The following is a 144,179-nucleotide window of genomic DNA, read 5'->3' as shown; positions in this document are numbered from 1 at the left end:
ATATGCATAGGATATGTCGACGGAAGCACCATATCTCGTCAATTCTTACCGCCATTCCCCTGGCATCTCCTCGACCGAAAAAACCAATCTACAAACAGATGGCTGACTAATCATAACCACTTCCAGAAGATTTAGGGCTCGCGGGCCCCAAATTTCGCGATCAGGGCACATGCTAGCTGAGTGAGCCCCGAGTCGCTCGCTCCCGAAGGGACAAAGCCCCCTGTTTCACCACAGAGCGACCCAGAAATGTTAGCACGAGGCAGCACCAGATCTATGGTCAGCTCATGCCACACATCAGTATGTACGATGCCAGAAAACCAACAGAAATTTAAAGTCGGCTACACCGAAAAATTCTGGAATGCGACAATATTATAGATTTCCTGTATCCCTAGGCCAGAGTCTTGTTGCTGTTCCACTTTGAGGCTAGCATAGTCCTATTTATGCTCGCTGTTAACATCAGTCGTAACTCGGATGTCTTCGACTTATTCATCATCCTCCTCTCCCCTTTTGCAATGTTTGCAAGGAATTATCTCCTACAAAAATATTTCTGAAAATGCTGCAGTGACTTAACTACAGCTAGAAGTTCTTTTATTTTAATTATTTACTTTCTATCTTGGATAAAGCTTTGTTGTGAACTTGATACCTCATTCGCTTTCATTATGACCCTGGGAAAGTACAGAACCCAGCCCATGTCTGCTCGTATTTATTATGATAAATGTGGGCAAGAATGGAGGCAGAACATAGTGACTCCTTAAGGTTCTGAGAGGTAGCCTCACAACATGAAATTTAAAAAAAAATTAAAAAAAAACCGGTATCTTTTCCTGAGTCAGATGATGTGGTGATCGGTGAGCAGTTGCGAATCTAGTCAATAAACCTTTATAGTAATCACATAGTCCTAGGAAACGCCTTACATCGTGTTTATTTTTGAGTTGACGCCAGTCATCAACTGAATTCTCTTGGGGTCTGTTCACATTCTATTCGCAGTTCAGACATATTGTGAAAAAAATTATAAGTACAATATTTTGAGTTTTTGTTCTTGTTGGCCTCATTTAAGTAAAATAAGAGTGTAGGCTATATTGCTGCCTTGTCAAGTAAACATAGTTATATTCAGAATTTTATCCACCACAGCACAAATTATTAAAATGGGATAGCATATAGGTACTTATCTGCATAAAACATAAAATCGTTTTAAATAATGATTCCTTTCAAAATAATTTATATTATTACCTATGTTATTTATAACTTACCAAGATTTTCTTGTTACAACTGGTAACTTCAGTGAATTAACTAATTTTAAGCCTGATTTGTTATTTTCTTACAAACAGAAGACTATTTGTGCACCCAATGTTTATTTGTATAGGAATGTTCCAGTCCAGAAAAAATCTTCTACCTAACTAATATCAAATCAGTGAATAGGTAAGACCAGGGGCTGGAAGAATTTCGAGAGAGATCAGCCAAATATTAAACAGATTCTAAAATTTTTTAGAGAGCCGCAACATGTATTTCCTGTAGGCTATACCTAAAGGAAGTTTTGAAATATTAAGACGATAAAAAACAAGACAAAGTTTAAATATTTTATTCTCAAGTTCAAAATAAAGTCTTAAAAATAAAGGCTAGCTGACTGATTTTTAAGACCCATTCTCCATCATTCCTCGAGTTTTAATAATAAGTATACATTAGACACATAAAACATTTGGTTTAAGTATATTATTGTGTCTTTTTGATTACAATTCAAAACTGAAATATTTTATCGAAAAGAATTGGGACAATAATTAGGTATCCTATAATGCCTTAAAATCCACAAGATAAAATATCCAGTGAAGACTCCGAAATACATCTAAAGCTTCGGCCACACAGAAAGCTACGCATGTTCGCTATGTTCTCTGCAGCAGTTGGTCACACAATCTAGTTCACGATGTTGGATAGATGCATGCCGTGGGATTCAAGTGATGATTCAATGATGATAATATTCTGCTGGCATCACAGTATGTAAACGTAAAAACGAAATGAGTCCATGCAGTTTGTCCAAAAATATATGAATTTGGATAATTTCATCATTTTATGTACCTAGTAGTTGCATGAGAAATAAATGCATTACAGTTTCCTATCATACCTTTGAAATCGAAACACAGACAATATCTTGCATACACTGCTTACTATGGATTTTATCGTTTTTATCATTAAACATGGCTATTATCGTACTTCAATCAAAATTTCTGTCGATGTGATTGGCTGCTAATTTAAAGAATACACAGAAAGTAGGCTACAGTGAAATTCGGGACGGAAAAAGATATTTTTATTTGCATATGCCCGAAGGCAGCGACGTTTTTAGAAAAATAGTCGAGAACCAAACACCTGGCGTTGTCCAAACATAGCCAACATAGTGAACATAGCGAGCATGGCGCCCTGTGTGGCCGTAGCTTACGTCACTCACACACCTGTAAACATACATTTCAAGTCACGATTTTTTCAATAAAACTAATTGATTTGTTTGTTTTTCACCTGGATCTTATTTTAAGCTCATGCAATAAAATTTTTTGCCATACAGACTTCTAGTTAATTCTGTCGCTGTTGAACACATTTATAATATTTAAAGATTAATTATTTTCTTTTTAGTTCATACAACATTAGAAAGTGTTTTGTTTAGTTCTTTAAAAAATAATTTAATAATATTATCTACGGCTTGGATTAAGATTATTTTTCAGTCTCCTTCAGTATTCGTGTCACTAAGTGATTTCCATCGTAAATTTTTACTTATGTACTGCAATATTTTTTATCCTCGCTAAATGCTGCAGTTTATCACTTTGGACATCTTGTTAAAAGCACTGCTTTTTAACCATTGTTTATTATAATGGTACCTACAACATTGGTAATATTAATACGAAAAAAAAAAGTTTTGGCCAGTGCGCCTGCAAAATTATATAAATATGAGTTTTTCCCAGGTTATATTTGCATGTTAACGAAAAGGATTTCATCTTGATTTTTAAAATTTATCAGATTTTTTGATGTAGGCCTACTCAAGTTAAAAAATATATATATTCCTTATTTTATATTATGAGTACTTTAAAATTGAAGGAAGGTTTACCGGTTTTAAAACTCTTACAGTTTTCACTCATTTGATATAATGTTCATCACACTGATGACTTGGATAGTTTTGGCAGTGAAATTTATTTTATTCTCTAAATTACATTCATCAAAATACATGGCCAATCTTAAAAACTGAATAGTTCTTTCCTTGCTTTAGGTTTAGGATTTTTTATTTGTGAGTCAGATAGGTCTCTAGTGAGAGCAATGCCCTGCAGGTGAAGGAAACACGCGGCTATAACCCAGGAAACAAAGGTTTTAACCTGTGGAAAATTTGTCCAATGCTAAATTTTTTCACAGTAAAAGAGTCAACTATGCTGAGCAACATACCGAAAGTATGCCGCTGTAAACTTTGTACGTATATCTGAAAAAGTGCATTTAAGTCCGTAATGGCAGCGACTTGCAGCAGTTTATTAAAATGCTTCCCATTTACCCACTTTTTTACGTAGACTTTTCATAAAATTATTAAAACACTCTATAAAAAAGCTTTTATTTACACTAATGATTTCAAGAGTTCTAAGAGATTAGGTTAAGGAAAGAAATAAATTGATGAAGTAATGAAAAACTCTTTTTTATATAATTCAAGGACATTAAAACCCGATTGACTTAAAAAAAATCTAATGTAAATATTACTTTAACAATTATGTTGTATATATCTTAAGCTTTACATTGACATAGTTTTGAAGAGTCTAGTTTAATTTATTGGATTCTAGAGCGTTCTGAGAGTAGTAGTATTATGTACGTATGTGATATGTAACAACCGCAAGCGCGGGGGTCACTTTCGCTCCCACTAAGTCGAGGTTTTTAAATCTTTCGGAAATTCCTTCCATATTGAAAATTGATACAAAGGTAACATCGAGGTATTTTAGTAACATATGAAAAGATTATCTCCGCAAACCTTGTGCGTCACAATACTGCATTCCTTAAACGTCATTATTATAGTAGACCTTCTGCAAACATAACCAAAACTTACTTAAAAAAATATTATAAATATAAAAAACGAAAAACATTCAATATGTTTTACTAAATATGAAATTTATTGTTTTATTGGGAAAAAGGAGTTGATACCAACAAAATTACAAAAAAAAAATGAAACATATTAAAATAAAAACACGAAAACCTGATAAGATAAACGCATTAATGAATGTTGTTGCATTATTATTTAGCTACGAATTTGTATATTTGTAGATAACTTGGTTCAATCTGGCTGACCGCTGAAGCGTTTCGAACTGCGTAGCGTGTAGTATATATACAGCGTGTTTGCTGAATTCGCTCGGGACGGGACGAATTTCGCTCTTAAGTTGCGAAGATTTTTAGTACATGGAAAATTATATAAATGATGAAACTTTGTACAGAGCAATTATAAACGTTTCTTAGTAACATATCAAATGTTTAACGTTGTATACATTGTGAGTTACACCAAAAACGCGCAGTTAAGTCCTTGTGATATTTTTTTGTAAAGATCCACAAATATACAATTTGTAAATTTAATGTATGAAGTAGACTCTTAGTTTGGATACCAAAATAATATAAAAACTATAATATACATATTTAAAGGAAAAGTAATTAAATTTAAAAATCATATTTTTGATAACCATTTATAATCATAAAAGTTGGGAAACATTTTACTCAAATGTATGGAAGTAATCATACATAATACACAGACATTAAGAGCACAACGAAAAAAAAATTTTTTAGTGAACGTTTTTGCATATTTCTTAAGCTTTAAATTGGCATATTTGTGAAAAATCTGGTACTATTGGTCTTACCTCTGAAACATTTCGAGCTGCGTAGTGTGGTACCATACTGTGAGGTTGCTGAAGTCGCTTGAGCTGGAACGATTTTTGTTACCAGGTAACCAAGGTTTTTAATTTATGGATAATTTGTCAAAACGGAATTTCACTGTTACGGTAGAAGGCAATTTTACTAGCAACATCACAAGTGTATTTATTACATACACGTAAATAAAAAATATAGAAAATATATAAAAGCGTTTTTAAAATAATTTTTTAAAGAATTATGTCTCGATAGATGTATTTAAATATATTATATAGGTATATATTACTGGTAATCCCTAATTAAGACAGAGTGTAATGAGTGTGGCACCTCGCAGAGTATTGTGTGTTGCGCCGGCCGAGAGAGCTTAGAGCTGTCGCTGTACGACCCACTACGACGCTCGGGCTGCTCTAGTGAGCCAAATTATTTGCAATATTTTTATATTTATACTGTTTTAAAGCTAAAATATTACTCAAAAGCATTTATGAAAACATTTTTTGCAATCGGCTCTTCAGTTTTGTGTAAATCATATTTTCATTTGGACGGGAGGGATAGATAAACGTAGTTTAAAGATTAATTGATTATCTTTTTAGTAACATTCCAAATATTTTTTCAACATCAATGTTCCTGGATTGTTTTAGTAGTTTTATGGAGAGTCTACATTGAAAACAGTATAAATGGTAAGTATTTTAATGAACTGTTGTTAAGTCGCTGTCATCCAGGAATTAACTGCAATTTTTCGGAAATACGCGCAAGGTCTACAGCGGTAAACGTTTGGCATGTTGTTAAGCATAGTCGACTGTACCACTGTGCAAAAATTAAGCTTTGGACAAATTTTTCACAGGTCTGTGCCTTTTTAAGTCTTGGTTTCCTGTATTATTAGAGCAGCAGTGGTGGAAAGTTTAGGAACACCCTATTACGGGTTGTGACTTCTTTGAAGGGGGAAAGTGGCTGGGACCCCCGCGGTGCGAACACAGCTGCAGCCTCGGCCACTGCCCGCCAAAACAACCCTGGTTAGGGGGGCGCTTTAACGACCTCTCTGTGACTTCTGGTCCCCGGATACTTTTTCACATAGAACTGCTCGAAAATACGCTTTTTATTATATTTTTTGTTGATATTTTATTTTTATTTTTTCTTTAACATTTTCTTATTGGCTTGAGCATTTAGTGCGCGTCATTTTGTTTTAACTTCCCCTCACAGCCCCCACAGCCCACTACAAGAGTGGGGAGAGAGAAAAAAACGGTTGTGAGCTGCCTAGGTCGTAGAAATGAAATAGCACCCTAGCGAGTACCTGGCCTCCTCTGTGCCTCGAAACAGCGATGCGACGTATGGCGTGCATAAACGAGGTAGTAAATGGGTCCTTGGTTCGAAGGAGGTTCATTTCGTGTCCGGCGATAATATTGAATGTGGAAAAGAGGTGATAAAACTTACTCGTGGATTATGCGAACTTTTGTTTCGTAAAAAACCGCGGCGGTATTCAGAGGTGGATTTGCGAAAATATAGAAGATTGCTGGATGCTTCCAACGCCGTTTACGCGAAAAATGACCCGAAAACGGGTCGATTCAAAGATTATGAACATGAGAAATATCCTTTGATAGCTAGTCTTTTCTTAGACATCGAAGGGGCCGGACTTTATAAACTCGACACGAATAGCAAAATTGATTTCCAGTTTTGGGACGACCCCAATGAATTGGTTGATCGTCTTAGACTGCTTCAGGCATCTCAGAGTGTGGGAAATAATTCACACACCAACGAAATCGCTTCCATACTTGAGGAATTACGGGAAGCGGGATATATCATGTCAAAGTTTGCCATTGCGGGCGAGTTGCATAAACCCGCAAGACGTAATTATCCACGTCGAAAAATAAAAATCAAAGGATTGGACAATAATTGGCAGTCTGATCTGCTCGAAATGTGCGAATATTCGCGTGTGAACAAGGGCTACAGGTACATTCTCATAGTCATAGACACTTATTCAAAGTACCTGTGGGCTAGACCCTTAAAACGGAAAACCGCTGTGGAAGTTACGAGTGCTATGGCGGATATTTTGAAACATAAACGAAGACCTTCGTTACTTCAGACGGACGACGGGAAAGAATTCTTCAATGCATCATTCAAGTCATTGATGAAAAAGTACAACATCAATCACTACTCTACGTTTAGCGGTGTCAAAGCGCCAATGGCAGAACGTGTGATTCGTACGATGAAGAATAAACTGTATAGGAATTTTACAGCGAGCGGTAATTACAAGTGGCTGAATTTACTTCCTAAACTCGTACGAGAATACAATTCTACTGTGCATTCTACAACGAAACTCAGGCCGAAGGACGTAAAGGACAATCGACTGCTTCGAACTGTGTACTCCAAGACGAATATACTAGATTCGCGAAAGAAAAAAGCGAATATCGGCGACATTGTGCGGATTTCGAAAAATCGCGGAATTTTTCACAGGCCTTACAAGGGGAATTGGACTGGTGAACTTTTTCGTGTATGTAGAATAAAAAATACGTATCCGCGTACTTATTTTCTCGAGGATCTGAGAGGAAAACGTATAACAGGGGCGTTTTATGGAGAAGAGATTATGAAAACTAAATTTCCAGATACTTTTCTCGTTGAAAAAGTGTTACGGCGTAAGAAGGGTAAGGCCTTAATACGATGGTTGCATCATGGACCAGAGTTTGACTCGTGGATTGATGAAAAGGATATTTTAAAACAATGAGTTTTTTTTTTTAAATTAAATACTTGTGTGTAAAACATATTTTGTGTGTAAATAAATCTTTGTATGTAATAAATTGTATTTTTTTTTAATTTCTGTACGTGTATATATGCATCATGCGGGGAGCGTGCAAGAAGCGCGACCGCGCCGTTACGCGGTCGACGGGACAGTGAGGCGGCTTTTACCCCCTCCACAGCGCCCGTGGCGGTGGTGGGGGCCTGGCGTCCCCTGGCCGCAGCGGTGGAGGCGGGGTGGAGGTGGTGGAAATCTTACTTTGCAAAAATATACCCTCCTCTCCCCTGGTCCATGCAGGTGCATCTTCCCCCTCCATGTGGCTCGCCGAACCGTGGGACCCGGCGCTGGGGGCAAAGACCTAATGTCCTCTTCAAGGACTCGTGTGCTGGTCGCCACGTGCTAACAATATATTACAAAATTATTTTATAAAGAATAACTTTTAATATTTATTCCAAGTATAAAGTTATAAAGAATTTATTTTCTTTACAAATATACAGTCATAAAGAAATATTTTTTTTCCAAGTATAAAGATGAATAATTTTTTTCCCAAGTATAAAGATGAAAAGAATTAATTTTTTTCCAAGTATAACGATGTATAATTTTTTTTTCAAGTATATTTTTTTTCAAGTATAAACATGAAGAGATATTTTTTTGTTTTTAAAAACAATGTGTGTATAGTGACTTGGGGGATTTATTATTATGATAAAACACAAACATTAAAATTTTTTTTTCCATTTTATTTTCTCTGCGTTTCATACATACATATATATACATCACTCATACATTATTTTTTTTTGCCCCAATTCCCCCTCCCCCCTACCGTGTACCTTCTTCGTGCCGTTTAGACGTAAATTTGTTTTTTTTATATTCATTTGTTTAACAAGTTTTTTATACATACTTTAACATCAAAACCATTATAAGAATTTTAATTTAGTTTTGTAGATATACATTTTTTTAAAAAAATTTCTTGATTACAAAGTTTTTTTACAAAGATGCAAAAAACAAAATAATTGTAAGAACATGGCTATTTTTTTTCGTTTAGGTTTTGATTAATAGGTACACTGCATAAACTATACAACATCAAAATAATAATATTTATAAAGTATATGACGGTTAATTTTTGCATTGCCTATGAATATGCATTGCCGCGTTAAAGTTAGCGTCACACAATAATTTGATCTGGCCACGGGGCACAGTTCACGACAGCAAGGTGTCTCAAACTTTGAACAATAACCTAAATCATCGTGGTACATGTACCTACAATGTTTTAGTCCACCGCACTGTTCACTGTAGCGATATTTACGATTACCGATTTTCGATGTCTTTAGTTCATCAATCGAACACGGAAAATACGCTTGCGGATGGCATAGTTTGATTACACAATTTGGGTTCGTACAGTCATATGCAATTATAGGTTTCACGGTACCGAAGGGATCCTTGGAATCTCATTTAAGCCTAAAGTGCGTGTCTTCACGACACGATTCAAAACACGTAATGTTCGTGGCGAACACGTCGGTAGTGGAACCGTGATAAAACATTTGATATTGAACGCACTGCTGTCCTGATCGTACGAAAGAATAGTTTTCTTGGCTGATGTCGAACAAGGCACACTTTTCAGTCTCGTGAGGGCGTGGGACCGGACAGAGGTCCCAGCACCACGTGATGACATCTTCGTCATCGTCGTCGACGTCGTTGACGTGGTCGACAAAGTCTGGGTACCTGATAGAAGATGTCCTCTGGGCGAACCACGTTGACGATCTCCGGGGCAGCTGTCGCGTCACGACGGCTGAGACGTCCTCGTTTGGGACGTGCGGCTGCCACGGCCCCTCTGCGAAAGATGTCCAAAACGTGTCGGACGATGGCGACATCGATGGGCTTTGACGATGACCCTCGTCGACGCTGTCACCCGTCGTCGACATGTTGATATTGCTGGAATTGTTACGAGGATGCCCCGACGATGGTGCCTCACTCTTCGATGCCGGAGTCTTGTGCGTCTTGCTGCTGCTGCTGCTGCTGCTGGAGCTCTATGGCGCCTCCACCGTACACAGGATGCGGTGGTGTAGATACAGGATGAATTCCTCGCATCCGGGAAATGCTTCGAGGGTACTTATGATGGTTGCAGTTAGCGATTGACATATTTGATCGAACGACATCCCTTCATATCCTGTGATTATTTCAGCGATGAATTCATGCATTTCGGCAAGCGAAAGTAGTATAGGTTAGCCGGAACTGGCGCAGGCTTCAGGCTGAGGTGCGAGGTGCCGAGCCACATCTCTGACGTCACGCCCATCTCGCAGGCTTCAGGCTGAGGTGCGAGGTGCCGAGCCACATCTCTGACGTCACGTCCATCTCGGACGTCACGGCGGCCATCTTGGATGGTTGTGACCTTGACCTTTGACCTTGACCTTGACCTCGGCGGCCATTTTGGATCCGCCATCTTGGATCCGCCATTTTGGATGACGTCATTGTGTTCTAGAAAATTCCGGTGATGTGTTTTCCGCCATATTGGATGATGACGTCACCGTTGCATTTTCCGTTACGGCCGCCATCTTTAACTTTTTTATTTATTATCCGATTTTAATGAATTTTTTTTAAAAATTATAAAAAAATTCAAATAATAAAATTTTAACAAAATAATTATAAAAAATATACTTTTACGACACGGAGCTCGGAGTCCTCGGTTCGAACCCGACGAGTGCAAAAAAATTAAAAATGGCGACCGATCCTTCCCTCACAGTGACTGCTGGCATACTGACTCCCACCCCTTTTTTCATAGCATATATATCATCCGGCAGTATGACGTCATATACGCCATCTTGAAATTTGGAAGCCATCTTGAAAATCTTTATTTATTATCCGATTTTAATGAAAAAAATTCCAAAATTCATCAAAAAATTAACATATTTGAATTCTGTTTGATTATATCGATGTACGTCCTTGGTTCGATTCCCGGCGAGAGTAAACGGTTGATCCTTCCTCCATGAAAGCTACCTAGACTGATCTACCACCACCAGTACCAAGGTATATATCATCAACTGGTATGACATCATGTCCGCCATCTTGTCTTCATCCGCTGGAGACCACCATCTTGTTTTTGTCAGCTAGAGTGTGCCGATACCATGTAGTATAATTATCTGGTCACTAAACTTGTGTCCTCAACTGTTGACATTGAACATTGACCTTGAAATTTGACCTTGACCTTGAAATTTGACCTTGACCTTGAAATTTGACCTTGACCTTGAAATTTGACCTTGACCTTGAAATTTGACCTTGACCTTGAAACTTACCTTGACCTTGAAATTCGACCTTGACCTTGAAATTTGACCTTGACCTTGAAATTTGACTTTGTCCTTGTCGACCATCATGGATCCGACATTTTATGTTCAGTACATGCTACCAGGAGCTACCACATGCTGGAGTATGCCATATTGTGTGTGTACTTGTATTATAGAGTAAATTTCCATCTGGATAATTTTATTCTAACCCGCTACAGTGCAGTAATAATTTATTATGGAGGTGCCCCCCGCCATCTTGAAAATCGGCCGCCATCTTGAAATCATGTAATAATGCAGCTAGAAAAGCGGGAAAAAATCCAAAATTCATTAAATAAATCACTCATTAACTTACATATCGATTCGATCCGCTCCAGTCCTTGGTTCGATCCTCGATCGATGCAAAACATTTAATTTTATGAAAAAAAAAAAAAAATTCCAACAAACCATGTTCAACATTCTTAAAGAGACTTTAAATCATCTACTACCATCATCCTATCAGACATCAAGACCACCATATTGGAAATTCGTAATTGTAATGCTAGAGATTCGGGAAAAAGGTCAAAACTCATTAAATAAATTTGTAATCTATATACTGATTGATTAGATCGACTAAGGTCCTTGACACGATCCTGGACGAAGCTAAAATAAATTTAATTAAAATACCAGAAAAGTGTAAGGTTCGAGGAATAAAACACCTAAAAGTCTTTTACAAACATAATATTTATTACACAATTTCTATCCTACTACAGAATCACTTGCGAAAGACAGCAATCTTATAAAAATTTAGCCCTGCATAGACGTACAACGACTACTTCTTAGCTCTAAATGGCTCCAAATGCTCCAAACGGCCTCCAAATGCTTGACAGCTCCAAATGTTTCCAGCAGCTCCAAATGCTCCAACAGCTCCAAAAAAAGGCTCCAAATGCTCCAACAGCCTCCAAATGCTTAACACAGCTCCAAATGGCTCCAAATGCTTGACAGCTCCATATGCATAACACAGCTCCAAATGGCTCCAAATGCTCCAAACGGCCTCCAAATGCTTGACAGCTCCAAATGTCTCCAGCAGCTCCAAATGCTCCAACAGCTCCAAAAAAAGGCTCCAAAAGCTCCAACAGCCTCCAAATGCTTAACACAGTTCCAAATGCTCCAGCAGCTCCAAATGCTCCAACAGCTCCAAAAAAAGGCTCCAAATGCTCCAACAGCCTCCAAATGCTTAACACAGCTCCAAATGGCTCCAAATGCTTGACAGCTCCAAATGCATAACACAGCTCCAAATGGCTCCAAATGCTCCAAACGGCCTCCAAATGCTTGACAGCTCCAAATGTCTCCAACAGCTCCAAATGCTCCAACAGCTCCAAAAAAAGGCTCCAAAAGCTCCAACAGCCTCCAAATGCTTAACACAGTTCCAAATGGCTCCAAATGCTCCAAACGGCCTCCAAATGCTTGACAGCTCCAAATGTTTCCAGCAGCTCCAAATGCTCCAAATGCTTCAAAAGGCTCCAAATGCTCCAAATCCTCCAAACGGCCTCCAAATGGCTTCAACAGCTCCAAATGCTCCAAATGCTTGACAGCTCCAAATGCTTCAAAAGGCTCCAAATGCTCCAAATCCTCCAAACGGCCTCCAAATGGCTCCAACAGCTCCAACAGCCTCCAAATGCTTGACAGCTCCAAATGTTTCCAGCAGCTCCAAATGCTCCAAATGGCTCCAACAGCCTCCAAATGCTTAACACAGCTCTAAATGGCTCCAACAGCTCCAAAAGACTCCAAATGCTTCAAAAGGCTCCAATTGCTCCAAGAGCTCCATCTTCAATTGGTTCCAACTGATTCCTATTACTTTTATCGAACTTGGCACGATTACTAACATGTCTTTATCAGTATACATTTTGACTGGCAGTGGTAACGTTTTTTACACTTTTAAGTTATAAGTTTTATTTAGAAATCAGATTTCGATAAATGATAGCTTCCATCTGGAAAGAAAATATATTAATTTATCTTCAAGTTTATACACATACATTTAATTTAATCCATTATTGTATGTAGCCAGCTTCCCTCAGTTCTTTGAGTATGAAGGATATTTCTTTAATGTTCGAATAGTTTCCTGCACAAAGCGATCCATGTAGTAGTCGTAGCCTGTTAACCAATATGTTAGGATCTTCCCATGAGGTATAATCAATCTCTTCTGCTGCCTTCATCATCCTTGCATGTTTATAATAAATATTATCTCTGGTGTCTATCGTTTTAACACCAACCACAAGGTCACTTTCGTCATCTTGCCAGTGATTATCACAAGCTTGATCAGGATAATTTATTTTATTACGTCTTTCCATCGTTTTGGTCTCAAACCACCATCACAGTCTTCGCTCTTGCATGCTTTTGGTGCTTCAGTACAGTACTCAATCATGTCAGCCTCAGATGTGTCACCACAATCTTCAATCATGCCAGCTTCTGATGTGTCACCACAGTCTTCAATCATGTCAGCACCACAAACTTGATCAGGATAATTTATTTTATTACGTCGTTTCCATCGTTTTGGTCTCAGACTGCCATCACAGTCTGCGATCTTGCCTGCTTTAGGTGTTTCAGTACAGTACTCAATCATGTCAGCCTCAGATATGTCACCACAATCTTCAATCATGCCAGCCTCAGATGATTCATCAAAGTCTTCGACCTTGTAAGCTTCAGGTGGTTCTCCATCTTTCACATTTTCATGGAGGCGACTAGATATTGGAGTAAATATATTTTCATTTCTAATGTGGTTACAACTTCCTTCGTTTGTTTTAAATTTTAAATTATTATCTTGATCTAGATCAGTAATTTTAGCATTAGCTTTTTCGCCTTCGTTCCTCTTCCGCGATGTTGTAGCCCAGTCTTCGTTATCTTTATTCATCTTAATTGTACAGGTCTTGTAATGTCTATCCAAGTAATATCTTCTACCAAAGGATTTCTGACACTGACTGCAATGAAATGGTTTTTGACAAGGACCCAAATTACACTCGCTTCTCTCATGTCGTTTAGCATTCTTTCTCAAGGTAAACACCTTGCTACAGTATCTACAGTGATGACGTTTTGATACAGCAACAAATCCCGTTTCAGGATTCATATTAGTTATTGAGACTAATGCCAGATGCAAACTAAGAGTTTTAAATTAGATATATTACTTAAATAGAATTTTTTAATTATTTCATCAGCGAGAATTAATTTATCTCATTCAAAGGTACTTGTTGCAAGTAGTTCTGCTTTTCAACAACAGATGTCGCCACATGTTACTTGCAGGTAAATAATATTTAGTTCTTTTATGCGGGATGCGGGATGCTCACTAACGATCGCAAAAGAAGGATGGCTTCGCTAGACTCCAAGGAGAAGGAAGTTCGTCCATCCTGTTAGTGCTTCTTAGATTTCTCAGAGATTATTTGATTGAGTAATGATATATATATTTTTTTAAATTTCCACCTGATAAAAATATTACAAGTGCTGATTTATTGGCAGAATTTCAATAATTAAATGCAACCTTGAATAAAAAATGACATGACTCATTAAGTAAAAAATTCTCCATGCAGAGATCAATTCCTCATCAGTAACCAGAAGCACTCGGAGAAAACCATCAGATGTCTAGTCAGGAATAATCAGAAGCACCCAGAGAAAACCATCAAAATATTGTCAAGAATAATCAGGAGCACACGGAGAAAACTACCATAATATTGTCAAGAATAAACGGGAGCACACGGAGAAATCCACCATAATATTGACAAGAATAATCAGGAGCACACGGAGAAAACCACCGCAAGTTTTCTTTGATATCATAAAATTTCAGGAAAAAAATAATACTAAAAATAAAAATAAATTAATAAAAAATTAAAAAAAATAAAATAAAAAAAATACATAAATATATTCTGCTAGCTTGTGAACTTCTCATTGTTGAACAAAGATAGAGTTCTAGTACATAAAATCATAAAATTAAATGTTTTGCATCGATCGAGGATCGAACCAAGGACTGGAGCGGATCGAATCGATATGTAAGTTAATGAGTGATTTATTTAATGAATTTTGGATTTTTTTCCCGCTTTTCTAGCTGCATTATTACATGATTTCAAGATGGCGGCCGAATTTCAAGATGGCGGGGGCACCTCCATAATAAATTATTACTGCACTGTAGCGGGTTAGAATAAAATTATCCAGATGGAAATTTACTCTATAATACAAGTACACACACAATATGGCATACTCCAGCATGTGGTAGCTCCTGGTAGCATGTACTGAACATAAAATGTCGGATCCATGATGGTCGACAAGGACAAAGTCAAATTTCAAGGTCAAGGTCAAATTTCAAGGTCAAGGTCGAATTTCAAGGTCAAGGTCAAATTTCAAGGTCAAGGTCAAATTTCAAGGTCAATGTTCAATGTCAACAGTTGAGGACACAAGTTTAGTGACCAGATAATTATACTACATGGTATCGGCACACTCTAGCTGACGAAAACAAGATGTTGGTCTCCAGCGGATGAAGACAAGATGGCGGACATGATGTCATACCAGTTGATAATATATACCTTGGTACTGGTGGTGGTAGATCAGTCTAGGTAGCTTTCATGGAGGAAGGATCGACCGTTTACTCTCGCCGGGAATCGAACCAAGGACGTACATCGATATAATCAAACAGAATTCAAATACGTTAATTTTTTGATGAATTTTGGAATTTTTTTCATTAAAATCGGATAATAAATAAAGATTTTCAAGATGGCTTCCAAATTTCAAGATGGTATATATGACGTCATACTGCCGGATGATATATATGCTATGAAAAAAGTGGTGGGAGTCAGTATGCCAGCAGTCACTGTGAGGGAAGGATCGGTCGCCATTTTTAATTTTTTTGCACTCGTCGGGTTCGAACCGAGGACTCCGAGCTCCGTGTCGTAAAAGTATATTTTTTATAATTATTTTGTTAAAATTTTATTATTTGAAATTTTTTATAATTTTTAAAAAAAAATTCATTAAAATCGGATAATAAATAAAAAGTTAAAGATGGCGGCCGTAACGGAAAATGCAACGGTGACGTCATCATCCAATATGGCGGAAAACACATCACCGGAATTTTCTAGAACACAATGACGTCATCCAAAATGGCGGATCCAAGATGGCGGATCCAAAATGGCCGCCGAGGCCAAGGTCAAGGTCAAAGGTCAAGGTCACAACCATCCAAGATGGCCGCCGTGACGTCCGAGATGGACGTGACGTCAGAGATGTGGCTCGGCACCTCGCACCTCAGCCTGAAGTCTGCGAGATGGGCGTGACGTCAGAGATGTGGCTCGGCACCTCGCACCTCAGCCTGAAGCCTGCGCCAGTTCCGGCTAACCTATACTACTAGCGAAACCATGATTATATTTATTACGTGAAAAAACAAAAATCCGTCTCCGCGGCACGAAGTAAGTACTCGGCGTCAGCGGAGGAGGAGGAACTGAGGCAAAAACTGAAGGCTCCCGGGTCCTGCAGCCGGTATTTATACTTTAAAAGGTAGAATAGGGGTGAGGAGGAGGGTAGGGGTGGGAATGATGGTAAAGTGAGGGAGGTAGGGAGGGAAAATCTAGAGTTGTGGTGGAGGGTGGTTATTACGATGAAAAATAATAATAAAATAAAAAAGAGGTGGTGCGAAAAAAATAATTTTTTTAGGAAGGGGGGGGGGTAGGATGGGTGTGGGGGGGGGGGGGGTTGGCGGGGGGGGGGGGTTTGTAAGTTCGTATATGCATTGGTACAAGTGGTGGGGGTCAGTCTGTCAGCACCCACCACGGGGGAAGGATCGGTCGCCATTTTTTATTTTTCTTGCCCTCACCGGGTTCGAACCGAGGACTCCGAACTCCGTGTCGTAAAAGTATATTTTTTATAAGTATTTTATTAAAATTTTATTATATAATTTTTTTTATAATTATTAAAATTTTTTTATTAAAATCGGATAGTAAATAAAAAAGTTATAGATGGCGGCCGTAACGAAAATTGCAACGGTAACGTCATCATTCAAAGTGGCGGAAAAAAAAACATCGCCGGAATGTTCGAGAACACAATGACGTCATCCAAAATGGCGTATCCAAGATGGCGGATCCAAAATGGCCGCCGTGATCTACTTGTCCCGTTACGTTATGTCCCGTTACGCCGTGTACCGTTACACGGTGTCCCGTTACGCGGTGTCCCGTTACACTCATTCAAGATGGCCGCCGTGACGTCACAATCCAAGATGACGGTCGGCTCCTCAGGCTCCTCAGCCAGAAGCCAGTTTCAGGACCGGCTATTATTATATACTACTTTCGCTCATTTGAACATAACACCACCATCATTGAAAAATCTTACAAAAACCTTGAAAAACCTGGAAAAAACCTGGAATTTGAGAATCCCTTGTGAGTGGCCACACTGTAATACCTTTGTCATATATCTATCTAGGAAACATAAGATGTTTGTGAAAAAATGTTTTATTTTTCGTCTATTATTTTCCTTTCTTTCTATCGGAAAAATATGTGCAATTTGTGTTTAAATGAACATCACAATGAGATTTTAATTACTATTTCATTTTCATGTTTTGATAAGGTCAATGTACCTATATTGTATGATAGCTGTGTATTACTTATTAGTATTTTAATTTTATTTATTGGTTTACTTCCAATACAAGATGTAGTTTAAAATGTGTTTCGTGTTCCTAAAACATTAATTCGTAATTTTACATGAATAACATGTACTAGAAACTTCAAAAAATGCCTTATTCTACTTAAATGTTTGAAGGTATTCATGTATATCTTAAATCCTTACAATCCTTTTAGGGATCCTTAAAAACTCTTTAGTTATTGATTGCCCAAGAAGGTACAAACCCTGTTTTAGCTTCTTTGGTTGAAAAAACTTCTCAAAGACAAGGTTGTGATAGGAAATAATTTAACCTCCCATATCAATGTATATAAAATTAAAAAAAAAGTGCGAGGAAAACAATAACAGATTTGTGTGCATACCCCAAAATTCTACTCACCTAAACCAGCTATTGGATGTTTCTTACTATTGACCTATGAAAAGAAAGTGACATATGAAATTGACTTTGTGGAAAGAAAAAACAAGTCATTGATAAACTTGCCCAAGGTTCAGTTTCCCAAACTCCTAAAAAAAGCTTACCTCACTGTGGCTGCTGGCAGACTGACCCCCGCCACTTGTTTCATAGCATATATATCATCAGGTAGTATGACGTCATGTCCACCATCTTGAAATTTAGACGCCATCTTGGAAATCCGTAATTATTATGTTAGAAAATCGGGAAAAATTCCAAAATTCATCATAAAATTTACTTATTAGAATACTGATTGATTATATCTATTCCCGTCCTTGGTTCGCAACAGTTAAGAGCAAAAACACATCAGATCCTTCCTCCACAGAAGCCACCTACAGACTGACCTACCACTACCAATACCAAGGTATATATCGTCAGCTGGTATGACGTCATGTCCGCCATATTCTCTTCGTCCGCTGGAGACCATCATCTTGTTTTCGTCTGCTAGAGTGTGCTGGCGTCATGTTAGTATAATTTTCTGTTCACCATACCTTTAACCTCGACTGTTCTCATTGAACTTTGACCTTGACCTTGAAATTTGACCTTGATCTTGATCTTTGACTTTGACCTTGACGACCATCATGGATCCGACATTTTATGTTCAGTACATGCTAACAGGAGCTACCGCCTGCTAGTGGTCATTGCAACCATCTTGTTTTCGTCTGCTGGAAGCCACCATCTTGTGTGTGCACTCGTCTTACCATCATGCTAGTTTTATTCTAACCCGCTACAGTGCAGTAATCATTTATTATTATTGTGACATCCGCCATCTTGTCATTCGGATGCCATCTTGGAATTGTGTAATTATTTAGCTCGAATTTCGGGAAAAATTCCATAATTCATCAAACAAATTAGCAATCAAATTACTTTTGATTCGATCAGTTCCTATCCTTGGTTCGATACTCGATCGATGCAATAATGATTTATTTTATGTAAAAAAATAATAATTTCAATAAACCATGTTCAAAATTCTTAAAGAGACTTTAAATCCTCTACTACCATCATTCTATAAACCATCAATACCACCATATTGGAAACTCATAATAATTAACCTAGAAATTCAGGAAAAAGTTTAAAAGTCATTAAATAAATTTGCAATCAATATACTGATTAATAAGATCGACTAAGGGCCTTGGTACGAGCCTGAATAAAGCAAAAAATTTAAATATAACATCAATTTAACATAATAATGACAGGTTCGAAAATAAATCACCACAAGTACTTTCACAAACATAATATTTATTAGATAATCTATATTTTACTACATGATCACTTGCGAAAGCCAGCAATCTTATAAACACTTAGCCCTGCATAGGCGTGTAATGACTAATTCTTAGCTGCAATCGCTTTATACTAGACAGAGACCAACCAGAACCTTTACAGACATAGTCCTCCTCTTCTTGAGAGAGTTTCTGGATACTGTTTTTAACAGTTTGCTTCACATCATCAGAACTGTAAATTACTGCAGCCGATGTCTTGAATGCACACTTCTTCACTTTGTCATCGAACGGATATGGATTTACATATAAACAGTCCAACCACAAGTTATACTTCAAAGGTCCGATTGTTGCTACATCATCAGTAAGCTGATTGATTATTTTCTGTCTGATATCGATAAGAAAATTACAAATGTCTTTCAACTTACTTAATGTATTTAGATAATATAAGTATTTCAATGTTCCACGAAATGCAGACTACGCCAAGTAGAAGCTATTATCGTTTACTTATAATGCTCCGAACACAGTCTTAGGTTTATTTTCATGTTCAGACTTCATAGCAATCGGTTGCTGCACACCGGGTTTTTTGGTTGTACGCTTCCATGTCTCTAATCTAAAGCGAGGAGTCGAAATGTCTGCGTTAGTTCAGCAGTAGGCGCACGGACTTCACCTTTACAGTTTTTCACATGTCGGTGCAAATTATCAAAATCTAGTAAACCATTTAAGGCACTCATCACAGCGAAACTTCATGCGAGAAGGATTCTTCTTGCATTTGCTCCGCTCATGTCTTCGTGCTTCATGGGTAAATGCGAACGACGTATCACAGTAGCTGCAAGAATACCGTGGTGATGAAGACGAGCATTTCAGACCTGATCTAGATACTGGCGTTGCAACAGTAGTACAATTTCCAGGCATACTCTTATGCAATCATTCGCTGTTTACACCGAAACCTTTACTTTCTGCCGCACTGCAGGGCCTTTGCATGTCTCCAAGTGATGCTTCGAATTAGGATTTCTTGTTAATTGCTTGCGATATTTCTCACAGGCAAACATTTTTCGATAATGGTTCTTGGCACACTCTCTCTTCTCGTGACGTCGTGCATTGCTGATGTTTGAGAAAATCTTGTCGCAGTAACAGCACCGATGTTCGTTAGTTGTTGACGATTCTACATCCATTGAAGTCTCCATCGAGGTCGAATCTTCGTTTATCGTGGTTTCCTGCACAGCCAGCACTACCGGCATTAAAGTCTCTTCTGCTGGTGGTACCACGACTGATGAAGTCTCCTCCAATGTTGACGTAGTCGTTGCCAACGGGATCTGCACCTTCTTCGTCGTCGCTGACATCGAGGTTCCCGTAGACGATGGTACAAAGTCCATCAAGTTCGTCGTTAAAGTCGGTAAAGATGCCATCGAGTCCGCAAGAACAAGTAATATTCAAATCAAGAACAATTTACTATAATACTAGAGTCAAAACAACATTAAAAATAGAAGCACCATCATCAAAAAGGCAGCACATTTTGGACGCACCGTCAATAAAAAGGAAGCACATTCTACAAAACGAAAGCTCATTTAACGAAAAGGAGGTACATTCTCACTTACATTCAACTCGGTAGGATGCGATCGTCAGTATTAAGTTAGGATATAATGTCTCCATCAGTCTATGAATCCATCAGTTTGTAGTTCCATAAGTCATTGGCTCCAATATACATTGGCTCCAATATACATTGGCTCCAATATTCATTGGCTCCAATAGTCATTGGCTCCATCAGCCATTTACTACAACAGTCTTTTGGTTCCAAAAGTCATTGGCTCCAACTGCCTTTTGTTTCAACAGCTCCAATGATATTTGGCTAGAATGCTACGAGTCTAAGAGACTATGAGGCCACAAGGCTACGAGTCTAAAAGGATCTAGCTGGTTACGAGTTATACATGGCTGCGAGACTGCATGGCTTAAAGACCGCGTGCCTACGAAACTACATGTCTATGAAGCTACAAGGATACAAGTATACTCGGCTCCAAATGACTGCAAGGCGACATGGCTACAAGACCACTTGGATACAAAGCTTCAATTCTACGAGTCTACAAGACTCCACCAACTACCTTTGAGTGAATAAAGCTCCAACTACTCCAGCAGCATTATGTTATAAGATTACATGACTACTTGTTTACGTAGCTACAAGTCTACGAGGCTACTTGGCTACGTAGCTACAATTCTACGAGGTCCCAAGACATCATGACTACGCGACTACGAGCCACGAGGTTACGAGACTACATGACTACGAATCTTCAAGTTTACGAGACTGCGAGGCTACAGAACTACGAAGCTTCTAAAACACATGTTTACGTGACTGCGAGGATAAGGATACAGGACTACAAGTCTGCATGAGTACTAGACTACGAAGCTACACGTATGCAAGGTTCCAATTGCCGCATCTGTCTTAAACGAAATTTTCTCTTTTGCTCCAACTGCTCCAACAGCATTATGTTATAAGATTACAAGGCTACTTGCTTACGTAGCTTCAAGTCTATGAGGCTCCAATGCATCATGACTACGAAACTACGAGCCATGAGGTTACAAGACTATGCGATTGCTAGTCTTCAAGGTTACGTGATCGCGAGGCTATAGGACTACGAAGCTTCCAGAACACATGGTTACGAGACTGCATGGCTAAAAGGCCGCGTGGCTACGAAACTTCATGACTCTAACTGACTACAATAGCACCATTCAGTGGTGAGAGTTAATTTATCTCATGCAAAATAACCTTTTTAAAGTAGTGTCGATTATTGTCAACAGATGACACCACATGTTGCTTACAGGTAAATATGATTTATTTCTTTTATGTGGGATGTGGGATGCTCACTAACGATCGCAATAGAAGGGTGGCTTCGCTAGACTCCAAGGAGAAGGAAGTTTGTTCTTCCAGTCAGTGTTTCACAGATTTCTCAGAGCATATTATTTGACTGAGTAATGATATTTTTTAAATTCCACATGATAAAAATATTGCAAGTGTTGATTTAGTAGCAGAAATAATCGAATTAAATGAAACTCCAAATAAAATGACTCATTAGGCTACAAAAATTCTTTATGCAGAGAGCAGTTTCTCAGAATAGACAGAAGCATTTGAAGAAACCACAGGAATGATCGCAAGCACACGGAATAAACTATCAAAATATTGATAAGAATATCACGAGAACCCGGAGAAAACCATAATAATATTGACAAGAATAATCAGGAGCACACGGAGAAAACCATCATAATATTGACATGGATAATCAGGAGCACACGGAGAAAACCGCCACACATTTTCTTTGATAACATAAAATTTAAAAAATTAAAAAAAAAATTACAAAAAATACAAAAACAGATTCTGCTAGCTTGTGAACTTCTCATTGATGAGCAAAGATAGAGTTCTAGTTCAAGCCAGGTCAGTCTGTAGGTGGCTTCTGTGGAGGAAGGATCTGATGTTTTTTTGCTCTTAACAGTTTCAAACCAAGGACGGGAATCGATATAATCAATCAGTATTCTAATAAGTAAATTTTATGATGAATTTTGGAATTTTTCCATTTTTCTAACATAAAAGTTACGGATTTCCAAGATGGCGTCTAAATTTCAAGATGGTGGACATGACGTCATACTACCTGATGATATATATGTTATGAAACAAGTGGCGGGGGTTAGTCTGCCAGCAGCCACAGTGAGGGAAGGATTGGCCGCCATTTTTATTTTTTTGCCCTCACCGGGTTCGAACCGAGGACTCCGAGCTCCATGGCGTAAATGTATGTTTTTAAAATATTTTTATTAACATTTTATTAATTGAATTGTTTTATAAATTTTAAAATTTTTCCTTTAAAATCGAATAATAAAGATTATCAATATTCCGGACATAACGGAAATTGTAACGGTGACATCATAATCCAAGATGACATATTCCATGATGATGTCAGAGGCTTATCGGAGGCTGTAGACATGGATGCTTAAGCCTCTATATGGACATTTTTAGCCTCTGGCATTTTTATGGACTAAAACGGGAAATTTTCTCTTGCAACGGGAATTTTTCCCTCGAAAACAAGAAATTTTTCCTCAAAATGGGAATTTTTGAGTCATTTTTGAGGAATTTTGAGGAATTTTTGAATCCAAGATGGCCGCCGTGATGTCACAATCCAAGATAGCGGACCGACAATCACAATCCACCGCCAGACGCCAGTTTCAGGAGGAACATTTACACACTACTTCCCAGGGCGCCATCCTCTCCCCTCTTATCTTCTCCCTCCATGTCTTAAACCTCCGGCCTCCTGGCACCCACATGGTTCAGTAAGCCAACGACATTTGTCTTCTCGCTACCTCCGTCTCCAAGCGGATGCTCGGCAACCGTCTCAGCCACTGCCTCATCTCCCTCCAAAACCAATTCCTTGCACTCGGCATCGGGCTCAACCACTCCAAATCTCAATCCATCCTTTTCTCCCGCCACCATCCTCACGAGGACCACACACCCCTCATTTCCAACACAGCTATCCCCAGGTCACTTACCACCATGCTATCTAGGGGTCACCCTATATAGAAACCTCACCTTCCTCCCCCACTTCCATGCAATCCGAACCTCATCCCGTGCTGTAATGCACCAGCTGGCCACCATACTAAGACCCACGTCTGGTACCCCCCAGGACATTTAAATCACTTCAATTCGCTCCTATGTCCTGCCTCACCTCACTTATGCATGTCCAGTTTGGGCTCACTCATCTCTTTTCGCCCTTTGCCCCATCACACGCAAATACTTTCATGGGTCCTGTCTCCTCTTTGGACTCCCCCGCGGAACTCCCAGACAGACTCTGCTGGACAGGACGAGACTGCCTCACCCATATTTCATCTTCAAACACACCACCACGAAGTTCTTATGCCACTGCTGACGAAGCCTGAATCCATTGATTCGACTGCTGACAGAACCACCCACTACCTCCCGACACCCTCGTAACCCACTGTTCAGCCATGACCTCTTACTGCCCGACGAATATGTAGACGACCACCCCGACAGGTAGCACTGCGAGTACCCAAAAGCGTTATGGCACACATCCATCATCTGGCCTCCACCACGGTCCTCAACATCTATTCGAGCCGCACGCATTAGTGGCCCACGCCTACCCAGACCGAACCACCACCAGCAGCCTGACCAAGACTCTAGACCAACAAGGAGCTAGGCTACAGAGGACGGATCGTCGGAGGAGCTTTGAGACCACCGCTCAACTATTGTCGCCATCTACCCCATTGTGGGCCATGTTTTCTGTACAGTGTTATTGTTTTTGTCTCTTGTATTGTGTACCTTGATTTTCAGCATTAAATGATGATTTTTTTTTGTAAGCCCCCAAAATCAGGGAGCCCCTTAAAAAAATTGATAAAGAAGTTTCACTTCTCTCTCATCTACTGAGTTACATGTACCGGTACTCTTTTTTAATTTGTTCAATTTAATTTTTGTGGAATTTTTTGAGGTTCTTAATATTTTTTGGTTTCTATTTACAATACAAACAAGTCTCCGAAGCCCTGCCCTGACAGGAATTCCTGCCTCTTGGCATGGATACCCAGTGGAGGCTGGGGCAGTGCCCCTACTAGCTGCCAGGCATGGCCTTATATTGGTAAGGTGCAACAACGTGTGTGTTTCCAAAGGGGTCTGAAGACCCGCCCGGAGTTGTCGTACATGTTCGCACACTATGCCAGCAGCGCGCACAAGGCATGTAGCCCTGCTTGCGCGACCACAGCTGTAAACCCTCAAGCCGAGTGCACAATTGAAAAAAATAACAGTAACAGTGGTGCGCGCAAGATTTAACCGCCATATTTTCCAGCCTACTGATTCACAATAGCGCATAGGACGGTCGTGTGCATGGGAGAGAGGTTGTGCACATAGAAGGGAAATGAATATATTTTATTTCTGTTACGGACGCATGGCGCAACAACCAATGAGAGTAGAGGAGGTCGTTATTTTGGTGGGACTAGATAACTGTTTATGTTTATCAGTCATATTGTGGCTACCAATTATCAAGATATTACAATATTAAGGCGTAATTCCTGTTTAAAAATAATTAATGCTATTGCTTATAAGTCAGTAGCAAAAATACTAGTGTCTGTAAAGTCGGTTTACGGACGATAGTTTAACGTGACAACGTCATAACAAAACATTGATGAAATGATTGCATACCATTTGTGAATAAAATTAAATCATTTTTATTGAATTATCACTATTTTGTATGGGTACAAAGAAGGAGTGAAATGAAATCTACAATATAATTGATAAATTTACTTTTTTTTGCACTCATTAATTCAAATATGTTTATTACTTTAACGAACAGATTATTTTAACTATAACTTTTATACATGTTTGCTATTTAACTTCAAGATCGTCGAGAATGTTTTACGCTTTTTCGCAATTACACATTTAACGACAAAGTTTGTTCGTCGAGAAATTAAACGTAGAATTTAATAAAAATGCCTTTGGAGTTAATACAATGGTATTAGTAATTTTAAGAAAGAATTTCGGCTTTAATCTCCAACCCAGACGCTCGTGGTGCGCTGGGGCATAGATTAAAATTGGTCGAGAATATTTTACGTTTTTATGTCTTCCAGTGCTCAAAATGATATGCGATTGTGGCCCCAGGCACGAAATTTTATTTTAAATTCATTAATAATAACGCCCCTCGCGATAAACAAAGGAAAGTATGTATTAATGAGTGCATGGTTGCCGGGGAAGCGGGTAGATTGCGCGATTCGTTCGGTTCGCGTCCGTCACCGTAGATGACAGCACCGTGGGGGAATAATATTATTTCGTTTTTATAATACGATTTTATAACAAATACGCATCCAAAATATACCAAACGTATTTATAATGTGTTACAACATTTTTTAAAACATTGTGCAAAAGATCCCGGGTGTAATTTGAATTATTATGTGTAACTGTAAAATACCATTGTTCGTACAAAAACGTATTTGAAAATTCAACTTTTATTTTAAATAACCATACCGATTGTGCTGAAAATCGGTGGATGATCGTTAAATTACATAATATTAATAATTCAAACGACGAAAACATGATTGAAAAGTCAAATCGATGGTTGTTCCAATCGAGTGGAAGAGAGATGCGGCGCAAACATACAATGAGCGTAACGGGACACATCGTAGTGGGACGATGTGCGTTACGGGACACATTTTCGTGCGTGCAGCCGGCGTTCATCGATTTATTAGACGTTGTCACGTCAAAAAAGTAATTAAAAAATGTCGTGGTATAAAATGGCTAACTATAATTTCTATATAACCCTTATTTATTTATATGTTGAAAAAATGCACACAGATTGCTGGTCAGATGTCACGGGTTAATAATTTGTTAGTTAATATAGTTACTTACTGCTACCACATTTCGAATACATCGCGAAATTTCATTAGCTGAAATAACAGTAAGATTTCAATTGTCAACCGACTTCTCACAGGTCGTGTGCACAGTCGGGCGCATGGCCTGCTATGCACTCGCTTATGTTTTTTAAGTGTGAACCCAGCTTTAGTAAGGACTCGCTTTACATTGCACCCAACTTGTTTCTTACTGATTAGTTACACACCACAAGAAGAGAAAAGACAAGGCACTTTGGACTTGAGGAAATCGTCGCACTCTGACACTGTCTTGCTAATGACAGTATCCACAGTTTCCATCAAAGTGTGTCCGAATGTAATAATTGCAGTGCAGAATAAGGATGTAGTCACCAAAACGTTCTAGATTGCTCAGGGTGTTCAGCAACGAAGACTCGTCATAAAAATCGCGCGCTCTTTGAAAAAGATCAATCCTGAGCGGCAAAATGGCGGGTTTCCCCGGGTGCAGTATTAAAAAATATTAATTTTCAAATTAATATTCAAACAATAAAATTGTTAGTATCATCGTATGTAGTGATGAGCAACTCTTCTTCTTGGATGCCTTTCACTAACTTACAACGCGAATCAAATTCATCCATTCAAAAGAGTTCGTGTTACCGTAACACGAACTGTAGCCCATCATAAAGCGATCCTATACTACAGCAACAAGTCAAATGCCGCAGAACAGCATCTTTGCAACTTATGTGTACCCTACTATATGACAAAGATATTTTTACACCTATTCCTTTTTATGAACCATTACATTTTTTATAACATTAATTTTTTCGTCCTCTGCTGCACTTCGTAAAACACCTACCTACATTCAATCATAGGCACATAGATACATACTGACCATTGGCGACTGTTATGCATGACCGGATGATTGAGCAGGGCACAGACATCTTGCAGGAATAATTGTACACAATGAGTGGTACTTCATTATGACGGAAGCTTGGTGATTTCACATTGTAAATGCAGTAATATAGTTAATAGTATTATTTAAATTACGAGATTGCAAGATAATTGCAATAATATAGAGCTCTGAGAAACACAATGTAACATAAATACGTACGTATCAAGTAGTGCACGGCACAACAATAGGTAGGGACCACTATGTGCCACCATACTTCAGTTTTGTCCCGACAAAGCAGCAGCCAAGCACACGAAGGTAAAAAGTTGTCAAGGGAGGAGGATGGGAATAGCCCTTTCCCCCTTCCCCTCATATAAAATGACTGATCGTAATAATCATGCACCATATATCCCACATACAAAATTCCATCCGTAGTTCCACCGACACCAACGTAAATTTTCAATAGGCACCAATGAACCTTGCATCGTTTATAGGGTTTATTAATGATGGATAAATTATATTTTGGATATGTAATTAGGGATATTGGTAATGACTTAAAATAAGTTCATTTAGCATTCAAAGTGTAGTTTAAATGTAATTCAATTTACTACACTAGTTAAAAAAAATGTAAATAATTTTATTACATCATTACTACAAATACATATTTTAATCACATAATTCTTTCATATACATGATATTTTTTTTTTAAATTTTAAGTTTTACCTAAAACTTAAACTAACAAATTTTTGATAAGAAATTTTTTTATAACAAGTTTTCAGCAATATGAATAGTGTTTCATTTCGGACAGTTTTTAAAACATTACAATATCATATTTGAGCTACAATTATGTCTTTACAACCAATAATTATCTACACATTAACTGTAGGCCTATTAAGAACAGGAATTATGTTTTTTTGCAAACTCCAGTAAAGTTTTAGAACACTTACTAACAGTTTAAATGCTACTAAAATTAATAAAACTTATGTACATACAAAGATTGATAACTAATTGTCTTGCATTGGGTATTATGTATACCTAATTTTAGTACCTATTTATATGAATGTGTTTGATTTTTAATATACATTGCACAAATTATTTTCTATAAATATTTACACTTGTAAATATATTTATGTTTCGGAGTTTTTGAGAAAAAATAAAAATTGTAAACATTGGGTGTAGTTAATTATTAATCACATACACTTAATATAATTACAAACAGTTATAACCTTTGGTGGTTTTGAAAACATTTAATCATAAATATTGCTGTTAAGATCATTATTATTTGTGTACATTCCAACTAAACACTTTTAGGTACTTTGAAATTTTATGCCATCTTTATCGAGAACCACATTGTGTCGTGAGTGTCATTTCTTCAGGCTACACCAATGACACATAACATGCCGGGAACCGTGATGCACGTGGTGGGAGCACGCGACGGCGGGCTAGTTCCTGTAGCTGTTGACGGGCGCGGGGCGCCGCCCCTTGTTCTTGATGCTGCCCTGCAGGTCGACGGTGTCCCCGTTGGCCAGCACGTACTTGTTGTTCTGGTAGTCGATGAAGCCCTCGCTCTCCCGCTCCTTGTCCTTGTCGCACGGGATGCCGCTGCTGTAGCTGTACTCGCGCTTCACGCCGTCGGGGTCCACGTAGCCGTACTTGCCGCGCACCATGCAGTCCACGCCGATCGTCTCCTCCTTGAAGGTGCCGTCGTCGTTCTCGTAGCCCCACGTGATGCTGCCGTCCGGGTTGTCGTCGCGGTACTTGTGGATCACCTGCGGCACCCAGCACCACCCATCGGTCACACGTGCGGTATACGGCATTTAGGAGGAGTCGCATGGTGCTGCCATCTGTGGCGGATGACGTGAACAACATTTCACAAAGCCAAAGGAAAACTTTAAAGTGTTAACTGTATAATGAATATTTAACAAGATGGGCAGTATTTTAATAAAAATTCCTTGTCTAAAATCAGGTCCAAAGCCGGGGTTTAGTATTTCTCAAGTCTTTTTCACTTTTATTGCAGCCGTTTCATTATATAGTATAAAATTTTTGGTATGCTAGTCAAATGATTCAATGGTCGACCTAGCTGCTCCGGCAACGAATCCTAGCAGTGGGTGAGTAAACTTTTTTTTTGTGATTCACGTCAGCAAATTTGCGTATATATTGATCATGCTAGGCATTATTTTAAAGAATACTAAGAAAATTTCGTGTCCGTGTTTCGTATTGTAAGTGTATTTGCAACATGATGACATCCGCTGGTGCTCCTCCGCTCGCACAGGCCGCTGCCGCACGTCGCCGCCTCGGGGTGTGCCACGCATGGAAACGGAACGCATCCTTGGCGCGGAGCGAGTGAGTGCAGCGCTACGAACGCGTGTCGCCGCCGGCAGGTCGATTGTCACTCGGGTGACAATCGACCAGGATTGTTACTCCTCATATAAAAAGTTTATTTGATAATCATGGAATTGTTAATGAATGTTTCCACAGGAATGAACTTCACTTAAATATTAAGCAACTATGTGTTTGCGCGACTAAGTAGGTAACAGGGCTTGTGCTTCACTTCTGCACACGACACGCTTGCGCGCGAAGCGCTGTGAATCAGGGCTGGGCGGACCTTCGCCCACAGGCCACCGGCTAGGCGAGATGTGCAGCGTTCCTATTTTTCATGTAATACGGCTCGAGGACTTTCGGGAATCGCTTTTGTCCAGTCCACGTGGTGTAAATTTAAGTTAAGGCCGTGTGCCATTATTATATGAAGTTTAATACGAAATAATCAGTACACGTGCTGGAGCGTGTATTAGTGTAAGTGTATTTGAATCAGCGTGTCCATTGGAGGATGGCCGCTGCCCATCATGTGTAGCGTTCTTTTGTATGCAACCCACGTATATGTATCCAGCCCGCCACGAGATGTCGCATGTAGTTTAACCATTCAAGGTAGAATGCAAAGAGCACCTGCGCCCCTAGGTCAGAGGGCCGAGTAACCAATGACGATACCGAATACCCAGTTACGTAATTCGTTCCGCGCCACTGAATAAGAGAGCAGTAAGGCTAGCCGTGCCAAGCTCTGGCTCTAGAAGAGGCAATAGCTTGTGTCACCAGCAGCGCCTTGTAGGAGCGTAACGTGTCAATAAACTTGTGCCAACGAATCGTGCGTTGATAATTTAACATGGCCAGCCGTCCACCACTTTTTAAATCAGCGCCCCTGGTGGCTGTAACAGTCAGAGAATTCAGTTACGCAAATACCTGTCGTTCGCCGGCCACTAAGGCGTCACACCCCAAGACAAAGTCGAGTGTTCAAACTGTGTACTGGCACACAGACGAATTGCTAGTTGGTGCCCTAGGTAATGTTATCGGCACCACCACCACACAGCAGAAGGCGACAGGATGGCAAAGAAAACACACGAATTTGTTCGTTACCGAGGTTAGATGTTACACGTCTCTGGCACTGAAAGACTCGCTCACGTGTTTTTTTCCTAATCCTGTACACTCATTACTTTATTATCTCCTTAAATTAGGTTTTTAGTAAAAAAATAATGAAAAATATTAGTTTAATGAAATATTTTCATTACTGAAGTACCTACCTTGTTTTATATACTAGCACAATCACCCCATAACATTACTGAATTTATCATATTGAAAATAAGTATTTGTATACATTTGTCGCTCACATCTGATATGTATCAGCACATTGGTAGCATGATACTTTGTCATCGGAAAGGCAGGCCATTGTCATGTTTGCTTACAGCAGAAAACAAAAAGAACACTAACGGGATGAATGAACTGAGGTGTAACGTGTCGTAGACCCTGTGGCCGTCAGCGACGACGAGGGTGAAGTGATGTGGATGGAGCGTGGTGGAATGCCTTGGCGGGGAAACGGAGGACCCCGAACACACCCACTGGCTCATGGCACTTCTGCCGCGCCAGCAGCATGTGCCACATGCGCCACTTGCGAACAACACGGGCTAGATGCCGGCGAGAAGTGATCTGACCTCTCGACCACAATACTTGGTATTAACTGCACTTATAATGTTTACTCAAAATTCAAACAGGGGCGGTATCATGCTGTACTACACCTTGACAGGTGACAAAACCTGTGCTGTCCGAGTGCTAATTTAAAAACTGCTCTCTTCACAACTGTGTTCTGCGACAAGACACAGTCCTAGTTGAGTTTGTGCCCTATGGTCATAGTGACGCATTGAAGAGAATGACATATGTCCATTGAAAATCGAAGGAAATGCCTCAAGATCGATTGCCACAGTCAAGCATCGCAACAAAGGAGTTCTTCAGTGATTTTGGGGGGATGCTTAGCGTGCAGCTCTGGTCTCACCTACTGGTGAGTAGTCGTTGAGTTTCTTAACAAATAAACTTATCTTGAAAAGAAATTGCTTTGCTGACCTGTAAAAAGGTTATCTGTTGTGCCAGTGAATGCCTGACAATAGTATAAAAAAGGGGCTGCGTGAACAGACGCAGTTATAGTCTCTCCCTAACCCAGACCCCTCCCAAACACACTTAGTTTTAATTTAGGTTAGGAAAAAAACAGCATTCTGGCTGTGGTGCCATACTGTCCGTCATCTTAGATTGTGATGTCACAGTGATGTCATCAGAATGACCTTGACCTTAAAAATTGGCCAAATCCACCATAATTAACTTGAAATTCGCAAAAATTTTCCAAAATTTCCCCAAAATTATTAACAAATTTCCAAGTGTAAGGACCTTTTTCCACCAAAACATCTTAAATTTATCTAAAAATTTGAATTTTTTTTCCCAATTATTGGAATTGATGTAGCATTTTTTCCTCACAAAATCCGGAGAGGCAAGTTTTCTCAGTGTGGAGCAGTTTTCCTGAGGCACCATCAGAAGTCATGACCTTGAATTTGACTATCAAGTTGAAAATCTGTACATTTTGACTAAAAAGTTCTGAAAATAAAAAATATGTATAAAATTATTTATTTACAATATTTAATTTCTAAATAGATTACATTCTCTGGTGCCAACCCGGGGAGGACCATTTAATAAAAAAATAAAAAATATTAAAAAATAAAAATGGAGAAATAAAAAAAACTACTATTTATGTCATGGATTTTGGAGTCTTTGGTACGAACCGGGTGAGGTCATTCGATTAAAAATACCAACCAGTATGAGGTTATGATGAACATCTTGGATCCGCTATTTTGATTTCTTCTGCTAGATTTTTCTGCCACTACAGTGGTTTATTTTTTACTAGTTAGAGTACATTAATGTAATCGCCATACCTACAGCTATCTTAACATTTGCTATCTTGTCGGCTATCTTGGCTACAAAATTTTAATCTGTAATTATTAACCTAAAAATTTGGAAACCATTCCCAATTTTTTAAAATACCTATGATTGTTTCCGTCCTTGGTAATATCCTTGGTCGACGCAAAAAGTTATTTTAGCTTGAAAATATTTAATTAATGTCACCTCAATTCGACATTTTACCATATAAGGCAACCACTTAAGTTAAAAAATATAAAACAACACATTTCACAAATAATATTAATTATGTGTGTTCTACGCTTCTAAAAGTATAAACAAGCAAAGCGTATCTAGATTTCCACATCTGCTACACACGAATTTAAGCGAGGTGGGAAGCCCTACACTTTAACGAAGGATTGTACATTTCTTAGTTGTAAAATCTTCTCCACCAAATATATGTCAAAATACATCGTAGGCTAAATCTCTTCGGTATAAAAGCGGCCACGAATAGGCACATTATACAAATCTTTGAGGTAGTAGGTTATAAGTCAGATTCGTGAACGGGGAACGTACTAAATAGTTTGGGGCTCCAATTCGCCCAAAAACCTTTCTCGAAGACACCTTTATGTTTGGAGATCTGTACAATGGCACTGAATTTAGCTTTACAATTTCATGGATCTTTTTTTCTTCATGTTGGGAAACATGGTCCGAAACAGGTGCTCATAATTTATGTGATGGGGCTTCATTTTTGTGGTAGAATGCACTGTGGAATTGTATTCACTTATTAGTTTCGACAAGATATCCAGCCTCTTGTAAGTTTGGTTATCCGTGAACTGGTGCTACATCTTGATGTTCAAATTTCTGTTAAAGCTCTCGACTACAGAGACTTTGATATTACTAAATTTAAAGTAGTGTTTGATGCCAAATGTCTTCATCAAAGCCTTGGAGCTTGGATGTCACACTGTAGAATTCTTTGCCGAAATCTGTTTTCAGGTGTGGCCGTACACGTCCACCACGCAAAATTTCTGTCATGGCTTTGGTTAGTTCAGTCGCCTTCTTCGATTTCACAGATCTGCCCCAAGCGAAATTGCTATACACATCGATGACCGTAAATATGCAGTTGAAGCTCTTGTTCATTCCGGAATATGGTTTCATTTCAACATGGTTCCCGTAGAATAAATCATCAAGTCCACACACTATGACTTTGCGACGAAGGTATTTCCATCTTGCAGAGCTTGGAGTTCACATCAATTCCAGTTAATCTCATAGTATGTTGCCAGCTTCCCTAAATTATTTGAGTATGGAGACTATTTAATTTGTGTGAAAATAGTTTCCTGCACTTATGGACTTGACAAAGCTTCCCCTGGTGTGAGGGGCTCGTTGTTTTCTGTAATGAAGTGAGTCACAAAATCTGTATCGGCAGCTTTAAGCCTTGGGGTGCTATGAGATCTTCTTAACTGTTAAAGACTGGAGGTTTCTTCAAGGTCATCATTTACCATGAACCCCTTGAATGAATATTCGTCTGAATCTACAACGAAGTCATTGATTTCCCTGTAGTGCTTAGATTCTGGTTCTTGAGAGATAAGTTGTTCACTATCACCAACAGTTGGTGAGGTGGGCTAGCCTTCTCTCACCATTGCTGGCATTTCGTTGAGCATATTTTTTTATAAGAACACAATGTCTCTGCAAATAGTCAGTTGTTTAGTCGTTGTATTGATGAGGTGATATACTTTCCTGTTATCACAATAACCAATGAATATCAGGTTCTCGGATTTGAGGTCCTTTTTTTTTCCTCTTCTCTCTTGGAATTTGGGCAATGGCTTCACAATCGAAGATCCTGAGGTAACTGAGGTTCGGCTTCCTTGGATACAAGCTTCGAACGGTGTATTTCCCTCAATGACTTTTGTCGGGCTCCTGTTGTTGAGATGAACAGAAGTCGCTACTGCTTCGGCCCAATACATTTTTGGTAGTCTTGCATATTGTTATAATAAGCACCGTGCCTTTTCAACATTTTTCCGATTAGAACACTCCATGACCTCACTCTGCAGTGGTGAAGCTCTGATAGTGCGTTGGTGTCTAATGCCCTTCATTTTCAGGAAACTGCAGAATTCACTGTTTACAAAATCTGTCCAATCATCTGAGTGTAAGATTTTTAGTTTGTGATCCTTCTGGTTTTCAACAAGTATTCTTTGAACACATTACAGATCTGATTATTTGACCTCAGGACCGAGAATAATTATCTATGAGGACAAAAATTACTTACTTCCTCCAATAGATTCTTTCATGGGACCACATAAGTCCGTATGCATTATTTACAATGGTTCCTTTGCTCTAAAGATGCTCTGTTTGAATGTAAAATGAGATTGTTAACCTTTGACACAAATTTCACATGGGGCCTTGCTTGTCTGCATTTGAGTTCAGTATTTTACCGCCATTTTTACGAAAAATCACAGTATTTCCTTTGCTTGTGATTTTACTCACTGATAGTAGGTTGGCTGCGATGTCTGGAGAATGAGGCATGGTGATGAGGCTGGTCTTGTCATTGATTGAAAATCAAATATCAACATTTCTCACAGCTTCTATCGGTAGAGGATTGTTGTTTGCCATTAGAATTTTTAGCTTAGATTCATATCACAATTCCATAACTTATTTTTTGTCCATAGCACTGATGCACACGAATCTAAATACCACCCAGTTTCACTGTTTTCCTTGTTTGTTAACATACATGCTAAAAATGCATGGTTGGTTTTATAGTCGAAATCACTATCCCTTGTTCTTTCTTTCTCCTTTAACTTGACACGACAGTATTCAGCAAAATGACACATCTGGTTGCAGTTGAAGCATTTGCGAGGTGCTGCATGGGGTTTGTTTTTGTTGTTGTTATTCCATGACGATCGATTACTGTAGAGTACTGTATATATATTATATGATTGAACTTGGTTTGAACTAGATTTTACTTCTTGTAGAAATTTAATTTTAATGGGCTCAGCTGTAATCGGAGTTCCTGAGCTCTCCAAGGGCATTATCATGGGTTTGTACTCTTCTGGAAGACCTGCTAACAATAAACTCCCAACCCTTTCATCAGATATCTCAAACTTAATATCACGTAGGCGTTGGGCTGTTAAAGTTATTTAATTCACATAATCTTCAACTGATTTGCGGTTATCTAAGCGAGTCAAGATTAATAGTTGCAACAACCCAACTTTCCAAGTTAGGCCAGAATCTTAAAATAGCGTTTGGATCTTGTTCCATGCTTGCTTTGCTGTTTCACATTTTTTAATGTGGTGGATTAAATTCATCTCTACCAGTACCTAATTAAATCTTGGCTAATGCCTTGCGATCTTTCTCTTTCGTTTTATCTACGTTGATGTTTCCTTGGACGACATCCCAATAGTCTTCTTAGCTTAAAAAAGCTTACATATGAAATTTCCAAGATGCGTAGTTTTCACGACCTTTCAGTTTTTCCAGGAAGGACAGACTGTTCGATGCCATGACACCAGGATGTGAAATGTTAATAATATTCGCTCTCCCTCGTCGACCGATCTCGTTAATCCGCAATGATTGACACACCTGAGCACATAACATTTGTTGGGTATATGCAGTTTAGATAATAATGCATTAGTCAATAAGTGACTGGTTTTTACTACACATGATAAACATAACACAAACAGCAATGGTCGCGACATACACAAACTAACTGGTTACAGGAAAAAAAAAACAGGAGTGGGGATACAACACTAGAGTCAAGTTAAGGTTTAAACAATTTACAAATCAACAAAGTCCCGGGAATAAATTTCTTTTCTACAGTTTCACGATTTCAATTTGTAGGTTGGTGACATCTTGCGACTTTCATGTTTAATAAACGATCATGATTTTCTTATGTTGGTTGCGTGTTGGACGTGTCCCTTGTGTATATTATAAAAGCGGCTAATCTCAAAATGAATGGCCAGTTTAATGTGCTTGCAAATATTTTCAGATGTAGGTTACCCTTTTAGCCGTTTCGTCCCCTGAGTATTTTATAAAACTGGCTTTTCTCTACATGAATGGTCCGGTTAATGTGCTTGCAAATTTTTTCAGTAGTAAGTTACCCTTTCTGTAAAGTGGACATTTTTGGGTCCTTTCAGAAATGTAAACTGGTTTCCAATTGAATTGGTCATTTGCCATCGGTTTTTTTTGCTAGATTATGAATTAGTGACATGCTACCAATGAATGCTTTCACACAGTTTAAGTATCAGCTATTAAGAATAGGCCTTGGTTTTTCTGTTAAAACATTGAAAAATTAACACGACTGAACCCAAACTACTGGGAATAATAATAACTGAAAGATTCCATCTTGGTTTCAACATATTTCAAGCCATAAAAATGTTTTGTCTTTTTTTATTTTTCAAAATTTGTCTTCTTTGAAGAATAGTACCCAACTTCAAGGATGAATGAAATATATTGTGACTATCTGCTAAAAATAGTTTCTCCTGTGAAGCCATTCGCGTTCAGTTTTGGATTTGGAGTGGAGAATGACTACAACTGGAATAATACTATCAATACAGACTAATTTAGAGTATTTGTAAATCTTAAAATGTGTGATTTTTAACTCAACGGAGACAAAATTTAAATATTAAAATACGGAAAAGAACCGTTTCGGCCTAGAAACAGTTGAAACCAATATGGCGTCTCTCCCTGAATGTTGGGCTCCCTTGCCCTGCAGTACCTGAGCCACCGGCTTCCTGGGCCGCTTATCCCTGATGTACTCCTGCTCGGGGGCGGGCTGACGCGCCACCTGCTGCTGCGGCGGCCTGCGGGGCGCCACCTGTGGCTGTGGCGCGAACTGCGGCTCCGCTGGCGGCCTAGGCCGGCCCTGCAGAAAGCCACGCCCCTGCACTACTTCCTCCTTCCTCCAAACAGCCTAGCGCTAAGATCAACATTACCACATCGGGCCAACTGAAATGTTACTTTATTGTGGATTTTCGGTTATTTTCCTAATGCAACAGTGTTTAATTTTGGTACAGTGTTATTGTATGAATGCATTTTGAAATAATAATAAACAAGGATAAGTAGAAATTTCAATATTGTAAAGTTAGTTTAAAAGTTGAAAGTATTTATGGTACTGTGGATTTAAATATACTTCCGCCATAAGATTTTTTTCATTGAAAGTTGGAAGAAAGTTTTTTTTTTGTATTTTGTTACATTGGCTTGTCTTCTACTAACATGTGAATTTAAAAGTTCATATTTAAATATTTATTTGTTCTGAATAAGCAATTTCTAGATCTTTTTTTTTTAGAATTTATTATTTCTTGGCTTCTGAGTTGTAGCCACTTCGAAGGCGAAGATTTCACCAACGTTTTGGTTGACCCTGCAGATGCCATCATCAGGTTAGCAGTTACCTAGGTAACTAGGTCATTGGTATTTTTTTAAACTGGCTGAAAAGTGTAAATTACAAAACTTGAAAGCCGAGCTTGTGTCGACGATAATAGTCATTGTAGTTGCAGATGACAAATTCTCTGAAATGCTACAAATCTATGCTACCTTGACTACTGACCTGGCAGTTAAACTTATTTAAACAGGCCGCAATGGACAGACAGCAGCAACATACAGTGAGACAACAGTTTGAGATTCCAACTGATGTCATTAGTAATTCTGAGGGACATTAGGAATTTCAGACTGTTGGCAGCATGTAAAAACCAGTTACCACCTCCAAGGAAAAACATGAGTGACAGCTGTCACTAAATCATGGAAATTAATGCAAATGTTTCAAATGTTGCCGCAGTTCGGTAAACTGACGATTAAAGTGTATAGCAAAAAGTACGATATCACAATTATTAAAAAAAGGCATTATGAATGATGTTACAGAAAAGTAGATGTTCAAAAACTATATACAACTGATGGACAGCGGTGAAGATTGGTACTATATGGAGAAGGTGCAGTCATAGAAGGCTGATGCTGATGTCACAGTGGTGGGAGGGGAGTTGTGAGAAAATATTGGTTTGATAATAAACAAAACCACACCAGTTTTATAGAAAAACACCAAAACATAAGCAACTAACTGTTTAATCAAAGGGATTAGCACTGCCCCTCAAATATGGTATCAATAGAGATTACTCATATGTGCAATTGTGTTTGAACCATACTTAATTAAATATACATGTTTATCGAGAATGCTTGCAACTATTCTCACTGGATGTGACATGGGCACAGCTGAAAGAAACAAAAATGTTTACGAAGTGAGATGCTTCATGGGGATTTTGGCCGGTGCCCCCAAACAAAAATTTTTCTGTCTGAATTACATTTTAAACACCATTTTGGTTAAATTTCAACCATTTTCCCCTTTGGTGTAGCACTATCAATGAAGGATGGAGGAGATATTGGTAGATTATGGATGAGGTTTGTAATCAAGCATGCGACATCCTAATACATTATACCTTACTACGAGAACACAATAAAATATTTGAAGCAGTACTTAAAAAATTGCAGGAGAGGGATTTATACTAAATAATGATAAGTGCCAATTATAGGTGGCATCTGTAAAATTCTTAAGACATTTTGTAGGTAAGGGTACTCTATGTCCAGATTTAGAGAAAACCGAAGCCTTTAGAAACATGCCAGAACCTTTGTACGTCCATAGCCATACCAGTCCTTAGGTATGAAAAATTATGTCATGAAATTCACTCCCAATTTATTTTGTAAAATACAGCCCCAAAGAGCACATGAGGTGCAAAATGAATCTACAAAAAATGTTTAAGAAGAGCTTATGCAGCAGCATACATTTGCTCTGTACATTAGAAGGCCAAAGATAAGAATCTTGGCAGATGTATCATATATGGACTAGGGGCAGTTCTTGAAAAGAATATGACAGATGTAATATATAAGCATTCCAGGAGTATCAAAGAGAACAGAACTAGGTTCACACAATTAAAAAAAAGAGTTCTTGGGAATAATAGGAGCATGTTAAAATTCTCAGGATAACATTTCATGCAGAAGAGTATATATACACCATCAATCATCATACACTTCTGCTATCATTACTTTATTACATACCCTTATTAGAGCTTCATGCCAGACAGCAGAGGTTTAAATGACTATTGCATTTCAGGTATAACATACAGTATATGCCTGGTAAACAATAAAATGTGCCTGTTACACTGTCTTAGGCACCACTTTCAACAATGGATGGGAAAAGCCAAAGCCAAGTAGAAGATGCTGAGGAACTCTACCTTTATAATGCAGTAAGAGAAACTCCATTTTTGGATGTTAAACTGATTGAAAATATGGAAATATTATGTTATTTTGGGTCAGTGAGGGGAATGTTGACGTTTATTTAGAGTCTCGTCATGAAGGATAACAGAATTTCCAACCCACCCTTACTCTGACCGGACACAAATTAGCGATTACATGACAGGCACATGAAAATTGTCAAGTGTCGACTTTTAGCGAATAATTCAGTATGGTGGCCAGGAATAGTCAAAGAGACAAAACGGATAGGGTTAAATGGTGCGGCGTGTCTAGATCTTAGGCAACAGAGAGCAGAAACACTGTTGATAACACTACTGACCAGTGGACACGAGCTAGCTTTTATTATTGCTTTAATGATGCTAAAAAAACACTTGCAGGACTACTGCAACCTGTTTCTGGAGGTGATAGCTTAGATAAGATCACATCCCAATCTATCAAGGAATGGCATGGCATAGATTCCCACAAATTGAGTGAACGGATGAACTCATTTCACATAATGGAAATTGAAGCTATTTGCAAAGTAATAGGTTCAACGGGACAAATTCCTGCCCAATTTTCCCTCAATCTGAGGGTGAGGCCAATATAAATTCTTTCTAGTTCGCCAGATTCTAACCTGGGACTTCTAGCACACAGATGCACACCTATAGAATCAGGCTTGACCCTAGCAACAATGCTGTTCGGCTGAAATTAATAAATACACTGTTCACCACGCAGGCATACCTAGAGCCCTCATGTAACAGATATAACATAATTAAGAAGTAGGGATAAAGACTGAACATTAGGATTAAGAGCTGTTACTATTTGAAAAAGGAAATAATGTATAGATTACTGACTTGAAGCATAATGGTTTGGTTAAACATATCTCCTCTTCACCACATTCGTACATCACAGTCACCAATCAGGAACCTATACGAAGAAATAGACATCACAACCACAGATTGATAATGAAGATACATCCCTACAAATGGAGCAAGACGTTGGGTTAGAGTCACCAGATCCAGCACAAGATTCTTCCTTAAGTGGCAACACCGCAGAAAGAGGCGGATGTCTCCAAGTTTAGATCTCCATGTTAGAAAACACCAGGTTCAACAAAAGTTTCATCTTTCCGAGGGTTCCCAGTAAAGGATGACTATAAGAAGACAAAATTGTATAGAAATTCCAATAAAATAGTTAGAAATGTTTTAACAATAAATGTGTTTTCAGTGAAGGTTTCTCGTGAGACATCGTGCCTAAAGTCACAATCAGTTTTTAGGAAGTAGGCATTCCATAGTTTAGTGCCATTCCCCCCACATAGAGGAAGGTATAAAATGAAGTGCAGGAGCAGACAAGTAGTAGTGCAGGAGCAGACTGGTGGAAGTGCGGGAGCAGACTGGTAGGAGTGCAGGAGCAGACTGGTGGGAGTGCAGGAGCAGACTGGTGGAAGTGCAGGAGCAGACTGGTAGAAGTGCAGGAGCAGACTGGTAGAAGTGCAGGAGCAGACTGGTAGGAGTGCAGGAGCAGACTGGTGCAAGTGCGGGAGCAAACTGGTAGGAGTGCAGGAGCAGATTGGTAAAAGTGCAGGAGCAGACTGGTAGAAGTGCGGGAGCAGACTGGTGCAAGTGCAGGAGCAGACTGGTGGGAGTGCAGGAGCAGACTGGTAGGAGTGCAGGAGCAGACTGGTAGAAGTGCAGGAGCAGACTGGTGAAAGTGCGGGAGCAGACTGGTGGGAGTGCAGGAGCAGACTGGTGGAAGTGCGGGAGCAGACTGGTGCAAGTGCGGGAGCAGACTGGTGCAAGTGCGGGAGCAAACTGGTAGGAGTGCAGGAGCAGACTGGTAGAAGTGCAGGAGCAGACTGGTAGAAGTGCAGGAGCAGACTGGTGCAAGTGCGGGAGCAGACTGGTGGGAGTGCAGGAGCAGACTGGTAGGAGTGCAGGAGCAGACTGGTAGAAGTGCAGGAGCAGACTGGTGCAAGTGCGGGGGCAGACTGGTGGGAGTGCAGGAGCAGACTGGTAGAAGTGCAGGAGCAGACTGGTACAATTGCGGGAGCAGACTAGTAGGAGTGCAGGAGCAGACTGGTGGAAGTGCGGGAGCAGACTAGTGCAAGTGCGGGAGCAGACTGGTAGGAGTGCAGGAGCAGACTGGTGAAAGTGCGGGAGCAAACTAGTGCAAGTGCGGGAGCAGACTGGTAGGAGTGCAGGAGCAGACTGGTAGAAGTGCAGGAGCAGACTGGTAGAAGTGCAGGAGCAGACTGGTGGAAGTGCGGGAGCAGACTGGTGAAAGTGCGGGAGCAAACTAGTGCAAGTGCGGGAGCAGACTGGTAGGAGTGCAGGAGCAGACTGGTAGAAATGCAGGAGCAGACTGGTAAAAGTGCAGGAGCAGACTGGTGCAAGTGCGGGAGCAGACTGGTGCAAGTGCGGGAGCAGACTGGTGGGAGTGCAGAAGCAGACTGGTAGGAGTGCAGGAGCAGACTGGTAGAAGTGCAGGAGCAGAATGGTGCAAGTGCGGGAGCAGACTGGTGGGAGTGCAGGAGCAGACTGGTGGAAGTGCGGGAGCAGACTGGTGCAAGTGCGGGAGCAGACTGGTGGGAGTGCAGGAGCAGACTGGTGGAAGTGCAGGAGCAGACTGGTAGAAGTGCAGGAGCAGACTGGTGGAAGTGCGGGAGCAGACTGGTGCAAGTGCGGGAGCAAACTGGTAGGAGTGCAGGAGCAGACTGGTGGAAGTGCAGGAGCAGACTGGTAGAAGTGCAGGAGCAGACTGGTAGGAGTGCAGGAGCAGACTGGTGCAAGTGCGGGAGCAAACTGGTAGGAGTGCAGGAGCAGACTGGTGCAAGTGCAGGAGCATACTGGTAGAAGTGCAGGAGCAGACTGGTAGGAGTGCAGGAGCAGACTGGTGCAAGTACAGGAGCAGACTGTTGCAAGTGCGGGAGCAAACTGGTAGGAGTGCAGGAGCAGACTGGTGCAAGTGCGGGAGCAGACTGGTAGGAGTGCAGGAGAAGACTGGTAGAAGTGCAGGAGCAGACTGGTGCAAGTGCAGGAGCAGACTGGTGCAAGTGCGGGAGCAGACTGGTAGAAGTGCAGGAGCAGACTGGTAGGAGTGCAGGAGCAGACGGGTGGAAGTGCGGGAGCAGACTGGTGCAAGTGCGGGAGCAGACTGGTGGGAGTGCAGGAGCAGACTGGTGGAAGTGCAGGAGCAGACTGGTAGAAGTGCAGGAGCAGACTGGTGGAAGTGCGGGAGCAGACTGGTGCAAGTGCGGGAGCAAACTGGTAGGAGTGCAGGAGCAGACTGGTGGAAGTGCAGGAGCAGACTGGTGCAAGTGCGGGAGCAAACTGGTAGGAGTGCAGGAGCAGACTGGTGCAAGTGCAGGAGCAGACTGGTGCAAGTGCGGGAGCAGACTGGTAGAAGTGCAGGAGCAGACTGGTAGGAGTGCAGGAGCAGACGGGTGGAAGTGCGGGAGCAGACTGGTAGAAGTGCAGGAGCAGACTGGTGCAAGTGCAGGAGCAGACTGGTAGAAGTGCAGGAGCAGACTGGTGGAAGTGCAGGAGCAGACTGGTAGAAGTGCAGGAGCAGACTGGTGGAAATGCAGGAGCAGACTGGTGGGAGTGCAGGAGCAGACTGGTGGAAGTGCAGGAGCAGACTGGTAGAAGTGCAGGAGCAGACTGGTGGAAGTGCAGGAGCAGACTGGTAGAAGTGCAGGAGCAGACTGGTGGAAGTGCAGGAGCAGACTGGTAGGAGTGCAGGAGCAGACTGGTGGAAGTGCAGGAGCAGACTGGTGCAAGTGCAGGAGCAGACTGGTGCAAGTGCAGGAGCAGACTGGTGGGAGTGCAGGAGCAGACTGGTAGGAGTGCAGGAGCAGACAAGTAGTAGTGCAGGAGCAGACTGGTGGAAGTGCGGGAGCAGACTGGTAGGAGTGCAGGAGCAGACTGGTGGGAGTGCAGGAGCAGACTGGTGGAAGTGCAGGAGCAGACTGGTAGAAGTGCAGGAGCAGACTGGTGCAAGTGCGGGAGCAGACTGGTGCAAGTGCGGGAGCAAACTGGTAGGAGTGCAGGAGCAGACGGGTGGAAGTGCGGGAGCAGACTGGTAGAAGTGCAGGAGCAGACTGGTGCAAGTGCAGGAGCAGACTGGTGGAAATGCAGGAGCAGACTGGTGGGAGTGCAGGAGCAGACTGGTGGAAGTGCAGGAGCAGACTGGTGGGAGTGCAGGAGCAGACTGGTGGAAGTGCAGGAGCAGACTGGTAGAAGTGCAGGAGCAGACTGGTGGAAATGCAGGAGCAGACTGGTGGGAGTGCAGGAGCAGACTGGTGGAAGTGCAGGAGCAGACTGGTAGAAGTGCAGGAGCAGACTGGTGGAAGTGCAGGAGCAGACTGGTAGAAGTGCAGGAGCAGACTGGTGGAAGTGCAGGAGCAGACTGGTAGGAGTGCAGGAGCAGACTGGTGGAAGTGCAGGAGCAGACTGGTAGGAGTGCAGGAGCAGACTGGTGGAAGTGCGGGAGCTGACCTGCTGCCGGAACTGCTGGCGGCTGGGCACGGGCAGGTCCTCGGGCGCGGGCCGGGCCTGCGGGGGCCTCTCGGGCCTGAAGGCGGGCCTCGAGGGGCGGAACACGGCGGGCTGCAGGCTCTGCGGCCGCGCCGGGGTGGGGGCTGTCCTGGGGGGTTGCGGCGGCGGCGGGGGCGGGGTGTTGGGGGCGGGGCTGTTCAGCTCCAGCTCCAGGGCATCGTACTCGGGCTCCTCCTCGGGCCGCTCCTCCACGGGGCGGGGCGGCAGGCTGGCGAAGGCGGGCGGCAGCGAGGGCCCGCTGCGCAGCGCAGAGAAGTCCTCTTCCTCCTCGTCCTGCTGCGGGGGCGGCGGGGGCGGCGGGCGCGCGGCGGGGGGCCGGCGCACCCTCAGCACGCCCTGCGGCAGGGCGCGGCCCCCGAGGGGCGCCTGGATCCTGCGCAGCTGGGGGCGGGGCGCTGGCACGGCCCCTGGGATCACGGGCCGCGGCGGTGTGGGCGAGTCGTACTGGGCGAGCGCCGCCCCGCACAGGAGCGCCTGCAACACGGCCTCGGGGTCAGTATACGCCAACTTGTCACCGTAATAGTTGTAACGCTCATGTCTGGGGAAAACTATTAATTAAAAAAAAATAACACCTGAGCACGTCATTTAGTACTCTCCAAAGAAGTGTAACATCTAAACTCGATAATGAGCAAAGTTTTGTTTTATTATGTGGCAAATACACTTATAATGCAAAAATCGGACACGCAATTTAACATACCCGGTATTATTTAAAAGAATGCCGAGCGTGAAAATTGTATACCTAAGCCAATATGTTTTCAAATACATTTCTTGACGCGAATTACACATAGATGTCACACCCACCTCTAGAATCTTTGTCGGAGCAGTTACGTCGAATAATAAATTTTTTTATTGGCAGACCGAAATTTTTAACTAAATAATGAAATGGCTCCGATAAAAGTGAAACAAGACTTGTAATAATTCTAAACCCCGGCTTTGGAACTGATTTTCGTCAAGAAATTTCATCCAAATACTGTCGATATTATTATACAGTTAAAACTATAAAGTTTCCCTTTGGCTTTGTGCACTTTTTTTTGCGTCATCCGCCACAGATGGCAGAACCGTTCCGTTCCATTCTCCAAATTAGTCTTACCAAATGCCGCATACCGAGAGCTAAGATGTTACACATAAAAACTATTTTGACAAATGATTACAACCATATTAGAAAGGACAGTAGTTGTTCGGTCAGATCATTTGCCTGCAGCTAAGGGGATCCGAGTTAGAATCCTGGCTGAGTCATTCCTGGCGTGTCGGTGCGTGTTCCCGGGTCTCACTGTGCAGCTAGTCCATTGACATGTTACATGAGCTTTGCATTTTTTAGAGGACGCAATTTTATTTTTGGGACATGTTTGGGGGGTCAATAGGAGCTTAACCTCAAGTTTGTGGGGTCGCCACCCTTGTCCCCCGGCCGCCATCTTGGAAAAAGGGGTGCAAACACCTTTTTCGCGATATCTCGGAAACTATGCATCCTACAAAACATTTGTGAAGACATAATTTGTAGAAAATTGATTTGCCTACAAATATGTTTACATAACGTTTTGCCCTAAATTTAAAATTAAAGAAGTTATAAGCAAAAACGTAAGAACATTTCTATAAAAAATTTTTTTTTCTCTATAACTTTTTTTTATACATTTTACAAAAAAATTACCTCAGACCAATCTTGTAGACCGTCTTTTTAGGAAAATTTTTCTCTATAATGTTTTTTTAATTTCATTCATTTAAAACGCTGTTACAGCGCTCCAAAGTTGATCGGGTTCGTCAATGATCATGAGAATCCGGTAAAAACGAAATGTTTAACTTAGTTTGATGATCTTTTTTTATTGTAAATACATTTTTTTAAATTTTTTGTTAAATCTTTACAACTTTCCGAAAAAGCAATTCCGAAAAATTTTCATATTTCGTTCAGAGATTTGGCATGTTCGAAACGGCATAATTTTTTTGAAGAAACAGTAACATGCACAGTTTTTCTTTCTTTATGGTGTGAGTATGTCAACAGTGAATAAAATGTTTTGTTAATTAAGCATTATTGATTGTCGTTGATCATTGATATCCTGAACAGTTATTTTGAAATGAGTAATGATTTTGTTATTTCATGTTTATTTAGAAAACTGTTTTCTCTCTGTCGTTTGACCCCTTACAATGTACTGACGAGTGGAGGTTTGACTTGCCAAAGAGGCGTACAGTTACTCGGAGACGGTAGATGCGGGGGGAGGTGGACGGCGGGGACGCGCCTCGCGCCAGGTCGCGGGGAAAGTGGGGCGGCGCCGGGAATGCGCCCGGCGGCCTTGCGACGAGGTCTTCTGGCCCTGATCCCGGGACCTCTGTCGCGACCAGTCACCGGAGGCACTGCTCTGTGGTCCACCGCGACTTTCCTTCCTTTAACTGACTCGCAACACGGCCACTGTTCTTGCATCTGTTAGTTATCTCCTACGAGAAGTGTACACCACATGCCATATTCTACGATCAGCTCAAATATTTCGTCTGCAAAGTACCCAGCTAACGAGCGCACACAAAGGTATCCAAGATGGCTTTGTTTCTTGCGAATTTCGTAATTATTTTTTTAAAACAGTTTTTTTTATTAAGATTGAGAATTAAAACGGCTTCCAAAATTTCTGAAGTTTCGATTCACGTTTTTTTTTTTGGTTGTAATATTGTGCAGGTAATAGTAAGAGTGGCAAGCTGCTGATTTTGTTTATTCTTTTTCAAATCCAAACGGCTCTGACTTCGATATTCAATTGTTCTCGGACTCCAGCATCTCTAGCGTGACGTCAGTGGCAGGGGTAGCTAGTGTGCCGAGAGAGTCCGCTGGTGACTACACACGTGACCACGCACTCAGGAACCAGGGTTTGTCATTCCTGGTGAACGTGCAGCCCCTGGCACAAGAATTCCTCCACCGATCCAGCGAGCAAGTGTGCGAACATTCAGGGGAAAGTCTTCATTATTCGCGTAAATCGTCTACCTAGGGCGACATTTCGGTGTTAATATTTTAAAATATGTGCTTCTAAAGGTTCTTAACCATTTGCATGCTCATGAAAATAAGAAACCTTTCAGACTACATCAAAATTTATATTTTCAAACTTTTTGTGTCTGTAAAACACTGTTCGACATTTTACTCTGACCTTTCAACTAAATATACAAATTTACACAAAAGGTTAGAATTTTTATTCACTTTCCAGCGATAAATGCTTAATGTCACATAGTTGTGCGCATAACAACGAGACGATCGAACGCCACTCGCTGTCTGCCTGTAAGGGTGAATGTGCACTTGATGTATGTGTCGGCCTGACCATTAGCGTTTCCTTGTTATGTCATAACAATAGCTAAGGCAGGCTGGCCCAACGAGGAACGACCAGTGCTAAGTTTTTATGTAATTTCCTATTTTCACTTAGTTCATTTGTGTGTAGCTCTACAATCAACACCAATTGTAAATTTCGAATAAAGAGACACAAGTGCTTATATACTTACAACTCAGGAACTTAATTTACAATCGAAAATTAAAAGTCTACAATAACAGTATATGATACATTGTTAAGAGGCTTAAACAATTTAATTAAGTTTTAGCTTCAATGATTATTATTTCCCACAACCACTGTAAATTTCCAACAATACTTGCCTTTGGTTAAAGCAGCTAATCTGCAGTTCAAAAGAATAAATGTGACTGATAGTCAAATAAATATCCCCAAAAATAGTTCTGCACTAGAAAACTTCGTTAAGAAATCTATGTCCTATCCGCAATTCATTTCGACGACTTACACCCACAGATCACGCGAGCAAACAACTCATCTTCAGTACTGGTTACTGCGAACTTTTGTCTGTGAATATCAGTGCCAAATATTTTCTGCACAACTTACGCATAGAAACCGAAAAATAACATTCAATTAATTTTGCTGCTGTGGTTAATGAGTAGTGAAAGCACAATACCAGTTAAATAATGTGAAAAACCCGTTAGCTGTTTCATAACATCTATTTAAATGAGCAAACCTCACTAAAATGCAAAGACATATCTTACTCTGACTTGGCAGATGCACTTCCTTACCACAGCCTGCAAGCACCTGCAGTCACTAAGAGCAGATTCCTCTACTAGAGCCGAGAGCCTAGAACCGCTAGCGCCTGGCTGGAGTTTCACCAACCGGCTGACTGGGCAAGATGGGATCCACGATAGCAACTACGGTAGGCAGCTCAAGGAAGTGATTTTGTTCAATGGCGAACAACAATACACGCATATTCCTGGAGTGATTTTGGAATTCAGAAACAAAAATGGACGAGGTTTGATTTGAGGTCCTAGGAAATAAATGCGAGACATCAGATACAAATTTTTGGGCGTGGATTGGGAAAATGTGCAGCCAATCAGACGTGGTCTTTGGGCGGCGTGGACGCTTGGAAGGAACTGTGCAGCCAATCACACGTGCTCTCTGGGCAGCGGACCATGCGGGTCGCTGCTCCCAGCCATACGCTCTACTTCTAGCTGACACTTTCCTTTTTTTATTATTGTAATTCTGCTGTCCCGCACGTTTTGTGCGCGTGATGCGTGAAAGTTGGCAGCCATTGCAGACCACGTTACCAAACCAGCAGGCTTGCCAACCTCTCTTTCGCCCTGTCTCTTGTCTGGGAATCCCTGATCGGAATGTTAGGAATAGGCAAGGTTACATTTTCCGATCCTTTATGACTAAAGGCCAGTGGCACTACTGAGTCGCTCGAGACTAGATCCCTCTCGTACCTTGGTTCGATCGAGTTCCCAATGGGAATGTGTGTAATGAGTTTCTCTCTCTTCTCCCACTGGTACAGTAAGGGGAAGAGGGAGAGTCTCTAAGAAATAAACACTAAGTTCAGGTGTTAGAATTTTTCCTTTTATTATTTAGGATTATTTTCAAAAGTGCAAAAGGTAATAACAACAACAATTTATATTAATAGCTGCACGCCACTTTTGCCACTAAAACTAACAGTTTTGCAGATTGCAACCATGCTGGTGGCTAATACATTTATATAAATCTCCTAAGATCACCTCATGCCACATTTGCCACTAAAATTAATAGTTTTGCAGATTACAAACATGTAAATGGGTAATACATTAATATAATTTCCCTAAGATCACCTCATGCGACATTTGCCACTAAAAGTAACGGTTTTGCAGATTACAAACATGCTGGTGGCTAATACATTTATATAAATCTCCTAAGATCACCTCATGCCACATTTGCCACTAAAATTAATAGTTTTGCAGATTACAAACATGTAAATGGGTAATACATTAATATAATTTTCCTAAGATCACCTCATGCGACATTTGCCACTAAAAGTAACGGTTTTGCAGATTACAAACATGCTGGTGGCTAATACTTTTATATAAATCTCCTAAGATCACCTCATGCCACATTTTACACTAAAAGTAATAGTTTTGCAGATTACAAACATGCTGGTGGCTAACACACTCACATAAATGTCTAAAAAATTCTATAAAATTGTATATTGTCATCAATCAAGTTCATATAAAAAAATTATGACTTTACAAATATATAAACATATATATATATATATATATCAAACGCGGACTATACAGCTTCTCAATAGCCACAATAATTCTTCAAAAGTTGTCACGCCGCACTTAAATTTTGATTGCGCAGTAATCAGGCCGTTATCCAATATAAACTAAAATCTATTCCAACCTGGGTCACTGATGATTTCTGCCCTTCCTCGAAAAACAGGCAAAATCCAGGAAAATGGCTGCTTGCGACGCGGAGAAATGGTATAATCCCATCTCAGGAATTTCAGCTATCGGAAGAAACGGGACAATTCCACCACAGGAATTTGCTGCCATCGGAGAAACGGGGAAATTCCACCACAGGAATTGGGGTCATCGGAGAAACGGGGCAATTCCACCACAGAAATTGGCTGCCATCGGAGAAACGGGGCAATTCCACCACAGGAATTGGCTGCCACCGGAGAAACGGGGCAATTCCACCTCAGGAATTTCTGCCATCGTAGACCAAAACGACACAAAAAGTTATAGCTGACTGCTATACTATTCGCGCACCGCGAATCCACAACCTCTGATTTGCGCCGTACGACTCTCGTCACTCCCCATTTCCCTTGTCAAGCCCAACACTCTTCTTAGACGCTACCCGTTATATCCTCGTCTCCAAGACTCCCCGAAAATAACTAAATCACAGCTCGCCTGTTTCTCTTCAGCTTGACCCACCTCGTCCCACTCCACCTAACTCGTTTTCTCCCTTCCTATGTTCAGACAACAAAATAACAACGCAACCACCAACCTCACAAACCAAAATTTCCCGCGTCGCACTCACCACAAAAAAAGGGGGCGCTGCCAGCACACAGCTAGCAGGGACGCCTTATGGTTAAACGGGCACAACATCACCTGGACGAAGAATATAAACAAACAGGTGACGGCCAAACTCGTCACATGTGTTACAAAATCAGGACTTCGCGAGCCTCCATCTCATATACGTCGATCTTTGTGGAAACATTAAACTTACTTGGTCATTGATCATAATGTATGATTTTATAGAGAATTTATTTACAAAATAATTTTCGACAACTTCTATTGATTGAAATCAAAAAATATTTTTAACACGAACAGTGTCATTATCGTAAGATTTATTTTCATTTCTCATACACATCTACTTTGCTATCATAACTGCTTATAATTAAACTCCAAACGCAGCCATTTTTACACCCAGTCACTTTGGCAGAGTGAAATTATTTTACGCTAATAATAACATAACACATTGTTTGTGCAGGTAATTAAAAATGTTTGGCTATTGAAATGCGTTTATTTTGGTTTGTTAACTTTAGATAGTGTAAAGTATGGCAGGTTCGTTGACAGATGTATGACGGAGGGAGCTGTGCAAGGCTAGGGTGGAAGTGTAAAGGCAGGCAGGTTCGTGGACAGAGGTCTGACGGAGGGAGCTGAGCGAGGTTCGGGCGGAAGTGTAAAGGCAGGCAGGTTCGTGGACAGAGGTCTGACGGAGGGAGCTGAGCAAGGATTATGGGAAGTGTAAAGTCTGGCAGGTTCATTGTCAGATGTCTAACGGAGGGAGCTGAGCAAGGATTAGGGGAAGTGTAAAGACAGGCAGGTTCATAGTCAGATGTATGACGGAGGGAGCTGTGCAAGGCTAGGGTGGAAGTGTAAAGGCAGGCAGGTTCGTGGACAGAGGTCTGACGGAGGGAGCTGAGCAAGGTTTGGGTGGAAGTGTAAAGGCAGGCAGGTCCGTGGACAGAGGTCTGACGGAGGGAGCTGAGCAAGGTTTGGGCGGAAGTGTAAAGGCAGGCAGGTTCGTGGACAGAGGTCTGACGGAGGGAGCTGTGCAAGGTTTGGGTGGAAGTGTAAAGGCAGGCAGGTCCGTGGACAGAGGTCTGACGGAGGGAGCTGAGCAAGGTTTGGGTGGAAGTGTAAAGGCAGGCAGGTCCGTGGACAGAGGTCTGACGGAGGGAGCTGAGCAAGGTTTGGGCGGAAGTGTAAAGGCAGGCAGGTTCGTGGACAGAGGTCTGACGGAGGGAGCTGTGCAAGGCTAGGGTGGAAGTGTAAAGGCAGGCAGGTTCGTGGACAGAGGTATGACGGAGGGAGCTGTGCAAGGCTTGGGTGGAAGTGCAAAGGCAGGCAGGTTCATGGTCAGAGGTCTGACGGAGGGAGCTGTGCAAGGCTTGGGCGGAAGTGTAAAGGCAGGCAGGTTCGTGGACAGAGGTCTGACGGAGGGAGCTGATCAAGGTTCGGGCGGAAGTGTAAAGGCAGGCAGGTTCGTGGACAGAGGTCTGGCTGAGGGAGCTGAGCAAGGCTTGGCGGCTGCGCGGCCCGTGAAAGTCTCGGCGGGAGACGAAGGCCGTCCCTGCCAAGAGGAGGCACGGCGGCAGCACGAGGGACGAGGCTCAGAGCCACAGTAGCTCGACTCGCTGGAGGTCGCTGGCGGTGGTCCAAGGCGCGCCGACTTCCTGCACTGGGGGCTTGCACAAGGCAGACCGAAGCTTCACTGGGCGCACAGTTGAAAACAAATAACAGTAACAGAAGGTCGTGCGCACAAGGTCTGACCGTTATTTTTTCGAACCTCTTGATTCATAATAGCCCATAGGACGGTCGTATGCGTGTGAGATAGGTCGTACGAACAGAATGGAAATGAATATATCTTATTTCTGTTGCGGACGCATGGCTCAACTGCCAATGAGAGTAGAGAAGGCTGCCATTTTGGTGGGACTAGAGAACTGTTTATAATTAACAATCATATTGTGGCAACATATTGTCGAGATATCACAATGCTCAGGTGCAATTCCTTTACCTATTAAGTCGGTTTACGGACGATAATTTTACGTGATAACGTCATAAGGAAAATTGATGAAAAATTGCATACTTTTTAATTTTCAAAAATTATTTACAGTTTTTGTAAATTTAATTTAAATAACACATGCCGAACGATTAGGCCGACCGTGCATCTCTATCACTTGTTCCGCGCTCTCGCTTGCACGCTCGGCTCATGCGGAACGTGACAATGAGACATGTTTTTTCGTGCGTGCAGCCGGTGTTCACCGATTTATAAGACTTTATCACGTCAAATATAATTAAGGCAAAAATTTAAATTAAAAATGTGTCGTGGTTAGAATGGCTAACTAAAAGTTTTATATAACCCTTATTTATTGCTGGTCAATATGTCACGGGTTAATAAATTGGTAGTTAATATAGTTACTTACAAATACTGCCAACATATGTCAGATATATCGCAAAATTTCATTGGCTGAAATTAACAGTAAGATTTCAATTGTGAACCGACTTCTCATAGATCGTGTACAGGGTCGGGCGCATGGCCTGCTGTGTACACGCTTGTATTTTTTAATTGTGAACCCAGCTATAGTCATGAACTCACAAGCTCCAGTTAGAGCTCAGTGTCTGGAAACACTACGTTGGTTTCAGTCAGTGGGTTCTTTGCTATTGACTATCAATTGTAAAGTTAAGTCATTTGACGAACCTTGATGAGGTATTCTGGGAGTAAACTTTGACTTTAAGCTAAGTTGCAGTGAAATGATCACAATATAGTAATTAGAAATAATTTTTTGAGCTAATTTAATAAAAGCTTTATTTCAGGCGGCGCACCAGTTCATTGAAGTTTTATTGCTATTGTGCAATAGTTTATAACACCACATGGCATGACTCATCACAATCAAACTCATGCCAATACAGTGGTCGGAGGATTCAGAACATGCCAAAAGTGTCACGGCTTCTCAAAAACATCTTCTGCACTCAGAGAAATATAAAGGAGTCTAGAATATTGATTATCGCAAAAATTAATTTTCACTTGTCTCTGTTAAATTTTGGGACTCCATAACGTCGCTCTGTATTTTACTACCATAACATATTTTACATTATGCACTACATATCCTCAAAACATGCATAGTCACACATGAGTCGAGAAAATGCAATTTGTCTATTTTATTCTGTTTCTGCCAAAACTCAGCAGATCATTCTGTGATTAATAAATACGAAATATCATCAGTGAATAACTAAATATTTTTTCTGTCTAAAATTATTTCACGGTGTACAGGATGAGAGAACATTGAATACTTTAATTTAAGAAAAATTCAGAATGGAACTAAACTAAAAAAATATATTTACTTCAATATAAAAATTGTAGACTATATCATAAACAATTTTTTTCCCATTAAGATAAAAATTATCATGCATTTAAGGGGTTAAGAATAATTGTTTTCAAATATAAAGCCTTTAACCGGTATGTTTCTATAACGCCAATACGAAGCACGCACTAGTTGTATGCAGGAAAAAAAATCCAGCTGTTGGTAATGTTAGCTGGTAATTTAAAGTTTTTAGGACTTTGTAGCTCAACCAAATCAGTCTTTCGTGTGCGCGTAGCGGGTGGTCTGCCCGGCAGGCGTGCGCTCTCGTACATTCGCGGCGCTCGTCAGCCAAGACAACCAATCAGGAGCCGAGGCGAGTAGTTTCGGCGGGCATGAGTGGAACTCGGCCATTTGCATTCATCACATGCCTCGCAGCATTTTTTTCTTTTTAGCAAAAATAACAAATTAAGTCAAAACCTAATATTTTTAGTAGTCAAAACAGGAGGTTAGGGGTCGCAGTAAGCGACCTGAGACTCCAAGCGGGCCTCGGGGTTCGATGCCAAGTCGCGGCACTCGGGCCCCCAGGCCCACACTGGCGAGGATGAAATCCCTGTCAGTCGGACGAGAGTCTGCTTGGGGTTGCTTCATCAAGCAATTGTTCTGAGCCAGTGGAACTCGGACTTGGAGAGACACCCTGCCACTCCTCGATCAGCGGCCTTGCAGTGGAGCAGCTGGCCTGTCGAGACCGCCAGCCAGTTGCTGCGAGAACAAGTCGACAAGAACGAGTCACGAGTCTACATCCCGCGAGTTGATCACATGGCCCGGGGGGTTGCGGCCGGAGACTTTAATGCAGCAAGAACTAAGCCTCCCCTCAGCAGCTCTGTAGGCATTCTATTGCGGCGAAAAATTTCAATGAGACAATTCACTATTAAATTTTAATTTATACAGATTTAATAACTCTTTAACTTTCGATTATATTCTTAACTGGATTTTTAACAGTATTATTTATTTGTAATGTTTTTCATTATTCATAATTGGAACAATATTTTTTAAAATTAAGAAATTAAAATTAATATTGGTTGTGATATTTTGGTGATCATAAATTTGGGTTGTCAAACCAATTGAAATATTTAATTTGAAAAGCCATGGCTATGTTTCCCGATACTTTGTTCGTGACGTAGATGAATGTATTGAAAAAGCCACTGAACTGCAAATATGGAACTTGTAGCAAGACGTCAGATCGGGGATGATGTTCTGCCGGCCTCCCTGGGGCGTGTGCCAGTTCGAACAGTTGGTTCCCCTGCTCCGAGCCTGTGCGGGCAGCCGAGAGGCGGTGGCGCTCTGCACTGTCCGGCGAGCCAAGGTCGCAGGAGAGAGGCGGCCTCTGCTATGTCGCCCGGTACAGCGCCGCCCAAGAGTCCCTGCCCCTGCGGTACAGCGAGGCGCATGCACGTCCCACCAGACTGCCAGTGCCTTTAGGTTGCGTAGATAAAAAATTTTACTAATATGTTCCTGACGGCAAATCATCTCCGAAAGCAGTTCCATCCGCAAAGACAGAGAGTGGCTTGTATGACCTTGGCCTGGCTTTATTCTGTGACTGCAGCCACAAAGCTTCCACAGTTGTCTTCAGCCAAGAAAAACGTGATCTTTTCCATCCATACCATCCTGCTCAGAACCACCTCCGTTGTGAATCCAACTTGTCCTCTATCAATCTCAGCCTCCCTCCCTTGTAGTACAGTGCTAGCTGACGACAAGTTCCAAGACTTGACATGTGTCCTCCAGTTGCATGCCACAGACATCACATGCCCGTTCTGTTCTGTCCTCTGCACTCTGCGCATGATTCGATCTCGGCTGCAGTCACCACACTACGGCGAAGACGGAGACTACAAGCCCTCCCCTTGTGCACTGTTCTATCAGCCGTCTCTATACGACTGGACATCCTCGGAGCTGCCTGACAGCTGCTAGTTCATCTGCAGCTGTGGGGCTCTCCGTAGTCCTGATTGGATGTCTGTTTACTCAGCTAACTATGGATTAGAATATTCTAAACACAGAATAAGTTACTGGCACTGAACTTGCAAAACAATTACACAACTGTTTTGTTTTTTTGATTTTCCTATTTTTTTTCCAGTACGGTTATAACAGTATCCACTCAGCGTCGATGTAAGACATGTTTAGGAATCTTTTGCATCCAGGAATTGTCAACCTAAATCATTAAAACTGACGGGCATGAAGAAGATGCTTACTGCTATGATAACGCACACGTTCATATTTAAAGCAGGGAGAGACAGAATGTAATGTAGGTTTTTAATATTTTTTTAGGCCTCTACACATGATCTGTCATCGAATGGGGCCCTCCCTCAATGTAAAGAATCTCAACCAACATTGTACTTTTTTTTAATTAATCTATACGTAAGTTCGAAGGCTTTTATAATTATTGCGTGCATGTTTCGTTGATTTTCTAGTAATTTTTAATTTAAAGAGCATATTGGATTGAAATAATTTTATTTTTAGTCGAAATTTTAATTATTAAAATACCTTTTTTTCGAGCTTTCTGTTCAGTAAAAGTGTTAATGACAACATCAAAGTCGGGTCTTGGAATGTTCGATGGATGGAACAGTAAAATTATGTAACCTTTCTTATCCCATATAATTTATAAACAAGAATTTATCAATTTTAATTTTGAAAACGATCGCTCAGTAGCAGTCTAGTCACAGGAATGGTTACAAATAACATAAATGTATTTCACACTTCAGGAAATCTTGAAGACATAAAATGATTTTCATGATAAATAAATCAGCAAGTTCTCTTATAGAAGATGATTTTTCTATTTCGTGTTTAGAAGTGGATCGAAAACAGAGAATATCCATGGCAAACGAAAAAGAATTGTTTATTTTATATACATCAACACATTCTAAAGCCTTTTCCAATAAATCGGCGTCATTTATATTTTGCCAAGTGCCAAGTTGCAAGACACTGAAATAGGAAACAATTTAATTCATTTCAAGGAAACGCGATCTCAGTTCACTAATGATGATGTCCAATTAACGTTAGAATCCGTTTACTTTAAACAAACTTTCAGTATCTTGGGTATGTTCATCCTCGCAAATTTCATCAAAATGACGTTTCACCTTCTTCTGGCGAGTTTTAGGAAATCCAGTGTTGATATAAATTTTACTGCTAAACTATTTGCTTGCGTTTTTAAATCTCCAAATAAATGTCCTTACTTTTCAAGTTCCTTACAGACTGATTTGCAAACGCTTTGAAGCATTTGAAATATCGATGGCTTTAGACTTAAGTACTTTAGAGGCCGCGTCGATGGTCTGTAAACTTTTACAATGGAAAACCAGTAACAATAAAGTTGTCGTTTTCGACCTTCTTTTACAGTGAAAAAACTTTATTTCTCTCATATGCTTTGGAATTTAATAGAATAGTTTTTGTTAACGCTTTTTGAACTTGGATTTAAAGTTTTTAATGTTATCGAAGTTGAAGCCTTCCTTTCTTTATTAGATATAAAACTTGATAATATATTACATATTTTGATATCATGATCAAAAAAATTATAAATTTGTTTCACGGTTTCAAAAAATGTTTGCATTTCTATAACCTCTTTCACTGCATCATTAACTACCAGATTTTAATTATGAGCAGCACAATGGACACACACCGCATTTGGGTCGATATCTCTAATAAGTTTCTGAACTCCACCATAAGTGCCTTTCATGTTATTAGCACCATTATATTCTTGTCCACTTCACTTATTCAGAGGGATATTTATGATTATATAATCTGGTTGGACATTGATAAGGCAGTTCCTTAACTTCATGAAATCCTAAAAATTACTCTAATTAAGATCGCCTTTGCAGTTACATTTTAAACTTTCTCGATCGCACAGTAACGGTAAAGTTCACATAACTGATCTGTTTTTATATCTTGAGTCATATCAAATATATTGGAGTAAAATTGTGTGCTTATTATTTCATTTACCAGCACTTTTTCCACTTCTTATTCCAGAATAAGCTTATTTTGTATTTTAGGACTTAAGTATTTTGTCTGAATTCTTGTAAAACAGTATCGTATTTCGCTCATTACTCAACAATACTCAGAAAATTCTGGCTTGTACTAGAACTCTATCATTGCTCAACAATGATAAGTTTACAAGCTAGCAGAATCTGTTAATGTATTTTTTTTTTTTTTTTTTTTTTAAATTTTTTATTTTTTTTTTTTAATTTTTAATTTTTTTTCCCCTGTAATTTTATGATATCAAAGAAAACGTTAGTAGTTTTTCTCCGTGTGCTTCTGATTATTTTTGTCAATATTATGGTGGTTTTATCCGTGTGCTCCTGATTATTCTTGCCAATATTATGATGGTTTTCTCCGTGTGCTCCTGATTATTCTTATCAATATTTTGAGGGTTAATCCGTGTGCTTGCAATCATTCCTGCGGTTTTGGTCAAAGATTAAGGTCAAGGTTATCCAGGATGGCCGCCGTGATGTCACAATCCAAGATGGCGGACCGTGAGAAATCTGAGAAGCACTAGCAGGAAGGAGGAACTTTTTTCTCCTTGGAGACTATCGAAGCCATCCTTCTTATGCGTTCGATAGTGAGCATCCCGCATTCCGCATAAAATAAATAAATATTATTTACCTGCAAGCAACACGTGACGTCATCTGATGTTGAAAAGCGGAACTACTTGCAGCAAGTACCTTTGCATGAGATAAATAAACTCTCATCACTGAATAGTGCTATTGTAGTCAGTTAGAGACATGAAGTTTCGTATCCACATGCGGCCAATTAGTTATGCAGTCTCGTAACCATGCGTTCTGGAAGCTTCGTAGTCCTATAGCCTCGCGATCACGTAACCTTGAAGACTTGCAATCGCATAGTCTCGTAACCTCATGGCTCGTAGTCTCGTAGACATGATGCATTGGAGCCTCGTAGACTTGAAGCTACGTAAGCAAGTAGTCTTGTAATCTTATAACATAATGCTGATGGTGCAGATGTAGCAAAAGAGAAAATTTGTCGAAGACAGATGTGGCAATTGGCGCCTTGTAGACGAGTAGCTTCGTAGTCAAGAACTCATGCAGACTTGTATTCCTGTATCCACGCAGTCACGTAAACTTGTGTTCTAGAAGCTTCGTAGCTCTGTAGCCTCGCAGTCTGGTAAACTTGAAGATTCGTAGTCACGTAATCTCGTAACCTCATGGCTCGAAATCGCATAGTCATGAAGTATTGGGACCTCGTAGAATTGTAACTACGTATCCAAGTAGCCTCGTAGACTTGAAGCTACGTAAGCAAGTAGCCATGTATTCTTATAACATAATGCTGGAGATGCAGTTGGAGCAAAAGAGAAAATTCCGACGAAGACAGATGCGGCAATTGGAGCCTTGTAGACGAGTAGCTTCGTAGTCAAGAACTCATGCAGACTTGTAGACCTCTATCCTCGCAGTCACGTAAACTCGTTTTCTAGAGGCTTTGTAGCTCTGTAGCCTCGCAAGCCATGTATAACTCGTAACCAGCTAGATCATTTTAGACTCGTAGCCATGTGGCCTCATAGTCTCTTAGACTCGAAGAATTCTAGCCAAATATATTTTGAGCCAAAAGACTGTTGGTGTCAATGACTGATGGAGCCAATGAATATTGGAGCCCATGAATATTGGAGCCGATGAATATTGGAGCCAATGAATATTGGAGCAAATGAATATTGGAGCGAGCGAATTAATGGAGCCAATGAATATTGGAGCCAATGAGTATTGTAGTAAATGACAAATGTGCTGCATTTTCGTTGATGGTGCTGCATTTTCGTTGTCGGTGTTTCCAAATGTGCTGCTTTTTCATTGTCGGTGCTTCCAAATGAGCTGCTTTTTCGTTGTTGGTGCTTCCAAATGTGCTGCCTTTTCGTTGTCGGTGCTTCCAAATGTTCTGCCTTTTCGATGTCGGTGCTGCCTTTTCGTTGTCGGTGCTTCCAAATGTGCTTCCTTTTCGTTGTCGGTGCTTCCAAATGTGCTGCCTTTTCGTTGTCGGTGCTTCCAAATGTGCTGCCTTTTCGTTGTCGGTGCTTCCAAATGTGTTGCCTTTTCGTTGTCGGTGCTTCCAAATGTTCTGCCTTTTCGTTGTCGGTGCAACCAAATGTGCTGCCTTTTCGTTATCGGTGCTTCCAAATGTGCTGCCTTTTCGTTGTCGGTGCTTCCAAATGTGCTGCCTTTTCGTTGTCGGTGCTTCCAAATGTTCTGCCTTTTCGTTGTCGGTGCTTCCAAATGTGCTGCCTTTTCGTTTTCGGTGCTTCCAAATGTGCTGACTTTTCGTTGTCGGTGCTTCCAAATGTGCTGCCTTTTCGTTGTCGGTGCTTCCAAATGTGCTGCCTTTTCGTTTGTCGGTGCTTCCAAATGTGCTGCCTTTTCGTTTGTCGGTGCTTCCAAATGTGCTGACTATTCGTTGTCGGTGCTTCCAAATGTGCTGCCTTTTCGTTGTCGGTGCTTCCAAATGTGCTGCCTTTTCGTTGTCGGTGCTTCTAATTGTGCTGCCTTTTTGTTCATGGTGCTTCTATTTTTAATGTTGTTTAACTCTAGTATTATAGTAAATTGTTCTTGATTTGACTAGCGTATTATTCCATCCAGTACATGTATATAAGCGAGTCCTAGACAGCAGGACGCTCAGTTTGTTACTGACGCCGACGGAGTAAGGATCATCTAGTTCGTTTAATCTGGTGCATAAATCGTGTAATTACCTGTTCTTGCGAACTCGATGGCATCTTTACCGACTTTAACGTCGAACTCGGAGGTTGTACCATCATCTACGGGAACCTTGACGACAGCTACGATGGAGAAGGTGCAGATCCCGATGGAAACGATGACTTCAACATTGGAGGAGATTTCAACAGATGTGATACCACCATCAGCCAAAGCTTCATCATCAGCAATGGATACTTCAACTAATGAAGAGCATACATTGCGTCAGTGCAAATATTGTAACGCATCATTTACTATCACCTCAAATGCTCGCAGACATGAAAGAAGCAGTTGTTCTAATAATGTTAAAAGAATACAATGTCAGTGCAATAAGTGCAATAAACTAATTTCACGTCTGGATAGCTTACATCTTCATTATAAAAAATGCTCCGAGAAAGTTAAGTGCAAGTATAATGAAAATGGTTATTGTTTTGACTCATGTGTTGTACCAGATAATGAGAATATATAAGTTAGACCCTCGTGATATGAACTTCAGTCCGTCTCTGACTGCGGTGATGAACGGATCGGATTGTCAGACTTGACTAACGTAATAGACCAGTACCTAGCTATTCTTGAGAACTCGATGGCATCATTACCAGTATCAACACCGACCTGGATCGAAGGTCTACCATCATACGTGCAGAGCACGAGGACAACGTCGTCTACAGCTGCACCTACTCTCTCAGCACCGCAGGAGATTTCGACGCGTGCAACATCTTCCGCAGAGCAGACCTCAAAGGCTTCAGAAGTTAACATGTCAGCAGTGTTACAATGGTTGTCAACAGTTCCAGTGTCATTGATGAAGGAAGGAGCACCCAACGGTGTTCCGTCGCCCAACTGTACGTACTGTGAGAAGATAAAAAACTGGAAATTACGGGATTATGTAATACACAATTGTAGTAATAACTCTGAACGCATTAAATATCAGTGCAACAGGTGTTTAAGCAAGTTTATACACTATGGAAGATTAAAACGACACCTCAGGAATTGCGATAGCCTGGCTGTACATTCCTCAGAATCAAGCTGTATATTTTGTAACAAAACATTAACAAATATTCAAAGTGCTAAACGACATGAAATATATCACTGTCCTTTTAATGAAATCGATAATTCGTCTTTGTGTGAAAATTGTGGTGTACCATTATGTCGACCTGATAAACTGAATAGACATTTACGAACATGTAATTGACTTAGTCCGTACGATAAGAAGGCTGTTTGAATCGAGAAATCCACAAGACTTTAGTACTTTGTTTTTTTTTTTGTACTTGTAGTAGTGTATAATTTATGTAATAAAAATTTATAAAAGTACTTGATGTGTTTTTTATTTTCTCCAACCTGTCACTTTTGAGGTATTTTTTAAAATTAAAGTTGTTTTGTATCGTCCAGGGATCGAACCAAGGACAGGAAACAATAATTTCTTTAATGAGTTAATTTTTTTGATGAATTTTGGAATTTTTCCCGAATCTATAGCATTAAAATTACGATTTCCAAGATGGCGTCTAAATTTCAAGATGGCGATCATAACGATAATTGCAACATTAATAGGATCCAATATGACGGTCGTAACATAAAGTGTAACGATGGCATAGTACTCAACCAAGATGGCGGGCATAACGAAATATGCAACATTTATATAATCCAAGATGGCGACCGTAACGATAACTACAACAGTAGTTTTTTAAGATTTTTATTATTTAATTCGATTAATTAATTTTATTATGATTTCTAAATTTGTCCCGATTTTCTAACATAAAAATTGCGGATTTGAATGATTGCGGGCGTAACGATAATTGCAACAGTTACGACTTAATACAAGATGGTGGTTCTGTCACGAACAGGAAGTGCTATTATTACTTAAAATTAAAAAAAAATTCAAGTCCCGATATGCATGATATTTTTGTATATACCTTATTTAATTCTCAGTGTGGTAAATGACTCGATAGCCGAGTGGCAGCGACGAGCGTCTCATACACTGCGACTTCTTCGTGTTCCCGTCAGTGAAGAGAAGAGCTGCGGCGTGGTTCATCCTGCAAGCTGTACGTTTCCTGAGGGACGTCACGGGGCCGGTGACTCTGCGAGACTTCGTGCAATTCCTGCGACAGGAGCGGTGGAACATGGCCCGCCGCGGCACGCTCCGAACATGGTTTGGAACATTCTTATTTTCGTTTTGAAAGGACAAATTTAAATCTGTCTTGGCCACGTAATGAACTGAAAACTAAAAGTGTATTTGTATGTGTCTGTAGATCTATTTTACTTTTTATATTTATACCTATTACTACGGACCTCAGATGAATTGCCATTATTTTTTTTATATTTGTATTTTTTATTTTGACTGAAATTATTTAAGTCTTGTTGTATTTGTTTTTAAATTTGTTTAAACAATAGTTATTTTTTTTTGAACACAGGAATGTAGTATGTTGTCCAATATGTTATTGACTTAATTTTCCATTGGTTTTGTGTGCATTATATGTAACTTAGTATAATAATAATAAATACATAAAAAAAGAAAAGTGGTTAAAGGTGTATGTTTTCCAACCTAGAGATCAGAGCTGCGCTGGTTCGAATCACAGCGCTTCCAATGTATTTTGCATAAACAAATAAATTTAATATGTCGATAAGGATCATAATAGCTCTGGTAGGTAATGGAACATCGACCTTATGTGATGAGACAGAGCGACGCTGGCGCTATCTAGGAACAAACAACAGAAACAAAGTCGACGGTATCCAAGATGGTGGCCTCCAGTGGAACAGAAAAAAATCAAGAGCGACGCTGGCGCTATCTAGGAACAAACAACAGAAACAAAGTCAACGGTATCCAAGATGGCGGCCTCCAGTGGAACAGAAAAAATTCAAGAACGACGCTGGCGCTATTTAGGAACAAACAACAGAAACAAAGTCGACGGTATCCAAGATGGCGGCCTCCAGTGGAACAGAAAAAAATCAAGAGCGACGCTGGCGCTATCTAGGAACAAACAACAGAAACAAAGTCGACGGTATCCAAGATGTCTGATCCAATATGGCGGATCCAATATGTCTGTCGGGGTCAAGGACCAGTTAAAAGGTCAAGGTCAAAGGTCAAGGTCACGGTCATCCAAGATGGCCGCCGTGATCTACTTGTCCAGTTACGATATGTCCCGTTACGCTGTGTCCCGTTACGCTCATCCAAGATGGACGCCGTAACGTCACAATCCAAGATGGCGGACACCGATACCGAAACCACATCCTGCATCCTGTTTCAGGACCGTCATTTATATACTACTATTCACGTTGTGTATGAGTAACTACTTACTCGTGAACTTACAGTAGAGACTAATGATCATTTACTTCCCAGAGGAAAATAACTAACTTGCACCGTAATTCTCAAGAGACTTGAGAAAGACGTGTGTAATTAAGTTTCTTGGTGGAGATATTACTCTGAAATGAGCAAGTGGTGAAATGCGATAATTATCTTACTTTTAAGTAATTGTGGAGTGCACAGGCGAGTTTCGGAACAGTTGATGACGGCCGAAGTCTGATGTCTCATTATGTGGGGGAGGGAGGGGAAACACTCCAGCTAGCAGGGCGCGGGAACTAGCTACACTGCTACAGCTACAGCAACTGCTACACAGGCAAACATTCGATATTGATGAAGACGTCCAGATATATTACTTCTCCTTTAACAAGGTTTTAATTATTTGCCTGTCAGTTTGGTAGCCATGCATCTCCGCATCCAGCCTACAAGTTTTATATTGCAGGGATGGCGAATCTTTATTGGTGAACGTGGCATTTTTTTAATGAAAAAATAATAATGTGGCTATTACGTGCCATCAAAGAATCATATCTAAGTGATAATAAAAATAATGAATGAAAATAAAACTAGATCTATTAATTTAAGAACTCTTGAAATATATGCAGCAATCGAAATTTTTACTATTTTATGTTTATTTAAATAAAAGAAAGGGTAAGTTGAATTCTGCTGTTGCAAATTAGATGCTAAATATCTTATATTAGGCTTGTACTTTGTTACTTTTAGCAGAATGCAAGCTAAACTGTTCCAAAACGTAAAACACACACTGCTTAATCTTGATTAATCATGCCCTATTTCTCAGTCCACCAAAATTGTCTCTTTGACATTTATCTTGCACTTTTTTTTTTGCAAGCTAGCCATACCGAAAGATACGATTTAAAAACTTTAAAAACGGTCGAAAACTTAAAAAAAACTTAATTGCAATCGACGAAGTACAAACGAAAACAAATACAAATGAAATGCGCGCTAACCCTCCCCTCCCTCGCACCGTGACGCCACGTAATCCATCCGTCTCTCACTACAACTTCAGTCGGCGGCTATCTCTCTCGCGCGGTCTGACACCGATACAAACGTCACATGACCTCAAATATAAACAAATGTTTTTTTCCCGATAAAGTAAATATATTCTTTAGTTATTGGCGTGCCCGGGTCATTTTGTCGCGTGCTGCCACTGCACGCGTGCTACTGGTCAGCCCTCCGTGCTACATGGTGTTTACATGAGAACACTGTTGTATGACTTGTCAGCTATTCAGGTAACAGTTACATATTTTCTTCCACACCAAATTTAAATCCCTGTACTTCAATCAAGAAAATACTCATAATATTATCGTGAACTTAAAAACGGTCAAAATTTGCAAAATAACCCAATGCTGGAATTGCATATCGTACCTCTAATAGCATTATAACTGATACGACTATGTATACAATATAAAGAATTTTGACATCGACAATTCATGCCATTAACTACTTGATAATATATTTATATTGTTGTTATATATATCAGTAATATAAATAAATAACATTGTATTGAATGTGAATTTGAATGTCCTCGATTATAGCGAAACTATTTGGCTGCATCTGTAGGCCTATGCATATCGCTCAAGCCCAACATCTTCCATCAAAACCAAATGTTTCCTATGGACACGTTTTGGGGGGATGATATCGAAGTGTATCTTCAAGGAGTTATGACGTGCACTCGGGTTACTTCTTGATATCACGGTACTATGCGATATCAAGCGCAATTAGATGCAGGAAGCCAAGGTTGTAACCGCAGACACGGCTGTGGAAGGCTAGCGAGATGTAGAAGTGGTCCACATGCCCCACATGAGTCATGAACTGGCCTTGAACTATAACCAAGTGTAACCTCGCTGTAGTTTGTAACGGCGGCAATGGCGCAGTCGGGGAAGAGACCTTGTGTGCGAGTGTATGCTCGAGGATCCAGGCCAGTACAGTCGCAATCTCATGTAACCTCCGTGCTGGGTACTGGGTGCTGGGCACTGGGTACCAAGGCATGGCTATAGCTGCAATCTTTTATTGCAAAGTTAGGTTGAGCTTAGTTTATAAGTCGCTCCCGATTCACTTAAACACATGAAAACGGGGACAATAATGATCCCAAATAAATAAAAATTGCAGTGTTCTGCCCTTGATTTAACCTCACGTAACGGATGGGTGCCTCGCCACATGTTCGTCGGCACTGACTGTACTCCCCTATCCACGGCTCCTTGCTGACGAGTGACCTGGACATGTACAGTCACCTCAAACACCTGCGTCACTTGCCTTTCAACAAAGGTGCGTTCACGCGAAGCTTTCGCGTTCGTAAGAATTAAAAAAAAAAGAAATTATAATTTAAGGATGGAGGTCGTCAAATAAGATAAGGTAACGCTATTTTAAATTTACATATACGTACCTAAATAATTATTTTTTATATTAATTCAAAAATTTGACATAGGCATTTATATTCAGTCTCGAGATGATAGTTATTGATAATATTGTTACAGTTGTAGCTATTCATATTATTACACGCATTAGTGAACTGCTATAATTTCACAGAAGGAAATGTAAAATACAGCCAAGCACGATCAACTTCTGGAATTTGAACACACTATGTGTTATTCTTTAAAAAATTAAATCCACAAGTGTAAGTGATATAATATCGTGGTGTAAAAACTGGATTACATCTGTCAGTTTATGTCCATTTCCCCCCCCCCCCCCTTTAAATGCCATAAAAAAGGGAATAAACGAAACTGATGCGTAATTTTGTATTATAATAAACTAACTGTTCTGTGAACTCAATTATGAATTACATGCTCGAAGTCATCGACTGAAAGTGGCACGAGTTTACTTTGAACATCTTAAATTGAGTTTACTTTGAAAAGCTTAAATTGGATATTATTTTCCCCATTTTAAATATAATGTTGACGATATGCGCCGATGTTTGAACAATAATTCACGCACATGTTTAGTTTAATACATACTGGCCTATAATTATTCAGGCTGTTTGAAAGGATATTTGAAGAACATGAGATGAACATCCAGTTGTGGGCAATTATAAACAATGAATAAACGAAGAGTGTGTGTGAGCCTTCACAGAAGGGGGGTATCTTGTTTTCTTTCTGTGACAGCCACCTGCAGTCTGCTCGCGAGAAGCTCTGCCCAGGAGCGGTCGCAAGAGAGAGCAGGTCACCCTGAGAGTAAACAGGTAGACCATGAGCGTTTTTCTTGGCACCGTTGTCATGGCAGAAAGAGAGAGACACACACAGACGCGCTCACTGAGAGAGAGAGAGAGAGAGAGAGAGAGAGAGAGAGAGAGAGAGAGAGAGAGTTGACGCAGTTGCGAAACAACAACCGCAAAGTGGAAAACACCATGGAAAAAATATCCAAGTATGCATTTGGTGGACGAATATTTTGTCACCGCAACAGCTTTTACCACGTAATTCAGAACATAAAATAGTACGTGAAAGTTTTCAAGGGAAAAAAAAAAACAGAGCATATTCAGGACACTATGTGGACCCTTTCTGTGCTACAACAATTCCGCTAAAAATCTGGTGAAAAATCACCGATATGAATATATTGTGGCGACGACAAGGTAACCCCGCACCCAGTGGTCCCCTTAGTCGATGGAGATCGCGTCACCTTACAACTTCAAAACTTTTCCGTTTCTACTATAGAAGATTGAGCATTTTTAACGACACTCAATCAGTTTCTTCAATGGAAGGAAATAAACAACCTCGCGGAAGTGCGCACTTACAAATCTCTTATGTACTTGATTTTACTAATTAATTAGGCTAAGTGCTGCCACGTTGCGTTCATCATCTCTGTTACTTAAATAATTACACTTTTTTAAATGTTTTTATTTAAATGACATCAGCAAATGATTGGAATCCCTACTAATATCCATAATAATATTTAAAATGCGAAGGTACGTCTTTTGCCATTTCACACAACAACGGAGCAACGGATCGACATGTTTTTTTTTGCATATAGAGAGTTTATGAGCCGGAGAGTGACATAGACTACTTATAATTATGAAATTATATCCGTAAAGGAGTGGATAAGTGGTAAATTAAGTTTTATAATAGACAATCATAGGTATCAGACACAAAGACAGTGAATTTGTGTCTTTTAACCTACGTCCGCCACACAGTCATACAGTAAGGTCTGGCAACTTCCTATCATCCTTGGCAAAACCTATTCACTTAGTGAAGCTCGCGGCTGTTAGAAAATCTAAGGCGCTAATAACAGTTTAGTTTATAACTTCGTCAATAGATGTTGTTGCCTTGAATTTGTAACGTGCTATCATTTGGTGCGTTTGTCACGTCTTGCTTAGGGATAACCTGCCTTCCCACAAAACGAAGTTGAAGATTGGCTAATGCGTAGCCTTGATGCACCAAGATTGTGCAATCAATGGAAATTTAGAATCAAAATTTCCTGTTTTTCAGGTGAATGTCCTACAGACTAAAAACTTGGTAGTGTTATATTATGATGTGTTTAGCCCGGGCAAAGCCGGGTACTTCAGCTGGTATACGCTACTATATAACTCTTGTGTATGGAGAAGGAGAGGAATCGTTTGTAATAAGAACCAAACAATACTGAACTAATTGGAGGTTGGCACAACAGAATCAGCGAGCCTCCTACACTGCAGGAAACGAGTTTGCAGTCCAATCAGCAATGCGTGATTGTTTCGCCAGTGACGTAAAGTCACAAGTACAGTCATAAACACGCACGTTGACCGCCAGCACGCCGTGCAGCCGTTGCCTCGTCGTTGGTGCGTCACTCACCGTCACTCACCGTCACTCACCGTCGCTAACCGACCGTCACTAACCGTCACTAACCGTCACTAACCGTCACTAACCATCACTAACCGCCCCAAGCCTCCACGAGCCGGCCCTGACAGGCGCGCGACTGTGCGACTTTGCGTGCTGACGCTCTTGTTTTCTTGCCTGTGACTAAGGACAAAATCAGCAATACGTCTTAATAATAATATTTTTCAATTACATATTTGTATTTTTTATCTTAAATTATTTTAAAATACTTTTTTTTTTTAGTAATTACAACTGAAAAAGGAACAGTAAGTAAATTTGCCATTGTTCAGCTGTTGCTGAGCGCATGCTCAATTTTGTTGTATTTTTTTTGTTGCAAACTGAGAAGCTACAATGATATTTTATTAAAATTATTCGGTAATTTTGGATTGTATTTAATGTTTACCTTTGTATAATGTGTAACTAAATTGTTTATAACATTTTGTTATGAGTAAAAGAGTTTAATTATATAAGGGCAACTTCAATAATTTTTATCAAATTTTTTTATATTACAAGTATTTTATCGTGTGCCTCAAGAAAAGACGTATGAAATCGAGATATTTGGTTTAAAGCAAGTTATGGTTTTATAATTATTAAGGTAATCTTGTTAACCATTAATTTTTGTTGTACGAAAGTGCAATATAGAGTGAGAAAATTTTATTTTTTAAGTGCCAATATTTTTGGTATTGTTATATATAAGGCCTTCTTAGTCTGGTGAAGGTTGGAATGAACTTCATTTTTCAAGTCGGTCAGACAAAATGTAACTGTGGAAATTTTTGTATCTTAAGATTCCATCGACATCTATGTCATAATTAGTGCGTGTTAGGGCTGGTTTTATGACCTCCGGCTAAAGTTCCGGCTAAAATTTAACCGCAGGCTAGCTCTTATTTCGGTTTTATGACTCCCTGTTAACGTCTACCTACCAGTTAAAGTTCCGGCTAACCTAGCGGGTGGATGAACCGGCCGCTAGCTGCTTAACCGGAGGCTAAGCAAAGAAAATAAAATGGCGATGTATCAGGCGAGGTTAGTTGTTAGTGATGATGACTATTTGAGGAATTCTATTGAATATTTGCAGGATGCGATGGAATAATTTATTACTAAATGTAAAATGCTTCGATTTCGTCAAAGTTTTATTAAAAATTACATGGCATGAAAGTGTAGTCACGCTTTTCTATTCTCGTCGAGTCGTGTATTATTATTTGACTTTAATTGATCACGAAGTACATAAACGTATGCTATGTATATAAACTTAAATGTTCCTGCTTAAGAATATGTGTAAATAAGTGAATTTTAAAATTGCAAAACGAGGGTTATTATTACCGGTAGGTACCTATAAAATGCGTGTTTTCGTGGAAGTTGTATCTGTGAATTTTTATTCGTAATACAGTGGACATATGCCGGGAATGAAATGCACTTCATACGACTTCAGACGTGGTTATAATTCAATGAATACAATTGAATGTGAAAATAAATGTTACCCAATTATCCCTTCCCTATCTTACAAACCATTAGGTACTTATTATCTACCTGCCACGCAAGTGCAAAACGAAAACAGCACTGGAATTATTCTGTTTACCGTATCCAAGTTTATCCCTTGATCCTATCGGCATGACCCTTTATATGTTGGTCTTGTTTTACATTATACTTGCTGTTTTAATTTAGAATGTTGAAAAATCCTGTACACAACACAAAATACCTAACATATCACGATGCAAACAAATTATGTCAGGTCTTGTAAAAATATATTTCTTTCGTATACATTTTACAATCATAATTATTTCCCCAGTGAATATATCTAGGATCTCTCGACCTACTAAATTAAAACAGCAAGCATCCTATACCACAAACTAATTCCATCAGGATCGGATTAATTTGGATACGTGATACGAAACTATTAGTACAAAAATGGAACCTACACCAGTGAAATGAAAATCGACAAGTATTTTCCCGAAACGGGGTCTATATTATTTGATTATGAAATAAATTTATAAAAGAAATAAGTGTTCTCTAGCAAAAATGTCATCCCTATTTATTTGTTGGTATAGAATTACTTCGTTAGTTTTGGCTTAATATATAACCTAACAAAATCATGAGTTCCAATACAAGAGTAAAGTTGAAAACATCACGGTTTTGAATCGTAAATTGTAATTTTATGGTTTAATACAAAGCAGGTTTGACGTCAAAGTAGTTTTTGGTTAATTTAATTATATCTGTTGCAAGATAAAGTTCGCGGCATATTTCTTTACTGCAGCTGTAAATATTCCGAATCACAATACAAACAAACAGCTGACTAACATTCTACCAGAAAAAATAACTGTCTTGCAACAAAAGTTACCAAATTCTGTTTTATTTCATTACCAACACACCCATTATTACACCACACGCTTCGTCAGGTTCCGGTTAGCCAACCGCAGGCTAAGTATGGGTCATAATACACCCCTCGTTCGTTAACCGGAGGCTAGCCTTACCTGGAGGCTAGCTAACCTGTGGATTTAGCCGGAGGTCATAATATCGGCCCTTAGACATAGATATTGTTTGTGTCAGATGTTGTAATTTTGTTAGTTAATGAATTACTTAACAGTGGTCCGTGATTCTGACCATGAGAGATCCATGATGTTCCACCGCCACTAACGTCTGGCACTAAATTGTTCCATGTGATCTGCTGCCATGAAGTCGTCAGCAAAATTCTAGTTCAGGAAATAAAACCTTTAAAATTTATTAAGCATGTGTACTCCAACATAACAACTCTATCTTACCCCCACGTGGAACTTTGATTAACTTCTTCAGGCAACTATAATCTTATGTTAAACCAAAACGAAGTCCTCCATAAAAAAAAAAGGAGAACGCAAATTCCTTAAAATTTTGTAATTTTGTTGTAACCTTAAGTAAGCTAAAGGGTCCCTATTTATAGGTTTTCTTGTTATAAGTATTTATTTCTTTTACTCGTACACTTGGCATAAATTATTCATTGTTTATCGTTGTTGTTAAAAAAAGAGCTAAGTATATATACTAATTTTATGGCTGACCTGAAACACGATTATAATTGTAATAAAAAAGAGCATCCCAAATCCTTAATAAATATTTAATTTTTATTGATAAATTTTATATAAATATTTTTAGAAAAAATTTTAAATTTTCCTCATCATTATCGCTTATACCATCTTTTGTGAGGCAAACATAACCGCAAAGAAGGTGTGGCAGAGAAATTGCACAAATTTATCGAACAGTAGTATTTGCTAAGTGTGATTTGAAGCCAGATTTGAAAACAGTTTGTTCAGTAGTTTTCCGTTAACGGAAGCAATTCTTAAAGCGCCTGTTAAGATCGATCGTGAGTACAGGCTACGTCTGTTTTACAGAGCCTATTGATTTACGACTGAAATTTTCTAATCAGGGTTTGAAAAACGAAGTGTGCGTATTGGTCGACGCGACTCTCTGAAGTTGTGTGGCGGGGAACGTTACTGACTGAATAGTGCATGTCCTCCGGACACAGGAGCCGAGGAGTCGACCGCCATCTTGAATTGCGACTCACGGCGGTCATCTTGGGTGACTTTGATCTTGACCATCAAAATTTTGCCAAAATAGACACAAAATTGGACAAAACTGACCCAAAATTTGCAAAAATAACTCAACATTTCCAGTTTTTGATGAAAAATTTTCTGCCCAAAAAAAATCTCAAAAATATGTGAAAAAATTTCCTTTTTGAGGGAACATTTCCCATTTCATTCCCCAAAAAATTTCAGTGTCTTGAAATGTGTTAAAAATTCTTCAATTCCCCCAACGACAATACGCTCTAAGCCTCTGAGGTAATGACTTTGACCATTAAGAAAATGTCATCGCCATCGTTTGGAATTATGATATCACAGCTACCATCTTGGATTCCACCATTTTGGTTCCAACAATGGACTCCAAGCTCCATTACATTAATGCGAGTTTTATAAAAATGTATTAAAATTGTCATTTAATAAATTTTATCTAGTAATTTTAAACTTTGTTTCCGATTTTTTGGGTAATAATCACAGATTTCCAATTTGGCGAACTTGACATTTCCTATATTTAAAATTGGTGAAAGTTCTAGAAAACAAAATGGCAAGCGTGATATCATAATTCAAAATGGCAGAAATTAAGATGGTGGCTGTGATAGCATAATTCCCAATGGCTTGTCGATTGGGAATTTAAGCATCTCTTAACACAATTCAAGCCTAAAGCTTTTTTTTTCGGGGGGGGGGGGTGTTAAATGGGTCATTTTTATTAAAGTTAGGGTTTCTTAGTGAATAAAACTGAGAAAATATACTTTAATATGTTTTATATTAAAGTAACAAACGATTGCACAGCAAGAATACACAACAGTCATAGACATCTATACCAAAATATGTAACACAATGGGCAACGACAACGTGGCTATTCAACCAAGATCAAAATTTTCTTTTTCTTTTTTTAACACTCCCACTAAAATTTTATATCATGAGAGCAAAAAAATATTTTACACTTAAACATTACACTATTACAGCTTATTTATTATTTGTTCTCTTAGAAAGAAAAAAGGTTGAGTGGGCAATGGCTTTGTTAATATATCAGCAAGCTGATTCTGACTTGGGATATAGGATATATTTATTAAACCATTCTCAACTTTTTTCTTGGATAAAATTGTCATTGATATCTATATGTTTGGTTCGTTTGTGAAAACTGGGTTATTAATTAACTTAATGGCACTCTCATTGTCAACATATAGCTTAATACAATCATATTTTTCATCCAAGTCCAACAACAATTGCTGTAACCATAGTATTTCCTTTGCAGACTCGCAGGCTGCAACAAATTCTGCTTCGGTGGTAGAGAGATCAATGGTCTTTTGCTTTTGGCTTAACCATGTTACTGGCCCACCATTCATTAAGAATATATATCCAGTAGTGGAGTTTCGAGTATCAACATCGCCTGCAAAATCAGCATCGGAGTACCCGATAAGATCATTGCTTTCTCCATACCTTGTGGTAGGGGAAAACATTTGCTGGTAATCAATACCAGGGACTTGATTGAACCCTCATGCACATAATCGAGCCTTGTAACGGTTTACTTTTCCATCATCTCCCCTCTTAATGGAAAATACCCACTTGGCTGTGAGTGTTCTGTGTCCAGCTCGCTTCACTGGGGTCCAAGTCTGATTGTCATCATGAGCACTTGTTCTTCTTTAACGGCTTGCAACCATTCATTCTTCTGCGAACTCTTCATTGCCTCATCAAATGATGATGGTAATACAAATTCCACCAAATTGGCTTCTAAGTTCAAATTTCTCCTTGGTCTCAGATTCATTGGTTTATATGGAGAATCATTGAGGGTCTGTGATGGTTCATAATTAGGATAATCATTCTTACAACTGAGCATACTTTCCTCATTCTCATTCAGTGAGATTTCATTTAAAGAATTATCACTCAATGCAGTGTCGTTTTTGAGTATGACTTCAGAATTATCCTGTTTGAAATGTTCATCACTTTCTTCTATGAATATTTTTGCTATATTCTGTCTTTGTTCAGGATATTTATTCTCATCAAAAACAACATTTCTTGATACTTTAATTCGTTTTGTTTTCACGTTGAACATTCTGTAATTGGTATTATCATATCCAACCAATATCATCTTTTCACTTTTTTTTTCTAATTTGGTCCGCAACTGATCAGGAATATGTACATATCCTTCACTACCAAATACTCTTACATGCTCCAAAATTGGTTTGACTCCATTCCACAACTCTGATGGCGTTTTGTCTGATGTTTGGCTAGATGAGGTTCTATTAAGCAAATAAACTGCACAATTTATGGCTTCTGCCCATAAATCCAAAGATACATCACGTGCATACAGCATGGATCGAGCGCTTTCTACTATTGTTCTGATATCTCTTTCTGCACGCCCATTTTGTTCTGGGGTATATGGAGCAGTACATTCATGAGCAATTCCTTCTTTATCTAAGTAGTCTTTAAATGCAGTATTAATATATTCACTTCCATTATCTGTATGCAAGGCTTTTACACTGTGCAGGTATTTGTTTTTCACAATAGCATTATATTTCTTGAAATATTCAAGAGTATCGCTCTTATTTCTCATGAAGTACACATGTCTGTAGCTGGTTGCCGCATCCTTGAATAATAAAAAATACCTCATACCTTGAACCGATGTATGACTCATTGGACCACATACATCACTATATACTAGGTCACCAGGTTGTAGTTCTGCCCGACTTGATTTCTGGAATGGAAACCGAGATTGTTTCCCATAAGCACATGCTTCACATACTAATTCAGTTTCATTACTTTTTTCAATATGTAAACCTTCAACTATATTTTTCACGCTCATTTGTTTTATTTCTTTAACGTTTAAATGTCCTAATCTCTCGTGCCACTTTTTAATATCACTTTTATTTTTCTGCACTAAGTTGCATGTGTCACGAACAACTGTTTCAATGTCCAGTTCATATAAATTGTTCAGCTTCATTTTTGCACACATCACAACTTCATCACCATTGTAAATTAGAGCATTGCTGTCCTTCTTTACTATGGAATAACCTTTTCTTGTTATCATGCCTTCAGAAAGTAAATTTCTGCTTAAGTTAGGCACATGTAGTACTTCATGTAACATGCTTAGCTCCCACTGTCCATTGACACATCTTTTTATTAGAACTTTTCCAATTCCACATACTTCTATGGACTTTTTCTTCCCCAATGTCAATGATTTCTGAGTACAAGCTGTATATTCTTCAAAAAATTCTTTTCTATATGTCATGTGGGCCGAAGCGCCACTATCCAAGATCCAGGTGTCTTCTTCTGAACCACTGCCTATATTTGACTCATCAATTACATTAAAAGCTAGCATGGTATTCTTACCTTGAACTGGTTTCTTATGTATTTTCTTTGGTGCACGACATTCTCTGGCAAAGTGCCCCCTTCTTCCGCAGTTGTAACATTCAAAACGATGCTTATCAGGTTTCTCTTTACTAATTCTACTTGTACTAGGTTCATTTTTGGTTGATTCTTTCTTCAGTTTAGTATTAGCAACCAAAAAAGCAATTTCTTGTTCTTCTTCACAAGTAATATTAGCTTCCTCATCAAGTAGTCTTGCCGTTAAGTTATTCAAGTTTTGTTTTTCAGAATCCAGCGACATCCATGCTTGCCTAAGTGATCTATATTTAGGAGGCAGAGTTCCCAATATTTTCGTGATTATAGCATTGTCGCTGATGCTTTCACCACTTTCCTTGAGCTGCTTTGCGAGATTTTCAACCTTTGCAATATGTTGTGCAACACTATCACTTGGTGACATTTTATACTGGTAAAACCGTTCATGAATTAACATTTTGTTCAATTCACTTTTTTGTTCATATATGGATTCTAATTTTGACATAATTTCCAAGGCGGTTTCACAGTTTTCTATTAGGGTTATTTGATTTAAATCCATCGACGACGTGATAATGTACATAGCCATGCCGTCCTTTTTTAGCCATGCATCCGCATTTGGTTCTGTTCTTTGTATCGAAATATCGATTCCTTTTGCTTTCAGGGCACATTTTATCTGGAATTTCCATTGCCTGAAGTTTCTTCCGTCAAATTTATCCACACTCAAAGTTCGTTCCATTTGGAGGTTATATGGCGTGATTCATTCGAAAATGCAAATTATGACTTATTCTTTGCTGTTTTCTTAATTCTTCAGTTTTCAGAGTTTCCTGGGCCCATAACCTATTAAAGTTAGGGTTTCTTAGTGAATAAAACTGAGAAAATATACTTTAATATGTTTTATATTAAAGTAACAAACGATTGCACAGCAAGAATACAAAACAGTCATAGACATCTATACAAAAATATGTAACACAATGGGCAACGACAACGTGGCTATTCAACCAAGATCAAAATTTTCTTTTTCTTTTTTTAACAATTTTCCCTCCAAAAGGGAATTTTTCCTTTGAAAAGGTTTCATTTCCCATGTATTTTTGAAATTTTGGTGGATAATGTTTTATAAAAACTGGAAGTGTCAAGTTATTTTGGTGGATTTTGGGTCAATTTTGAATTAATTTTGGCAAAATCCAAAGGTCAAGGGCTATGCTCAAGGTCAAGGTCATCAAAGACGAACGCTAGGGCGACACAATCTAAGATGGAGGTCGGCTCCTCGCCTGCTACGTGCAGAGTGTTTCCATAACTTCTTGCCCCGAGCTTTGTCGTCATGCTGGAAGGATAACACACTTCAATCTCATAAAATTTTCGTGCGCAAACAACATACATAATTTTTATTTCTGTGCCAATGAACCTATAAATGAAGAGTATGTTTCTACGGCAGCGAACTGAGAAGACACAAAAATTTTATTTTGGCGCGGTCTGTAATCACTGAGAATATTTAGCATAAGAAAAGTATAATAAATAAAGTTTACATTAGTGTACATGAGAAAAAAACGGTCGCGTGTAATTATGTACGCGCGTTAGAAGTTATACTTACTTGGCGCAATAAAAACAAACTTTAATTTTGTATGTAAATAATTAATAGAAATAAAATAATAAAAGGATTGAACAGACATTATAAGTAAAGTTGGTAAAGTATAAGTTCAATAAAATTAACAAATTAACCAAATGCTCAGTATTCAATATTAATATAAACATTAGTACACAGCTTATTATTATAAATATGCTGAAAGTTTATTCTAATTTATTCATTTTAATTAATTATTAAATAATAATGTAATAAATTATAATTTTAATGCAAATAAATTATACATACTGGAACATAAACTCAAAATCACTCACATTTTCCACAGACATTCCCTGCCTGCGAAATGGAAGTCTACAAGCAACCTGACATCGCTATACATACGGTAACATGACCTCACATACAAAAATACACTTGAAAATTTTTATTAACATACCTTCTATCCCTAATATTAAAAAGAAATAAATGTTTTTAATCATATGGACCAGTATTAAATATCAATCAGTAAAGTATATGATTTAGTAACACATATGTAATATTTATTTGCATGTACCTTTTTTTCATGCTGTCAATTTTTGCTGCGCGCGCATCGTAGAAATATATCCTGAAAACCTCAAAATTATTTTCATACCGTTCGCAAAAAAAGGATAACTTCAAAAATTAAAAAAAAAACTCATTCGAATTTGTTCTGTTGGTTTCCGTGTTGATGGATTTGTACAGGCCTATATAAATCACGTGTAAAACAAATCTATCAAAATCAACGTTCAAAGTCAATTTTTGTACAACTCTCGGGGTTGGGCTGGCGAGCGACATCAGCACCAGCTCACTTCGCTCGCAACGAGTGACGTCATAGAGACCGACCAGGGCGAGGCCCGGTTACGGCAGCTTTCCTCGCCCGCGGGGGTGACGTCACACCGCCCGTTTGTGTATGGGTGGGGGCTGGAGGGGGAGTGGTGACGTAACGTTTACAAGCCAGGCGCGCTCCCGTGCGACCGGACCGGGAAACACCCGCATTTCAGGAATTACAGAAGTCGCGTGCTCTGCAGCTGACCCTGCTGACCAGCTGAGACTGACTGATCGATCAGAGCAACTGCCATTGCACTGAGAACCAGTGATTAAGTGGTTGAAATACACTGCATAGCACGATTTAAATAATTGATAACTCAGTAATTTTAACTCTCTAATGAAATGATCGCATTCGGGGATTCGAGTGAAAGAACTGTAACATATTTTGTTGATTGTGAATATCATTCTGCAGTGCTACGAAGCACCTGGTCGCCGAATCATGAAGCCAGCATGAAGCTGACTCAAGCCACACATCGCTCAGCCCGAGACTTACAGCGATATGAGGAACTGCAAGACAACTACCAGTTGCGCTTGAACTGCCTTAGTAGACACCTTATCAAATCTGTTTAAATTGTTTGTAAATATCATAATTATTTTCCAAAACTTTGTCTAAACAATGTTTGATAAGATGCTTGGTGTTGAGAAGGATAGAAAAATAATTCAAAATTTGTACCATGATCGCTATTAAATTCCTTCGTATTTATTTCATACATTTTACATATTATGTTCAAGAATCGATTAAAATATTTTTGTTGACTAAGGAAGCCATGTATTTGAAATTGCTTGTAGGACAGAACCCCACTTAATTAAACACACGACCCTGTTTCCTCTTACGACGGCAGCGCGCGCTCTTGTACTGATAAGACACATCTTTATCAGCTATTTCCACGGAAACTGTAGAAGCAATTGAGATGGAGCTGCTTTTAAAAACTAATTCAATTCATTGTGAACATTTTTCACGCTTTCGTCCCCCGTCTATCTTTAATAGAAAATTTTTTTTCCCCTGGTCAACTTTTTGATGTGTCAGTTTGTGAGAAAATGCATTTCAATATATTAAAAAAAATATTTAAGTGAAACCTGTACAGTTTTTGTCTTTACATTTGTTCGGTGGCGTCCTAAGGCATTAATTTATTAATAAAAAAATCTGAATGAAATACACATGTAGGTTTATTTTTTTTGATGTGAAACATATCGGAATACAGCAAAACAGTTCGCAGCGAATAAGTTATGTTTTTTAATTTTTTCGGACACTTAAAATATTGTTAAGTATTCAAAATAAGCATTGACTAATGCGTATTTCGATGCTATACAATATGAAAAAAAGCTTGGTCCAAAAATTAAAATTTTAATTTAGTTTGATATTTGGCAACAACGCACGAAGAAACAAGGACAGTGCTAACGGCAATTGGGGTGTGTTAGAGAGAGAGAAAAAATGCGCCCATTTACTTCCACACTGCAATCTAAGAGTGGGATGCTCTTATAGCAAACAAAGGTTTTTTACGTATTGAAAATTATTAAAAAGCTAAACTTTTGTACAGTAGCAGTATAAACGTTTCTTAGTGCAGTATACTGCATGAGCTACGTTTTTATTTCCGTTCACTTCGGGTTGATTCTTAGGTAGCGAGTGTCACTTCCCTTCCCCTCCTTTCTGCCTCCCCTCCTCTTTTGTGCCTCCAAACTCCCCTTGATTCTGTCTGGTAGTGCGCATGCTCCCCTCCCCTCCACCATCAGGAACTATTTTCCTTCTGCGGGTGTATTTATTCTTTACACCTTATATACTCTGTTTTTAACTCGGCTCGTTCTAGAACAGTATAGCGGCAGCAATGCTACCTTCTTGCAACTGGCAACTGGCAACTGGCTCGTTCCGGGGCCGGCTGCCGCACCGCTCAGGCTCGTTCCGGGGCCGGCGGCACGATCATATATGTCATCGGAAACTTCTAATTGTCAAATATGACCTCGTGGCTGAGTGCTCATCGGCGCTATCATCTAATCGTAAGGTTGACGGTTGGAATCCCGGCAGGTGCGAATTTTTTTTGTACTTGTAAAAATAAATACGAGCACGTATAATTTCAAAAGTAATAAATATATTTGAATAATGAATGCAAATAAAAGTAAATTTATTAATTAAATTGTAATTTTCAGGTAAGGACATGATAACTAATGGCCAATTAGGTTAGGTTAGCTACATTATAAATACTTTAAAACTTTGTGAACGGTTGATTTGGTTAGGATAGTTACATTAAAGATACTTGAAAATCATGTAAACGGTTTCCTAGCGCTGGATAGCTACATATTAAAAAGTTATTTGCTAAGCAACCATAAAATGATTTTACAGTATTTTTTAATGTAGCTAGCTATACTTACCTAATATAACCAACCATCCACTAAACAGTCTATGTGGCATTTTTATACTGGAGAGAAAAAACGCGCGCGTAAAAATAAAAAAAACATCCAGGGGGTAGGCGCTACCGATCGGCCAACTTCGGAGAGGATCGGCATTTGCAGCCAGTTGCAGGAAGGTAGCATTGCTGCCGCTAGACTCTTGTCTCGTTCTTGGGCGTTTAGTTTTTTAAGGCTGACAGTAAGCTATCAGGAGTGCTGTGGGTACGATCATGGACAATTAGAAACGTTCACTGCTTATCTGGTGCTCCTATCATAAGGAGCGCAACGACGTACCTGCCTTATAATGTGCAACACTCAGTTCAATATGTCATTGTTAAACTCCCCAGCAGGTTGAAGTTTCCTCTGACGGAGTTATGTTCTTTGTTTATACGATCGTTCTAAGCTTCATTAGTAACATGTTAAAAGTTTCCCGTTGCAAACCTTATGCGTGACACCAAAATGTGCATTTAAGTCCTAAATGATAATATCTTGCAATGATCCATAAAAATGCATTTTGTAAATGCATTATATATAGTAGACTCTTAATATAAAACCAAAATAATCGAAAACCTTTGCCTTTCATGGTGATAGTGATAAAAAATTACATAGTTTTAACATTTTATCACAGACAATTTAAATGATTAGAGTTAAGAAAACAATTTTTATTCGATTTTATGGAAACATAAACACAAATTAAATAAATAAAAAGAGCCCGCCGTGGACACCGCTTTAATAAAATTTGTTGAATATATGTACCGCACTGCGGCGGGGCTAGGAGTCGCTAGGGCTGGGTGCCCACTGCGCAGCTCGGGACGCTTCGATTGTACCAGTCTCTCAACAAACATACCCTTTTAAGGCTTAAGAAATATGCAACAACTTTTATTAAAGCGATTTTCACGTCATAGTCCATTGAAATGTTACATTTTTTAGGCCTTACCTTGCGTTTCTTAGAGGACGCAATTTTATTTTTTTGATGTGTAGGGGGGATCAGTGTAAAGCTAAAACCAAGTTTGTGGGGTCGCCACCCTTGTCCCACGGCCGCCATCTTGAAAATAGGGGTTGAAATTGTTTTTACGATATATCTCTTAAACTATTTATTTGATAAAAAACATTTGCTAACATTGTTTGTTGAAAATTAAATTCTCTACAACTTTGGTCCAGTAACCTTTTGTCGTAGAACTATAAATAAAAAAGTTATAAGCGAAAATCTTCAGAAATTCGAGAAAAAAATTTATATTTTTCGATATAACTTTTTTTTAATCATTTTACGAAAAAATGATATCTGACCATTTTTTTTAGATCGTGTTTTGAGGAAAAACTTTTATTCGCATCATTTTTTCATTAAGTCAATAGCTAAGGTTTTACAGCGCTCCGAAGTGAGTACTATTTTTCAGTACTCTTAACTATAGGTACCTATATTATACGTGTGTAGGGGAAGGTCGGGTAATACCGGACAGCGGGTGATACCGGACAGTACCAGTTTCCAGAGGTGCGCGCTAGGGGCAGCACCAGTCGGTCGTTTGTCTCGTAGGTCTCTGTGAAGGACACGCAGTGTCGCCATTATGAGTTCGTGCGTTGTCTGCTTGTTGAGTAGTGCTACGTTTTATTGATTTTAGGCCAAGATCTTCTGCACGAAGATAACTTTGCCGGGTTGTTACAACATAACAAGTAAGATATTTATAAGTTTAAGTATAGTAACTTGTGTACTAACCATTTATATATTACCATACAGTGTAACATCTGTGTGCGACAAATACTAAATATTTTATGACGTAATTTCGATGGCATGTCCGTCGGGTAATATCGGACAACCTGCTGGAGGGTTATATCGGACGGTTGCGGGTGGTATCGGACACAATGGTAGAGTAATTTCCCGTCTATTCTGATTCAAGTATTCTTTCTATTTGCAGAAAATGGAGAAAAGAAGGGGAAGGTGGAAAGAAGAAGATATGAAATTAGCAGTAGAGCATGTTATAAATAAAGAAATGAGCATTAGAGAAGCAAGTGAACAATTTTCTGTTCCGAAGAGTACACTAGGTGATCGACTCATTAAACTTGGTTCGGGAAATGAGGCAATTATGAAACCACACATGGGAACTTTCAGTAATACATTCAGTGATGCACACGAGGAGCAGTTATACAACCATGTTAAAGCTTTAGATAGACAACTCATGCCATTAACTCGAGATGAATTTCTTAAATTATCTTTTGACTTGGCAGAACACCTAAATATTGATCATCGCTTCAATAAGCAAAAAGAGAGGGCTGGGAAAGACTTCTATTATGAGTTCATGAAGAGGCACCCCGATTTGAGCCTAAGGTCTGCAGAATCCACAAGTTTGCAGCGAGCTGCAGGGTTTAATAAAGAACAAGTTGATCGGTTTTATGAAAAGCTGACTGAATTAATGGACAAATATTCATTTAGTCCATCGCGGATCTTTAATGCAGATGAAACTGGGGTATCCTGTGTTCACAACAATCAACTGAAAGTCATGACAATAAAGGGAAAGAAACAAGTGGGGAAATTAACATCAGGCGAAAGAGGAAGAAATGTAACTGTTCTCTTATGCATCAATGCTTCTGGAGACATGTTTGTTCCCCCACTCTTTGTTTTCCCCAGAGTTCGCATCGATAAGGATCTCACTAAAGATGCTCCTGTTGGAAGTGTGTTTGACGGACAACAAAGTGGTTGGATAACCAAAGATGGATTCCTAAAATGGTTCAAATTATTTGTTGAACGAGTTGTGCCAAGTGAAAAGAACCCTACACTGTTAATTGTTGATGGTCATTCAAGTCACAAGGACTTAGAAGTGATTCTGTTTGCTCGTTCCCACCACGTCCATATCCTGAGTTTACCACCTCATACAACTCACAAAATGCAACCACTGGACAGAGTAGTTATGAAGCCATTTAAGAATGCTTTCAATGAAGCATGTTCTTTGTGGATGCGAAAATATCCAAAGCTGAAAATTGCTCTCAAGGACATAGCTGGACTGGTTAACTATGCATTAGCAGAAGTCTGCAGAATGGAACTCGCTCAATCAGCATTCATGTGCACTGGAATTTACCCACTCAACCGTAGCATATTCACAGACTTGGATTTCCATACTAGTTTGAATGACTTACCAATCACTGTTCAAGAAGAATCTCCACCGTGTGTTCGAAGACAGAGTTCACCAGAGCCTTCAACTTCAGATCAAGCAGTAGGTCTAACAACACAGCAAATGTCAACTCCATCATGCTCCAGAATGGAAGGTTCTGAAAGCACTGTACTGCACACTTCAGCCTTCAATGTAGTAGAACAAATTTCTCCACTTCCTAGCAGTGCAGTTGCCAAGTTGGCCTCACGAAAACGACGGGGAGACAGAAGTGAAGTTCTAACATCTAGCCCATACAAAAATGAGTTTGAAGCAAAAAGATGCAAGTTGAATGTGAATCAAAAGTCGCAAACCACTAAGAAACTAAAAGGGAAACATCTCAGAAAAACATCAATGCATAGAACACCCCAACCAAAAGTTCCATGTGCAACAAACGAAGAGACTACTGACTGTATCATTTGCGGTGAAAATTTCAGTGAGGATTGGATACAATGTACCATATGTAAAGGATGGGCACATGAAAACTGTGCTGACCTTGAAGGGGATGCTGTATTTTATAAGTGTGATGTTTGTAAGAAAACCTAAATGTTATTTACAGGCGGTATTTTGTAAAAATCTGAAGGGGAAATGACTGTCCGATATAACCCTCCAGTTTACTGAAACTTCCAAATACCACTGTTTGTTCAAATGTAAAATACTAATATTTCTAAATGTTTTGGCCCATTTTCTTTATTAGGCATTATAAATAATTAAAGTACAATTCCAGAGACATATGTACATTTCATTTTTTGCAGTAAGTTATATTTTTATTAAAAGAAAACCTAAGGTGTCCGGTACTGCCCGACCTTCCCCTACTAATAATATGTCATCAGTTATTGTTTTTTTATTTTGTTATTATAACTTTTTTAATTACACATTTTGCAATATTATTAATCATTAATTATTGACTCTTTTTCACTCCATAACAGGATTTAACAATTATTGATTTTTAAAATAATTTTAAATCTGATGGCCGTTACCGAGAATACTGTTCAGGTAGAAAATACCCAAGTGACCAAGGATATAACTACAAAATACGTCAAATATGTACAAGAACACTTCGGGCTCTCTGCAAGCATTGTGTTTGACGGTTACTCAGACGACCCTGATGTCGCAGGAACAAAGTGTTGGGAACGTTTGCGCCGCACGAAAAAACACCAGTCGACAGAAGTAAAATTTGACAAGAACACCATACCGACATTATCACAAGAGAAATTTCTTGGTAATGAGAAGAACAAATCTAACTTTATTATACTTCTTAAAACTGTATTCTCGGAAATGGGTTTCACTGTTGACCAAGCAGAATCAGACGCAGACGCTCTTATCGTTCGCACTGCTCTTGCTGCATCTCCATTATTTTTTAAAACCATCAAAAGGACGAACAGCAGAACAATTATATTGTGCGTCAGGTTTTATGTACGGAAATGTCATTGCGGATAACTTGCTGTTTCTTAATGCTTTTTCCGGATGTGACACATCTTCAGCTCCTTACAATATCGGTAAAATGAAATTTGTGAAAAACCTGGAAAAACCTTTAGAGTTTGCAAGTGGAACGGCTTTGTTTCTCAACAAGAGAGTTGACCCTGCTTTGCTCACTGTAATTGGTGAACGTTTTTTTCTCTCTTTATTCGGTGGTAATAAAGATGATAATTCTCTTGAGACGCTAAGATACAAACAATTCGCCAAGGCAGTGACAAAAAGTACATTTAACTTATCTTCACTTCCTCCAACACAAGACACAGCTCGCTTTCATACTTTCCGAGTCTACCATCAGGTCCAGTCGTGGCTTGGTAATTATAATGATCCTGAAGACTGGGGCTGGAAAAAATGTGGAAAATTATTGATGCCAGTGCAGAACTCTAAACCTCCAGCACCCCCTGAGCTTCTAAAATTGATCTTTTGCAAATGCAAAGGAAACTGTGGAACGATGTGTGGATGTCGAAAAGCAGGGCTGAAATGTTCTGCAGTGTACTTCCATTGTTCTGGAGAGACTTTCAGCAACTTTATGCAACTCTTAGAATTAATAAATGAAAATGACTTTGATGAACCGCCGACATTAACACCCCTTCCTTCTCTAGTTCTCCCACTGGTATTTAATTCAGAAAGCCGATCAGATGCTGAGCCGCAGCCTGGTCCATCGAAACGACTCAGGACGGAGTAGTTCTAATTGAGAAAATCACCGTGGATTATGCCTATTTGGGATACCACGTAAAAAAAAAACGCGCCTCTAGACTCTACCTCGTGGGTGGTGGGGAAAAGAGTCAATAATTAATTATTATTTATATTGCAAAATTTGTAATTAAAAAAGTTATAATAACAAAATAAACAAAAAAAATAACTGATGACATATTATTAGTACACACGTATAATATAGGTATATTTAAGAGTACTGAAGAATAGTACTCACTTCAGAGCGCTGTAAAACCTTAGCTATTGACTTAATGAAAAAATGATGCGAATAAAAGTTGTTCCTCAAAACACGATATACAAAAATGGTCAGATATAATTTTTTCGTAAAATGATAAAAAAAAGTTATATCGAAAAATATAATTTTTTTTCTCGAATTTCTGAAGATTTTCATTTATAACTTTTTTATTTATAGCTATACGACAAACAGTTACTGAACCAAAGTTGTAGAGAATTTAATTTGCAACAAAAAAATGTTAACACATGTTTTTTATCAAATAAATAGTTTAAGAGATATATCGTAAAAACCATTTCAACCCCTATTTTCAAGATGGCGGCCGTGGGACAAGGGTGGCGGCCCCACAAACTTGGTTTTAGCTTTACACTGACCCCCCCTACATATCAAAAAAATAAAATTGCGTCCTCTAAAAAACGCAACCCCAAATGTAACTTTTCAATGGACTAAGACTAATCCCTCCATGGTTTCACAGGTCAAGCGTGCTAAATTTCATAGAGATCAGATGAACGATGAGTTATTAATACAATGACGAAATAAAGAAAAAAATAATTCTGCTTTAAGAATTGGTTTTATCAGAATTTCACCTACACAGTAGGGGAGACTGGGGCAAGTTGGCACACTTTTAGTAAATTTATTTTTTAAAGATATGATATTAACATACATTAAAGTTTCGTGACGTTATCAAAAAGAATAGACCTTAAAGCACATATTGAAATTACTAGATTTAAGTAAATTTCAATATGAAGTTTTCAAAACAATTTTTATTGAAGTAAAGACGAGTGTGCCAACGTGCCCCGCTATTGGGGAATGTTGGCACAACACACAAATATCAAAAGCTTGTAATAAATAATCTGTAAATAAAAAATAACCCATAACAATATATCAATATAAAATAAACACAAACATAAAAGTTAACTAACTTGTTTCTTTGAACAATATACGTCCGTAAAAAAGATCACTTTCATAAGTTTTTCTCGCATCTGAAACACACATAAAATAGAGTGTCGCCGGAAATACAGTCTTCTTGTGCCCATTTATGACAGTACACTGCACCCATTCTTGACTGCATTCTGAATTGATAAATACACCTAAGCAGCAAATACTAAGGCAGTCCTCATCTTGATCATCATTTTCCAAAGGGGAAGAGCTTTTTGGAATGCAAAGTTTCTTGGAAGTGCGATCCAAAGGAAAAATATTCTTTGGCGGTTTACTGTTTCTTATACGGCCTTCTTTCTTTTTCTTTGAAGATACCTGTTCCTCTGCCAAAGCCCTCTTTATTGGAGTGTCTGTCGAAATTGCTGATTTCCTTTGTCTGTTTCTTTTTTTGGTCTTACTGTGGTGAATGGCCTTACCAACTCTGGGGAAGGATACGAAGTCTGGGCAGTACGTAATGGGGACGAATCAATATGAGTAGATGTCGATGGTATGTTCTCAAAAGACATACAAAGGGATGTCAAGATATATTAAATAAATAAAAACAAACTTTTGTAGGCTTACTTTCCACGGTTTAGCATAGCTAAATTGCACCCAGGGCAAAGATGCAGGAACATTCGCCAGATGCTGTAATGGTTGTGCTGCCATAGGCTGTGATGGTGCTGCCATAGTCTGTGGTGGTGCTGCCATAGTCTGTGGTGATGCTGCCATAGGCTATGGTGGTGCTGCCATAGGCTGTGGTAGTGCTGCTGCAATAGGCTGTGGTGGTGCAGCCATAGGCTGTGGTGGTGCTGCCATAGGCTATGGTCGTGCTGTCATAGCCTGTGGTGGTGCTGTCATTGGCTGTGGTGGTGCTGCCATAGCCTGTTTTGGTGCTGCCATAGGCTGTGGGGATGTAAGAGGATGTGGTGAGTAGTATATAATAGGGGCTCCGGAAACAGGCGCCAGGCGGTGGTGCCGGTGCCGGCGTCCGCCATCTTGGATTTGTGACGTCTCGGTGGCAAAAATTCCTCAAAATTCCTCAAAAATGACTCAAAATTTCCCGTTTTAAGAAAAAATTTCCCGTTTTCGAGGGAAAAATTCCCCATTTCGAGGGAAAATTTCCCGTTTTAGTCCTTAAAAATCCCAGCGGCTAGAAATGTCCTGATAGAGGCTTAAGCATCCTTAACTCAAGCCTCAGTTAAGCCTCTATCAGGATGTGACCTTGACCTTTGACCTTGACCCCGACGGCCATCTTGGATCCACCATCTTGGATGACGTCATTTCGTTTTCTCGAACATTCCGGCATTGTGTTATCCGCCATTTTGAATTATGACGTCACCGTTGCAATTTCCGTTACGGCCGCCATCTTTAAATTTATTATCCGAATTTAATAAAAAAAATTTAAAAATTATAAAAAAAATTAAATAATAAAATTTTTAATAAAATATTTAAAAAACAAACATTTAAGACACGGAGCTCGGAGTCCTCGGTTCAAACCCGACGAGTGCAAAAAAAATAAAAATGGCGACCGATCCTTCCCCCGCGGTGGCTGCGGGCATACTGACTCCCTCCACTTTTTTTTTTCAAAGCATATATATATATATCGTCAGGTAGTATGACGTCATGTCCGCCATCTTGTCCTCGTCTGCTGGAAGCCATCATCAGTGTATCGTCGGCGAGAGTGCGCTGACGCCATGTTAGTTTAATTCTTATCCGCTAGAGTGCAGTAATCATTTATTATTGCTGTGACACCCCACATCTTGTCATTTGGCCGCCATCTTGAAAATCCATAATTATTTAGCTAGAAATTCGGGAAAAATTCCAAAATTCATTAAATAAATTTGTCATCTATATACTGATCGATTAGGTCGACTAAGGTCCTTGGTACGATCTAGGACGATGCAAAAAAAATTAAATATAACATCAATTTAACATAATAGTAACAGGTTCGAGGAATTAAACACCGCAAGTTCTTTTACAAACATAATATTTATTACATAATTTCTATTCTACTACAGGATAATTTGCGAAAGCCAGCAATCTTATAATCATTTAGTTCCGCAGCGGTGTGAAATGACTAATTCTTAGCTCCAATCGGTTTATACTAGACAGAGTCCAGCCAGAACCTTTACAGACATAGTCCACCTCTTCTTGACAGAGTTTCTGAATACCGTTATTAACAGTTTGCTTCACATCGTTAGAACTGTAAATTACTGCAGCCGATGTCTTGAATGCACACTTCTTCACTTTGTCATCGAACGGATATGGCTTTCCATATATACAGTCCAACCACAAGTTATATTTCAAAGGTCCGTTTGTTGCTACATTATCAGTAAGCTGATTGATTATCTTCTGTCTGATATCGTCAAGAAAATTACAAATGTCCTTCGACTCACCGAACGTATTTAAATAATAGTAGTCTTTCAACGTTCCACGAAATGCAGACTGCGCCAAGTAGAAGCCATTATCGTTCACTTGTAATGCTCCGAACACAGTCTTCGGTTTATTTTCCTGTTCAGACGTCATACCAATCGGTTGCTGCACATCGGTTTTTTTTGGTTGTACGCTTTCGTGTCTCCAATCTAAAGCGAGGAGTCGAAATGTCGGCAGGTACCTAGTTCAGCAGTAGGAGCACAGACTCCACCTTTACATTTTTTTGCATGATGTTGCAAACTGTCAATTCGAGTAAACCATTTAAGGCACTCATCACATCGAAACTTCATCCGAGATGGATTCTTCGTGCATTTGCTCCGAGCATGTCTTCGTGCATCATGGGAAAATGCGAACGACGTATCACAGTAGCTGCAAGGATACCATGGTGATGAAGACGATCCTTTCAGACCCGATCCAGATACAGGCGTTGCAACAGTAGTACCATTTCCAGGCATTCTCTTATGCACATCGATGCATCGTTGTTGCGACGAAACCTTTACTTTCTGCCGCACAGCAGGACCTTTGCATTCCTTCATGTGCGTTTTCATATTATCTTTTCTGGCAAACTGCTTATGACATTTCTCACAAACAAACATTTTACGATATAGGTTCTTGACACATTCGCTCCTCTCGTGTCGCCGAGCATTGCTGCTGTTTGAGAAAATCTTGTCGCAGTAATAGCACCGATGTTCGCTAGTTGTCAAATCAGCATCCATTGAAATCTCCATCGAGGTCGTATCGTCGATCGTCGTGGTTTCCTGCACATCCAGCTCAGTAGTCATTAAGCTATCTTCTGCTGGTGGTATCACATCTGTTGAAATCTCCTCCAATGTTGACGTCGTCGTCCTTGCCAACGAGATCTGCTCCACCATTTTCGTCGCTGACGTCAAGGTTCCCGTAGACGATGGTACAACGTCCATCGAGTTTGGCGTTAAAGTCGGTAAAGATGCCATCGAGTTCTCAAGAACAGGTAATTACGCGACTTATGCACCAGATGAAATAATCTAGGTGATCCTTACACCGACGACGTCAGTAACAAACTGAGCGACCTGCTGTCTAGGACTCGCTTATATACATGCACCGGATGGAATAATACGCTAGTCAAATCAAGAATCATTTACAATAATACTAGAGTCAAAACAAAATTAAAAATAGAAGGACCATCAACGAAAAGGCATACATTTGGAAGCACCGACAAAGAAAAGGTAGCACCGTCAACGAAAAGGAAGCACATTTGGAAGCACCGACAACGAAAAGGCAGCACATTTGGAAGCACCGACAACGAAAAGGCAGCACATTTGGAAGCACCGACAACGAAAAGGCAGCACATTTGGAAGCACCGACAACGTAAAGGCAGCACATTTGGAAGCACCGACTACGAAAAGGCAGCACATTTGGAAGCACCGTCATCGAAAAGGCAGCACATTTGGAAGCACCGACAACGTAAAGGCAGCACATTTGGAAGCACCGACAACGTAAAGGCAGCACAATTGGAAGCACCGACTACGAAAAGGCAGCACATTTGGAAGCACCGTCATCGAAAAGGCAGCACATTTGGAAGCACCGACAACGTAAAGGCAGCACATTTGGAAGCACCGACAACGAAAAGGCAGCACATTTGGAAGCACCGTCATCGAAAAGGCAGCACATTTGGAAGCACCGACAACGTAAAGGCAGCACATTTGGAAGCACCGACAACGTAAAGGCAGCACAATTGGAAGCACCTACTACGAAAAGGCAGCACATTTGGAAGCACCTACTACGAAAAGGCAGCACATTTGGAAGCACCGACAACGAAAAGGCAGCACATTTGGAAGCACCGACAACGTAAAGGGAGCACATTTGGAAGCACCGACAACGTAAAGGCAGCACATTTGGATACACCGACAACGTAAAGGCAGCACATTTGGAAGCACCGACTACGAAAAGGCAGCACATTTGGAAGCACCGTCATCGAAAAGGCAGCACATTTGGAAGCACCGACAACGTAAAGGCAGCACATTTGGAAGCACCGACAACGTAAAGGCAGCACATTTGGAAGCACAGACAACGAAAAGGCAGCACATTTGGAAGCACCGACTACGAAAAGGCAGCACATTTGGAAGCACCGACTACGAAAAGGCAGCACATTTGGAAGCACCGACAACGAAAAGGCAGCACATTTGGAAGCACCGACAACGTAAAGGCAGCACATTTGGAAGCACCGACAACGAAAAGGCAGCACATTTGGAAGCACCGACAACGAAATAGCAGCACATTTGGAAGCACCGACAACGAAAAGGCAGCACATTTGGAAGCACCGCCAACGAAAAGGCAGCACATTTTGGATGGATCATCGAATAAGGAAGCACATTTGGAAGCTCCATCAACTAAAAAAGGCAAAAAGGAAGCACAAGTTACGAGATCTAAGTCTTAGTAAGAAATCATAATACAAGAAATAAAAACATTACATTCTTATAATTTAAATTATTTATTTTATTGCTTTACATTATACAAATGCAATAAAACAAGTCAATATTGTATGTAGCCAGCATTCCTCAGTTCCTTGAGTATGAAGGATATTTCTTTGATGCACGAATAGTTTCCTGCACAAAGCGAACCATGTAGAAGTCTTAGCCGGTCAACCAATATGTTTGGATCTTTCCATGATGTGTAATCATTCTCTTCTACCACCATCTTCCTTGCACCTTTATAATAAATATTATGATCTCTGGTGTCTTCCGTTTTACCACCAACCTCAGGGTAACTTTCATGTTTGAGACGGTGATCATCACAAGCTTGATCAGATTTATTTAATATATCACGTCGTTTCCATCGTTTCGGTCTCAGGACACCGCCACATTCTTCGATCTTGGCAGCTTTATGTGTTTCATCATAGTCTATGTCTTTGTCAACAGCCTCAGAGTCACTGTAACAATCACCGTAGAAGGAATCGTCTTCACCCAATTTACCGTAATAATTCGATGTTGATGATGTTGAAGTGTCTTCATCGTCTTCATGCTTCCTTTTTAGGAGTCCATCATTTTTACAAAGTAGGAAAGATCTACTTGAATTCGGCTGGAATATATTCTCACTTTTCACGTTAAGGATTCTTTCATTGTCTTCATTCTTCCGTAAATCATCAACCTTCTTCAATTTAAGTTCTTTGTCGAGATCGGAAGAGCCAAGAAAATTATTGTCGTAATGCAGATCACTCTTCCTTAGGCTAGTAGATTCATCGTTGTCCTCTAGCTTGTACGCAGGCTTGGCGCTACAAGTTCTGCCATGTCTTTTTAGGCTCTCTCTCCGCGTAAACGACTTGCTACATCGAACACAACTTATCATATTGCGCAGTGGATTTTTAACACAGTCATTCTTCTCGTGTTGTCTTTTATTCTTTCTCAAGATAAACTCTTTACTGCAAAACTTACACCTATGTTCTTTCGATACAGCGTCAGATCCCAAATCGGAATTCATATTAGTTACTGAGACTAATGCCAGATACCAATTGAGTGTTTTAAATTAGATTCAATACTTAAATAGAAATTTTTTCATATTTCATCAGCGAGAATTATTATATCTCATGCAAAAGTACTTTATGCATGTAGTTCTGCTTTTCAACAACAGATGTCGCCACATGTTGCTTGCAGGTAAATAATATTTAGTTATTTTATGCAGGATGCGGGATGCTCACTAACGATCGCAAAAGAAGGATGGCTTCGTTAGACTCCAAGGAAAAGGAAGTTCGTCTTGCATGTTGGTGCTCCACAGATGTCTCATGGCGTAATATTAATTTGACTGAGTAATGATATTTGTTAATTCCACCTGATAAAAATATTGCAAGTTTTGATTTAGTAGCAGAAATTATCGAATTAAATGTAACTCCAAATAAAATGACATGTCTCATTAGAACAAAAAAAAATCCATGCAGAGAGCGGTTTCTCAGAATAGTCAGAAACACTTGAAGAAACCACAGGAATGATTGCAAGAACATGGGAAAAACCATCAAAATATTGTCAAGAATAATCTGGCTTGTACAAGAACTCTATCTTTGCTCAACAATGATAAGTTTACAAGCTAGCAGAAACTGTTTATGCATTTTTTTAATTTTTTTTTAATTTTTTATTAATTTGTTTTTATTCTTAAATATTTTTTCTTGTAATTTTATGATATCAAAGAAAACATGTGGTGGTTTTCTCTATGTGCTTCCGATTAATCTGGTCAATATTATGAAGGTTTTCTCCGTGTGCTTCCGATTATTATTGTTAATATTATGGTGGTTTTCTCAGTGTGCTCCTGATAATATTGACCAGATTAATCGGAAGCACACACAGAAAACCACCACATGTTTTCTTTGATATCATAAAATTACAAGAAAAAATATTTAAAAATAAAAATAAATTAATAAAAATTTAAAAAAATAAAAAAAATGCATAAACAGTTTCTGCTAGCTTGTAAACTTATCATTGTTGAGCAAAGATAGAGTTCTTGTACAAGCCAGATTATTCTTGACAATATTTTGATTGTTTTTCCCGTGTTCTTGCAATCATTCCTGTGGTTTCTTCAAGTGTTTCTGACTATTCTGAGAAACCGCTCTCTGCATGGATTTTTTTTTGTTCTAATGAGACATGTCATTTTATTTGGAGTTACATTTAATTCGATAATTTCTGCTACTAAATCAAAACTTGCAATATTTTTATCAGGTGGAATTAACAAATATCATTACTCAGTCAAATTAATATTACGCCATGAGACATCTGTGGAGCACCAACATGCAAGACGAACTTCCTTTTCCTTGGAGTCTAACGAAGCCATCCTTCTTTTGCGATCGTTAGTGAGCATCCCGCATCCCGCATAAAATAACTAAATATTATTTACCTGCAAGCAACATGTGGCGACATCTGTTGTTGAAAAGCAGAACTACATGCATAAAGTACTTTTGCATGAGATATATTAATTCTCGCTGATGAAATATGAAAAAATTTCTATTTAAGTATTGAATCTAATTTAAAACACTCAATTGGTATCTGGCATTAGTCTCAGTAACTAATATGAATTCCGATTTGGGATCTGACGCTGTATCGAAAGAACATAGGTGTAAGTTTTGCAGTAAAGAGTTTATCTTGAGAAAGAATAAAAGACAACACGAGAAGAATGACTGTGTTAAAAATCCACTGCGCAATATGATAAGTTGTGTTCGATGTAGCAAGTCGTTTACGCGGAGAGAGAGCCTAAAAAGACATGGCAGAACTTGTAGCGCCAAGCCTGCGTACAAGCTAGAGGACAACGATGAATCTACTAGCCTAAGGAAGAGTGATCTGCATTACGAAAATAATTTTCTTGGCTCTTCCGATCTCGACAAAGAACTTAAATTGAAGAAGGTTGATGATTTACGGTAAATGAAGACAATGGAAGAATCCTTAACGTGAAAAGTGAGAATATATTCCAGCCGAATTCAAGTAGATCTTTCCTACTTTGTAAAAATGATGGACTCCTAAAAAGGAAGCATGAAGACGATGAAGACACTTCAACATCATCAACATCGAATTATTACGGTAAATTGGGTGAAGACGATTCCTTCTAAGGTGATTGTTACAGTGACTCTGAGGCTGTTGACAAAGACATAGACTATGATGAAGCACCTAAAGCTGCCAAGATCGAAGAATGTGGCGGTGTCCTGAGACCGAAACGATGGAAACGACGTGATATATTAAATAAATCTGATCAAGCTTGTGATGATCACCGTCTCAAACATGAAAGTTACCCTGAGGTTGGTGGTAAAACGGAAGACACCAGAGATCATAATATTTATTATAAAGGTGCAAGGAAGATGGTGGTAGAAAAGAATGATTACACATCATGGAAAGATCCAAACATATTGGCTGACCGGCTAAGACTTCTACATGGTTCGCTTTGTGCAGGAAACTATTCGTGCATCAAAGAAATATCCTTCATACTCAAGGAACTGAGGAATGCTGGCTAAATACAATATTGACTTTTTTTTACTTGCATTTGTATAATGTAAAGCAATAAAATAAATAATTTAAATTATAAGAATGTAATGTTTTTATTTCTTGTATAATGATTTCTTACTAAGACTTAGATCTCGTAACTTGTGCTTCCTTTTTGCCTTTTTTAGTTGATGGAGCTTCCAAATGTGCTTCCTTATTCGATGATGCATCCAAAATGTGCTGCCTTTTCGTTGGCGGTGCTTCCAAATGTGCTGCCTTTTAGTTGTCGGTGCTTCCAAATGTGCTGCCTTTTCGTTGTCGGTGCTTCCAAATGTGCTGCCTTTTCGTTGTCGGTGCTTCCAAATGTGCTGCCTTTTCGTTGTCGGTGCTTCCAAATGTGCTGCCTTTTTGTAGTCGGTGCTTCCAAATGTGCTGCCTTTTTGTAGTCAGTGCTTCCAAATGTGCTGCCTTTTCGTAGTCGGTGCTTCCAAATGTGCTGTCTTTTCGTTGTCGGTGCTTCCAAATGTGCTGCCTTTACGTTGTCGGTGCTTCCAAATGTGCTGCCTTTTCTATGACGGTGCTTCCAAATGTGCTGCCTTTTCGTAGTCGGTGCTTCCAAATGTGCTGCATTTACGTTGTCGGTGCTTCCAAATGTGCTGCCTTTACGTTGTCAGTGCTTCCAAATGTGCTGCCTTTACGTTGTCGGTGCTTCCAAATGTGCTGCCTTTTCGTTGTCGGTGCTACCAAATGTGCTGCCTTTTCGTAGTCGGTGCTTCCAAATGTGCTGCCTTTTCGTTGTCGGTGCTTCCAAATGTGCTGCCTTTACGTTGTCGGTGCTTCCAAATGTGCTGCCTTTACGTTGTCGGTGCTTCCAAATGTGCTGCCTTTTCGATGACGGTGCTTCCAAATGTGCTGCCTTTTCGTAGTCGGTGCTTCCAAATGTGCTGCCTTTACGTTGTCGGTGCTTCCAAATGTGCTGCCTTTACGTTGTCGGTGCTTCCAAATGTGCTGCCTTTACGTTGTCGGTGCTTCCAAATGTGCTGCCTTTACGATGACGGTGCTTCCAAATGTGCTGCCTTTTCGTAGTCGGTGCTTCCAATTGTGCTGCCTTTACGTTGTCGGTGCTTCCAAATGTGCTGCCTTTACGTTGTCGGTGCTTCCAAATGTGCTGCCTTTTCGATGACGTTGCTTCCAAATGTGCTGCCTTTTCGTAGTCGGTGCTTCCAAATGTGCTGCCTTTACGTTGTCGGTGCTTCCAAATGTGCTGCCTTTTCGTTGTCGGTGCTTCCAAATGTGCTGCCTTTTTGTTGTCGGTGCTTCCAAATGTGCTGCCTTTTCGATGACGGTGCTGCCTTTTCTTTGTCGGTGCTTCCAAATGTGCTGTCTTTTCGTTGTCGGTGCTTCCAAATGTGCTGCCTTTTCGTTGATGGTCCTTCCTTTTTTTAATGTTGTTTTGACTCTAGTATTATTGTAAATGATTCTTGATTTGACTAGCGTATTATTCCATCCGGTGCATGTATATAAGCGAGTCCTAGACAGCAGGTCGCTCAGTTTGTTACTGACGTCGTCGGTGTAAGGATCACCTAGATTATTTCATCTGGTGCGTAAGTCGCGTAATTACCTGTTCTTGAGAACTCGATGATATCTTTACCGACTTTAACTCCGAACTCGATGGACGTTGTACCATCGTTTACGGGAACCTTGACGTCAGCGACGACAATGGTGGAGCAGATCTCGTTGGCAACGACGACGACGTCAACATTGGAGGAGATTTCAACAGATGTGATACCACCAGCAGAAGATAGCTTAATGACTACTGAGCTGGATGTGCAGGAAACCACGACGATCGACGATACGACCTCGATGGAGACTTCAATGGATGCTGATTTGACAACTAGCGAACATCGGTGCTATCACTGCGACAAGATTTTCTCAAACAGCAGCAATGCTCGGCGACACGTGAGGAGCGAATGAATCAAGAACCTATATCGTAAAATGTTTGTTTGTGAGAAATGTCATAAGCAGTTTGCCAGAAAAGATAATATGAAAACGCACATGAAGGAATGCAAAGGTCCTGCTGTGCGGCAGAAAGTAAAGGTTTCGTCGCAACAACGATGCATCGATTTGCATAAGAGAATGCCTGGAAATGGTACTACTGTTGCAACGCCTGTATCTGGATCGGGTCTGAAAGGATCGTCTTCATCACCATGGTATCCTTGCAGCTACTGTGATACGTAGTTCGCATTTTCCCATGATGTACGAAGACATGAGCGGAGCAAATGCACGAAGAATCCATCTCGGATGAAGTTTCGATGTGATGAGTGCCTTAAATGGTTTACTCGAATTGACAGTTTGCGACATCATGCGAAAAAATGTAAAGGTGGAGTCTGTGCTCCTACTGCTGAACTACCTGCCGACATTTCGACTCCTCGCTTTAGATTGGAGACACGAAAGCGTACAACCAAAAAAAACCGATGTGCAGCAACCGATTGGTATGACGTCTGAACAGGAAAATAATCCTAAGACTGTGTTCGGAGCATTACAAGTGAACGATAATGGCTTCTACTTGGCGCAGTCTGCATTTCGTGAAACGTTGAAAGACTACTATTATTTAAATACGTTCGGTGAGTCGAAGGACATTTGTAATTTTCTTGACGATATCAGACAGAAGATAATCAATCAGCTTACTGATGATGTAGCAACAAACGGACCTTTGAAATATAACTTGTGGTTGGTCTGTATATATGGAAAGCCATATCCGTTCGATGACAAAGTGAAGAAGTGTGCATTCAAGACATCGGCTGCAGTAATTTACAGTTCTAACGATGTGAAGCAAACTGTTAAAAACGGTATTCATAAACTCTGTCAAGAAGAGGTGGACTATGTCTGTAATGGTTCTGGCTGGACTCTGTCTGGTATAAACCGATTGGAGCTAAGAATTAGTCATTTCACACCGCTGCGGAACTAAATGATTATAAGATTGCTGGCTTTCGCAAATTATCCTGTAGTAGAATAGAAATTATGTAATAAATATTATGTTTGTAAAAGAACTTGCGGTGTTTAATTCCTCGAACCTGTTACTATTATGTTAAATTGATGTTATATTTAATTTTTTTTTGCATCGTCCTAGATCGTACCAAGGACCTTAGTCGACCTAATTGATCAGTATATAGATTACAAATTTATTTAATGAATTTTGGAATTTTTCCCGAATTTCTAGCTAAATAATTATGGATTTCAAGATGGCGGCCAAATGACAAGATGTCGGGTGTCACAGCAATAATAAATGATTACTGCACTCTAGCGGATAAGAATTAAACTAACATGGCGTCAGCGCACTCTCGCCGACGATACACTGATGATGGCTTCCAGCAGACGAGGACAAGATGGCGGACATGACGTCATACTACCTGACGATATATATATATATATATGCTTTGAAAAAAAAAGTGGAGGGAGCCAGTATGCCCGCAGCCACCGCGGGGGAAGGATCGGTCGCCATTTTTATTTTTTTTGCACTCGTCGGGTTTGAACCGAGGACTCCGAGCTCCGTGTCGTAAATGTTTGTTTTTTAACTATTTTATTAAAAATTTTATTATTTAATTTTTTTTATAATTTTTAAATTTTTTTCATTAAAATCGGATAATAAATTTAAAGATGGCGGCCGTAACGGAAATTGCAACGGTGACGTCATAATTCAAAATGGCGGATAACACAATGCCGGAATGTTCGAGAAAACGAAATGACGTCATCCAAGATGGTGGATCCAAGATGGCCGTCGGGGTCAAGGTCAAAGGTCAAGGTCACATCCTGATAGAGGCTTAACTGAGGCTTGAGTTAAGGATGCTTAAGCCTCTATCAGGACATTTCTAGCCGCTGGGATTTTTAAGGACTAAAACGGGAAATTTTCCCTCGAAACGGGAATTGTTCCCTCGAAAACGGGAAATTTTTTCTTAAAACGGGAAATTTTGAGTCATTTTTGAGGAATTTTGAGGAATTTTTGCCGCCGTGACGTCACAAATCCAAGATGGTGGACGCCGGCACCGGCACCACCGCCTGGCGCCTGTTTCCGGAGCCTCTATTATATACTACTGTGGTGATGCTGGCCCAGATAGTGAATGTTTTTTTATAATTAGCGCAATATCTAGCCAGTGTCCTATATGGTATACCGAAATCTTGAGCTGCTCCCCTTATTGAACGGTTCGTTTTTTTTACAGCAAGTAAAGCTGCTTCTATTGTTTCAGCTGACACTTGGCCCTGGTAGTCGTCTTCTTGTATGTGCGCACCATTGTGAAATTTTAGGAACAAGCAAACAGTTATTTTTAGTATTCATACTCAGTTTTTGCAAGCAATATTGAATAGACTAGTTGTAAAATATAGCAAATATATTATAAATAATAAAAAATGATATTATTATTAATATTGCATAAACATTATCGGGATATAAAAATGGGCTGTTAATAATTTTTTCAGTTATGGGGCACGTTGGCACAGTGTGCCAACCTACCCCTTATTCATTGTGCCAATGTGCCCCATTCCTTGGTTACTTCTTTACATTACCCTCAATAAATCAACATAACAAAACTAACTCTTCTTGATAGCTAAAATCAAACCTTAAACAGTTGTCTTTAAGATGAATACATTATATACAAAAAATTACATTATATATACAATGCTATTTAGGATTTTAATTTAAAACACAATTTTACTTACATGTTCAATAAACACAAAAAGTTCTCTCTTCCGCTGAAAAACTCACAATTTTCAGTACCGTAAAAGAGGGACAAGACGCTCGACTGACGCACCTCGCGTAGTAATGGTGGTGCTTTACTGCGTCTGTTTCGAGAACTACAGCGACTGTGCCAACGTGCCCCTGATGCCAACCTGCCGCGGTCTCCCCTACTGTAATTACCATTACAATTTTCCGTTCAATATGTCAAATGTTTCATTCCGCCAATAATAAGGTACACGTTAATTTAATTTATTTTTTGCAATTTAAAATGTTGCCTCTATGTGGAGCGGGGATAACGGTGAGGACCATGTGACTGACGAGTCCCGGGCCGCACGCCGCGCGGGGTTCTGCCGTCCTCAGGGCGACCTCTATGGGGGGCGGGGATAGCGGCGAGGACCATGTGACTGACGAGTCCCGAGCCGCACGCCGCGCGGGGGCCTGCCGTCCTCAGGGTGACCTCTATGGGGGGCGGGGATAGCGGCGAGGACCATGTGACTGACGAGTCCCGGGCCGCACGCCGCGCGGGGGCCTGCCGTCCTCAGGGCGACCTCTATGGGGAGCGGGGATAACGGTGAGGACCATGTGACTGACGAGTCCCGAGCCGCACGCCGCACGGGGGCCTGCCGCCCTCAGGGCGACCTCTATGGGGGGCGGGGATAGCGGCGAGGACCATGTGACTGACGAGTCCCGGGCCGCACGCCGCGCGGGGGCCTGCCGTCCTCAGGGTGACCTCTATGGGGAGCGGGGATAGCGGCGAGGACCATGTGACTGACGAGTCCCGGGCCGCACGCCGCGCGGGGGCCTGCCGTCCTCAGGGTGACCTCTATGGGGAGCGGGGATAACGGCGAGGACCATGTGACTGACGAGTCCCGAGCCGCACGCCGCGCGGGGGCCTGCCGTCCTCAGGGCGACCTCTATGGGGGGCGGGGATAGCGGCGAGGACCATGTGACTGACGAGTCCCGGGCCGCACGCCGCGCGGGGGCCTGCCGTCCTCAGGGTGACCTCTATGGGGAGCGGGGATAGCGGCGAGGACCATGTGACTGACGAGTCCCGGGCCGCACGCCGCGCGGGGGCCTGCCGTCCTCAGGGTGACCTCTATGGGGAGCGGGGATAACGGCGAGGACCATGTGACTGACGAGTCCCGAGCCGCACGCCGCGCGGGGGCCTGCCGTCCTCAGGGCGACCTCTATGGGGGGCGGGGATAGCGGCGAGGACCATGTGACTGACGAGTCCCGGGCCGCACGCCGCGCGGGGGCCTGCCGTCCTCAGGGTGACCTCTATGGGGAGCGGGGATAGCGGCGAGGACCATGTGACTGACGAGTCCCGGGCCGCACGCCGCGCGGGGGCCTGCCGTCCTCAGGGCGACCTCTATGGGGGGCGGGGATAGCGGCGAGGACCATGTGACTGACGAGTCCCGAGCCGCACGCCGCGCGGGGGCCTGCCGTCCTCAGGGCGACCTCTATGGGGGGCGGGGATAGCGGCGAGGACCATGTGACTGACGAGTCCCGGGCCGCACGCCGCGCGGGGGCCTGCCGTCCTCAGGGCGACCTCTATGGGGGGCGGGGATAGCGGCGAGGACCATGTGACTGACGAGTCCCGGGCCGCACGCCGCGCGGGGGCCTGCCGTCCTCAGGGCGACCTCTATGGGGGGCGGGGATAGCGGCGAGGACCATGTGACTGACGAGTCCCGGGCCGCACGCCGCGCGGGGGCCTGCCGTCCTCAGGGCGACCTCTATGGGGGGCGGGGTTGTGCGCGTGGGAGGACCACGATGCCGCGTGGCCAGGCTGCAATACTCGGGCAGAGCGGGCCTGCGGTCCACAAATACATTTGCACACTCCCGAAAATGGAGATAGAGATTGTCAGGTGACGGCTTGCTGTGACGTAGTTCAAGTCAATTTTTAACCTCACCATCGCCATACTGTTCCGCCCAAACCATTGCGGAAATGGTGTTTGGTAACGTCTGTGATGGTTAGTAAGTTTGAATTACAATCACCAACGTTAAAGACACTTTCATAAAAAAGTAATTTTAAATCGTTGCTACAATTCTAAAACAACATTCAGCCAATGGTTTAGGCGTCTAACTCACATGGCGCAGCAATTAACTTGAGATAAAAAAGTTTTCAAATTCTAACTTTTCAACCATGCAGATGTGACCCCGGTTCCCCCCCCCCCCCTCCTTGCAGAATGTGACCGAATACTTTCCTTCATTAACTTCGTTTTTTTTAATTTGATTAATAACACGCGGTTTAAAAGCGCGACATAAAGGTATCAGTTTGAAATAACAAGGATACTCAAGCCATCAAAGCGAGAAAAATACTGATTTGAAAATTGCAGCAAGTAAGCCTATAATCGTTGTGTTACATGATGCCTGTCATTACTGATGCCAGCTGCTTGCAAGCACGGCGGGGTGCACGCTTCACCACACAGGCGAATGTCATGAGAGTTGGTTACTCGCGGAGTTCAGGAAGGCCCGAGTATATTCGGGCGTGTGCGCAGAGATTAGGGAGTGGTAGGCTTAACTCCCGGGCTGAGCGACAGAACGTGATGGCGTCTCTAGCGCGCATGCGCAGGCGCTTGGCCACGCCCCTCTCGCTCTTCGTGGGTTTCCTGGTGGGCGAATAACACGACAACATGTTTACAACTTTCCCCGTGTCAAACATCTGAGACCACCTTAGCCCAGAGGTTGGCAGTCTGTTGAGAGAAATAAGCTAAATATTGAGTAAACAGATTCTCCAATTTTCTAGAGAGCCGCAACGTGTAGATTCTCAGTATATGTATGGAATTTTAAGACGAATAAAAAAAAAAGAGAGGAAATCAAAATATTGTATTCACAAATTCAACACAAAGTCTTAAAAAAATAGATGAAAAAATAGGTAAATGTACAAAAAATATATGGTTGTCATTAGTACAGCTATACAGATAAAACAAGAAAACAAGATTATATAAATTAATTATTAAAATATAAATACACGGGCGAGAGCGGTGTTAGTGGTTGGAGCCGTGTGTTGAGGACGAGCCTTGTGACCGGGCCGTCTGACTGTGTGCCGTGGCAGCAGTGAGCTGCAGAGCCTGTGTGCTGTGCAGAGAGCCGTGGTCTGCCGACCCTGCCTTAGCCCAAACAATCAACCAGCAAATATGGTTTCCTTTAACACGTGCAAAAACCATCTTGATAGCATAATTCCTCTTCATCTATTAAACAACCGGTTAACAAAACTATTTTTGCAATTAATTTTATGGCACCAAGACCAAGCTGTAATAGAATTCGAGTGGAACGTTATTCACAAGTCTTGTCTCATCTGAACACACGGTAAGCTGATATCGCAAAGTGCGTACACAGGTGTCAGATGATACATTCTAATTGTCTGACAAGTAGGCTATGATCATTACACACGTCACCATGTCAGACGTCAGTAACGAAACACATGATAAATTGAACCTCAATATTAAGGTAGTTACGTTGCATGGTTAAGTAAAAATTTACAAACCCTTACTGCAGGGTAGACACTCACTATGTACAAAAACTGCTCGAAGGTTTGACCACAAGCGTCAGTACAGACATTGACTGACGCTCGAGCCAGGATTATATCCATTGGACGAGATCTGGAGTTTCTACCTTGACTTATAGAATTAGGGAAACAGCTACACCTTTCTAGCGAGCACCAATGTATCTGACAAATTCAAATTTAAGTTCCTTGCAAATACGTGTGGGCACTTGGTGCTACATTAAATCAAGAATATTGACGGAAAAGACTAATAATCCGTGTAATGTAGAATTACTTGGTGGGATCTAAATATCTCCATTCTGTGTAGCAGGAATAATGATAGAAGCAAGTTATCCACAACCACTCCACAATTAACGTTAGAGTTTGATCTCACAGGTAAACTGACAATGTGGCTTCCTGGGTTTTCTTGCACCTGCTGTGTTCTGCTTGCTGTCTGCGGTGCTGTATCGGTGTGTCGCCCTACAGTGTGTGCAGTACCAGTTGCTTGACTGGCACGCTGTTCCACGCATTTCACTTTCCTGACCATCTTCCAACATGTATGCGTTGAGTGTTTCAATACATTTTCAAAAAAATGTCACTAATAATCAATAGCAGCTTGTTTATATATATATATATATATATATATATATATATATATATATATATATATATATATATTGTCGCGGGTTGAAATTTTGCAGGGTTGTTGAAATCAAATTTAGGGACTTTACTGACGGGACTCTGGGCTGGCTGCTCTGTTCACTCGTCAGCGCAAGTGGCGTGACCATGTAATTGGGGCACGGGGCCGGCGCGGCGCGCTGCGGGCTTGCAGAATTTTGTTTGTTTGTTTGGCCGCGCGCTGGCGCAGCCACGGGCCGCAGTTACTGGGGCGCGCTGTCGTAACAAGCCGCGCGGTGTGGCCTGCACATTGGGGTAGAGGGGGGGTAGTCTTCCCAGGTGTTCTAGTTAGTTGTTTAGTAAATTTGACTTCAATAACGAGCTTTTGTTATGGTAGGCGCGGCAGGGCGCGCGAATTTAAGCGCAAGTGAGTGGTGACTCGGGGCTCACTCAGGCGGAGGCTATGCGTCTCACCTGTGGTCACGAGTTGTTAGTTCGTTCGTGATGTAGGAATTCAGGCTTTCGGGCGGAAGCTATGGTCGACGCCAGAGGCCACGAGTCGTTTAATTTAAGTTAGGTCATAATGTAGTCGTCAAGCTTTCGGGCGGAGGCTATGGCCCTCGTCAGGGGTCACGCGTCATAGTTTTTAAAATGTAATGTTCGTTCGGGATTTCAAGGGCAGGAGAGGCCCCTACGTTATTTTTTTAAAGTAATCGATCAAGAAAGGCTTTTCGGAAAATGTGAGTATGGACTTATCTTTGTTTTAATTTTAAGTATTAATTATGATTTGAGGTATTCGGAAGGACTAGGGAAGTGTTTAGTGAAGTTCTCTCATTCTCTCTCTTGTAAGGTCGTTCAATCGTTAAGGAAGTAAAGAGATTATTGTTTTAAATTGTAATCCCGCTATTTAAATGTTCTTTAAAATGATGTTGAGTATTTGACTTTAAGAATAAAATAATTTTAATTAAGTATTATGTTATTTTGCAAAATCTCCTTAGTTCAGCTCTCACCAGACATCCTGTACGGGATGACGAACCTATGATCCTAGGTACAGTAAAGTATTTTATGAAGTTAAGACTAGTTGATGCCAAGCGAGTTGTTTCTATGTAAAGAGCTACGATTCTCTCCCCCCTCTGAAAGTGGATCGTGACAGAAATGGTGGTGGCACCGGCTAGGTGCACGTGACAGAAATGGCGGTGGCACCGGCTAGGTGCACGTGATAGAAAGGGTAGAGTTCGCCGGATAGGTTCTATTTCTGGAGAGAGAGAGAGGTAGATTTTTATGTTTATTATTAAGTTAGTTTCAGCTTCTGATAGCAGGTTATTAAGAGTTTACTTGAGGAGAGGATTACGGAATTTAATCTAAGTGGAGGAAGTCTTTGAGATTTTTTTTTGACGTAACAGATGTTTATTTGAGTATACTTGTAAGGATAAAGTTTATAGTGATAAGTTGTTTTAAGTCGTTGAGTTTATCAGGGATTTTTACGTGAGGAGAATACGTTATAATTTAAATGATTAATAGAGATAATGCAAGTGGTTTAATTTAATTGAAATTAATTTTAAGATTGTAGGTTAAGAGAGTTAAAATTTAAAATAAAGTTTTTTGTCGTAAATAGGAATTATTTTCAAGAGAAGTTTGTTTTGTTTTCGTGCGCGTAGGAGACGAGACGTACGAATTAAATCAGTCGAGGGAAGGATAAACGTTAGAAAGGAATTAAAGAGAAAACGAGAGTTTATGTAAAAGAGAGTTATAGAATTTATAGTGATGTTTTGTTTTAATTAGAAAAATGTTGAGAGTTGTTTCAGAACGACACGTCAGTGGACGTGGCAGAATGAACACGTGACGGGGAGGTGCTGAGACCTAGCGGAGAACGGAGGAACCGCAAGCGAGGGTTGGCGCACCTGATGGAATTCGGTGACGTCACGGGCTCATACGGAGACGTGGACAGGCCGTGACCTTGTTTTGATCAGCTGTACGGTAACTTAGCGATAAGAAAATAGACTATTGGTTAAATACATTTAAATTTAAGTGTGTTTTAGGAGAAGAGGAACTTTCAGTATGTAAGTAATTTAATTTAAGAAGTGTATGATGTATAGGCTAGAAGTGTTTCGTTGTAAGTTGTTTATGTTTTTGTTAGTTAAATTCTACCTCGGTTTTAAAAATATTTTTTTGGGATTTGTAAACATTATTAAGGAGGTACACTATAAAATCGATAAGCATTGAGAAAACTGGGAAGGCTAGATTTTGTGTGTAGAGGGAATTTACTCCAAAAGAACAGAGAGACAAAATTAATGTTTTCATTAGGGCGAGGGACCCTAAGGTGAGGCGTTGTGTCCCTGGGAAGAAAGGGAATTGTAGCGCAGACCATAGGAGATGGGCTGACTACGGAATTAAGGGTCAGGAGAATCCTGAGAGTTGTGAGTAGTTTGGGGCAGGAGTTCCCCATGGTAGTACCGAAGTGGCTATCCTGTATGGGATAGGGTACCATTTCAATGAAGTTTGTTGGTGGGGTTAGAGTCCCTTGCTGTGTAGTGGGCCTATAGCAGATAGGCACTACAGTGAAATTTTTGGTTATTTTGTGAGGTAAATTCCCTGGAGGTTAAGTAAGATTGGATTCAGTTAGGAAGGAGGGAAATGAGAAACATTGCTGTAGAGAGTTAGTGTACTTGCCTAATGTGAAATTGAATTTTACTAAATTAATTTAGGAGAAAGTTTTGTTCGGTAAATAAATAATAATGGAAGATAGCTAGATAATTAATTAATTTTTTTTGAGTAAGGTGTTTTAAGTAATGAAATAAAATAATGTGAAGAAGTTTGAATAATTGGGGAGGAATTTCTTTAAGAGTTTAGATAATTGTTTTTGAATTTATTGAGATATTCAGCCAGTGGAGTTTGAGTATGAGAGATACAGTGAGATCTCAAGGAAATTGGTTGTTTATTAATTAGGACGAATGAGATTTTATGATTTAGAGTCAGTAAGCATAGTTAAATTTACGACATAATATTTGTTGACAGTTTACAGTTATTAAGGAGAAAACAGAGTAATCTATTTATTTTTATTTTAAGGGTTTGAAGATAAGATTATGAATTTTTTTTTTGAAAGTTTCTTGGGCATGTTTGAATAATTTTTATTTGGATTTTAAGAAATTACAGAGAAAATTTAATTGATTTACATTAGTTTGGAAGTATGGAGGTTTAATGTTCGATTAGCCCTAACTTGATGGTCGGATCCCAAAAGAATGCCGTAAAACCGATAGCCAATTGAGAGGAATGCGGTAGGCGCTTGTGTAGAGAGGGGTTGTGGGAAAACTCCTTGGGACTGATGGCAGATCAGGGGCCCTAAATAGTGTGTGATGCTGTAAAACCAGTGCAGAGAAAGCCTGGTATGCTTAAATTTTTGGGCACAGGTTATGTAAACCTGGGGTTCCATGGGATTTAGTCATGTTAGCTGCTGTGGGACATTAAGATTTCCAGGCTCCATAGTAAATTCAATGTAAATTTTTGTTTTCTTAAAATAATAAATTTGTTTTTAATTTTTTTGAGATATTTGATTTGTAACAGTGAATACAGACCCCGAGGAATAAGAGTCATGCTGTGAGAGGAGAAGGTGGTAGGCCTAAAAGGGTACAGGCACCACAGAGGTTATGTGCATTGCATAATTTAAATATAAGGAAACTTGAGAATTTGAAATTTTGTTGTTGGTTTGTACACCCATAAGAAGAGTATAGGCAGAATTTTTATTGTTATGAGATGTCTAATTTAATTGAAAAGAAGAAAGTTTAAAGATGCAAGGTAACATTATTATTGTAATAATTGAAAGAGATTAAGAGGTAGAGAGAAATAGGCAGTTTTTGTTTGTAAGTACTAAAGTTTACATATAGAAATTTAGTAACTAAGAATGAATAATAAGTTAAGTCTAGTGTAAAAGTTTTTTTTAAGTTTGTTAAGTTAAGAGTCACAAGTAAATTTTTTTTTAGAGAGAATGTCTTTGATAGGAAGTATTAGAAACTTATGGGAATTTTAGGGTAACATAAATAATGTAGGTAATGAATAATAAATATATGGTAGGTCTTAAGTTAAGATTAACATTTGAAGCAGAATTTAATTAAGAAGAAGGAAAATAAATAGGCCTAATGAAAAGAACAAAAAAGGATTTTATGGTAAAGCATTTTTTTTAAGTAATAAACAATGAATAATAATGTTGTTTCAGGGTAATGTGTACTAATAATACAATTTTTTTTTTAGGACCAAAGAACAGGAATTATGTAATTTAAATTAACATGTATTTTTGAAACTGTTACAGATTCCTTAAGATGAGCTGAGCAGCAGTCCAGTTTACAAGATGACAAGAGTTCGAGAGACAAGATACAAGATCACTGAAACAAGAGCCAAGACTGAAGATTCAAGAGAAGAGAAAGCTGGCAGCCATGGACTTACAAGTGGAGATTAATAAGGTCATGTAAAGTTTTATTTTTTTTTATGGAAGACAGTAACTGGAGTTTTTTTTTGTTATAAACATTATTTACAGAACTTTTTAGGTTATAGTAATGTAATGGAACTAGTGAGTTGTGGTAGCTGTCAAAAAGAACTAATACCTTAAGTTTAATTTTTAAAGTTAATTTTCTTAATTTACAGAGGGATTAGTAGTTTTTTTTAAAACCTTATTTAGGTTGGAATTTCAATACAATAGCTTATTATAAATGTGTACGAACAGTTCAAGTTCACCGTACTGATAGGTAGGTCAGATGATCTTATTGATTTTGATGATTTGTTGTTTTGAGTTGATTTTTAGGTGTTGTGAATTAGACAATGAAATAGTTTTGAAAACTTAAATTATTTCAAGCTAAGAAATAGTAAATTTAATTGTAACTCAAAGGACACCAGAATTTAATTTTTTTTTGAATTAGTAATGTTTGAAAATTTTATACTTTACCAGAAAGGTTATAAACAAACAGATCGGATGGAACAAGGATGCAGTAAATCACAATTTCATTTAGAATTATTGATTTGCTTTTGAGGTTATGAAGGAAAAGTAGCTATAATTTAAAAATTTGAATAAAAATGGTTTTTTTTTATTTGTTTGAAATAGAAAGTTTAAAAGTTAATTAGTCATGATCTAGGTGGGTGATGGGGTGGGAATTGGCCACTCTTTTTCCCTATAACCTCCCTAACATGGCCTTCTATTACATCTAACAGAAGAAAAAAAAAAGAAGAAAAAGAAGACTTAGTATTAGTTAGAATGTTTTTTTATGAAGATACCTGATGAACTTTTTTTTTATTGTTGGGAAGAATAGTAGCAAGATTAATCAGATGTTTTACTCAGAAGAAGAAGAAGATAAAGCAGTTTTATGACTCGACAAGCCAGAGATTGGTGTTTCCCCTCTGCGCTTCTATTGACTACGTTGTTTACTCTCATGGGATAGCTGGTTCGGCACCATGGAGAGAGATTGGTGGGCATTGTGGTTGCCCCCAGAAGAAAAGAAGAGTAGAAGAGGTTATGGGTGGGTCATGTGAACTGACCTTCAACCCAGTTACTTCGTGGGGACTATTTGCTGTATAGAGAAGATCAAGACTCAAGAGTTAGGGAAAATCATTGGAGGTCATGTTTCCCTTCCTTAAGTTTTTCCTATCAAATTATTTGCCTGATTAGATTATGCTAAGGGTGGGATACTTTATGTTAGCAGTTGAATTAATTAATTTTATTTTTTTGTGTGTTTGCATCCTTGCCCATCGATTGCAGTTTAGTAGTTAGTTTTGTATTTGTCAGGCGTGATGGTAATGCCTGTTGATGATGTTTCAGAATTGTAATCTGTTCGTGATGAGGATGGCACAACTCCGAAGCAGATGTGGGGAGAAGTTGTGAGCTGCCCTGGAAGCCAGTCCAGTAGCTGTTGGAGTTGAGTGGTGTTTGCTGATGGCCAGCCCAGGGAGCTACTCTTCTCGACAACACTGACTTCGAGGAGTTGCACCAACCTTCACGAGATAAGAGTTTAATTAATTGAAACACTGTAAGGACACTTAATTTTTTTTGAAGAACGAAAGAAGTATGGTAATAAACGGAAACCGAAAAAAAAAAAATAATAATAATTATCAAGAATTTGCACATTGTTTAACGAATACTGAGAAACTAAGAACATTAATTTAATTTGTAAAGAGAGCTTCACTAACAGAACAATTTTTTTTAGAATTGAGAACTCGAGCCTCTGAAGGTTCCTGTGAGAACAAACCAGATAAAAGTTTTACATTTAATTTTATGAATACTTGTTGTTTTAAAATAAATCTTATGCAGAATTTAGATGTATGTTCAGACAGCAAGGAACTAAGAAAATTATTATTTTTGTGAAATGAGGAATTTATAGTTATGGTTTAATGGAAAAAGACAATTTGTAATTTTGAGGTAGCTCGATGGGGCTCGAGCTCTGTGAGGGGAGGGTTATGTCGCGGGTTGAAATTTTGCAGGGTTGTTGAAATCAAATTTAGGGACTTTACTGACGGGACTCTGGGCTGGCTGCTCTGTTCACTCGTCAGCGCAAGTGGCGTGACCATGTAATTGGGGCACGGGGCCGGCGCGGCGCGCTGCGGGCTTGCAGAATTTTGTTTGTTTGTTTGGCCGCGCGCTGGCGCAGCCACGGGCCGCAGTTACTGGGGCGCGCTGTCGTAACAAGCCGCGCGGTGTGGCCTGCACATTGGGGTAGAGGGGGGGTAGTCTTCCCAGGTGTTCTAGTTAGTTGTTTAGTAAATTTGACTTCAATAACGAGCTTTTGTTATGGTAGGCGCGGCAGGGCGCGCGAATTTAAGCGCAAGTGAGTGGTGACTCGGGGCTCACTCAGGCGGAGGCTATGCGTCTCACCTGTGGTCACGAGTTGTTAGTTCGTTCGTGATGTAGGAATTCAGGCTTTCGGGCGGAAGCTATGGTCGACGCCAGAGGCCACGAGTCGTTTAATTTAAGTTAGGTCATAATGTAGTCGTCAAGCTTTCGGGCGGAGGCTATGGCCCTCGTCAGGGGTCACGCGTCATAGTTTTTAAAATGTAATGTTCGTTCGGGATTTCAAGGGCAGGAGAGGCCCCTACGTTATTTTTTTAAAGTAATCGATCAAGAAAGGCTTTTCGGAAAATGTGAGTATGGACTTATCTTTGTTTTAATTTTAAGTATTAATTATGATTTGAGGTATTCGGAAGGACTAGGGAAGTGTTTAGTGAAGTTCTCTCATTCTCTCTCTTGTAAGGTCGTTCAATCGTTAAGGAAGTAAAGAGATTATTGTTTTAAATTGTAATCCCGCTATTTAAATGTTCTTTAAAATGATGTTGAGTATTTGACTTTAAGAATAAAATAATTTTAATTAAGTATTATGTTATTTTGCAAAATCTCCTTAGTTCAGCTCTCACCAGACATCCTGTACGGGATGACGAACCTATGATCCTAGGTACAGTAAAGTATTTTATGAAGTTAAGACTAGTTGATGCCAAGCGAGTTGTTTCTATGTAAAGAGCTACGATTCTCTCCCCCCTCTGAAAGTGGATCGTGACAGAAATGGTGGTGGCACCGGCTAGGTGCACGTGACAATATATATATATATAATCACATCCAAAGAGGAGTGGCCAAATGTTATACCATTAGGAGAATTTATTATAGTGTCAACATGTTCTCACATGAGTAATATTTCTTTTATAAGAATCATTATACGAATAATTTTGGCTTGGATGCAATATATCTTTAATGGATATTAAATGAATTTCCTTAGTTTAACTTCGTTTTAAATCTATTTTCTCGTAAAGAATCCTTGACATGTGTTTTCACTCGTGATATAAATCTTTCTGCATATTCCTTAGCACTCACACTCACTTTATTTGCGTTTCGTAATTTAAACACTTTAATTTGAGGCAAGAATACATAACTACACAAATCAGGGACATTTGAAAATAAACTGGCATCGCTGACATCACCAGCATAAATCTGGATTGGTTTTGGTAAACCATAATAAACAGATATCCGTACGGCCGGGTCAGCGATTTACATTAGCGCCAACTCACTCTGTTTACAACTTATAGCACCAAGCTTACGTTGTTCAGAAACGAAATGTATCCAGCGTTCTGTGGAAGTTTCCCTGTTAGAGTTACTGCGGCTCTAACGCCACAGCTTGGCGCTGGAGGTGTCCCGAGGGTATACCAGTGACGTCACGAGCCAGCTCAAGAAGCGTGGGTGGGGGGGGGGGGGGAGGAACATGCGCAAGGCCTCACCTCTCCTCCTTCCAATACGCCCTCGCCCCAACAACACAACACAATATTCTCTCCGCTGGAGAGAGACGGCGCAGAACTTTCAGGTTCACATTGACCTATAGCGACTGCATTCCGAGCCCAGCGGCGCTGAATGACAGCCACGGAAGTAGCACGTGATCTGTCAGACCCGTGATGACGTCACAGCTTGGCTGTGCTGGTAACCACCGGTTGCACCCAACTATATTTACAGGTCTGACTTCGTTCGAGTATTTACAACGAGGTTTGAGACAATGTTCAATTCTTTCCACACTTATTCCAACTTGGAATATGTGTTTATGTATATACATATCAATAACGTATAATTTTCACTTGAAGACGTCAGGCCATCATAAATAAACAAGTGCATAAACATAGCAAATAAAAATTGTTTAAAAGGTCATTAATGAATCACAAAGTCAGAATTTTACCTCAGCATGAAATATTATTTGAGGCCTGAACCAATATACGGCATTTGTTACACGTAATTTCTTGATAATGAAACGTAAGTCGATGAACGTAAATGTGGGACAAAGATAGCGGACCCACGTCTAGTAACATAAACCCATAAATACCTATTGTTGTGCCAAATGAAACATTATGATGGTGAAACTACCCTGGAATATATTTATAATTATTGTGTGTTGAAGTTAGCTCGTGTATTATTGCCAACGATGCTGTTTTGTGTGTATACGAAGATATGCAAGGTATGCCTAACCTGAATTTAAACATATCCTTCTTCTATTATATATTTTTACGAGTCAATTATTAATTATTTTCGACTCTAGCACTAATTTGTATGTTTTTATTTTTATTTCATACTTGCTTGTCAATTGCTTGCATGAAAAATACTGCCCTTTCATAATTTTTGCTTTACAAATATTGTAGACTATTATCTTTTTTTTTTTTGGCCAACCATTGGGATATTTTGAGTAGAGTGTCACATGGCATGGAATAACAGAATGAAGCCAACTTTCTTTATACTACTTGCCCACACCATGCGTACCAAAAGCATCGTAGGTGTCCCGAAACTACATGCAGCGCATCAAGTGCACTAACTTTACTTCTTTTTCTTTTTAAGTTACCCCGTCTACACCAGCGCACGAAATGCATCATCCTGTTCCGAAATCACCCGAAGCGCATCAAATGAAACTAAGAAAAATTGTATAAAATAAATAACAATTAGCTTAACACACCCTGGGTTGGTTGGGTTCAGTTCGGTTAGATTATTACTATCTTGTTAAACTTAATTATAGGTAGGTTTTAAAAAGGGGAAAATTATTGCTTCGTATATTTATTACGCTCGGAATTATTTTAGAGATTTTTACGTTAAATTTCATGTCCGAGTTTCATATTACATGTTTATTTGCAACATGAGAACACATGCTGCCCGAATGGTTTTACGCCAGTATTATTAAGCTTTATTACTCGTGTCAGTAAAAAGATATCGCTGTTAAACTACAACCGAATTGTGTATGACTAGAGTTCAATCAAAATAAATATTTAAAGTTGCAAGAATAATTTTTTGTAAGATATTCCAATCACGACGTTTTTGATGATTCGCAGATAAATTAAATTGATTATACTATCTTGAAATGCAAAAACCCAGTTAACAACTAAATATGATAGGCTACCTGGTTTACAAATATCGAATGAAGTCATTAATCGGCTACTGAAATATGGAAATGCCCCGTTTTGCAGCTTGGTTCAAATTCCAAACTATATCCATGCAAGGTTCCCTTCTCGTGGGATATTGGAGTGATGTACAATATATTACGGCTGCGATGAGTAGCTGCTGCCTGCGATCCAGCACTTTACCAGTCACAAATTGAAATACTTTATTTAGTTAGAAATCTTCTTCTAACTTAAACTATTAATAAACCCCCGGTTACTACGCGGATACAATTCTATTTGCCGCGGTTTTGCAGAATTGGTGGCTGTTTGCTCATGTTTTTATCACTCATTTTGTTGATTTCCGCTGTAATTGTAACAATGTATTCAATAGGTTTACCTGGTGATTTATCAAAATATACTTGCCTTTACTCAGTAATATATTTCCGCAGCCCAGACTGTAGTTTGAACCCTCACACAGAGGAACTCGCTCTGTGAGGTAACCGCTCGACAGCTGTGCTCCCGTGCTCGGTTATAAGCGGGTCCTGCGTCGAGATGTGACGTAACATTCCTGCTTGACTTGTTTCGGCAGAATCCGGACAATCTTGCCTCAGGTCCGTGTAATTTAACGCCGCCGAGATTCGGACCGAATTGAGCAAAAGCTCTCCGCGCTAAAGAGAAAATCGATTGGAACAACCCGAATGTGTTGACGGATGAATTTCTAACACATTAGTCAGTATTATAGAGCGAGTGCCTCGCACGTCAAATATGACGCAGTATGTTCTAAATAAGGGTTTTTAAGGTGAAACCAATTATTTAAATCGTTTTATGTTTCCTTAAACAAAATTAAATCTTCTGTCGGACATGTGCTCAGGTTTTTATAGTTTTTATCCCTACCCCTTAACATTGATAAGAGCTAAATTTTAAAATCTGCTTTCCGGTCCAGTCGAATGCTGGTGAAGATTTTCAAAATAATTATGCCTTCTCATTTCTCTCTCCCCCCCCCTCTACTGTGCTGGGCAGTGATTGACGGCAAACTGTGAGTAAACACACAGAGCTGAAAAAAATTTAAAACCCTGTGGTTGTTGCATAAGAACCTAAGGTGATACTTGCCACGCGGAATATGACATGTCCACAGCTAAATGTCCTTTGGTTGCACGTATGCACATCACGCCAGGTCAGCTCCAAGCCAAGGACTTACAGCTCACTGGCTCGTCAGTCTCAGGCAAGTGTGGCTTCAGGCAGAGGTGCTGAAGCTGAGAGCACACACCTGTCTGGAGCTGGTCTCAGAGTCCGACCCAGGAGAACAATCTCAGCCAAGTGTGGCTTCAGGTAGAGGTGCTGAAGCTGAGAGCACACACCTGTCTGGAGCTGGTCTCAGAGTCCGACCCAGGAGAACAATCTCAGGCAAGTGTGGCTTCAGGCAGAGGTGCTGAAGCTGAGAGCACACACCTGCCTGGAGTTGGTCTCAGAGTCCGACCCAGGAGAGTAGAGGAAATGATCGCTTGGAATGTCAAAATCCAACATCCTTGAAGGTTCTACAGAGTACTGCAGGACCAAGAAAGATTGGGTGGACTATGATCCTTGTTAGAATAAATATTTGTGTTTTAAAGAAGAACGTTAATTTCTAAGTGGACATATTTCGGATCATGAATCCGTAGTGGTTTGCCAGACTTGAGTGCAACGAAGAACTAAAAAGTGTGCAATTTTTAGTTTGTAAGTACAGCACGTAATATAGGTAATTAATACATTGTTTGGAAAACGAGTTCCTTCCTTGGTCATAAAATTTTTGACCTTATACAAATCATAAAAACTGAAATAACTTTTAAATTTATTTCTTTGTCAATATTTTATTTAGAAAATGTGTTCTGTAAACTAAAGGAACGGCATTTTAACCCCTGATTATGCATCTATCTAAAAGTGTTTAATTTTTAAAAATGCTGGGTAATTTCAAATTTTCCTATTAAATTTTTAAAAAATCTTGCAATATTACATGACCATTAAACTACTATGATCTATTCGTCCCATTAGGAACAATCACGTCATCTATTGCATTAAGAAATCCGGAAAAACAAAGTAATTACTAGTTATACATACCTACTATTTACAAGTTGGGTGTACGACAAAATTATAATTTTAAAAAAAATTCTATCAAAAATTTAGTTGACCATGAGTATGTCAGTATTAAAAAAGAGACTTTAAAATTAAAATATTAATAAAAATAGCTAAGCGACTTCTACTGATCCAAGACGCTTGTTCTAAATAAAGAGTGTTACAACCAACATTTTATAAAAATATATATTTTTACATCATAGTGACACACAACAATACGGTTGGCCACAAAGATGTATTTATTCAGCTTAAACCAAATTTTAAAGCATTTACTGTTTATTCGATTAAACTTAATGCTGTGTACCGAATAAATACAATTTTGTGGCCATTGGTATTGTCTTGGTTCAATTATACTATCAATTGACGTGAAAAATATATTTCCTATTAAATTTTGATGCTAAAGTTTTTTAATTGTAAATTTGTTAGTAATATTCTACAAGGATGAGCATTTATCAATAGTTAAGAAACCGAATAATGATAAACATTACCGACAAGAAAATGCATCAATAAAGATTTTTAAAACTATTTTAAAAATCATAAATTATTTATCTACATAATTTTTGTCGAATGTGCATCGTTTTGAAGGAATTCTTAGTTTTTACAGGTCTAAGGATAGTGCTAGGGCGTATCAATCATTTTTCACTCAGTTTACTTTCGTGAATTATTTTTCGAATTTTGGTAGGTATGGTTCATAAATTTGAAATAAATTATTTAGTGCCATGCATTTGTTTATAAATATAGGTAATATATTACAAAAAAAAAATATGTTGCCCCTCGGGAAAGAGACGTGTACAGGTCTGTGAGCGCACCGCGCCAGAGGCCGCACTCACCGTCAGCACGGGCAGCAAGGCCGCCGTCATGTCTTCAGTCGTGGGCGAGCACTCTCTCCGCCGACACTCGACACTGCAGTGTCGCGGCGCGCGCGTCGCAGCCTCTTATAGCGCCGCCATGTTGGCGGCCTGCTACCCCCTCCACCCCCCGGCACACAGCCAGCCCGAGCACGTGAATCCTCTCAGTGCATCGGGCTGGGTTCATAGCCACGCAACCCGCAACACAGTCACAGCACGCAGGGTGCAAGACGTCACCAACCCTTTAAATAGACCCAACATCTTATAATGTCAAAAAGAGGCGAACATCTTCATCAAAAATTGTGGCTGAGGCGTCGATGGTCAGTGTTCGATGCAACACTCGCCCCAATCACATCTCACGAGAACCAAGCTGGCTTTTATTGGTTCACAGCCCTCTGCACACTACTGCTACAACCGTAACTGAGTTTCCTCGCTTCATAAGAGTGGCTCATAGCACGCCATGCGTTGCTATAAGCCGCATTCGTAAATAGTGCTGTCATCTTTGGTGGATGCTACCAGTCTAAGGCAATCCTCCCCAACAATATTTATAGTTCGTTTTAATTAAAGCTATTTATTTGCTTAATACATGTTGCAAGGAAGTGAAGGAAGTGCTAATGATGACTATTAATATTTTATCAGTACATACACCTAACACATCTGGAAATTTATATCGTTTAATGTTTGTATAGCTGAAGGTGTGCCCGAGATTCATTAAACAACCGAATTTCTCTCAGCCCTCAAGGTATTGGACTGTAAATTGAGGAAGTAAAATAGCACCGAACGAAATTTCATTCATTTGACCAGAAAGTAATTTTAAAAATAATCAATGGTAATCACGTTTATAGAGAGATTAATAAAACTTTTTTAATTTTACATTGCTTTGATTTAATTTGTTTAAAAATATTTTATAAGCATGCTTCTGTTATAGCATAGAATACATATTAAAACGTCTGAAATTGTGATTTTATGTTTTTTAAATTATCCTTAGAAGTCTAGTTTTTGATAAAAACTTAATAAGTGGCTATGTTTATGATATCTGCCATTGAACGCACTATTCCACTGCCATGATAACTGTCATGGCGTGCAGTAGGTGGAGCTGACAGTGGTGGCCTTGTGAACCGGAGCATTGCGTAGATGCATTCAAGTGGGAGGACACTGGAGCTACAAGATGCATACAAATTTTTATGACTATATCGAAAATTCTCAGATAATTATAGGCAGTATTAAAGATTTAAAAACATTTCTCCTTTGTTGTAACTGTGGGATCACGACAGAAAGAACATAGAACAAGATGGTTGCTATACATATTTATTAAGCACAATTAAATTCACAATAATTCATCATAATAAAATTAGAATTCAATAATATTCTTTGCCCTTGCGATTAATTGATTCAGGGCTACAACACAATTGTTTAAAAATTACTAGAGAACAAGTAATCACAATGTGCACACACACTATAATATAAGTATATATATATTAATTGGGTCCGAAATGATTTCAATATACAAATGATTCAGTTATATAATACCAATCAATCACAAAACCGGCAAAATTTTCAAAAATGAAAATACCTTTTCACAAGTGATAATAAACATAATAATCTGTAAACATCCATGTTAAACCAACAGAAGGAAGAAGTTACAATTATATAATCAAACATTCAGTTACTAAGGGTCATCAACTGAATATTTCTACAGTTACAAAATATTATTAAAGTTATACAAAAATCTCAGCCGGAATCTTACGTTGCGTCGTTATGTGAGATGTGTCAAGTGTATTGTATCACTGAACCAGTTACGTGATGGAAATTAACACCACTGAAAATGTGTGGATATAACTGTTGCTGGTCACCTGCCTTGTGTTGCGTTGCGGCGGCAGCGAGTTGCTACTCGCTCTGGGAGTCAATTCTCTTCAGTATTGCTGTTGAAATGTACTCCGACTATAGGCAGCAATAACAAGACTCGTGTTCTTTCTCTTCTCTCTGAGTCAATCAGCCTTACGTAACTATTGTGAACACGATAGGCACATTTTCGAAATTCGCTAAAAGTCTTATATTTCACTGAATGCCCCGTCTCATAGAGCCCAAATATGCATAGCGACATTTTCAACACGTAAGCGTAACAGTTCTTACGTTTTTTTACATAATCTTTTCTATTCACCCTCAATATCTTTGATCACATCGGGAAAATAAACAAAGTTCAGATCGGGTTAAAAACCATCTAATACGACCAACTACAATCTAGCTCAATAACACAGTCACCATAAACGCTCCTCTGGGACGTTAAGTCCAAACGTCATGCCCAGTCGAGTCACCAACAGTCCCGCCAATGGCTAATCCCAGTTCGAACTTAGAATATTTCCGCCTCTCCTCCTGCAGTGATCAGTACCTGAAAAATTTCTATCACCTGAAGTATGGAACATTTTCTATCACCAGCAGCTGGACTTAAACTCTCGTTGACACACCATACTTGGACGTGGAGCTGAGGTCGGGCAGCGTGACGTTGTGGCGACTTAGACGGAGCTTCAGATAGTGTAGCGTAGGGCGTTCTACTACGGGGCGGCTGCCCTGGCGACGGAGAGCGCCCAAAGACTCTCTGCGGGGTTTATATACTCATACAGACGCCCAGCCAGACCACCCAGAATGTACTATCTTCTGGTAGCAGCAATGGTTGCCTTCCGGGATGACGTCATAACCGGAAACAGTTGGCAGTAACCTTTTTTGTTTTTCTTATTTCCCCTCGAATGCCGCCTGGCAGGTCACCTGGGTTGTAGGCTTCCTCGCGGACATGCGAGTACCGCGGGGTGCCTGCTCCACGGGCTGAAAGAACTGTAGACAAGACAGCTCCCACGGGGATGTGCACTCAGGGCACTACACTGCAACACTGTCTATCTCGTATAGCTGTAAGTGAAACTCAACTCATGTTGGTTTCCATAACCCAGATAAGACTGGCGTCCTTTGGGTAGAACACATGCACTTAAATTACTGATATATTTTTACTTCTTGTTCTGTTTATTATTTTGGTGTTGAAATAAATTCTCTGTCCTCCCTAATGTATCTGGTTGGTGCATTAATTTATTTACTTGTCAATAGCCAATAAATCTATATTTAAAGGTGAATGATATCATCAATGATAATTTTGTTGGGAAATTATACATTTGACAATGCGAATGACGTTATAGTTTCTCTGTATCTCTTTGGAATTGTATATGGTGTTTAGAATAAGTGAAGTATATATCAATTTATGTTACATATAGTTTATTACACGAAAAAAATATTTCTTATCAAATTTATGGAAACTTGTACTTCAGTGTACTAAATATAGGACGCCAGTCCATCAAGGGTAATGTTACATGGCAAAAAAATGCTGTTTATTTTTTATAAGAAATCAAGTGTTTGGCATTTTTACTTTTCTATAAAATAAGAGCAAAGCTCTTTTCATTCCTTTTATTTATTTTTTGTTTGTGAATTCACCCCTTGAAACACTTTTTTTTTTTTTTTTTTTTTTTTGTGGAGTATCTAGAAACGTTTACAGGTCGCAGCACTGTCATTTACAGTGTTTCAGAAAATCAAGTACACATAGAACTGTGCTGCTTTTAGCCATCACTGGGAGCAACATTTTACGTTATCTTGTTTTCTATGACTTTGTTACAAAGAATCAACGATGGCTGATGATCCATTCATAACATTAGAAAGGTAAGTACTGTCACATTTCATAATTGCATTACTTCATATACTTCAATGAACAAAACATACTTATTTACAGATTTTAATGACCGTATGTATCTGTGCAACACATAACTAATTGTGCATGTATATAACTATTTATAAATTTATAAATATATATTTAAAGGTTATATATAAATATAAAAATATTATATTATATACGGTAACTAATTATTTATAAAAAATTAATTATCTAATTATGTATTGCAGAATGAATAAATCTGTATTTATATTAACTATATAGACATACTGTACACACTTCATATCTATGAATCATAAATTCGCTTTCTTGTACGCAACTTTTCTAAACATGTTTATTCTATTTGATACTACATTGATTTTATATAAAAAGTCTTGGTTTTTGTTTCAGAGGATTATCACTAAATGAAGCAGTAAAAATGCTTGCTGCATCTGATACGGATGATGACACTTGCGAAATTGAAATCATTGCTCTTCCACCTGCAACTGCATGTGATCCAGTAACAGACGAAGATTCCGGTGGAGAGGAAAATCCATTACTGGATAATCTCCCTGGTAGTAAGTTATGTTCGAATGTTGAGGTATCAGGTAATCAAATTTCACACAGTGTTTCCAAAAAAAATTTGAAGCAGAAGAAAAATTATCACTGGTCAGAAGGCGATATTATACAAGATGGTTCAGAATGGCCATTGTTGCAGATGCCTAAAAACTCTCTTACACCTGAACAATTGTTGTATATTTTTTTGATGATGAAGTTTCATTTATGACAACGTATACAAATCAGTATGCAGCAAAGAAAAATCTGTCGGGTGACATAACAAACTGAAATGAGATGCTTTATTGCTGTTATATTGCTGAGTGGTTATGTAGATCTTCCACGAAAGAACATGTTCTGGGAACGTAGTCCGGACACTCACAATCCATTGGTATCCAAATGCTATTTCAAGAGATAGGTTCAAATTTATTATGGGAAACATACATGTCTGCAACAATGACAATCTTGACAAAAGTGATAAATTTGCTAAAGTTCGCCCATTGTTTACAGAACTCAATAAACGTTTCCTTCTTCATACCCCTCATTGTGAAAACCACAGTATTGATGAGACCATGGTGCCATATTTTGGAAAACATGGATGCAAGCAGTTCATAAAAGGAAAGCCCATTCGCTATGGATATAAGTTGTGGACAGGTGCTACTAGCAGTGGCTACATAGTTTAGACAGACCCATACCAAGGTGCTAACACTATAGCAGTTCCAGAATATAAAGACTTGGGTTTAGGTGCTAGTGTTGTCCTGCAGTATGTCGATGTACTATCAAACATTGGCCACTTCAAGCACCACGTGTTCACTGATAATTTCTTCATTTCCTTGCCATTACTGGCCAAACTTCGTGAAAGGAACATAAAAGGAACGGGCACCATAAGAGAAAATAGAGTAGGGGGTTGTCCTTTGACACGTTCTGAAGTACTCAAGAAAACTGCTCGAGGAACAAGTGAAACAAAAGTAGAGAAAAATAACAATATTGTCTTGACCAAGTGGAACAATAACAGGGTTGTAACTGTTGCTTGAAACTGTGTTCCAGCATCTCCAGTACACCATGTCAGCAGATAATCTCAAAAGCAAAAAAAGAGGATCCGTATCACCCAACCACACAACATTCATGTTTACAACCAATAAATGGGTGGTGTCGACAGAGCCGATCAGAACATTAGCTTGTACAGAACTTCAATACGTGGCAAAAAGGGGGAATTTCAGTTTGATAGCTCACTGCATTGATGTTGCTGAACAAAATGCCTGGCAACTTCATAGACAAGGCTACGGCGAACTGGACCACTTATCATTCCACAGAAGACTGGCCATTTCAGTTCTCGAACAAAATGCCATTCCACGGAAGTCAAAGGGCAGACCATCAAAGAATGAGCATCAAGATTCAAGATTTGATAGAAAGGACCACTGGATTGTATCACAGGATAAGAAACTCGCTGCAGAATGTGTCATGCGAAAACAACAACAAGGTGTTTCAAATGTGTTCATGTGAAATATTTCAAAGATTTTTACACAGCAAAATAAATAGTTTTGTCATTTTGGTACACGAAAGTAAGATTTATAAAAAAAATAATCATTGACATTGATTGGTCTGGTGTCCGATATGTAGGCCAAGATATGTGTCGATTGGACTGGCGTCCTAAATATAGTACAGCGATTTTTGTGGTTTTGTGGTATAAAAAAATTATCATATGGTATGAAAGTCATTTTTGTAGTGTATTGACCCCATTTTGAAGAAAAAAAACTCAAAAGGGAAAAAATATCTGTCTTATCTGGGTTAAGACGTGGCCAAAACTAAAACGACTAAACGACAAAAACAAATATATTGCCTCTTCAATTTGATGCTCATTGAAGTAGAAACAAAAAAGAAAGAAATAAGAAAAAGACAGGGAGACAAATACGGAAAATTACACCCCCCCTTCCCAAAATATAAGAATCCTGCACGCCTCAAAATTAATAAAAACACCTCTATAAATTACCTGGGAAAATTTGGAATATTTCAAGACAAATTTATTCGCAAAACATTTACAGTTAGTACATATCACAACCAATGCAAATATTTTTATATTGTTGATTGAAAAACTCTGATAAAGACCTTATTACACAGTCAAATATTATTAATAAAATATTATGAATTTAAATAATTCGTCACTGTACTGGATGAAATTTTTTAACTTATTATGTTCATGCAATTTAAAAATTTTTGAAAAATAATACTGATGTCGCTGGGGTTGATCCCGTTTGGCGTAGTTAAAGTCCCGGCTGCTCAGATGGGTGGTAGAGGGGGTTCGAGCCTCGTGGCCTGGGGGATCAAGTCTAGCGCAGGTGTGTCACTGTCCTGCTGTGTGTCACTGTCCCAGAGAGTACCGCAGGTCTCCGTCGTGGAACGAGATGGCGAACCTGAGAAGTTTCCTCGCCGTGGTTGCGTCCTGCGTCGGTCGAGGCGTCCGTCCGCGAGCCCGCGCCTCCAGCGCGTCCGACGACTCCACTGCCCACAGCAACACTCACTATGCTGCTCCCGCGGCAGCTGTGTGACTTCTCGCGACGTGATCGCTTTCGCCACTCCGGCGATATTGCTGCTACACGGTAGTAGAATAGGATAGTATTTCCGAGGACAGGCCTCAGGCGGTGGATTGAGATTGTCGGTCCACCATCTTGGATTGTGACGTCACGGCGGCCATCTTGGATTGTGACGTCACGGCGGCCATCTTGGATGAGCGTAACGGGACACAGAGTAACGGGACACAGCGTAACGGGACAAGTAGATCATGTCCGCCATCTTGAAATTTGGACGCCATCTTGAAAATCTTTATTTATTATCCGATTTTAATGAAAAAAATTCCAAAATTCATCAAAAAATTAACGTATTTAAATTCTGTTTGATTATATCGATGTACGTCCTTGGTTCGATTCCCGACGAGAGTAAACAGTCGATCCTTCCTCCATGAAAGCTACCTAGACTGATCTATCACCACCAATACCAAGGTATATATCGTCAACTGGTATGACATCATGTCCGCCATCTTGTCTTCATCCACTGGAGACCACAATCTTGTTTTCGTGTGCTAGAGTGTGCCGATATCATGTAGTATAATTATCTGGTCACCACACCTTTGACCTTGACCTTGAACATTGACCTTGGCTTTGAAATTTGACCTTGAACTTGAACTTTGACCTTCACCTTGAAATTTGACCTTGACCTTGAAATTTGACCTTGACCTTGAAATTTGACCTTGACCTTGAAATTAAACCTTGACCTTGATATTTGACCTTGACCTTGAACTTTGACCTTGACCTTGAACTTTGACCTTGACCTTGAAATTTGACCTTGACCTTGAAATTTGACCTTGACCTAGAAATTTGACTTTGACCTTGAAATTTGACTTTGACCTTCAAATTTTACTTTGTCCTTGAAATTTGACTTTGTCCTTGATGTCCATCACGGATCCGTCATTTTATGTTCAGTACATGCTACCAGGAGCGACCACCTGCTGGAGTACACCATCTTGTGCGTGTACTCGTATTACCATCATGCTAGTTTTATTCTAACATGCTACAGTGCAGTAATCATTTATTACTGAGGTACCCACCATCTTAAAATTTGACCGCCATCTTGAAATCATGTAATTATTTAGCTAGAAATGCAGGAAAAATTACAATAGTCTCCGAAAAAATCATTTATTAATTTACAAATCGAATCGATGGATCCCTGTCCACGGTTAGATTCTTGACCAGAGACAGTTGTAACTAATTATTAAATAAATGTTAGGTTCTGTTTTCCATTACCTTTCGCGGAGTTTATTAATCATTCACTCTACGAAAATCAACTCAAGTCAATATACCGGACCAACGAATTAAATCAGTGCCGATTAGCCTATTATGAAAGTCTAATTTTTCAATAATCTGAATAACATATAAGCCGTTCATGTACAAAGCCACACATATAGATCAATTGCCTTCAGTCCATGAGACCGAGTCATGTCATTATCAGACGTATAGGCTAGTCATTTCAGGACCACATGACCTTCGTAATCCATCGTGACATTTTTATACATTCTAAAGGACCAAGTAACCTTGTAAAATATTTTAGTAACACCAAGAGGTGATAAACTAGTAAATATTCAATCACTACATTTTGTACTACGCGCAGTCAAAAAAAAAAAGGAAGCACCAACAACGAAAAGACAGCACCACCAACGAAAAGACAGCACATTTGGAAGCACCGACTACGAAAAGGCAGCACATTTGGAAGCACCGGCAACGAAAAGGCAGCACATTTGGAAGCACCGTCATCGAAAAGGCAGCACATTTGGAAGCACCGACAACGAAAAGGCAGCACATTTGGAAGCACCGACAACGAAAAGGCAGCACATTTGGAAGCACCGACAACGAAAGGGCAGCACATTTGGAAGCACCGACAACGAAAAGGCAGCACATTTGGAAGCACCGACTACGAAAAGGCAGCACATTTGGAAGCACCAACTACGAAAAGGCAGCACATTTGGAAGCACCGGCAACGAAAAGGCAGCACATTTGGAAGCACCGACAACGAAAAGGCAGCACATTTGGAAGCACCGACAACGAAAAGGCAGCACATTTGGAAGCACCGACAACGAAACGGCAGCACATTTGGAAGCACCGACAACGAAAAGGCAGCACATTTGGAAGCACCGACTACGAAAAGGCAGTACATTTGGAAGCACCGACAACGAAAAGGCAGCACATTTGGAAGCACCGACAACGAAAAGGCAGCACATTTGGAAGCACCGACAACGAAAAGGCAGCACATTTGGAAGCACCGACAACGAAACGGCAGCACATTTGGAAGCACCGACAACGAAAAGGCAGCACATTTGGAAGCACCGACAACGAAAAGGCAGCACATTTGGAAGCACCGACAACGATAAGGCAGCACATTTGGAAGCACCGACAACGAAAAGGCAGCACATTTTGGACGCACCGACTACGAAAAGGCAGCACATTTGGAAGCACCGACAACGAAAAGGCAGCACATTTTGGACGCACCGACTACGAAAAGGCAGCACATTTGGAAGCACCGACAACGAAAAGGCAGCACATTTGGAAGCACCGACAACGAAAAGGCAGCACATTTTGGACGCACCGACTACGAAAAGGCAGCACATTTGGAAGCACCGACAACGAAACGGCAGCACATTTGGAAGCACCGACAACGAAAAGGCAGCACATTTGGAAGCACCGACAACGAAAATGCAGCACATTTGGAAGCAACGACAACGAAACGGCAGCACATTTGGAAGCACCGACAACGAAAAGGCAGCACATTTGGAAGCACCGACAACGAAAAGGCAGCACATTTTGGACGCACCGACAACGAAAAGGTAGCACATTTGGAAGCACCGACAACAAAAAGGCAGCACATTTGGAAGCGCCGACAACGAAAAGGCAGCACATTTTGGAAGCACCGACAACGAAAAGGCAGCACATTTGGAAGCACCGACTACGAAAAGACAGCACATTTGGAAGCACCGACTACGAAAAGGCAGCACATTTGAAAGCACCGACAACGAAAAGGCAGCACATTTGGAAGCACCGACAACGAAAAGGCAGCACATTTGGAAGCACCGACAACGAAAAGGCAGCACTTTTGGAAGCACTGACAACGAAAAGGCAGCACATTTGGAAGCACCGACAACGAAAAGGCAGCACATTGGAAGCACCGACAACGAAAAGGCAGCACATTTTGGATGCATCATCGAATAAGGAAGCACATTTGGAAGCTCCATCAACTAAAAAAGGCAAAAAGGAAGCACAAGTTACGAGATCTAAGTCTTAGTAAGAAATCATAATACAAGAAATAAAAACATTACATTCTTATAATTTTAATTATTTATTTTATTGCTTTACATTATACAAATGCAAGTAAAACAAGTCAATATTGTATGTAGCCAGCATTCCTCAGTTCCTTGAGTATGAAGGATATTTCTTTGATGCACGAATAGTTTCCTGCACAAAGCGAACCATGTAGAAGTCTTAGCCGGTCAACCAATATGTTTGGATCTTTCCATGATGTGTAATCATTCTCTTCTACCACCATCTTCCTTGCACCTTTATAATAAATATTATGATCTCTGGTGTCTTCCGTTTTACCACCAACCTCAGGGTAACTTTCATGTTTGAGACGGTGATCATCACAAGCTTGATCAGATTTATTTAATATATCACGTCGTTTCCATCGTTTCGGTCTCAGGACACCGCCACATTCTTCGATCTTGGCAGCTTTAGGTGCTTCATCATAGTCTATGTCTTTGTCAACAGCCTCAGAGTCACTGTAACAATCACCGTAGAAGGAATCGTTTTCACCCAATTTACCATAATAATTTGATGTTGATGATGTTGAAGTGTCTTCATCGTCTTCGTGCTTCCTTTTTAGGAGTCCATCATTTTTACAAAGTAGGAAAGATCTACTTGAATTCGGCTGGAATATATTCTCACTTTTCACGTTAAGGATTCTTCCATTGTCTTCATTCTTCCGTAAATCATCAACCTTCTTCAATTTAAGTTCTTTGTCGAGATCGGAAGAGCCAAGAAAATTATTGTCGTAATGCAGATCACTCTTCCTTAGGCTAGTAGATTCATCGTTGTCCTCTAGCTTGTACGCAGGCTTGGCGCTACAAGTTCTGCCATGTCTTTTTAGGCTCTCTCTCCGCGTAAACGACTTGCTACATCGAACACAACTTATCATATTGCGCAGTGGATTTTTAACACAGTCATTCTTCTCGTGTTGTCTTTTATTCTTTCTCAAGATAAACTCTTTACTGCAAAACTTACACCTATGTTCTTTTGATACAGCGTCAGATCCCAAATCGGAATTCATTTTAGTTACTGAGACTAATGCCAGATACCAATTGAGTGTTTTAAATTAGATTCAATACTTAAATAGAAATTTTTTCATATTTCATCAGCGAGAATTAATATATCTCATGCAAAAGTACTTTATGCATGTAGTTCTGCTTTTCAACAACAGATGTCGCCACATGTTGCTTGCAGGTAAATAATATTTAGTTATTTTATGCGGGATGCGGGATGCTCACTAACGATCGCAAAAGAAGGATGGCTTCGTTAGACTCCAAGGAAAAGGAAGTTCGTCTTGCATGTTGGTGCTCCACAGATGTCTCATGGCGTAATATTAATTTGACTGAGTAATGATATTTGTTAATTCCACCTGATAAAAATATTGCAAGTTTTGATTTAGTAGCAGAAATTATCGAATTAAATGTAACTCCAAATAAAATGACATGTCTCATTAGAACAAAAAAAATTCCATGCAGAGAGCGGTTTCTCAGAATAGTCAGAAACACTTGAAGAAACCACAGGAATGATTGCAAGAACACGGGAAAAACCATCAAAATATTGTCAAGAATAATCAGGAGCACACTGAGAAAACCACTATAATATTAACAATAATAATCGGAAGCACACGGAGAAAACCATCATAATATTAACCAGATTAATCGGAAGCACACAGAGAAAACCACCACATGTTTTCTTTGATATCATAAAATTACAAGAAAAAATATTTAAAAATTAAAATAAATTAATAAAAAATTAAAAAAAAAATGCATAAATTTCTGGCTTGTACAAGAACTCTATCTTTGCTAAACAATGATAAGTTTACAAGCTAGCAGAAACTGTTTATGCATTTTTTTAATTTTTTTTAATTTTTTATTAATTTATTTTAATTTTTAAATATTTTTTCTTGTAATTTTATGATATCAAAGAAAACATGTGGTGGTTTTCTCTGTGTGCTTCCGATTAATCTGGTTAATATTATGATGGTTTTCTCCGTGTGCTTCCGATTATTATTGTTAATATTATAGTGGTTTTCTCAGTGTGCTCCTGATTATTCTTGACAATATTTTGATGGTTTTTCCCGTGTTCTTGCAATCATTCCTGTGGTTTCTTTCTAGTGTTTCTGACTATTCTGAGAAACCGCTCTCTGCATGGAATTTTTTTTGTTCTAATGAGACATGTCATTTTATTTGGAGTTACATTTAATTCGATAATTTCTGCTACTAAATCAAAACTTGCAATATTTTTATCAGGTGGAATTAACAAATATCATTACTCAGTCAAATTAATATTACGCCATGAGACATCTGTGGAGCACCAACATGCAAGACGAACTTCCTTTTCCTTGGAGTCTAACCAAGCCATCCTTCTGTTGCGATCGTTAGAGAGCATCCCGCATCCCGCATAAAATAACTAAATATTATTTACCTGCAAGCAACATGTGGCGACATCTGTTGTTGAAAAGCAGAACTACATGCATAAAGTACTTTTGCATGAGATATATTAATTCTCGCTGATGAAATATGAAAAAATTTCTATTTAAGTATTGAATCTTATTTAAAACACTCAATTGGTATCTGGCATTAGTCTCAGTAACTAAAATGAATTCCGATTTGGGATCTGACGCTGTATCGAAAGAACATAGGTGTAAGTTTTGCAGTAAAGAGTTTATCTTGAGAAAGAATAAAAGACAACACGAGAAGAATGACTGTGTTAAAAATCCACTGCGCAATATGATAAGTTGTGTTCGATGTAGCAAGTCGTTTACGCGGAGAGAGAGCCTAAAAAGACATGGCAGAACTTGTAGCGCCAAGCCTGCGTACAAGCTAGAGGACAACGATGAATCTACTAGCCTAAGGAAGAGTGATCTGCATTACGACAATAATTTTCTTGGCTCTTCCGATCTCGACAAAGAACTTAAATTGAAGAAGGTTGATGATTTACGGAAGAATGAAGACAATGGAAGAATCCTTAACGTGAAAAGTGAGAATATATTCCAGCCGAATTCAAGTAGATCTTTCCTACTTTGTAAAAATGATGGACTCCTAAAAAGGAAGCACGAAGACGATGAAGACACTTCAACATCATCAACATCAAATTATTATGGTAAATTGGGTGAAAACGATTCCTTCTACGGTGATTGTTACAGTGACTCTGAGGCTGTTGACAAAGACATAGACTATGATGAAGCACCTAAAGCTGCCAAGATCGAAGAATGTGGCGGTGTCCTGAGACCGAAACGATGGAAACGACGTGATATATTAAATAAATCTGATCAAGCTTGTGATGATCACCGTCTCAAACATGAAAGTTACCCTGAGGTTGGTGGTAAAACGGAAGACACCAGAGATCATAATATTTATTATAAAGGTGCAAGGAAGATGGTGGTAGAAGAGAATGATTACACATCATGGAAAGATCCAAACATATTGGTTGACCGGCTAAGACTTCTACATGGTTCGCTTTGTGCAGGAAACTATTCGTGCATCAAAGAAATATCCTTCATACTCAAGGAACTGAGGAATGCTGGCTACATACAATATTGACTTGTTTTACTTGCATTTGTATAATGTAAAGCAATAAAATAAATAATTTAAATTATAAGAATGTAATGTTTTTATTTCTTGTATTATGATTTCTTACTAAGACTTAGATCTCGTAACTTGTGCTTCCTTTTTGCCTTTTTTAGTTGATGGAGCTTCCAAATGTGCTTCCTTATTCGATGATGCATCCAAAATGTGCTGCCTTTTCGTTGGCGGTGCTTCCAAATGTGCTGCCTTTTCGTTGTCGGTGCTTCCAAATGTGCTGCCGTTTCGTTGTCGGTGAGTAGTATAGCTTGGCCGGTCCTGAAACAGGCCTCAGGCGGTGGAGCAGAGAGCCGGCTCCGTTATATTGGATTGTGACGTCACGGCGGCCATCTTGGATGGTTGTGACCTTGACCTTTGACCTTGACCTTGAATTTGATCATCAAAAATCGCCAAAATCCGCCAAAATTGGGCAAAATTTGCCCAAAATTCCTCAAAATTCGCCAAAATTTCCATTTCTGTGGAAAAAAGTTCCGCCAAAAAATCACAAAAAATTCCACAAATTAAAAATTTATTTTTTCGAGGGAAAAATTTCCCGTTTCGAGGGAAAAATTCCCGTTTTTAGTCCTTAAAAATCCCAGCGGCTGAAAATTCCTAAAACTGGCTTAAGCATCCTTAACTCAAGCCTCAGTTAAGCCATTTCTAGGAATAAGGATACCATGACCGCCATCTTGGATTATGTCGTTACCGTTGCAATTTTCGTTACGGTCGCCATCTTTAAATTTATTATCCGATTTTAATGAAAAAATTTTAAAAATTATAAAAAAAATTAAATAATAAAAAATTTAATAAAATATTTAAAAAACAAACATTTACGACACGGAGCTCAGAGTCCTCGGTTCAAACCCGACGAGTGCAAAAAAAATAAAAATGGCGACCGATCCTTCCCCCCGCGGTGGCTGCAGGCATACTGACTCCCTCCACTTTTTTTTTCAAAGCATATATATATCGTCAGGTAGTATGACGTCATGGCCGCCATCTTGTCCTCGTCTGCTGGAAGCCATCATCAGTGTATCGTCGGCGAGAGTGCGCCGATGACATGTTAGTTTAGTTATTATCCGCTAGAGTGCAGTAATCATTTATTACTGTGACACCCGCCATCTTGAAATGTGGCCGCCATCTTGAAAATCCGTAATTATTTAGCTAGAAATTCGGGAAAAGTTCCAAAATTCATTAAATAAATCACTCATTAATTTACATATTGATTCGATCCGCTCCTGCCCTCGGTTCGATACCCGATCGTTGCAATAATGTTTAATCTTATGTAAAAAATAATAATTTCAATATACCATGTTCAACATTCGTAAAGAGACTTTAAATCCTCTACGACCATCATCCTATCAGACATCAAGACCAACATATTGGAAATTCGTAATTGTAATGCTAGAGATGCGGGAAAAAGTTCAAAATTCATTAAATAAATTTCCGATCAATATACTGATTAATTAGATCGACTAAGGTCCTTGGTACGATCTAGGATGATGCAAAAACAAATTAAATTTAACATCAATTTAACATAATAGTAACATGTTCGAGGAATTAAACACCGCAAGTTCTTTTACAAACATAATATTTATTACATAATTTCTATTCTACTACAGGATCACTTACGAAAGCCAGCAATCTTATAATCATTGAGTTCCGCAGCGGTGTGAAATGACTAATTCTTAGCTCCAATCGGTTTATACTAGACAAAGTCCAGCCATAACCTTTACAGACATAGTCCACCTCTTCTTGACAGAGTTTCTGGATACCGTTTTTAACAGTTTGCTTCACATCGTTAGAACTGTAAATTACTGCAGCCGATGTCTTGAATGCACACTTCTTCACTTCGTCATCGAACGGATATGGCTTTCCATATATACAGTCCAACCACAAGTTATATTTCAAAGGTCCGTTTGTTGCTACATCATCAGTAAGCTGATTGATTATCTTCTGTCTGATATCGTCAAGAAAATTACAAATGTCCTTCGACTCACCGAACGTATTTAGATAATAGTAGTCTTTCAACGTTCCACGAAATGCAGACTGCGCCAAGTAGAAGCCATTATCGTTCACTTGTAATGCTCCGAACACAGACTTAGGTTTAGTTCCATGTTCAGATGTCATAATAATCGGTTGCTGGACATCTGTTTTTTTGGTTGTACGCATTCGTGTCTCCAATCTAAAGCGAGGAGTCGAAATGTCGGCAGGTAGTTCAGCAGTAGGAGCACAGACTCCACCTTTACATTTTTTCGCATGATGTCGCAAACTGTCAATTCGAGTAAACCATTTAAGGCACTCATCACATCGAAACTTCATGCGAGAAGGATTCTTCGCGCATTTGCTCCGCTCATGTCTTCGTGCATCATGGGAAAATGCGAACGACGTATCACAGTAGCTGCAAGGATACCGTGGTGATGAAGACGATCCTTTCAGACCCGATCCAGATACAGGCGTTGCAACAGTAGTACCATTTCCAGGCATTCTCTTATGCACATCGATGCATCGTTGTTGCGCCGAAACCTTTACTTTCTGCCGCACAGCAGGACCTTTGCATGCCTTCATGTGCGTTTTCATATTATCTTTTCTGGCAAACTGCTTATGACATTTCTCACAAACAAACATTTTACGATATAGGTTCTTGGCACATTCGCTCCTCTCGTGTCGTTGAGCATTGCTGTTGTTTGAGAAAATCTTGTCACAGTAACAGCACCGATGTTCGCTAGTTGTCAAATCAGCATCCATTGAAGTCTCCATCGAGGTCGTATCGTCGATCGTCGTGGTTTCCTGCACATCCAGCTCAGTAGTCATTAAGCTATCTTCTGCTGGTGGTATCACATCTGTTGAAATCTCCTCCAATGTTGACGTCGTCGTCGTTGCCAACGGGATCTGCTCCACCATTGTCGTCGCTGTCGTCAAGGTTCCCGTAGACGATGGTACAACGTCCATCGAGTTCGGCGTTAAAGTCGGTAAAGATGCCATCGAGTTCTCAAGAACAGGTAATTACGCGACTTATGCACCAGAAGAAATAATCTAGGTGATCCTTACACCGTCGACGACAGTAACAAACTGAGCGACCTGCTGTCTAGGACTCGCTTATATACATGCACCGGATGGAATAATACGCAAGTCAAATCAGGAACCATTTACTATAATACTAGAGTCAAAACAACATTAAAAATAGAAAGACCATCAACGAAAAGGCAGCACATTTGGAAGCACCGACAACGAAAAGGCAGCCACGACAACGAAAAGGCAGCACCGACAACGAAAAGGCAGCACATTTGTAAGCACCGACAACGAAAAGGCAGCACATTTGGAAGCACCGACAAAGAAAAGGCAGCACCGCCAACGAAAAGGCAGCACATTTGGAAGCACCGACAACGAAAAGGCAGCACATTTGGAAGCACCGACAAAGAAAAGGCAGCACCGCCAACGAAAAGGAAGCACATTTGGAAGCACCGACAACGAAAAGGCAGCACCGCCAAAGAAAAGACAGCACATTTGGAAGCACCGACAACGAGAAGGAAGCACTATCAACGAAAAGGCCGCACCGCCAACGAAAAGGAAGCACATTTGGAAGCACCGACAAAGAAAAGGCAGCACCGCTAAATAATTACGAATTTTCAAGATGGTGGCCACATTTCAAGATGGCGGGTGTCACAGTAATAAATGATTACTGCACTCTAGCGGATAAGAACTAAACTAACATGTCATCGGCGCACTCTCGCCGACGATACACTGATGATGGCTTCCAGCAGACGAGGACAAGATGGCGGCCATGACGTCATACTACCTGACGATATATATATGCTTTGAAAAAAAAAGTGGAGGGAGTCAGTATGCCTGCAGCCACCGCGGGGGGAAGGATCGGTCGCCATTTTTTTTTTTTGCACTCGTCGGGTTTGAACCGAGGACTCCGAGCTCCGTGTCGTAAATGTTTGTTTTTTAAATATTTTATTAAATTTTTTATTATTTAATTTTTTTTATAATTATTAAAATTTTTTCATTAAAATCGGATAATAAATTTAAAGATGGCGACCGTAACGGAAATTGCAACGGTAACGACATAATCCAAGATGGCGGTCATGGTATCCTTATTCCTAGAAATGGCTTAACTGAGGCTTGAGTTAAGGATGCTTAAGCCAGTTTTAGGAATTTTCAGCCGCTGGGATTTTTAAGGACTAAAAACGGGAATTTTTCCCTCGAAACGGGAAATTTTTCCCTCGAAAAAATAAATTTTTAATTTGTGGAATTTTTTGAGATTTTTTGGCGGAACTTTTTTCCACAGAAATGGAAATTTTGGCGAATTTTGAGGAATTTTGGGCAAATTTTGCCCAATTTTGGCGGATTTTGGCGATTTTTGATGATCAAATTCAAGGTCAAGGTCAAAGGTCAAGGTCACAACCATCCAAGATGGCCGCCGTGACGTCACAATCCAATATGGCGGAGCCGGCTCTCGGCTCCACCGCCTGAGGCCTGTTTCAGGACCGGCCAAGCTATACTACTTCGGTGCTTCCAAATGTGCTGCCTTTTCGTTGTCGGTGCTTCCAAATGTGTTGCCTTTTCGTTGTCGGTGCTTCCAAATGTGCTGCCTTTTCGTTGCCGGTGCTTCCAAATGTGCTGCCTTTTCGTAGTCGGTGCTTCCAAATGTGCTGCCTTTTCGTAGTCGGTGCTTCCAAATGTGCTGCCTTTTCGTTGTCGGTGCTTCCAAATGTGCTGCCCTTTCGTTGTCGGTGCTTCCAAATGTGCTGCCTTTTCGTTGTCGGTGCTTCCAAATGTGCTGCCTTTTCGTTGTCGGTGCTTCCAAATGTGCTGCCTTTTCGTAGTCGGTGCTTCCAAATGTGCTGTCTTTTCGTAGTCGGTGCTTCCAAATGTGCTGCCTTTTCGTTGTCGGTGCTTCCAAAATGTGCTGCCTTTTCGTTGTCGGCGCTTCCAAATGTGCTGCCTTTTTGTTGTCGGTGCTTCCAAATGTGCTGCCTTTTCGTTGTCGGTGCGTCCAAAATGTGCTGCCTTTTCGTTGTCGGTGCTTCCAAATGTGCTGCCTTTTCGTTGTCGGTGCTTCCAAATGTGCTGCCGTTTCGTTGTCGGTGCTTTTAAATGTGCTGCCTTTTCGTTGTCGGTGCTTCCAAATGTGCTGCCTTTTCGTTGTCGGTGCTTCCAAATGTGCTGCCGTTTCGTTGTCGGTGCTTCCAAATGTGCTGCCTTTTCGTAGTCGGTGCGTCCAAAATGTGCTGCCTTTTCGTTGTCGGTGCTTCCAAATGTGCTGCCTTTTCGTTGTCGGTGCTTCCAAATGTGCTGCCTTTTCGTAGTCGGTGCTTTCAAATGTGCTGCCTTTTCGTTGTCGGTGCTTCCAAATGTGCTGCCTTTTCGTAGTCGGTGCGTCCAAAATGTGCTGCCTTTTCGTTGTCGGTGCTTCCAAATGTGCTGCCTTATCGTTGTCGGTGCTTCCAAATGTGCTGCCTTTGCGTTGTCGGTGCTTCCAAATGTGCTGCCTTTTCGTTGTCGGTGCTTCCAAATGTGCTGCCGTTTTGTTGTCGGTGCTTCCAAATGTGCTGCCTTTTCGTTGTCGGTGCGTCCAAAATGTGTTGCCTTTTCGTTGTCGGTGCTTCCAAATATGCTGCCTTTTCGTTGTCGGTGCTTCCAAATGTACTGCCTTTTCGTAGTCGGTGCTTCCAAATGTGCTGCCTTTTCGTTGTCGGTGCTTCCAAATGTGCTGCCGTTTCGTTGTCGGTGCTTCCAAATGTGCTGCCTTTTTGTAGTCGGTGCTTCCAAATGTGCTGCCTTTTTGTAGTCAGTGCTTCCAAATGTGCTGCCTTTTCGTAGTCGGTGCTTCCAAATGTGCTGTCTTTTCGGTGCGGTGGATTGAGATTGTCGGTCCACCATCTTGGATTGTGACGTCACGGCGGCCATCTTGGATTGTGACGTCACGGCGGCCATCTTGGATGAGCGTAACGGGACACAGAGTAACGGGACACAGCGTAACGGGCCAAGTAGATCATGTCCGCCATCTTGAAATTTGGACGCCATCTTGAAAATCTTTATTTATTATCCGATTTTAATGAAAAAAATTCCAAAATTCATCAAAAAATTAACGTATTTAAATTCTGTTTGATTATATCGATGTACGTCCTTGGTTCGATTCCCGTCGAGAGTAAACAGTCGATCCTTCCTCCATGAAAGCTACCTAGACTGATCTACCGCAGCCAGAACCTTTACAGACATAGTCCACCTCTTCTTGACAGAGTTTCTGGATACCGTTTTTAACAGTTTGCTTCACATCGTTAGAACTGTAAATTACTGCAGCCGATGTCTTGAATGCACACTTCTTCACTTTGTCATCGAACGGATATGGCTTTCCATATATACAGTCCAACCACAAGTTATATTTCAAAGGTCCGTTTGTTGCTACATCATCAGTAAGCTGATTGATTATCTTCTGTCTGATATCGTCAAGAAAATTACAACTGTAATTCGACTCACCGAACGTATTTAGATAATAGTAGTCTTTCAACGTTCCACGAAATGCAGACTGCGCCAAGTAGAAGCCATTTCGTTCACTTGTAATGCTCCGAACACAGTCTTAGGTTTAGTTCCATGTTCAGACATCATAACAATCGGTTGCTGGGCATCTGTTTTTTTGGTTGTACACTTTCGTGTCTCCAATCTAAAGCGAGGAGTCGAAATGTCGGCAGGTAGTTCAGCAGTAGGAGCACAGACTCCACCTTTACATTTTTTCGCATGATGTCGCAAACTATCGATTCGAGTAAACCATTCATGACAATCATCACATCGAAACTTTATACGAGAAGGATTCTTTTTGCATTTGCTCCGCTCATGACTTCGTGCATCATGGAAAAATGCGAACGACGTATCACAGTAGCTGCAAGGATACCGTACTGATGTAGACGAACCTTTCAGACCCGATCCAGATATGGACGTTGCAACAGTAGTAACATTTCCAGGCATACTCTTATGAACATCGATGCATCGCTGTTGCACCGAAACCATTACTTTCTGCCGCACAGCAGGACCTTTACATGCCTTCATGTGCGTTTTCATATTATCTTTTCTGGCAAACTGCTTATGACATTTCTCACAAACAAACATTTTACGATATAGGTTCTTGACACATTCGCTCCTCTCGTGTCGCCGAGCATTGCTGTTGTTTGAGAAAATCTTGTCGCAGTAACAGCACCGATGTTCGCTAGTTGTCAAATCAGCATCCATTGAAGTCTCCATCGAGGTCGTATCGTCGATCGTCGTGGTTTCCTGCACATCCAGCTCAGTAGTTATTAATCTATCTTCTGCTGGTGGTATCACATCTATTGAAATCTCCTCCAATGTTGACGTCGTCGTCGTTGCCAACGAGATCTGCTCCACCATTGTCATCGCTGACGTCAAGGTTCCCGTAGACGATGGTACAACGTCCACCGAGTTCGACGTTAAAGTCGGTAAAGATGCCATCGAGTTCTCAAGAACAGGTAAATACGCGACTTATGCACCAGATGAAATAATCTAGGTGATCCTTACACCGTCGACGACAGTAACAAACTGACCGACCTGCTGTCTAGGACTCGCTTATATACATGCACCGGATGGAATAATACGCTAGTCAAATCAAGAATCATTTACAATAATACTAGAGTCAAAACAACATAAAAAATAGAAGGACCAACAACGAAAAGGCAGCACATTCGGAAGCACCGACAACGAAAAGGCAGCACATTTGGAAGCACCGACAACGAAAAGGCAGCACATTTGGAAGCACCGACAACGAAAAGGCAGCACATTTGGAAGCACCGACAACGAAAAGGCAGCACCGACAACGAAAAGGCAGCACATTTGGAAGCACCGACAACGAAAAGGCAGCACCGAAAACGAAAAGGCAGCACATTTGGAAGCACCGACAACGAAAAGGCAGCACCGACAACGAAAAGGCAGCACATTTGGAAGCACCGACAACGAAAAGGCAGCACCGACAACGAAAAGGCAGCACATTTGGAAGCACCGACAACGAAAAGGCAGCACCGACAACGAAAAGGCAGCACATTTGGAAGCACCGACAACGAAAAGGCCGCACCGCCAACGAAAAGGAAGCACATTTGGAAGCACCGACAACGAAAAGGTCGCACCGCCAACGAAAAGGAAGCACATTTGGAAGCACCGACAACGAAAAGGAAGCACCATCAACGAAAAGGCCGCACCGCCAACGAAAAGGAAGCACATTTGGAAGCACCGACAACGAAAAGGCAGCACCGCCAACGAAAAGGAAGCACATTTGGAAGCACCGACAACGAAAAGGCAGCACCATCGACGAAAAGGAAGCACATTAATTTGTCATTGACTCCAATATTCATTGGCTCCAATATTCATTAGCTCCAATATTCATTGGCTCCAATATTCATTGACACCAATATCCATGAGCTCCAATATCAATTGGCTCGAATTGCTCCAAAAGGTTCCATCAGCCTTTTGGCTCCAACAGTTTTTTGGCTCCGATAGTCATTGGCTCCAATAGTCTTTGGCTACAATATTCATTGGCTCCAATTATCATTGACTGCAATATTCATTGGTTCCAATATTCATTGGCTCCAATATTCATTGGCTCCAATATTCAATGGCTTCAATATTCATTGGCTCCATCAGTCATTGACAACTACAGTCTTTTGGTCCCAAAAGTCTTTTGGCTCCAAATATATTAGGCTAGAATTCTTCGAGTCTAAGAGACTATGAGACTACATGGTTACAGAACTACGTGACTACGAATCTTCAAGTTTACGAGACTGCGAGGCTACAGAGCTACGAAGCCTCTAGTACACAGGTTTACGTGACTGCGAGGATACAGGACTACCAGTCTGCATGAGTACTTGACTACGAAGCTACTCGTCTACAAGGCTACAATTACAGCATCTGTTTTCGTCAGAATTTTCTCTTTTGCTCCAACTGCACCACCAGCATTTTGTTATAAGATTACAAGGCCGCCTGCTTACGTAGCTTCAAGTCTACGAGGATACTTGGATACGTAGCTTCAATTCTACGAGGTCCTAAGACTTCATGACTACGCGACTTCGAGCCATGAGGTTACGAGATTACGTGACTACGAATCTTCATGTTTACGAGACTGCGAGGCTACAGAGCTACGAAGCCTCTAGAAAACGAGTTTACGTGACTGCGTGGATACAGGAATACAAGTCTGCATGAGTTCTTGACTACGAAGCTACTCGTCTGCAAGGCTCCAATTGACACATCTGTCTTCGATGGAATTTTCTCTTTTGCTACATCTACACCATCAGCATTATGTTATAAGATTACAAAGCTACTTGCTTACGTAGCTTCAAGTCTACGAGGCTCCAATACATCATGACTACGAGACTACGAACCATGAGGTTACGAGACTATGCGATTGCAAGTCTTCAAGGTTACGTCATCGCGAGGCTATAGGACTACGAAGCTTCCAGAACGCTTGGTTACGAGAATGCATGACTAATTGACCGCATGGCTACGAAACTTTATGTCTCTAACTGACTACAATAGCACTATTCAGTGGTGAGAGTTAATTTATTTCATGCAAAGGTACTTGCTGCAAGCAGTTCCGCTTTTCAACATCAGATGACGTCATGTTTTTCTTGCAGGTAAAATAATATTTATTTTTTTTATGCGGGATGCGGGTTGTTCACTATCGGTCGCATAAGAAGAATGGCATCGATAGTCTTCAAGGAGAAGGAAGTTCGTCCTTCCTGCTAGTGCTTCTCAGATTTCTCACGGTCCGCCATCTTGGATTGCGACGTAACGGCTGCCATCTTGGATGGGTGTGACTTTGACCTTTGACCGAAACCGCAGGAATGATCGCAAGCACACGGATTAACCATCATAATATTGATAAGAATAATCAGGAGCACACGGAGAAAACCATCATAATATTGGCAAGAATAATCAGGAGCACACGGAGAAAAACGACACATGTTTTCTTTGATATCATAAAATTACAGGAAAAAAATATTTAAAAATAAATTAATAAAAAAATTTAAAATAAAAACAAAAAATACATAAACTGATTCTGATAGCTTGTAAACTTATCATTGTTGAGCAAAGATAGAGTTCACACCCATCCGACGAAAACAGATGCTGTAATTGTAGCCTTGTAGACGAGTAGCTTCGTAGTCAAGTACTCATGCAGACTGGTAGTCCTGTATCCTCGCAGTCACGTAAACCTGTGTACTAGAGGCTTCGTAGCTCTGTAGCCTCGCAGTCTCGTAAACTTGAAGATTCGTAGTCACGTAGTTCTGTAACCATGTGGTTTCATAGTCTCTTAGACTCGAAGAATTCTAGCCTAATATATTTGGAGCCAAAAGACTTTTGGGACCAAAAGACTGTAGTTGTCAATGACTGATGGAGCCAATGAATATTGGAGCCATTGAATATTGGAGCCAATGAATATTGGAGCCAATGAATATTGGAACCAATGAATATTGCAGTCAATGATTATTGGAGCCAATGAATATTGTAGCCAAAGACTATTGGAGCCAATGACTATCGGAGCCAAAAAACTGTTGGAGCCAAAAGGCTGATGGAACCTTTTGGAGCAATTCGAGCCAATTGATATTGGAGCTCATGGATATTGGAGTCAATGAATATTGGAGCCAATGAATATTGGAGCTAATGAATATTGGAGCCAATGAATATTGGAGTCAATGACAAATTAATGTGCTTCCTTTTCGTCGATGATGCTGCCTTTTCGTTGTCGGTGCTTCCAAATGTGCTTCCTTTTCGTTGGCGGTGCTGCCTTTTCTTTGTCGGTGCTTCCAAATGTGCTTCCTTTTCGTTGGCGGTGCTGACTTTTCGTTGTCGGTGCTTCCAAATGTGCTTCCTTTTCGTTGGCGGTGCGGCCTTTTCGTTGATGGTGCTTCCTTTTCGTTGTCGGTGCTTCCAAATGTGCTTCCTTTTCGTTGGTGGTGCGACCTTTTCGTTGTCGGTGCTTCCAAATGTGCTTCCTTTTCGTTGGCGGTGCGACCTTTTCGTTGTCGGTGCTTCCAAATGTGCTTCCTTTTCGTTGTCGGTGCTGTCTTTTCTTTGTCGGTGCTTCCAAATGTGCTGCCTTTTCGTTGTCGGTGCTGCCTTTTCGTTGTCGGTGCTTCCAAATGTGCTGCCTTTTCGTTGTCGGTGCTGCCTTTTCGTTGTCGGTGCTTCCAAATGTGCTGCCTTTTCGTTGTCGGTGCTGCCTTTTCGTTGTCGGTGCTTCCAAATGTGCTGCCTTTTCGTTTTCGGTGCTGCCTTTTCGTTGTCGGTGCTTCCAAATGTGCTGCCTTTTCGTTGTCGGTGCTGCCTTTTCGTTGTCGGTGCTGCCTTTTCGTTGTCGGTGCTGCCTTTTCGTTGTCGGTGCTTCCAAATGTGCTGCCTTTTCGTTGTCGGTGCTTCCAAATGTGCTGCCTTTTCGTTGTCGGTGCTTCCGAATGTGCTGCCTTTTCGTTGTTGGTCCTTCTATTTTTTATGTTGTTTTGACTCTAGTATTATTGTAAATGATTCTTGATTTGACTAGCGTATTATTCCATCCGGTGCATGTATATAAGCGAGTCCTAGACAGCAGGTCGGTCAGTTTGTTACTGTCGTCGACGGTGTAAGGATCACCTAGATTATTTCATCTGGTGCATAAGTCGCGTAATTACCTGTTCTTGAGAACTCGATGGCATCTTTACCGACTTTAACGTCGAACTCGATGGACGTTGTACCATAGTCTACGGGAACCTTGACGTCAGCGATGACAATGGTGGAGCAGATCTCGTTGGCAACGACGACGACGTCATCATTGGAGGAGATTTCAATAGATGTGATACCACCAGCAGAAGATAGCTTAATAACTACTGAGCTGGATGTGCAGGAAACCACGACGATCGACGATACGACCTCGATGGAGACTTCAATGGATGCTGATTTGACAACTAGCGAACATCGGTGCTGTTACTGCGACAAGATTTTCTCAAACAACAGCAATGCTCGGCGACACGAGAGGAGCGAATGTGTCAAGAACCTATATCGTAAAATGTTTGTTTGTGAGAAATGTCATAAGCAGTTTGCCAGAAAAGATAATATGAAAACGCACATGAAGGCATGTAAAGGTCCTGCTGTGCGGCAGAAAGTAAAGGTTTCGGTGCAACAGCGATGCATCGATGTTCATAAGAGTATGCCTGGAAATGGTACTACTGTTGCAACGTCCATATCTGGATCGGGTCTGAAAGGTTCGTCTACATCAGTACGGTATCCTTGCAGCTACTGTGATACGTCGTTCGCATTTTTCCATGATGCACGAAGTCATGAGCGGAGCAAATGCAAAAAGAATCCTTCTCGTATAAAGGTTCGATGTGATGATTGTCATGAATGGTTTACTCGAATCGATAGTTTGCGACATCATGCGAAAAAATGTAAAGGTGGAGTCTGTGCTCCTACTGCTGAACTACCTGCCGACATTTCGACTCCTCGCTTTAGATTGGAGACACGAAAGTGTACAACCAAAGAAACAGATGCCCAGCAACCGATTGTTATGACGTCTGAACATGGAACTAAACCTAAGACTGTGTTCGGAGCATTACAAGTGAACGAAATGGCTTCTACTTGGCGCAGTCTGCATTTCGTGGAACGTTGAAAGACTACTATTATCTAAATACGTTCGGTGAGTCGAAAGACAGTTGTAATTTTCTTGACGATATCAGACAGAAGATAATCAATCAGCTTACTGATGATGTAGCAACAAACGGACCTTTGAAATATAACTTGTGGTTGGACTGTATATATGGAAAGCCATATCCGTTCGATGACGAAGTGAAGAAGTGTGCATTCAAGACATCGGCTGCAGTAATTTACAGTTCAAACGATGTGAAGCAAACTGTTAAAAACGGTATCCAGAAACTCTCTCAAGAAGAGGTGGACTATGTCTGTAAAGGTTCTGGCTGGACTCTGTCTAGTATAAACCGATTGGAGCTAAGAATTAGTCATTTCACACCGCTGCGGAACTAAATGATTATAAGATTGCTGGCTTTCGTAAGTGATCCTGTAGTAGAATAGAAATTATGTAATAAATATTATGTTTGTAAAAGAACTTGTGGTGTTTAATTCTTTGAACCTGTTACTTTTATGTTAAATTGATGTTATATTTAATTTTTTTGCATCATCCTAGATCGTACCAAGGACCTTAGTCGATCTAATTAATCAGTATATTGATCGGAAATTTATTTAATGATTTCTGAACTTTTTCCCGGATCTCTAGCATTAAAATTACACATTTCCAATATGGTGGTGTTGATGTCTGATAGGATGGTGGTCGTAGAGGATTTAGAGTCTCTTTACGAATGTTGAACATGGTTTATTTAAATTATTTTTTTTACATAAGATTAAACATTATTGCAACGATCGGGTATCGAACCGAGGACGGGAATCGATCGAATCAATATGTAAATTAATGAGTGATTTATTTAATGAATTTTGGAACTTTTCCCGAATTTCTAGCTAAATAATTACGGATTTTCAAGATGGCGGCCAAATGACAAGATGGCGGGTGTCACAGTAATAAATGATTACTGCACTCTAGTGGGTAAGAATTAAAATAGCATGTCATCGGCGCACTCTA

General features: G+C 40.1%; 1 protein-coding gene across 1 annotated transcript; it reads right to left on the bottom strand.

Annotated features, from left to right (window-relative positions):
• Window positions 1-27,998: 27,998 nt before the first annotated feature.
• Window positions 27,999-116,957, bottom strand: LOC134541499 (uncharacterized). Its single transcript, XM_063384993.1, has 4 exons — window positions 116,892-116,957; window positions 44,287-44,820; window positions 37,296-37,442; window positions 27,999-29,151 (listed from the first exon to the last, which is right to left on the bottom strand). The coding sequence occupies exons 1-4, from the start codon at window positions 116,919-116,921 to the stop codon at window positions 28,825-28,827; spliced, it is 1,038 nt and encodes a 345-aa protein (XP_063241063.1). The 5' UTR covers window positions 116,922-116,957; the 3' UTR covers window positions 27,999-28,824.
• Window positions 116,958-144,179: the final 27,222 nt, after the last annotated feature.

This window comes from Bacillus rossius (assembly GCF_032445375.1).
Source record: "Bacillus rossius redtenbacheri isolate Brsri chromosome 4 unlocalized genomic scaffold, Brsri_v3 Brsri_v3_scf4_1, whole genome shotgun sequence".
NCBI classification, from domain to species: Eukaryota; Metazoa; Arthropoda; class Insecta; order Phasmatodea; family Bacillidae; genus Bacillus; species Bacillus rossius.
This window is presented reverse-complemented; position numbering and strand designations above follow the sequence as displayed.

Coding starts and splice junctions, on each gene's coding strand:
- LOC134541499 (XM_063384993.1), bottom strand. CDS start 116,921: ATGACGGCGGCCTTGCTGCCCGTGCTGACG. Junction 44,821..116,891: donor CCTTGCTGCCCGTGCTGACG/GTGAGTGCGGCC, acceptor GCCGTGTTGCAG/GCGCTCCTGTGCGGGGCGGC. Junction 29,152..37,295: donor CCAGGAAGCCGGTGGCTCAG/GTACTGCAGGGC, acceptor TGGGTGCCGCAG/GTGATCCACAAGTACCGCGA.